The sequence below is a fragment of the Vipera berus genome, assembly GCF_964194415.1.
Source record: "Vipera berus genome assembly, chromosome: 1".
Taxonomy (NCBI): domain Eukaryota; kingdom Metazoa; phylum Chordata; class Lepidosauria; order Squamata; family Viperidae; genus Vipera; species Vipera berus.
Window position 1 is genome coordinate 264,497,511 of NC_138202.1, and position 144,179 is coordinate 264,641,689.

General features: G+C 38.3%; 2 protein-coding genes and 1 long non-coding RNA gene across 4 annotated transcripts in view; all 3 read right to left on the reverse strand.

The window, feature by feature from the left end:
- Nucleotides 1–3,698: 3,698 nt before the first annotated feature.
- LOC308663908 lies at nt 3,699–10,558 on the reverse strand. The gene is made up of 5 exons (XR_014025533.1): nt 10,531–10,558; nt 10,375–10,403; nt 5,996–6,045; nt 5,021–5,071; nt 3,699–3,775 (listed from the first exon to the last, which is right to left on the reverse strand). It is a non-coding gene; the product is annotated as an uncharacterized lncRNA (long non-coding RNA).
- Nucleotides 10,559–23,381: 12,823 nt separating this feature from the next.
- On the reverse strand, nt 23,382–93,809 carry ARHGAP18 (Rho GTPase activating protein 18). 2 transcript variants are annotated; one of them, XM_081314124.1, is made up of 15 exons: nt 93,507–93,809; nt 68,599–68,798; nt 64,464–64,699; nt 60,123–60,195; nt 50,121–50,275; nt 47,314–47,479; nt 43,999–44,090; nt 42,297–42,374; nt 40,295–40,454; nt 36,162–36,244; nt 34,849–35,055; nt 32,879–33,043; nt 27,423–27,547; nt 25,527–25,588; nt 23,382–23,826 (listed from the first exon to the last, which is right to left on the reverse strand). In XM_081314124.1, exons 1-15 carry the CDS (start codon nt 93,647–93,649, stop codon nt 23,735–23,737), a joined length of 2,037 nt encoding a protein of 678 aa, XP_081170250.1. In that variant the 5' UTR covers nt 93,650–93,809; the 3' UTR covers nt 23,382–23,734. The 2 variants fall into 2 exon arrangements, with proteins under 2 accessions (XP_081170250.1, XP_081170251.1); XM_081314125.1 differs by having other exon boundaries at nt 50,121–50,272; nt 93,507–93,808.
- A 31,398-nt stretch (nt 93,810–125,207) lies between these two features.
- Nucleotides 125,208–144,179, reverse strand: part of TMEM244 (transmembrane protein 244) — a gene marked incomplete at its 5' end in the record, with an annotated part of 24,029 nt that continues 5,057 nt past the window's right edge. Inside the window, 6 exons of the mRNA XM_081346704.1 lie at nt 125,208–125,347; nt 126,696–126,740; nt 130,220–130,345; nt 135,395–135,468; nt 135,783–135,868; nt 142,336–142,498. Of these exons, the coding sequence (XP_081202830.1) occupies nt 125,253–125,347; nt 126,696–126,740; nt 130,220–130,345; nt 135,395–135,468; nt 135,783–135,868; nt 142,336–142,498 (589 nt within the window). The 3' untranslated portion in view covers nt 125,208–125,252. The remainder of the gene's footprint in view (nt 125,348–126,695; nt 126,741–130,219; nt 130,346–135,394; nt 135,469–135,782; nt 135,869–142,335; nt 142,499–144,179) is intronic.

The following is a 144,179-nucleotide window of genomic DNA, read 5'->3' on the forward strand; positions in this document are numbered from 1 at the left end:
AATGGCCCCCACTGCCTTGGCCCTGGCCCAGAGACCCTCAGATCTGTCCCACTCCTGCCCAGGCCCCCATAGGCACCCTTGATGCGAATGATGTAGAGCTGGCCATGCCCACCCAGTAGGCCATATGCACTCTAGCCACGCCCACTCAGTAGGCCATGCCCACCCTGGCCATACCCACCCGGCCCCCTAAGGGCAACCGCGATGCTGATGCGGCCCTCAATGAAATTGAGTTTGACACCCCTGCTCTAGGGTGAAACATAATGAAAGCAATTAAATCATCACTGATATTTCATGGGCTTCTGTTGTGATACATAAGAATGGACATGTAATCCACATATAATACAGTGTTTTTTGTGGGAAGGACTAAGATATTTCAATTAAGGGGAAGAGCAGTGACAATCCCAAAAGAGTAGATGTACTTGCCAAAAAAAAGACATTTTATGAGCACATTATGTATTGTGTTCATACACAATAAATATTCATGCTGTATTTGTGCCTGGAGCTCCTGGAGCTTTGTACAGTGATCCTCAACTTACAACAGTTCATTTAGTGTCCATTCAGAGTTACAACAGCACCAAAAAAGTGACTTAGGACTGTTTTTCACACTTATGACCATTGTAGCAAACCCCCCCATGGTCACATGACCAAGTCAGAAGCTTAAATTTATGAGGTTGCAGTGTCCCAGGGTCATGTGATCCCCTTTTGTGACCTGACAAGCAAGGTCAATGGGCAAGCCAGATTCACTTAACAACTGTGTTACTAACTGTGGTGATTCACTTAACAACTGTGGCAAGAAAGGTTGTAAAATGGGGCAAAATTCCCTTTACAAATGTCTCATTTAGCAACAGAAATTTTGGGATCAATTATAGTCATAAGTCGATGACTGCCTCTGTTGGAGAGTTGTGTGTAAGTTCACATTTCAGGTACTTTGTTGGAGAATGTGGGATACTGAGGCACTTTTCATTCTTCTACTCTTATTTTAGCCTCATGTCTGAAACTCTTCTCCCTTCAAACTGGAGATACGTAAACGTCTCCTTTGAACATTGATTTTATTACAGATTTGTAATAAAATTTGGCAGCATCCAAGAGTTGCATAAAACCATAATAAAACATCTCCACCCTCAAAGAAAGATTAAAGGCAAAGAGCTCAAGTGGTTGATTTGAACTGCTGTTTCAAATCAACAGGCAATGAGCTCTTTAGCATTTCAAATCTATATTATTAAAGCTTCTGAATATTAATGCCCATGAACTTTGCTAGTGTTTTCTATATGTTTGTATAATATATATTTTTCCATAATATGAAGGGCTCCATTTTCTTGGAGAAATATCTGCCTATTCAAATGTTTAATATAAATATCAAATGCACATTGGACTAAATACCTAATATAATGTTTCAACAGCAACAGAATGATGTGTGTTTCTTTTTAAAAAAAATATATTTAAAATGTGGCAGTATCAGATTTTTCCCCCAATGGACTACTACTGTATATGATATTGCGGAAAACAGAAGAATAGTAACCGTGCATATTATACAATATGCATGTTATACAATGCTCTACACATCTTTATTTTAAATGAATACTTTTGCTCTCTTTTGAAACAATTTTGGAACACGTCTGCTACCTAGATCCTTTTTGAAGTTTGGTGATCAATATGAAAACAATAAAAATGCAGGTCAATAATTGGTTAGAAATCTACAGCTTATCGTTGAGACTGAAAAAAGCTGCCCAGAAATAAATGGACTGTTTCAAATGGCTTGTCTCGCATAAAGGCATCTCTGGGAAATCTCTGGTAGTATCACTGGCTCAGCCAGGTCAATTCTTAGCCATGAAAGTCAGCCAATCACTCTGTGTCAGCCTGGCCTTTGACCCTCCCATTCATTTTTTCAGTTGAATATTGATGGATTCTTAAAATCTCACAAAGAATTACTGTAGTTACACCATTCACTGATGATAGGCAGCTTTTTTCAAACAACTATATTCCTGTTATTGCTGTCAGATTTGCACCCAACATTTATACACATTTCTGTTATATTTGTGCAGTATACCATACCATACATTAGTAAGCCATATTTAACTTAGGCGATGTGATTCTAATTCATATGTGTAATATTTGCATAGATGTTTATTCCTAGTTACTGTGTAGATGTGTTACAGGTATCAACCAGCGTCCATTAAAATTCGATGGCTATAACAAATTTGAATTAAATAAACAACATACCCAGTCCATGGGAGCTGAAATAATATGCCACAACACTTTCACTCTGGGCCATAAGAAGCAGACATGTTGAAATTCAGATTTTACCATTGGAATTTGGCCCTTGACAGAGTGCAGTTAAATAGATGATCAAAAATCCATAGCCATTATGGTGCTTCATGGAACTTCAACTTTAATAATGACCTCCCCCCCCCCCTCTCTCTCTCTCTCTCTCTCTCTCTCTCTCTCTCTCTCTCTCTCTCTCTCTCTCTCTCTCTCTTCTCTCTCTCTCTCTCACACACACACACAACATTATGAAGTGTTATTATTTCATCTGGAAAGAGATGTTCTCTTCATATTTACTGAGAAAACCAGAGTCTGCTGTGGTGCCCTGTTTATCAGCTCCATAAAGCCAAAAGGGAACCAGATGGCTTATTGCAGACATGTCAAACACAAGGCCCGGGGGCCGGATGCGGCCCGTGAAGTGGTTTCATGTGGCCCGCGAAGCCATCCTGGAAACAGTGAGGGAACGGCCCCCGCTGCCTTGGCACTTGCCCTGGTCCCATCTCCTTCTGCCAGAGACCCTCAGATCTGTCCCACTCCTGCCCAGGCCCCCATAGGCACCCTTGATGCGAACGATGTAGAGCTGGCCACGCCCACCCAGTAGGCCATACACACTCTACCCACGCCCACCCAGTAGGCCACACCCACCCTGGCCACACCCACCTGGCCCCCTGAGGGCAACCGCAATGCTGATGCGGCCCTCAATAAAATTGAGTTTGACACCCCTGGCTTATTGCTAGGAGCTGCAGTACCTTCACCTAATCCCAACTTGGTCTTATTTATTTCAAGTAATGTGAGAAAGCGCTAGGCCTGACTATCAACAGTGCATCCAGGCCAGCATGTGGCAGCCTTTGGGGTTCTTTGAGTTCTAGAAATTGGGTACATTTAGCACAGCAAGACTTAGGCAACAGTAAGATCACAGTATTAATAGAACAAAATGTTCTTTCCTTTCTCAGTCATCTTTATGTTTTTCACTGTCCTTCTTTGCTCTTTCCCCTGCCAGGTTCCCATTCACTGTGGATTTAGCAAGTGACCTAGTTTTTCAAATTATCATATCCTGTTTGGTTAGAAGTTGAAAGAAAGCTGAAGAGCCAAATTCATCCTTTTCTTCCAACAAGATGTGGGTAACTTGGCAAGCAAGTGACTTACATAGTGCTCTGATAAACTTTCCCCACAATATCCTATAAGTCAGGAAATTATTATTCACAGTGAAGGTTTTCAGTTATTGCATTAATTGTTTTCTTTTTAAAAATGTATTTGAGATATCATCTTTGAGGAATGTAGGAAAATAGCTGAATACAGGAAACGTAAGATTTAGAACATCATTTTAATTTTAGATGTCCTCCTTTCCATCTTCCAATTTTTGTTGAAGGTTGAAAACTTCACCCAAATTGGGGGTGGGGGGTGGTTTCAGATTGCAAGACTTTATCCTTCTCATTTCCTATAGTCACCTTGTTATCCCTTCAGACCTACTAGGAAAGGGCCATCCAATCTGCCCCAAAGAGCACACGTAAAGCTGTAGGAGAAATGGAGACAGTTCCATCAGTAGAAAGCCAATAGAGTTCACTCATTGACTTTTCTTCATATTTAAGGTACTTTACCTCATACAGATTGAGTTGTAATTCAGCAAGCTGCCCAACTGCATGAGTACCATAACTGCTTTTGTGCAACAGAGCCATTATCTGCAAATCTCAGCACTGCCTGGCAGTGCAGGACATGGCTACAAACTCTCAAGGTACTTATCCAACTCACGATCAGTTGCTGGCTAAAGCTCAAATGAGGATAGCACAGTAGGATAAAGTTATTTCAGCAAACAGAGTACCCAAATCTCATTTTCTACTCTAATGGAATGGAAGTAGAACAGATTGTTACATTTAAATAGCCTTGTTAGTACTTAGGTTAAGTCAGCCGTAGCCAGTTTTAAAGATCTGTGCCACCCTGTCACTTCCTGCTTATGTGGGAAGTGATAAAAACTCTGAAACACTTGTACCAGCACATGCTTTATGACAGTCCTGCTCACGAGCTGGCTTATTGCTTGCAGAGGATCATTGGTTTGTCATGCTGGAACAATCACTTTAAAACAAATACCTCTTCACTTGACAAGAAAATATTAAAGTGGCTTTAATAAGTGGGCATTGTAAAGCAGATGGAAATCCACTCTTGTAATTTTAAACAAGTTGTTTTAATTGAACAGCTTAATTATATATTTTCATTTTTTTAAAAAAAATATTTTAACTGTTAAAGAGCCTAGATTCAAAAGACATTTGACCTTCGCGTGTTCTCTTAATTACACCATTTGTGATTTAATATCCTCCACAGTTCGGTATGCAGTTGTTGATAATAAAAAGACCTGATCCTTCAAATCAATAAACCAAGATCAATCTATTTGTCAAAGAACATTTCAAACATGACTTCTAGAGAAGGGGTCCCCAACCCCGGTCTGTGGACTGGTACCGGGCCGCAGCATGCCAGCAACCAGTCCACACAAACAAGCAAAGCCCCATCCACAGGATGCAGGCAGCACACAAAACCACACCCCCTGTGGTCTGTGGAAAAACCTCTCTCCACGTAACCAGTCCCTGGTGCCCAAAAGGTTGGGAACCTCTGGTCTAGAAAGATGGATAATTTATATATGTATAAAAATGGTGCAAGACCTAAGCCCTATCAAGCAGCTTTATCTTCTCTTAGGTAGAGAGCATTCAAGTGAAATATCAGCATTATAGGGTTGCAGAAAATATTACTGGACATCTGGTTCTTCTACCTGCTTTGGTACAAAATATCCCCACCAGGAAATTGTCCAACTTCTGAAGACCTATAATAAGAGACCATAAGAGACCATCTACTACCACTTCAAGTTAATTATTCCAATGCTAATATTTTTTCCTAATATTCAGGTGAGACTACTTTGCTATAATTTAAGTCCATTCAGTGTAGTCCATTTTCTGGGATTAAATAAAGCATTTTCCTTCTTCCTAACAGTTTTAATATTTGAAGTGTGCTCTCATGTTCCAGGCTACATAGCCTTCTCTTTTTCAAGCTTGTCACAGGCCATCATCCTTTAAAGAAAGCATACTTTTCCTTCTATCCTTTCAAATTTCCTTCAAATAACTTGGGTTCCACATACTACCATCTTAGTTTTCTATTGGAACCCACTCCCCTTTGAATCTATCTTTGTTTCTATAGCTTAGGGTCCAGACCTGGACACCAGACTGCAGATACACTCAGGCAGTGGAAAATAAAAAGGAGGTATTATTTCATGAGACTATGTTTCAACTCAAGTATCCAAACATCACATTGTTATTTTAATAGGCATAGCACACTGATGATTTTTATTCAACTTAAAACAGACTGCAATTGCCATGCTAGGTATTATATATTAATCACCCTTTGCTTACCGATGGATTAATTACTGTACAATCTAAAGGTGTTACTTTGCATTTTTTATTTAAGGCAGCAATTTCCAATCTCAATTCCAAATCCAAACAGCATGTAGGGATTTACAAAAGCCCCAGTTCATTGGGAGATCAGAAGGTTGGGAAAAGCAGTCTTAATATATTCGTGCCTGTAGTATAAATTGCTTGACTCAAGTGGTGTGTAAGATGAATGTAAAACCAACATGGTCAGGAATGTTTACTTACATTGATTATACTGAATGAAGAATGAATGGACGTTGACATGATCAGCACACAAAAGACTTAAAAGCAATTTAAACACTGCATATGGAAATATTCCTTACCTAAGAGAAAGAAGAATCCACAAAGCTGTTTTAACAAGTGTGACCCACACCTGATATGGAAAAGATAAATGAGCACCATTAAAGTCTTATTAGGGAACTAATTTGTGGAGCATCTGGGGGTGATTACAAGGCTGTGACAAAATTAATGCTTAGTCTTTACAAAATGTGTTTTATCTTCAAAACACTTCTTCCATGCTAATTAATTCACTCCACTAAATACAAATATTACCAGACATACACATGTGAAGATTTTGATGTTTTCACTTTAGGCATAACTGATGAAAGGATGGTTTCTGGCACTATTATTCAAATGACATTGTGGGCTTAATCTGTCTTTCCTTTTTAAGGTATTTTTGATGCTAAGAAAAACAGTGGATGCCCTCACAGGAAAAATATAACAGATTTAGAAATGAAAAGTGTCATTGAATCCCAGTAAAATTCTAGGAACAAAGCCAGATTATAATACTCTCACTCTCACACACAACTTTTGAGAGGTCCTTGGTACTCTCTGAGCTTGGTTGTTTTCTTGCAGACATTTCATTGTGCAAAAAAAAATCAACAAAGCAAAAAAGGAACAAAAAGATCCAAATGCCTCACCACCAAAAATAGTTACGCTAAATATTTTTAGAACACAAACACATCAGCCTTAATCTTATTTAAACTTTAGAAAAAGAAAATTGAGAAGTAGACTCTCTAATGATGTCTGCATCCTGTGGCCCACTCTGAAAATTAAGTTGTGGCTTTTCATGACACCAAATTTGCAATATCTCGAGCAGTGATGAGAGAGACGGTGGCTTCAGTTCAAACGTTTTATTTAGCTCAGCCCGGACGGCAAGAAACAGTACAACGAGCCTTTATATAGGCAACTGTCAAACTTATCAACGAATCAGGGACGGGTGTTTTCCCGCCGAGGGGTCATGCCCAATGATCAGCTGGCAGCTTCTGACATTCCCTTAGTGATAGCGCATGCGCCGCTGGGCCGGGGAACCCCGTCAGCTGGCTGGCGCTTCAGCTGGGAACCCGTGTAACCTAGCCGGAGTTTTGACAGCTAGCGGCTGTCAGTTGGCTGGTGGATCTGTGCTTGCGTGACTTTTGACAGCTCGCGGCTGCTGCTATGCATGCGCGGCTTTTGACAGCTGTCAGTGTCAACGGCGGGGTGCGCATGCATGTTGGGGCCAGCAGCCTTATGACAGCTGTCAGTGCGGCCACGTGGAGCGGCCTTTGACAGCTGTCATTTCTGCGGGGAATATACTACAAAATTGTCAAATTCTTGAGATCACTATCACAAGATATTTTTATGTGGCCTTCCAGGAGCTTGAAACGTGGACAGCATGAAAAGAAGTGGATGCAATCTAATTAAAGTGTAATTCATCAAATAGTATTGTTCTTGTATGTAATCATTTTCTACTTTGATTACATTAACAATCATTATCTGACCCACCACCACTAAAATTAGTGCAGGAGGGGCACCAATAGCTCTGGAGTAGCTGGGAAGAACAATTGTGATACCCTGCAAGACTCTTCTCTTTTATGCCATTACTCCAAAGCTGCTTTGGAAGAACAAAATGGACACCTGAGCTAATGCACTCAGAGAAACGAAACAAAATTCAAAACACATAGTACCAGGTAAACAAAAGCCCATCAGGCTGCATTTCTTTATAATATTTTCTATGACATTAGGAAGAGCTCATTGGTTTACTTTGGCTACATTTTTCTTATTTTCCAAAGATGGGCGGAAAAGGTAATGTAAGCTATAACCTTATGTAGCAACAAACTAGAACAGCTGCTCATTGGATTTCATTAAAAAAAGCATTTGTAATCATCACAGAGCGGAGAATCGCTTTTCTTATTGTAAGAAGTTATGTCAGAAGAATTGCTTTACAGATCCCACAAAGAGATGGAGCACTAACCTCGTCACATCATTTCCTTGATATCTAATGTGATTTTGCTTCTGTTTTCATTTTGCTGGTGTTCTTCCTTTGCCTAAATAAGCATTTCTTGCAACTTCCATGGACTTAATTTAAAAGGCTGATAGAGGAACTACTGTCCCTTCAAGGCAAGTAGGTAATTACAAGGAAGCTACACTAGAAATTCAGACATGCCAGATATATTGAAGGTAATTCATGGTGAATAGACTGGAGCAACTACCATCCATTTTATTATTGTAATTCTAAATTGCTTCTTTGCAATTTCCTATTGGCAAGCCCGTTCAGTCTATATTGTTTTAAGAACATGACTAGAGTAACGCCAGTTGAGGTGGAAAAGTAATTATTTTATATGCAGTATATATTACTGTTTTCACAGCTCTTATTAAGGTTGGAAATCCAGAGTAGCAGAAGGATAAAGTTGGCTTCTTTCCCTTTACCTGGACTAAAATATATTTGCTGTGGAACAGTTACTACTGTATATTCATTAATGTCATTATTTCTAAGTGCTGGTCATTATTTCTAAAGCCTTCATGCTGGAGCATTTGTTCTCCAAAGAGGTGCCAGATTCAAAGTCCTGTTTGAAGTTCTGGAGAGCCATTCCTCATTAGTATGCTTACACCACTAGATGGAATCAGGCTCCATAGAACTTTGTTCTTGCAAGATGATACATGCATGCCCATTTGAAAGCCCATCACCCAACTGGTTTTTCAGATCTGCTACTCTGAGGACATTTTGTGCAGATTCTCTTTCAGGTTTCAGATGCTAATTGACCATCTGTGACCACCAATATGAGGCACCCCAATTATCTTGCTGAATGCCTTGTGCCTCTTCATATACTTCTATACAAAAGGGTAACTTTATTTTTAAGCATGTAGAGTCTTTATAAACAGTGGGAGGTTGTCCTTTCTGGTTATCCTAAGGAGCTCCCATCTGCTTCAATTGCTTAGTTTTAGGCCATGGTTTCAATTAAATGTTTTTAATTTAAGAATAGTCAAGAAGCTATTTTAATACAAGCTGAGGGAGGTACTCAGGTCAGCCAATGAAAAGGTATTTGCACCTTCTTTGAAGTTTTTCAATTATAATTAAATAAAAAGGTTTCTTTAAAATCTCTTCTTTTCTGAACTAATGTCACTCGTTTGTTTTTTTTTCCAACAAGCAATTGAACTTCAAGATATAACTTCTAGCTATCAGGCTACATAAACTGCAACAGTCACACTTCACAAATGCTTTTCTCCAGTCAGGAATACCTTGGAAATACCTCAGTCTACCCCATTCCTATACCCAAATATAAGACAGTTAGCTCTCTGGGTCTTGTGTAGGCCCTCCATTGTTCCTATGAAAATTTGACCTCCATCACCATTGGTCACTTTTTTCACTAGCCCCCTCTTCTAGCATCTACTCTATTCTATAGTACTGAGGAGGAATATTTTCCAAGTTCCGCATTAGAGGTGATACCTTGGCTCAAAGCAAATGCTTTCCAGATGTTCTGCTTTGCCTACATAAAACAATTTTAAAAACAGCTATTTTTATTCCTGAAGTTCTCCTGGATGCAAGTAAGGAAGCACTCACCATGGAGGCTTCAGAATACGGCACTAGAACTGCATTTTACATCTGGTGATCTGTACTTTGTTCAATGAGCGTAGAGGTGTATACAAAATTGCCACTAGTAGAAGAGTGAGGATATGTACATTCTCCTTTTGCACGAACACAGCAGGTTATCTCCAAATAAAAATAATTTGAAATTAAAAATTAATGTTATTAATAAAAATAATACACATGCTATTTTAATGATGCAGCTGTGTCTTTTATTTCTTCTTTTCTTCTAGGTATACATAGGGAACCTGAACTGAATTGAAATACTACTAAGGGGATCTAGAGGTCCTAAATTATCCCCACAATGAAGTTTTGTTTCATTTAAATTAGGAAAACAAATGTACAGCCTGGGGGATGCATGTGGCCCACCAGCACCTTGAATAGCCCACAGAGCCCCAAGAATGAATTGAAAAACTGACCCTATTCTTTGCATTTTGGGTAAGATTGGAGGTTTAACTGGCAAAGTGGGTTCTCCAAGCCTTTGAGATGTTTAAGGCATCCATTTCATCCCTTAGAATTCCTGGAATTCAGTCCTGGTTCTCTCTGCTTTTGGAGTGTTTCCCCTGACTTACCATGCATAGCTTGTGTGACCTCAAGCCAATCTAAATTGTTGACTTTGCTTAAATGGATCAATCTTTGGCAAAATCAATGACAGATGAGAGGAGTCTGGTCCTGGTTCACTGGACTCAACTTCTTCATAGTCATGCAGAGATATAAACAGGAAGAGTGACACATGCCAAAATCTCGTCCACAATGCATGGTCAAAGCCTTGCCCCTTTGTCTTGTATTGGGTGGAGTGCTGGAACACTCAGTCATGGCACCATCTTGAATGTTTATATTTCCCTTCTTTAGATGTACCTGGTCTCCTGGATCAGCTCCTTGAATAACTATGAAACAGAAAAGGGTGTGTTTTAGTTCTTCTTTAGCTGGAGAGAGATGGATTCCATTCCATACATAACTATCAAGAGAAGGATAAAAAATAGGCACAAAGTCTTGGAAGTGAACCCTACTTACCTCTCCAGATATTCAACATAAATATGAACATCCTTCACTAGTATCCACCTGACTTTGCTCATAGAGAAAATAGGCATTTGTCCTTGATCAGAACTGAAAGGTTGCACTTATTACATTAACTGCAGAAATCTTTCTTCTGAAATATACAATAGGATCAAGGATTCTTTTATGCTTTACAAAATGGCAGAGACGAGGTTAGAAATTGTTATGCTCAATTATGGTTTTCAATTAATGTAATATACAGTGCACAAAGCAATGAATATGCAGTATTCATAAAAGTATACATACTTTAACATTTTAATTTTTTATATACTGTTTTATATTTCAATGTTTTATTATACACTGCCCAGAGTCTCTCTCTGAGAGAGATGGGCAGTTCAGAAATGTGAAATACAAAATAAATAAATAAATGCTGAGACACTTTAATCAAAGTGAAATACAAGAGCTGATAAAATTTGTTGTATGTTATACGATGATAAACCTGTCAAGATAGAAAGCAAATGGATTGATAAATTCCTAGAAAGTTGCATTCTCTTCTTTGATTATTTCTCTGCTCTTATTGTATCTGCAACCCTGCTCTAGTCTAGGTATCTTCTTTCCTCCTGAGTAAGGAGAGACTGGGGAATCACTGAAGACTATAAGGGCTATTCTAGGTATCTATTGGATAATAAAGTCATTTGGTTTGCTTGGAATTGTTTCTGGCTGTGCAGCTCCAGTGGAATGGATTGAGCTATAGTTTCGCTTGATTATCTGGCAGGAGGTTGGGCCCTAAAAATAGGACATTGAGTTTTGCCCCTATGTTCTACATTTATGTCTCTCCTGACTTTCCAGGAGACATATCATTGGAACAAAACAGAGGAGAATGTTTATTTGAGTAAGGGGAAGTTGTAGCTTCTTTGAAAGAACTAGTAGTTAATCAACTCTTCTAAAACCATTGCTAGATCCAACAGAACTGAACAATTTTGTTTAGGTCTCTAAAAAAGGAAGATTATTGAGCAAATGAATGTCGATGGAGATTCATCCAGGTCATGGATGTCCCAAAGGTGCTTTTTCCAAAGGCAACTGGACTTTCTTGGTTTTTCCAAAATGAAGACATTTTGCTTCTCATCCAAGAAGCTTCTTTAGCTCTGAAGCTTCTTGCATGAGAACTGAAGAAGAAACTGCTTGGATGAAAAGAGAAAGTCCAGTTGCCTTTTGAAAAAATATCTTTAGGATATTGAGGTCCAAAAGGTCCTGAAAAAAATAGATTATTTAGACCTTTTTCAGTCAACTTTCAGGCTGAGTTATAGTACTAAGACAGCATTGACCACACCTATAGATGACCTCTGGTGTCCTTGGACAGGAGTGGTATATCTGTCATCACTCTCCTAGGCTTTCAATAATGTCAATCATGGTATCCTCCTAGGCTTTAGTGATGGGAAGTGAGAGGGCCACAGTTTTATAGTGATTCTCTTCCTTCCTCTGAAGAAGGTTTAAGACAGCATTGAAAGGTAGGCAATATCTATCTCTAAAATCCTTTATTTTGTGTATGTTTCAGGCTTGATTCTCTCCTAACTTCTGTTTAATATCTACATGAAGCTGCTAGGTGAGGTCATTCATTAACAGAAGGTTAAGCATGAACAGAGTGCTGATAATACTCAGTTTTACATCTCTGCTCCGGACTATATAAGTGATGCTGTCAAGGTTCATTCTCAGTGATTTAAGGCTGTGAGGATATAGATGAGAAAGAGCAGGCTTTGACTTAACTCTGTTAAGACTGGAGATTTAGGGAGGCAGATCTGGAAATGTTCCATCAGTAATTTTGAATAGGATAACAGTCCCCTGGAGCTGGTGGGAAACTTGGGGGCTCACCTGGAGACATACCCTAGTTTTGACGAAAGTTGCTGGTGGCAGCTGTAGCCCAAAAGGCCTTTGTGCAAATTTATATTTTGCACTAGATCGAGAGGCATTGCTTGCAGTCACTCAGGCCTTAGTCAGGTCTTGGTTGGACAATTGCAACATGCTCTTCATAGGGTTACCTTTAAAAAGCATTTGGAAGCTGTACATTATACACCAGCATAATATCTCATAACCCTCCCCTGCTACAAGAACCTTCCAGTAAGATTCTGTGGATGCAATGCAAGATGCAGTTGTCCCCTTTAAAGTTCTGTATGACACAGGACCAGATTACTTGCAGGCCTATCTATCTCTCATGATATCTCATCATCCATCAAATATGTGAACAACCGGTTCTCTGTGTGGATGCTGCTTCCAGAAGTCTGTTCTAGGCCTGGGTAACAAAAAATTAGGTACCGGTTCTGCTGAACTAGTGCAAACTGGCTGAATCCCACCACTGTCTTCATCCCATCAGATTTGTTAGGTAGGAAAGAACAGTCTGAGTCGCTTGTGTAAAATGAGGTCATTGAGTGGGGCCCAGGAAGGGTGTCTTCTTTGATGCAGCAGCTGCCCTATGGAATAATCTGACCTCAGCACTTCTGGCTTTCTGGATGATCTTGTGGGCGTGACTTTTATTTCAGGTGCCCGAAACAGGATGTTAAACCACTATGGAACAGAGATGTCTTGTTTCATGTTGTGTATTTATCAAGTGGCTCGATCATTTTCAAATTGGTATTGTTTTGTTTTAAAAAAAAGTTTTTGTCTCTATTATTCGTTAGCTACCTAGAGTTAAGATGGGCAGCAGTATAAACTTACTAAATAAATAAGAGGCAAAAATATGCTCATAAAATTCATCATTGGGAAAGTTGATTTACACCACTACCTCTTGCCAACTGTCCCCTCTCCCTATATGGGAAAATATATACTCTAGTGTTTCATATTTTAAATGTACACACACACACACACACACACACACACACACACACACACACACATATATATATATATATATGTGTGTGTGTGTGTGTGTGTGTGTGTGTGTGTGTGTGTGTGTAAATTTTTTGGCTTGCTAACAAAGAATAAAGGGAGACCGATATGACTGCCTGTGGATGGCCTTGGGCTAGGCTGAAACAGGAAATAAGATTTGTCCCATGTCTGGGACTAAGCAAGTATATTCTGAATGCTTAACAAACATTTAACACACACACACACACACACACATATATATATACACATACATATACACATACACATACACATACACATACACATACACATACACATACATATACATATACATATACATATACATATACATATACATATATATATATGTTTTCTGAGGTTTTTGCGGGTGTTTGTATGTAGATCTTTGGTCATTCGGGTTTTTCCCCACGTAGAATTGAAGGTATAAGAGCAACGTTTCGACGAAATCTCATCCGTCATCCTCAGGCTGGTGGCTTCAGCTTCGTTCTTCTGGGAGAAGTGTGTGGTAGTGGCTGTTTGTTCCTCTTTTTTAAACTGCCAGAGAGGGTGTGTTCTGTGGGTGGAGGTGTGCTCTGATTGGGTGGGGGGTTAGCTGTGTTCTGATTGGGTGGGAGTGTGTTTTGAATGGGGGCTGTGTTTTGAGTGGATGGGCTGGTCTCAGCTGCCAGCCTTAGACCTGAACTGGTGAGTTGTGCTGCTTTTGTTCGGCTCCGTGTTTGTGGTGGTGCCATGTTTTTATAGTGGGTGTCAGTTTGCTTATTGTGTGGTTTGGAGGGGTTTTTGGAGGGGTAGTTAGGTTTCTGTTTTGTGGTTGTGTGTCGTTATCGTTGTGGGTTCGGATTTGCTTTTTGAATGGTTGTGTGGTGGTGATGTCATGTGATGTTATCATGAGTTTGGGTCTGGTATCATTCTTGGTGGTTGGGACTCGTCTGTCAATCAAGGCGGGTTTCCAAATGGCTGGTAGGCGAGAGGTATCATCTCGTTTGTTCATGCTGTGGGGGCGTTTTTCTATCTCAATGGCTTCTCTGATTATTCTGTTGTTAAAATGTTCAATTTTGGCGATAGTTTTAGTTTTTTAAAAATCAATTTCATCTCCCGTGGCTTTAAAGTGTTGGAACACGGATGAAGTTTGTTCTCCCTTTCTGAGTGAGTTCCTGTGCTCTTCAAGACACCTGACACCCACTATAAAAACATGGCACCACCACAAACACGGAGCCGAACAAAAGCAGCACAACTCACCAGTTCAGGTCTAAGGCTGGCAGCTAAGACCAGCCCATCCACTCAAAACACATCCAATCAGAACACAGCCCCCATTCAAAACACACTCCCACCCAATCAGAACACAGATTACCTTGCTAGGCCCCAAACATGGGACAAATCTTTATTTCCTGTTTCGGCCTAATCGAAGGCCATCGGCAGGCAGCAGTCACAACAGTGACAGCTCATATTTGTGTAAAATTTTTTAGATTGCTAACAAAGAATTAAAGGGAGACTGATATGCATTTCAAACTTATTTGTTTTCATCAGTCAGCCATACCCTTCTGAGATTCGAACCTGGGCTGATTGTACATTAGGCAGTTGTTTTAACCTCTAGGCCGCAAGCTCTATCTCACTTTGTTAGCTGAGAAGCAAGGGAGATATGTGTTAAATGCTTGTTAACTATTTAGATTACCTTGCTAGGCCCCAAACATATATATATCCCATCTGCCTGGAAGGTTTTACTGGTCCGGTAAAGGCAGCTGTATCCTCTGGACAGTGAATGAACTGGGACTTTAATTAGGCATCAAAACTGCTAGTCTCTCCCTTGTTTTCTCCATTAAGCCACAAAGCCAGTAAAGAGCTTTTTGCTATGAGCCCAATTAGATTTTATTATTTCCTGCTTGTGTCTTAAATTGGCACCCAATTCCTGCTAGATACTGAATGATACAACTAATTCTTAATCTTCCCTTGCTGATGTCTAAACTATGCAGCTATTTCCTGATTTATTCTCCCGAAAGCAACCTAAGCAATACCAGAAAAGGAATTTTAACTTTGAATTCCACTTTTGCCTCTAAGTTTTAACTTTGTTCTTAATTCTTCTTAATCTGTGTTTTTATTTCTATGTCCATATTGCTTTATTATGTTGTTGTAAACCACCCAGAGTCACTTAGGGGATATGGGTGGTATAGGCATTTAATAAATAAATAAAATCATTAAAAAAATCAATAAAACCTTGCCAATTGCATTGATACCGATTTCTGTCATCCATTCCTTCTTCCGGATCTAAACTCAGTCTGCAACAGTCTCAGCTCCAGAAATGATTACTTGGGAGTGAAGGAGCAGTGAAGAAATAAATGCTTTAAGACAGTGGTGGGATTCAAATTTGTGAACAAACGGTTCTCTGTGTGGATGCTGCTTCCGGATGTTCATTCTGGGCCTGGACAACAAAAAACTAGCCACCAGTTCTGCCAAAGTGGTGCGAACTGGCTGAATCCTACCACTGCTTTAAGACTTTCAAAGAAACCAAGTTAACCCAAAGTCAGTATTATAAACAAAAGCAAAGTCACATGTAATGAAATTCACTAGATCTATAATAAACTAGAAACAGAAAAATTTTCTTAGCGTTAAGATCACTGTGGGGAAAATTGGCAGGTTGAATCCACCAAGTTTGAATTTGTGTGATCAAGACCTACCTGAGAGCTGGCCACAGTAGTTTCAGCTGCAGCAAAAATTTCTGCATTTCTTTTGGCTTCTTGTGTTTTGTTGCAATCCTGTAAGCCCACTGGAAACAACAGGGCTACCTACTCAATCAGCATGTCTAGGATTCTGTTGGTATCTATCATCTCACATAATTCTATAAGAAACTAAATCACCTCTGAAACCAGAAGACAAATGAACATTCCTGGCTAAGTGAATATTCTCCCTAAACAAGCAGCCATATTGACAATGGCAGTTAGTGAAACCACTTTCTGGATTCTGGAACTTAATCTGGAAGTTCCTTAGCCCCCACCCCCACCCCCACCCCAAGGGGATGCTAAAATGACATGTTCTTCACTACCAGACCTCCTGAGAGTGGATCACACTGTCAAGCTTTGATTTTAAAAAATCCATCAACTAGCTTAGTCTCAGAAGAAAACTGCTCTGAATTTGGGGAAAGGGGATGGTAGCCACCGCAACCATCAAAGAGTTAATCACAGGTTGCTTTCGCTTTTCAAGTATGAAATCCAACCAACATACTGAAGATTTTTTTTAAAAAAACTGGCTGCCAGCCAAAATACTTAATTAGCTAGAGGTTCATCAGCATTTCACAGGAAGCTTGTGATCTTTCAACCACAGACGTCTGATCACAGTTCCAAAAGGGAACGAATCCTGCAAATTTACACACTAGTCTATTAATTGAGCTGAGCACGACTCTTGTTTAAGTCTTTGCCATTTTGTTCATTAATAAAATATTGTTACTTATGTCCTGTGCATTTTTCTTAACTCAAAATAGGCTACTCACAGTAGAAATCCTATATATAGAAAAAGATTTTGATTAACCCTTGTTTCCCAGCCTTAAATGAACAGGACTCTCTAGACTGACCTTCTAATATTTTTTTAAAAAATCATTACAATTATATCTAATATTTCAGATAGATTTAGTCCTACTGATTAGGACCAAGCCAAGCCTTGAAAAGGGATGCTTGTCAATGGGTGGGAGCATGGACAAAGCATCTCTCTTTGAATAACTTAAAGTCTCATTTTGGTTCATGCAGCTGCTTCAGATACTATGGATAGTCCTCAACTTACAGTCTTTTATTTAGTGACTGTTGAAAGTTAAGATGGTGCTCAAAACAAATGACCTGTGGCCAGTCTCACATTTATGACCATTGCAGCATCCCTGTGAACCCTTGATCATTATTTGGGTTCTTGGCAACTAGCAATGATGGTTGCAGTGTCCCTGGGTCATGTGATTGCTATTTGCTTAATGACTGCATTTTTTAACAACTGTGATGATTCACTTAATGTCCACAACAAAAAGGCTGTAAAATCAGTAATGGTCACTTGGTGAGTTGTTTAATGACTGCTTCACTTGGTGATGGAAGATCTGATCCCAAATGTGGTTGTAAGCAGATGAATATGTATACTCCTAGCTGTTTTAATTTGTTTCGCCATGCACAGTCAGCTTACTTTTAGTCCTTGTACGTACACACTACTATTGTCTCTGATAAAGGGGTTTTTGCAGATACCTGTATAACACAGAATGGAAATGAAAATTAGATTAGGTTCGTATGCAAAATCCAAGTAGCTCTACCTTCACCTTTCTGGTTTTAGGAACCCTTCACTTTAGACCTTATAAACCCTACAGGTCCCTAGTACTTGTAAATGTAATTTAAATTTAAACTCTCTTGTCCAAACTTGCTTTTCGGAATGATTAATTCAGTCCAGCTGACATCAAAAATTACTTTTCTTGGAAATTAGTTTTCAAACAAGGTTAAGTTTTATTGCATAATATTGTTGTCCTATGTTTGGAAACTTTCCTTTAAATCAGCTTTTAAATGTTTAGTGCTTTTCCTCAACATGAAAATAGCAAACTGATCAGCACAAAGTGGGCAGCTATAGACTTAGCTGTAAAAAAAAAAGAAGTATTAGAAAAGGAATATTTTTTTAGATGAAATGGACCTTCTAAAGAGATGTAGACAATACAAGGGCAAAGAGAGAGGGGGGGGGAAACTTCCATGAGATCATTTTATACCTGTTTTGTATGTCAATACAGAATAGGTAGCAACCACATTAATATCTTTTTTTCCAATACTTTTGTCTTGCATTTTCACAAGCAATTGATGGAAAGCTTCGTTAGCAATTTAATGTCAGGATTTCTAGATAATCATTTCAGTTTTGCTTTGCTTTGGGGTATTTTTTTTAACCATTTCATTAATTTGTGTTGTAACTTACAATCTTTCCTAACTTACAATCCAGAGGTAGATCAATGCTGCCACCTATGGAAGCTATGTAGGAAAATCCTACACAAAAAAGTCAAAAAAATACAAAATATCAGGATAAAAAAAAAGAATAGGAACAGAGTTTAATATCTGGACGGGTGGGTTTTTTTTTTAATGAAAATAAAAAAGTCACTTAGAAGCAGTAGATAGAATAAACTGTACTCCTGTTTTGAGTCAGTGTTGACTTCTGATGGCTACTTAAATGAATCCCAGCAGTTTTCAACATTTTCAGAAGTGGTTTGCACTTGCCTCCTTCCTAGAATTGAAGGGGAGTGACTGGCCAAGGTCAGCCACCTGACTTAAAGTGCCTAAAGTAGAATTCATACTCCTGGTTTCTAGCCAGTACCTTAATACTACACCAAATTACCTCTTAATATTCTTAAAGGATATAATTGAAAGAGAAATATAAAAATAAACTGATAATTTAATAATCTATTAAATAATAGTATAAACAAATGTGTGTTTTACATTGCAGTTCCCCCCCTCCCATCCATATCTACAGTACAATGTTGAGCCAAGAACATTTCAACTATCAGGGATAGAGTAGAGTAGGGTAGGGTAGGGTAGAGTAGAGTAGAGTAGAGTAGAGTAGAGTAGAGTAGAGTAGAGTAGAGTAGAGTAGAGTAGAGTAGAGTAGAGTAGAGTAGAGTAGAGTAGAGTAGAGTAGAGTAGAATAGAATAGAAACAGAGTTGGAAGGGATCTTGTAGGTCATCTAGTCCAACCTTCTGTCCAAGCAGGAGTCCCTACATCATTTCTGACAGATGGCAGTCCAGTCTCTTCTTGAAAGCCTCAGTGTTGAAGCACCAACAACATTTGAAGGCAGTGTGTTCTATTGGTTGATTGTTTTGTCAGGAAATGTCTCCTTATTTCCAGGTTAAATCTCTCCTTGATCAGTTTCCATCTGTTCTAGGTAGTGTAAACCAGGGGTGTCCAATCCTGCTGACTTTTAAGATTTGTGAACTTCAACTCCCAGAAATCCCCAGCCAGCCATGGAGTTGAAGTCCACAAGTCCTACAGTTGCCAAGGTTGGACCCCTCTGATAAACACATTTGAATTGCACACAACTCTTTCTCCAGCTGCAACCAAATTAGACTATGCTACTTTAGTGGCAAATGCAGAAGCTTTACCCTGGGTGATGAAAACAATGTATGTGGCAAAACTAAAGCTCAAAGGCCCGCAAAGAGGTAGAGAAATTATTTAAAATTGTGATTTGTGTTTTTAAAAATGCAAAGGTGACACTGACAGTAGATTAAGCAGAAACAGTTTCCAATGAAGTAGCCTTAAAAAAGGAAATGTATTGCTTCTTCCAAGTAAAAAAAACCCCAGTTATATTTGAGCTAAATAAGTTGTTTTTTATTGGAAACTATTTTATACAAAAATTTATTTATCTATGAAGGAATAATCAGCCTTGATACATTTTGGTGCATATTTCATCTACGTTATCTGTGGATCCAGATGATAGTAAAGTAAAAACAAACTTTTAGACTATAAGAGAGTTTTGCAAATAGTAATTAAAAATGACATTAATCAAGCCACAGGGAGTCCTTGAAATATCTGATCTACTGGAAATGATCACTAGAGCTCTTTAATATGTAACACCTCTATTGCACAAACTGTGAGCTGCAGTGGCACAGTGGTTAGACTGCCAGCAATTTGGCAGTTCGATTATCATCGGCTCAAGGTTGACTCAGCCTTCCATCCTTCTGATGTCGGTAAAATGAGGACCCAGATTGTTGGGGTCAATATGCTGACCCTGTAAACCACTTAGAGAGGGCTATAAAAGCAATGTGAAGCGGTATATAAGCCTAAGTGCTATTGCCATTGCTATCTTTGGAACTGCCTTTCTCTAAGGACATCTACCCATCCTACTTAAATATGAGCCAGCAGTGTGTTGCAGCTGCCAAAAAAACCAACACAGTGCTAGGTTGCATTAACAGAGGGATAGAATCAAGATCACGTGAAGTTTTAATACCACTTTACAGTGCCTTAGTAAGGCCACACTTGGAATACTGCATCCAGTTTTGGTCACCACGATGCTCTAGAAAGAGCAACAAAAATTATCAGGGAACTGGAGGCTAAAACTTACAAAGAACAGTTGCTGGAATTGGGTATGTCTAGTTTAATGAAGAGAAGGACTAGGGGTGACATGATAGCAGTGTCCCAATATCTCAGGGGCTGCCACAGAGAAGAGGGAGTCAAGCTATTCTCCAAAGCACCTGAAGGCAGGACAAGCAGCAATGGATGGAAACTAACCAAAGAGAGAAGCAACCTAGAACTAAGGAGAAATTTCCTGAACAATTAATCAATAGAACAACCTGCCTCCAGAAGCTGTGAATGCTCCAACACTGGAAGTTTTTAAGAAGAGATTGGACAGCCATTTGTCTGAAATGGTGTAGGCTTTCCTGCCTGAGCAGGGAGTTGGACTAGATGATCTCCAAGGCCCTTTCCAACTTTATTATCATCATCATCATCTTCTTCAGGCTGGCCAAGCTCCTAGTTCCTTCCCCTAACTATTGCTAGGAAGCATGCCTTTTCCACGGTAGCCCCTGGCCTCTTGAATACCCTTCCCTGAGAAATTCAGCAAGCATCTCCCCTCTTACCCGTCCTTAAAGCATTGAAGACCTGGCTTTGCCTTCCCAAGCGCTTGGCTAGGAATAGAACGAGGTGATCGTGCATCGGAAGCTTGTCTTGGCACCAAGTTTTTGTTTCTGTTTGTTTTTTTTATAATTTTAATAATTTTTGAATAAGTGAACTTACATAAAACTAGATACTGTATATCCAGGGTCATAACAACATTTTTGCTATTTAATTCAGATCTTTCTCAGAGATAGTCCTGCATTTATTATTTTTATAAATAATTCAAGGTCGTGAACATGGCCAATACGTCTTCCTCCTATTTTCCCACAACCCTCTGAGGCAGGTTGGGCTGAGACAAAGCCCAAATTCAGCCTGGATAAATAGGGAATGCATATAGCAGCCCCTGGTTTGTTAGTAAGGCCTTCCGCCTATCATGCCATGCCAATAAATTGAGGGAAGATACTCTTAGGATGGAGTAGAAAGACCATCTAAGGAGCTACTGGATGCTGGCTGTTTAGGTTATCATCTTTTCACTTTATTGATCAAATATTTTCACTCTTCAAAGAAAGAAAACAAAAACAGCAGAAGTTTATTGTTGGTTACCATTATTGTCTTTTCTGGCATGTTCACATGACCTTTCCTATTAATTAGATTTACACAGATGGTGGGAGACTAGAACTTGATTAATAGGAAATATCAGTTACCAAATCCCAGTGAAGGATTTAAGTTCAATTTCTCTGCAACTCATATACCTTTTATTTGCCACTGGATAGCAAATCAGACACAGCTTCGCCAATACATGAAGCCAGCAAATGACAAAGTCAGAAACCCAACAGATCACAATGCATTGGTAAAAATGTTATCATGAGAAACAAAGGCACTTTTTTAAAAAAAAGTGTATTCTTTCTCATACTTTATAAATTCTTTGGGGAAGTATATTTCTAAAAAATGTAAAGCTCTGTTGACTTTTGTTTTATGAAGGACAAAAACCAACCATGATAACATTCCTGTATGGTCATGTATTTAACTGTGGCACACCCTCATGTGAAATCCACTTCTAGCAGGTAAATCATTGCCTGGGATATACACATCCTGTATGTATGTTTATAAATTCTCTTAATCTCTTCAATTTTGGGTAGCCATATCTTAAGTTATGTATCGTTCAGTCACCTTAATCTGTCGAGAATGAGTAACAACATATGGAACGCAATACATTATAAGCATCAAGATTAGAATTTATAGTTCAAAGGCATTAATGTTAATATTTATCTATCTATTGCACTTCAATATCCTCCTTCTTAATAAACATTATTTAGATGAACAGTAAATAAATTTCCTGGCTTATATAATATTGATCAGAGATCTTTCTATGACAAGGAGCATGTTTTGTTTTCTAGTCAAAGAGTCACACTTAAAACTTTGAACAACACTTCAAAGTGTACCATAGGAAAATAAATGGCCCAAATGTATATTTCAGTATAAAATTAACTTACATTAAATATAGTCAATGAAATTAGTGCCAATGCACTTAATGGTTTTTCATTTCCAATAAGTTGGGGACAGGTTTGAAGAGTGTTCTGGGACCCAAAGGCTTTCAGAGACAGCTCTTGGACTATATGTACCCCACATATTTGTTGACAAATCCACATAGTTCAGACTTTGCAATCTGGCATCCACAAAGTAGGCTGATGTTACAGGTAATAACTGCCTTGTTTAGCAACCATTAACAGTTATGACAGTAATGAAAAAGTAACTTTACGACCAATCCATGCATTTACAACTTTCATAGATCTATGCAGCATAGGAAAGCTGAAATAAGATCGTAATCACAGTTTCACTTAGTGATCTCTTCACCTAACAACCAAGTTAAATGGTCGCTAAATGAGGACTATATTGTCCCAGTTGTGGTCACTAAAAATGGACTATACAAATCCCAGAATTCTTAGCCACCCATGAAAAACTGAGTGAGATGAATATCCAGTGCACTTGAAGCATTCTGAGTATTCATTGATAGGTCTAAATTGCTACATGTGAATACCTGATCGTGATTGCATATTACATCTTACATTGTCTTATGTTTATTAAACAAACATTGATGGGGTAATTATTTTCTTTTTTAAAAAAAATGAAACTCATTAGTGTTAAAAGATGATACATAACTCCTCAGGATTACCTTTGATGTACAGAAAAAAAGAAGAGACACGGCTTCTTGCAATTCTTCACTTTCCTGACATTTTATTTTATTGGGAAGTATCGCCCAATAAAGAAAGCTATATCAAATCATTCACATTATGTTCAATAAATATATTCCTGGAGATAGCCGGTTACTGAACTAGAATAAACAAATAGATGCCTGCTTAATGTTAATAGTGCCTATTACACCACCACATCATATCCATCCTATGACAGAAAAGTACAGTTGAGGATGTTCTGAACCAATGAAGAAATACTTTTATTATTTTTTTAAATAAATGTCTTTATTAAGAAAATTGGTGCTGGCTCTATCACGAGCGACCCGAAGAAAATAATAATCCAGTGGACCATACCAAAGGCACAGTGGTGTTTATAACAAGAACTGCAGATTCAGTCCCTTCCAACAAAATCAGTGAGAACACAAAGCTTTCTGTCCTATTAATTTTGCTGCAGTAGTTCTCCTTTACTTAAGAGAAGCAGAAGGCTAACTCTGTAGCACGATACTCTTCAATGGTGCAACACATCTAAGTCTCAAGTGAATTCAACGTCCTTTGATTCTGCTGCATCTGAATATATTACAGTGTTGCAGTCTCTTTATAAATTCAGAACTTCAGCCATTTTTTGATTTTATAATCCATTCGGCATTTGGGTTCAGCTGATATAAGTCCTTCATGAAAGTGTCATCATCTAGGCATCGTTCACCTGTCATGGAAACATATTATACAAACACTTAAAATACCAAATAAGGATTTCAATGAATGATTTTCTTAAGAGGAAATTTCACTGAGCAGGGTGGATCTTATTTCTGTCAAAGTCACAAATCAGGCAAGACACCAACTTGGACTGTAACTTCAATCTCTCACGCTATATAAGTGAAACATTTTAATGCAATTATTCCACTTTTAAGGGATGCTTAACTCTGGTTGATACTCCTGCCTGATTCTGAAATGGAAGCATTTAAGTCACTTTGCCGTACACGGAAAATTGCCATGACTACACCAGCCCCTAGCCACTTTTTCAAAACAATTGTGGCATGTGCAATATTCCTCAATAAGTGGACTGGGAATCTCCCCTTCGCACTCTATGCATGCTTTCTCCAGATGGTATAATGATCCCTGTTTACCCCATTGTCCAGGAGCTAAAACTATTTGCTCAGGGAAGCAGAATCCTAATCCATAAACATTTCTTCCCTGCTGAATAATACAGGAACCGAAAATAAAATTCTACAAAAGTCCTTTTTTTTACATACTGCAATGTTCATACAGGGTCCTTGCTGGGGATAGAGCCTTACAGATACATAAAATCAACCTGTTCTGTCCTCTCCCACTGAGTAGCCTCATAGAGGCTCAAAAGTCCAACAGAAGCCAAACATAAGCTGAACAAATGAAAATCGGACTTCTAACAGTTAACTCTCTCCAAAGTTTATATCAGACAGCAATGTTGTAATTACCGGGCCATGTTCCCAGGTTCTTGGCAGATGGCCAGCAGCTTCAGAGCTTAGATACAGACACGCAGACATGCTACAAAACTCAAACGCCAACAAATTGTCCACCATGCCTGTCCTGCGCAGCCACACCCCTTTTATACTCTGTAGGGTGTGGCCCTACGTCTCCCGGCCACACCTCTTGGGACATTGCAACAATTGCTGCTGTTGTTGACGACGTATTCTACGTCTCTCCCTTGCATCCAAAAGGGGCTCTTCCTCGGTGCTGCCGGCCTCTGCCTGCTGTTCTGCCTCCCCCTCTGTTTGGCTAGGGTCCATAGGCACATCAGCCACAGACTCACCAAGGAAGTCGGCCCCTCCGGCACGCCGCTCATGCCAGCTTCCTCCTCCTCCAACTCATCCTCCGAGTCGGTATGCCATGATAAAGCACCCTCCAGGGTCGGGGTCACAACACAACCCTTGGCCTTACCCACCTCAGAACAAAGTCATGTGACAAACCACAACAGCTTGTCGTAGTTTAGACTCCCACAGGTTCATCTTTCTGGAACCAGCTAATATCATGGGCAAGATTAAAGTTGTGCAATCATATACCTACAGTACTGTCATTTAAGTGCTTATGTGTCCATCAAGAAAAAGGTTTTAGCATGGCTCTTGATAGGTTTAATTTCCATGGAGAGTTGACAGGAAAGCACATGATTTCCTGAATATTAGGGAAGGGGATCTTAACAGTAGAAACAATTGGTTAATGAAATTAATTGCCCAGAACAAGAATGGATGACCATTCCCCAAATATATTGAAGTAGAAGTTAAATAGCAGCATGTCAGGAATGCTTTATTTTGAATTCTTGCACTAAGCAGGGTGTCACTTCTGCCTCAATGATTCTAAATAATCTGGTAAGGAAGGACAAATAAACCACCCGATTTGACCTTTGTAACTAAGCAAAGTTAACAGCCTTACCAATATTTCCTCCTACTTCATGTAAAAACAGCTCTTCTTTCTTCAAACCTTGTACATTTCCACTGGCAAAATAAAAGTTAAGAAAATGATCAGTCATTATCCCAAATAATTTCCAACTGAAAACTACTAGTGTACACCAGAAAATGGCCTGCTGGCTCAGAGTTTGCAACTGCACTAAAATTATTTTTTTCCCATCTGTTAACTTACTGCAATAACACATCACACTTGAATGATTATGGGAAAAGAAGCTGTTTGCTACCTTGAATTACAAGAGAGGAAAATCAGCTGGAAAAAAAATCCATATATTCACAAAGAAGTAATCATTCTGCCTTTTTTTGAAAAAAAAATACCCAGGATATTTTATTGCCACCTTTTGACTGGATATCATTATTTGACACAAATGCAATTAATTTATATTCATGTTTATTTACATACTTCCAGCATTATAGTGTATGTTCTGAAATTGTTTTGAGAAATTGAAAGGGCAAGTCATCTATTATACTTAATGACTGCCTCATTTAATGGCCTTTGAAGGTCTGAAATGGTATAGGGTTTCCTGCCTTAGCAGGGGGTTGGACTAGATGACCTCCAAGGTCCCTTCCAACTTCTTCTTCTTTTTCTTTTTCTTTTTCTTTTTCTTTTTCTTCTTCTTCTTTATTCTTATTCTTATTCTTATTCTTATTATTATTATTATTATGTGAAGTATCCCTGCATTCGCATGATTCCCAATTCGTGGGTATCTACAACTGTCGCGTGATTGTCATTTGCACATTTACAGCCAACTTTCAACAAGCAGAATCAATAGAGATGGCAGCAGTAAAATTGCAAGTTATAGTCACATATGTCTCACTTAAACACCCCAGGGGGTTCATTTAATGACCATGGCCAAAGTGAGGCTGTAAGTCGGTCGTGGGCATGATGTCTCACTTAATGACCATGAGACTTAGCAACAGAATTGCCAGTTCCAGTTGTGATCACTAAGTAAGAACCACCTGTACCTCAGGGCTACCTATACACATGCCAGATTTTATGCTAAAGCAAGCTTGGCTGCCTTGTTTCAGAAATGAAGCAGGTCGTCCACTTCCATTTTACAAAACCAGCAATGGAACTGCATAGTTAAATCCTGGAGAGCAGATTATTATTTGTACTCTTGGGAATCTTGTAATATTTAAGGTTATGCAGCAATTTAAAGATCTAAGAGACACTAGAAATGGACGCTGTATATTCACGAGAGCAACCTGACACCCTGTGATGAAGTAACTCTTCCATAAAATAAGGAGTGTAGATCAAAAGATCCCACTGCATGTAAAGAGGTCCTTCTCATGTTTCCCAGGAGAAAAGCGGAGCATTATTGGGGATACCACAGTCCCGCTTTAAAAGTGTGGGTATCAACAGACCAAGGCAAAAAGGAAAGTCTCCTGTTTCTATAGTGGAACATCTCGATTCAAATGCCTGCATGAACTCATCACAAGTGAAAATTAATTCAAAATCTGTTTTGCATTGGCAGAATTATTCTTAAGGGGTTAAAAAAAATCTCAGCATCCTCTTTTCATTAATGCTATGCAGAAAAAACAGCTCAGCAACATTGGTGCAATTCTTCAGCCAGGTAACATTTTAAATATAGATGAGGTCCTACAGTGGATATCTTGGTGATTCCTTCCACATGCCGTGCCAACAGCCTCCTTAGATGAACTACTGACCATACGACTGTTGTTGTTTTTTAAAAAAAGTTTCTTTTTATTGATTTTTTTTTGCCTTACTTGCAAGGTCAGTCATTGATCCTCTGGAGAAAATTCATTACCTCAGTCCATCCCCTCCTGTGGCAGAATTCAAAATTAACATTTCATAAAATGGCGGGCTTAGTAGACGGAGAGAGAAAGGCAGACAGGCTTGTACCTTTTCTGGCTGAGGAACCTGGCAATGATATCACCAGCTTTTAGCTCTCCCGTCAGCTGAATTGCCATGGAAACTTTGGAAAGATGAGGTGCTTGAACCCGTATTACTCCCTCTGGAATATCGGCCTGCAATACAATAATGAAATTGGAACACAGCACCTTGCAGCTGGCTTTCAGAAGGTTTTCCAAATCTGTGCAGAGTGAATGAGCATACTGCAGATTGAATGCTCAAATCTGGCATTTTGTCCTATGAAAAGCAGAAGCTATCTGTTTCCTCATCTATAGTGCAATTTACCAAAATTCAAATATTTTTAAATTCTCTTTTTCAGAGCAATGGAACATACTTATTCACAAATAGGATGATGGATTTCTAACCACCAATTTAGAAGCTACATATTAAGAACCTGCATTTGAGCTAACACATTTATATATTAATAAATCCTGTTCTGTAATGAAGGGGGGCGGGAATCCTTCATTTCAGAATATTACACTCTTAAAAAGCACTTGTGGATCAAGTTTTAATTTTCTAACCAAATGCCATTTCCCCTTCTGATAGAGTATAATAATTCCAAAATATCAAACAATGTGTGATTTCAAATTTCATATTCAGAAAGAGGTTATCTTATATTCAAGTAAAAAAGAAACCCACTGTTTAAATTTCAACATGTGCCACACAGCATTTTATACAAATGTAAGATACAGGGCATAACTGTAAAGAATCACTGCGCACTACTTTCATCCTGGTTCCACATGTCAGAATGTGAAAGCAAGCACTGGAACAGGTGTAATCTAGATATTTTAATGGTTTAAAGATATAGGTAGTCTTTTGAGTTACAGCACTAATTGGGCCTGGAATATCCTACTCAGAAATTCCACTAAGCGATATAATTGTACAACACCGTGTCACGTGACACATTGCTAGGCAACAGCAAAGCCAGCGGTCCCTACTGCTGTCATTAACTGAATCCCACTGGTTGTTAGGCAAGGACCCATCCCAATCCTAGTCATTCCCTCCCAGCCTCAGGCCTTGTAAGATAAGAGACTGCTTACACTTCACAGCTGCCCCACCTGCCTATGTCTCCCCATCTCTGCCCTTTGGTCACCTTGCACTATACCAGGGGTAGGCAACCTCGGCTCTTTGATGACTCATGGACTTCAACTCCCAGAATTCCTGAGTCAGCTATGCTATGGTGACTCAGGAATTCTGGGAATTGAAGTCCATGAATCATCAAAGAGCCGAGGTTGCCTACCTCTGCACTATACTGTCTCTGCCCTGCTGGCCCTTCTGCCCTACGCTCAGCTCACTCTATCACCCACCCAGCTCTTGCCGCCCTGCACTTGCTCACCCTGACATCCTGCCAGCCCTGCTGCCCCCAGGTCAACATAGCCATCTTTTCCCCACAGCTGAGGTGCACCAGGCCTGGTCCCCTTTTTCTTCTATTTGGAAGTGGCACGAGCAGCCTTGGGAGGAAAGCCTGGCACAAACAGCAGCTGCCTTGCATAGGGCCAGGCCAGGTGTTCCTCACTGGCATCAGAAGAAATAAGGCAAAGAGCAGCTAGGTGTAGCAGGGCGTGCATAGCACAGGGTAGTGGGATGGCTGGGGCTTGGCAGTATGGTGCCGTGATGGCTGGCCACAGGATGGGGCTTGAGGCAGCATTTTTCAGCAGTGGTAGCTCTGGGACTGAAGTAGAGCAAAGGCCCCAGCCTCTATTACAGCCCTGTTGCCGCCACCACTAAGTACTACTCTGCAAAGCGGCCAAAAGGGCAGAAATGAGGGAGGGGGGAGATAGGCAGGTAGGAAGCGTTGAGGTATTCCCAAGATTGTTAAGTGCAGGCAAGTTGCCAAGTGCCAGAATTGTGATCATATGATCACAGAGGCATTAGCAGCAGCCATAACTATGGAGACTGGGTGTAAGTACCATTTGTTAAGCACTACCATAACTTTGAACCGTTGCTGAATGAATGGTTGTAACTTGAGAACTACCTATATAGGAAAACTGCTTCATTGAAAGAGGGCAGTTTCCCCGCAGCCTTGAAAGAAGCGGTGGTGAGACCCCTCCTCAAAAAGCCTTCCCTGGACCCAGCTGTTTTAAACAACTTTCGCCCGGTCTCCAACCTTCGCTTTCTTGCGAAGGTTGTTGAGAGCGTAGTGGCGCATCAGCTTCCTCTGTTCCTTGAAGATACTGATTATCTAGACCCGTACCAATCGGGTTTCAGGCCCGGACACAGCACAGAGACGGCATTGGTCGCTCTGATGAATAATCTCTGGCGAGCTCGGGACAGGGGTTATTCCTCTGTCCTGGTCCTATTAGACCTCTCTGCGGCTTTTGATACCATCGACCATGGTATCTTACTGCGGCGTCTCAGGAGATTGGGAGTGGGAGGCACTATTCTTCAGTGGTTCTCCTCCTACCTTCTGGAACGTTCACAGTGGGTGTTGGCGGATGGGCAGAGATCGACCCCGAGACCTCTCATTTATGGAGTTCCTCAGGGGTCGGTCCTCTCACCTCTCCTGTTTAACATCTATATGAAGCCGCTAGGTGAGATCCGTGGTTTTGGAGTGGGATATCATCAGTATGCTGATGACACCCAGCTTTTCATCTCGACCCCAAACCACACCAGTGATGCCCTCGACGTGATGTCCCATTGCCTGGAAGCGGTCCGGGTCTGGATGGGGAGGAACAGGCTTCAACTCAACCCGGACAAAACTGAATGGCTGTACATACCGGCATGTCAGGAAATTCAGATTATTCCATCTCTTAATATTGGGGGCGAGTTATTACCCCCCGTAGATAAGGCTCGCAATCTGGGTGTCCTCTTAGATTCACAGCTCTCCTTAGAAGATCATATAGGAGCTGTGACTAGAGGGGCCTTCGCCCAGGTTCGTCTGGTGCGCCAGTTGCGACCCTATCTGGACCTGGATGCCTTGCGTACAGTCACCCATGCACTTGTGACCTCTCGTCTAGACTATTGCAATGCTCTTTACATGGGGCTGCCCTTGAGAACCACTCGGAAGCTTCAGCTGGTACAGAGTGCAGCTGCACGAGTTCTTTTGGGGGTCTCCCAATACTCCCATATTACACCTCTGCTCCGTGAGCTGCACTGGCTTCCAGTTGCCTTCCGAGTGAAATTCAAGGTGCTGGTGATGACATACAAAGCCCTACATGGCATGGGTCCGGATTACCTACGGGAGCACCTACTGCCGGCGTCAACGTCCCTCCGTCCTGTACGTTCCCACAGAGAGGGCCTCCTCAGGGTACCACCGGTTAGAGAATGTCGGCTGGTGACCCCCAGGGGGAGAGCATTCTCGGTGGGTGCACCAATCCTTTGGAACCGCTTACCGGCTGAATTCCGGATGGCCCCCGACCTCCGCTCCTTCCGGCGTGATCTAAAAACTTATCTATTCGAACAAGCCGGCCTGGCCTGATGGATTTGGGTTTTAAAATTATTTAACTAATGTATTCTTATTTTATTGCCCTGTCCACCGCCCTGAGTCCTTCAGGAGAAGGGCGGTATATAAATCAAATAAATAAATAAAATAAATAAATAAATAAATAGAAACAGAAATGTTATTACAAAATAGCAGAAATGCAGAGGACAGAAGTCAAAACATGGAGTTTCAAATTGTCTTTGAATTAAGAGTGAGGAACGCAATAACAGAATCATACGTTTCAAACAACAGAGAAACATGCAAATTTACATTATGTCCCAGTATGTATCTTTCTCTCACCTGGGTGGGCCAACTTTGAGTTGTCAAGACCCCTGCCTAATATGTTTTAGGAAAGTGAGAGCCGAACAAAGGGAAGATGATGTAAAGGGGGTAGGACCAGAACATGCAGATATGGACAGTTGGGATTGCTGCTATGTTTTCTCTTAAATTGGGAGAATTTTTGAAACAATTAAGCAAACTTTTAATAATAATTGAAGACCACAGCTGGGGGCCATCAAATGGCTATGTAACTGGGACTATCAGACTATCCACTCCTGCTCTGGGTCCACAGAATCAAAAATGACTATTTCCATCATAGTGAAAGACTAATTTGTTTTCAATAGAAAAAAAATGCTCAATTCTAAATGTGTCCACAAGATGGCTCCAGTCCACTAAGATTATAAATATTCAGTTAGAAAATGTGGAATAATTGAAAGAAAATCTATATTCAGAATAATAAATACATTTATATTTGGCTGGTTTTTTGTTATGCATCATGTTAATAGCATGTTGATATTTTAATAGATATCATTATCTAAAACTATCCAGATTTTTTTTAAAAAGTATATATTCTAGCAACAGTTTTGATTTTTAAAGATGACTGGACAGCTAAAGAAAATTGAAGTTTGCTTAGAACATACAGTATGTTTGCAATGACTATATTTTAAGTATTTAACACTGATTTTGGGACTGTACTAATAGTTTAATCTTTAACCCGAATAGCATAGTTGAGAAATAAAAAGACTTATTGTGTCCCGGGTAGCTGTATAATTCTTTCAGCTACAAGCAGATTATACCAACATTTCCCCAATTTCATAACTTCCAAATGTGCCAGTACTACAACGGCTCACAAGGTAAGGATTAGTTTCCCTTCTTTGTTCAGTTTAGGATGGCAATTTGAACTCTTAAAAAATGTAAGGAAGTGCACAGGTATGACTGAGAGGGTTCCAGTAAGAGCAACCGCAATCTCAGGCAATTTTCCTACAATTTACTACAGGCAACTTCTACAGGTTAAATACATGAGATACTCCAAAGAGGTACAACTTTTTTTGCTCCAGAGGTCTAGTCCAGGGGTCCTCAACTTTGCCAACTTTAAGGCTTATTTATTTATTTATTTATTTATTTATTTATTTATTTATTTATTTATTTATTTATTTATTTATTTATTTTATTTATTTTATTTAATCTCCCGAAGGACTCAGGGCGGTGAACAGGGAAATAAATACCAAAAATACCAAAATACAAAAATTAAAAACAGATTAAACCATAGTGCCCAAATACAATAAATAAATTACTTAAAAACAATAATTAAAACCCCAAACCCATCAGACCAGGCCGGCTTGTTCAAACAAATAGGTTTTTAGATCACGTCGGAAAGAGCGAAGGTCGGGAGCCATCCGGAGCTCAACCGGTAAACGGTTCCAAAGGTCAGGCGCACGCACAGAGAACGCCCTCCCCCTGGGGGCCATCAGTCGGCATTCTCTGACCGGTGGCACCCTGAGGAGGCCCTCTCTGTGGGAGCGCACTGGGCAGAGGGAAGTTGACGCCGGCCGCAGGTGCTCCCTAAGGTACTCCGGACCCATGCCATGTAGGGCTTTATAGGTCATTACCAGCACGGACCTCAACTCCCAAAATTCCTCAGCCAACAAAGCTTAGTGTTGCCAAAATGTTGAGGACCCCTGGTCAAGTCCACCTGAGTCCAGCTGAAGTGGGAACTGTGGATTTTTGTTAAAAGGTGTTTGCTTACCTCATTGCCGCTCTTTTGATCGCCGATACTCTTATCTTGCTTCTCATGTTTTTCTCGATCATAGGCCATTTTTTTCAGAAGTTTCCTCATGGCTTTGTCCTTTCGCTCCTTTTTCTGACTTTCAGCATTCTGCTTTCTTACTTGGTTCACAAGAAACGTAGGAATCTATGCAGACAGACAGCATGTTTTATTGCAACATTACTATTGCTCCCTTAAGACACTGGTAAACATCTGTTGGAAGCTTTCCAATAATAAAGCAACTAAAAATGAACAGCAGATGCATTTATGTTCAGTACCAGGGAAGTTTCCTATTTAAAATGAAACGTATTATTTCAGGGTCAAATTGCTACACACAGTGGAGTGATATATATTCTATATTAAGTACAAAGAATTTGCCTTGTGTAGTAACCCAAACTCCTCTAGCCAACAGCCTCGGTTCCAGATGCCATGGTGTCTTGCACCTGGCCTTTCTGTACAATTCACAATTCCACAAAAAAGGTAATACGATCCTGGGTTGTATGAACAGAGGCACAGAATCAAGATCACATGAACTATTAGTACCACTTTATAAAATCCTAGTAAGACCACACCTGGAATACTGCAGCCAATCATATCACAAAAAAGACATTTAGAGTTTGGAAAAAATTCAGAGAAGAGCAACTAAGATGATCAAAGGCCTAGAGACTAATACATACGAAGAACGGCTGCGGGACTTGGGTTTGGCTAGTCCACAGGTCTGCAACCCATGTCTCCAGAGCTGCATGCGGCTCTTTCAGCCGTCTCCTGTGGCTCCTGGTCCTCTGCCATGTGCAGTCCAAAAAAAAAAAGTGGGACTAAAAAAGTTCAACCAATCAATTCAAATATGCAGCGTAGGTGCATATCTCGCCTTGGCTCTACTCTTCAGTCAAACCCTGTTCTGTGCATGTGCGCATGTACGCGCATGCGCACATATTTTTTGCAGCTCCCAGTTTTTCCTTTTGTGAGGGAACCGGTTCCGAGTGGCTTTTTCACTGTTTCAGGTTGCTAGTCTAAAGAAAAGAAGAAATAGGGGAGACATGATAGCAGTATTCCAGTATTTGAGGGGCTGCCACCAAGAGGAGGGGTCACGTTATTCACCAAAGCACCAGAGGGCAGGACAATGGCTGGAAACTGATCAAAGAGAGAAGCCACCTGGAATTAAGGAGAAACTTCCTGACAGTGAGGACAATTAACCAGTGGAACAGCTTGCCTCCAGAAATTGTGGGCACTCCATCACTGGAGATTTTTAAGAAGAGACTAGAAGAGTCACTTGTCTGAAATGGTATAGGTTCTCCTGTTTGAGCAGTGGCTGGACTAGAAGACCTCCAAGGTCCCTTCCAGCTCTATTCTATTCTAAATCTCAAATGCAACTACTCCCATCATGATGAAACTCAATAAAAAAAGAATCTCATAAGCAAAAGGATTCAGCCACTGACTGTCCTTTTTCAAAACACTTTACATGAGTATATTTCTAGAATGAAAAATGTGATTGTTTTCATCAAGGACCATCTATATAAAGTATGTTAAATTCAATTAATAAGGTTATAGTTTCCTGTGAAAAACAAAACAGTTTACAAGATTGGAAGAATTATGTGAAGAATGAATAATCAAATTAAAGAACCCAGTGCATAATAAATTATTTTGTAAATGTTTCCAGGGGGAAAATAGATTATGCATTAAATAAAACTGGATTATTTTATTTTCTGGATTGTTGATTAATATAGTAACAAATAAAACCAACCTGTTTCTAAATTTGGATGGATGTTCATTTGGTCTTTATATAAATCAAAAGAAAAATGGCATCTTTTCCCTCAGACTCACATATAATTAATACAACATTTATAGAATTTTAAAAGGAACTGCATTGTCTCCAAGACAGAAAAATTGTGGCCCACTGCTTCTGTGATGATTCTTTCAGAGTAACGGTCACTTTTTAACAAAAGTAAACTTACAGTCCAAAGAAGATTCTGGTATTTAATCATAAAGCGCATGACATTTGCTGTCCCAGCCGCCATAACAAACTCGCTTTGTTCTGTGGGCTTGGCACCCAAGCCATGAAACATGAAGAGGTTTGGAGTTATAACCATGGCAACATTCTTTAGGTTCATCTTGTTTTTATCTCGAAGATCGATCACTCTTTGAAGAAATTCAAGCAGCACCTAAGAACAAGAGCACCATGTCAAAAGTAGCTGTATGGATAATCTTTGCATTCAAATAGCCTATTTAAAAAGGATGGCTAATTGCATCTATGGAGTGCATCATGTACACTTCTTTGGTGGTGTCACTATGTGATGCCCAACATCAAAATCAAACGTTTAACTATTTTAGTAATATGACAAACAGAGGGACAAAAGGAGCTTTTGTTCTAGAGCAGACATGTCAAACACAAGGCCCGGGGGCTGGATCCAGCCCACGAAGTGGTTTCATGTGGCCCGCGAAGCCATCCTGGAAACAGTGAGGGAACGGCCCCCACTGCCTTGGCCCTGGCCCAGAGACCCTCCTTCTGCCAGAGACCCTCAGATCTGTCCCACTCCTGCCCAGGCCCCCATAGGCACCCTTGATGCGAATGATGTAGAGCTGGCCATGCCCACCCAGTAGGCCATACGCACTCTAGCCATACCCACCCAGCCCCCTGAGGGCAACCGCAATGCTGATGCGGCCCTCAATGAAATTGAGTTTGAAACTCCTGTTCTAGAGAATATATGGATTAACCAATCACAGCAATTGTCACACTTATCAGATTGTCCAATTTTTTATTTATGCTGGCCTTGCAATGCCTATGTGCTTGCCAATTATTCTGCTGCACTCTGAAGCCCTTGGGTGAGTTATGCAAAAAAAAAAACACCCAATGGCAGCTAGAATGCAGGACCATTTTAATATAACTTCCCCCACCTCATCCCACAACTCAACATAGGAAATACATGCTGGAACTATCCTTTTAAGATTCTCTACTACAAGAGAATGGAAAGGGGGAAAAATTACCACCTTTTAAGATAATTGGTTCTGTCTTGTCCTTCCTGATTATTTCCTTTGTAGGCAAAAAAATATCAGGTTACTTTCTTTTTTGTTTACTGAATCTCCATATTCCAAACTGTACATCTTAATATTATGTCTCCAAAATCATTCTGATCCCCACTGAGCAACATGCAACAGACCTGGCTGCTCAGAACATGTAGTCATTTTTTTTTAATTTAACAAGTAAACTTTTATTCTGGAATCATCAATTACCAATTCTAATACTTAAAAATAAGAGCAACAGTCTAACCTTGAGTGTATCTCTATTTCCCTCCGGGAGAAGAAGAACCAAAAGATTCAGTGCTTGAAGCTGATGTTTCTTGGTTGGAAGCTCTGCCAAGGAAATGTGCAAGTATATATCAATTTTGGAATGATTTTGCATCTTCCTCAATGACACTAAAGGTAAAGGTTCCCCCGTACATGCGTGCTAGTCGTTTCCGACTCTAGGGGCCAGTGCTCATCTCCATTTCAAAGCCGAAGAGCCAGCGCTTATCCGAGGTCGTCTCCGTGGTCATGTGGCCGGCATGACTAGACGCCAAAGGTGCATGGAACGCTGTTACCTTCCCACGGTAGTGGTCCCTATTTTTCTACTTGCATTTTTATGTGCTTTCGAACTGCTAGGTTGGCAGAAGCTGGGACGAGTAACAGGCGCTCACTCTGTTACGCGGCACTCGGGATTCGACCCGCCAAACTGCCAACCATCTGATCGAGCAGCTCAGCGTCCTAACCCACTGAGCCACCACGTCCCTTCAATGACCTTACTGGACACAAAATTATATAATTAAACCTTTCTGAAATGCTGTGAAAGATTCAAATTATGACAATGGATTGACAAAAAGCTCCATATTCATGTTTTTCATAACTCAAGTACCAAGCGATTTAAGAGGTCTCAAATAATGGCAACCTCTTTTAGCTATTTTGTTTCATGGGGCAATACTTCCTTGATATAAAAATATGTGATAAAAGAGAACACCTTCCCAGATATATCTATCATTTATGCATATGAATTGGAGGGAGTTTATGATACTCAGTGAAATACAGCGGTCTTTCCTGAGCAAATTATTAGCATTAATACATACCAAATAAGTTGTGATGCAGATCCAGGAATAGCAAATTTCTGCACGACTGCTAAACTATCAGCATTGGAGCCAACAGCAATGCTATTATCAGCAGTGTTCAGGATGCTTAAAATTTTCTCAGCATGTATTTTGTTTAATATTTTTATGTACTGTATAACTTAGCTTTCAGGATAGAAACTACGCAAATTTGAAAAATGTCTGTATGAAATACGCACAGTAAATGCCCTTACCAATTACAGAAAATATCTACATGTACAAACAATGAGGATAACCATGAAGTTCTGAAAACCAGTCATGCAGACAGCGGGAATCAGATATAAATCAACCTTAAAAATGCTTTTACTCATTGCTTTTTTTCCTCACACTATAGATTAAGTCTGACAGAATGGTGCAAATGTTTTAGATGAATGTAAACAAATAACTATGTCTTAATATCAAATACTCAGTGTCTCCCTTTAATTCACTAAAGAACCTTATATAACAAATGCCGATAAGGCAATAAAAAGATAGCATCCATAGCCGAAACTAACATGTAACTCTAGAAATAAAAAGATCTGCCACACCCCTGCTTCCTCATTTGTTAATAATTCTCAACATACTACCAAAATAACTCATGATTTTCCCACAAAGTGTAGATCTCAAACAGATTCAGAAATTAGGTAGTGTATATAATTTTGTGGATCTGGAATTTGCAGAAAGCATCAATCTCGACTTACTCTGGGCTAGCCAGCTGCTAAGAGTAGAGCACCTGAGCCAATCAACATCCTCCTTCAAACTGGCCAAGACTATGCTGCCTCTAGAGCTTCCAGTCTCCTGTGAATAATAATTAACTTTAGTTCTCAAAAAAAGCAAATCAAATCTGTTCTTAATAGAAGAGAATATATGTAGCACAGGATTGAACTGTGGAATCCTTGGTGTAACAGCCCAAACTCCCACAAGTGAAGCTGAGTAAGAATGTTATTTAGATGAGCACAGACATGAAAATGAAGTAACCAGAAAAAAGAAAACAGACCATCCATACCAGGCATGTCAAACTGCCGGCCCGCAGGCCAGATGCGTCACACAGAAACCATGCCCACCCCATTGCCGGCAATGGGGGAAAAGTCACAATGTCATGCAACATCATCTGACATCGCAAGTTTGACATGCCTGATCTATACTATACATCTTCCAACAAAATGGATACCCATGTAACTTCCTGAAAAAGTGCTTAATGCTACCATACATCAAAAACATCTCAGAAATAACCAACATTCAATTACAACTGTACAGCATCACTGCAACAGACAACTAACTAAAGTTCTTTAAAACATCTTAAGTAAACCAAAAGACCTGGTAGCCTAAAAATTAAAAACAGGCATCATCTACATTCTTCAACATACAGTGTAAGGATTGTAACATCCACTTTGTAGGACAGATGGGCAGAAGACTAGCAGAGTACATACAAGAACACCAAGTAGCAATCAGAAGACACAACGAAAAGTCCTTAATTTCACAACACAACAGACTAAACAATAGCATTTTAGACCAAGCTAAATCCAAAAATGCTAGGAAATTCCTAGAAGCTTGGTATTCAGACAAATCAGCAGACACATAGAAATAAACCATACTTACACAGCAATCAAAAGAGACAATAAAAGAGCTAAGGAAAAAAAACATCAGAACATCTCTCCAGCAATCAACATCCAGATATGCATGGATTAACACTGAACAATCAAGCAATAAACAATAATCTACTCAAGGAAGCCAGGAAAAAACAGCACCCCCACCAACCTTGACAACCCTTCCCATAAACATAAACTAAAATCCTTTCTAGCATTGAAGATGTTACCTAGTCAGGTAATGAAACATCTAGAAGCAAGTAATCAAGCTCAAAGAGCACTAAAAAAATCCACAAATCTGTTTCTAGTTTCCCCTAACCCAACATATTCTATGCATTTATCCACATTAATTTGTGTAAATTTCTCTAATGATTTCCTATAGAGATGGTTGCAAAGAATGAATAAAAATATTAATAAATGCACTTGGAAGCCCAAAATCCTTCTGTTTATCATAGTGCCAGATAAACCTTGTAAACGACATTCTAGCAAACATTGTGAAGTGTGTTATCCCACAAAGTCCCAAGAGAGTTGCATGGCAATAAACAGTATGAGAATGCCATTATCCAAAACTGCACTGAAGGGCTTTGTCCCTAATTAGGCTGAGGGAAGCACTAAATGGGAGAAAGGGAAGAATTCTCTCCAATGGGGGAAAAAATACCCACAAATACAAGATGAACTCATTGGAATGTGGATTCCAGCTTCCTTTGAACCTCCTTCTCTGGAGGGAGGGAAAAAATGCAAACAGATTTCCAGTGTTAGTGAGTAACTGAAGTATCTGGAAAATCCTATCACATTAGTTGTGGACTGTGAACAAGGCTCAGCAATCGTCAAAGGTACGTGTAACCAAGAGAAGGGGTGGGGGGAAAAATCACTACGGAATTACTCAAAGCCTACAGCTGCCTGATCTTAACTTTTTCTTAAAAGATTTATCATTTTCAAAAGGAACCTAAATGGCCTCCTACAGGAAGTGTAAGAACATCTTATGACTCCCCAGCAACTCATAACTACAACAACCCTCAGCAGCCCCAGCCAACATACATTTTGTCAAGAGTTGCTGGGATCTGTAATTCTGTGTTATTTCCAAGAATTTATAACGTAGCACATTTTGTATTGCAATTAGTTATAATTGCAATTGCACTTGGCAAATGCCCCTGCCTATTCTATACTAACCAGTAAGGGGCATTTATGAATAGAGATAATTCTGTGCATCTGTTTCCAGATGTAGGGAGTTTTTTTGTTTTATTCTGCTGCTATTTCATGGGACAGTTAATATTCTTTGATTGAAGGACACTCCCTAATTCAGCAGAGGCTCCTTACAGTAGAACGAGGAGAAAGATCGTTTATGATGATTCCTCCTTCTGGAAGCTCCTAACTTTGCCTGTTAATCTGCTGCAGAGCGCTGAGGTCAATTTGGGATGTGGTACTGGACTTTCAGAGGAAAAGGAACAAATAATCAGAAGTCTCTTACTACTGGCTTACTGATCTCTTACATCATTCTGCTGGCTTCGAAGCCTATTCCTTCAGTGGACATTTAGAAACTAGAAGTCTGAGAGCTATAAAGATTAACTGCACACACTAGTTTTGGTGGTTGCCTAATCTATGCATCTTATAGGCTGGGCTGAGCCATGTTTATCTTGTATGCTCAGCATGTGACTTTGCATAATCTCCTAACGGTAAACCAAAAAAAATAATAATCTACTTACTCTGCACATCCTGGAAAGCCTTAAGGTACTCCACAGTGAATAAGGGTTGTGGCAATTCTCGGATGAAGAATTTTAGAAGGCTGGCTGCATCATGCTGTTTGACACTGTCCCAGTTGAAAGTCCCTTCGTAAAATTTTGATTCTAGCTCTTGGCAAAGGTTCTGTGTGACACAGGAGAAAGAAACACAAGTGCTGAGGGTAGCATTTCATATTTAAAAATACTGTAGTTTACAACCTGCATGAAAAAAATAGCGCATAAAATCTAACCAACTGTGTCATTTTTCCCCCCTCTTCTACATCAGCGTACCACTATATTTCCCAGGATTTTTCAAACATTGTACTAAAAAATATGTATGTTGTGTTTTTTGTGTATGCAATGCCATATGCACCAAGACTGGATTTTCATTTCAAGCATAGTGGATTTGCCTTTTCTTCTTCACAGTAATGGTGTCCATAAGAGGAAAAGGTTGTCCAAAAATCCTTCTAGTTAACAACAACAACAAAATACACACACTCTGTTTTGAAATTTAAAATCAGTTATGTGGAGATACTTCTGAATTCATTCCTTAAAATTTCAAACAATTAAAATGTGGATGGATTTTGGTACTACTCTAGAACAGGAGTGATCAACAGGCCACATTCTCTTAGGTGTATCTTCTGCAAGGCCACCCAGCAAGCAAGTTATGGGTGGGACCAGAAAAATAGCATCTCCACAAGGGAAGTTTAAATCTACAAGATAGTAGGTACAGCATCAATATCAAAAGTCCACTGCACATACAACAGGGACAAGACTTTGAAGTGCCTGATTACAGATTTTGAGACAGATTTTGGAGATATAGCTGGTCCCTATCTTTTTTTCCTAACTCTTCTTAAGACTTCCAGTTCCCTTTTTCAGCCCAAGCTTATTTTATGTTTGTGACATTCTGCTCCAAGCAGCAGCTGTATCTTTTAGCAGAAGTCTTGCAGGAGGCTTTTGATCTTAGTCCAAAGGGCATGTGTACAGTTTTCCATCCTGTGGGCAATTTGCACAAATGCCTGCCTGAAGCCCTAACTATCAAAACAGACAGTCCATTGGGACAAGATGGAGCAATGCTCCAACCTGATATAAAACACCTTTCTATGTTACGAAGACTAGTACCTCAATTATATTATCTGTCTTCTTTATCCCAGATCAAATCCTCCTCTGACAATATTTTACAAGGGATTTGGATGTAATTCGGGTGGCCTAAGAGAAGTAACTTCTGCCTGATGTCTCCTTTTTCAATATGTTGTCTCAAAGCTACTTGCTGATCCTCCCTCAAAGCACTGCATAAAATGCACATTTCATATCTTGTTTTAGTTCAGCCATTTGCCAGGTCAACAAGAATCCATAACTCACCCCCTTAGATTGTGCGTGCCTTTCTAAATTGCGTAACCTACTTGTCCAATTTGCAGTTTTTGTTTCGAGTTCACATTTTATGAATTTTAGAAAGCTAAAAAAATAAAACTGGTTTCAAAACATGACAGAGGATGATGAGTTATTAGAAAAGCAGTAATAAAACAACTGCAGAAACTTTGTGTACCCAGGGAGAAAGCAACAGTACAGAGGACAACATCTGAGTAAAATGACAGGGAATTGATTTCTTCAGCGCCACTCCTTAATTTAATTCAGAAACACCTTAAAAGTAATTTTATATATCTGTGTGCTTGTGTGTGTGTGTGTGTGTGTGTGTGTGTGTGTGTGTGTGAATGTAGGTGTACGGTCTTGATTTTCATATAATATCTATAGTTTTGAACAAGTCAGTTCTGAAAGTCACAAAATAAATTTTGACAAGCAACCATCTGTTCTATAGCTTCTACCCACTTCCACGATGTCGTTTAGAATGAATAGGTAAAAGTTAAGTGTTTACGGAAAGATCTGAGTTTGAGTCTTGCTACTGAGCACACCTTATCAAATATAAACAAAGAACAGAACACTGGTAGAGAACACAGCACTATTTTCCTAAGGTGAAGGGCCATTTTACCTTTACTCTAGCAGCAACTCCTGGTATTCGAAGCAATCCTTCTGTTTCCAGTTTTCCCTCTTCTATCTGAGAAATGAGCTGAACATAAAAATGGAAAACAGCTCAGGAACCAGACATATCATGAAACAGTAAAAAGATTGTTATTGTCATAAGAATTTCAACATATATGCCTCCCTTATTTCATGCTTCTTTTTTTTTAGCAATACCACAACTACAGGATGTCTTTAGGCTAAATAGAGCCTAAAGACACATGTGCATAAAGTGACATTTATCCAGAATCAATTTGGAGAAGAGCTAATACCTCACCCACCTCACATCACGGAATATGGACTTTATTCATCGATTTCTGAAATTCATATCCTGCTTTCTGCTTTGGCCTCCTTCCCATTCCTGACTCAGGTAAAATAATTTATTGGGATGGAGTAGAAATCTGTTTGCATAGATATTAATCAATGGAAAAAACATTGATATGCAGAAGAGAATCTCAGTTCAAATGTACTCCATCAAATGCATTTAGTCAATTGCACAACAGGTTTGCTCCATGAGGCTTCTTGCTAATGATGGCTTGAGTGCAGAATTTTTATCTTTAGGTATTAGCCCAGGGTGGATGTATCAGGTAAAAATAAAATATTTACACAGAGACAATAAGAGTATTACCCAGCTTATATTAGTTCTGGATATTGCATCTAACTTGATGCGAGTTTACAAATTTCTTCTTTGTTTCATTTATACCTGCCAGAGTCAATCAGCTACTGCCAAATGCATGATGAAACAGGCATGTTTTCATTGCCTTGAGGAATGTATTATTACCATATGAAGCTCCAGGGAAAGCATGGGGGGGGGGAATGGAGGCTGAGAGAGAAGATCACAATTTGCCCAAGATCCATATAATTCAGGGAAATGGGACTGCCAATTGGGTCCTTGAGGTACCCAAACCAACTAAGGCAAGGCAGTGTATGATGTAACCTGGTGCTAGACCATGTATGGCTTTATAGTAGCAGCCAACTTTGAATTAGGCCTGGAGGTTGTTAATAGTTGATGCAGTGGTATCAAAATCAGCGTGACTCTGCAGTGGTGAGATGGTCCTGCCAGTCTAATCGCTACATTTGGATCAATTGCAACTTCTGAATTTTTCTCAACAATTGTCCTATAAGAGTACACTGCAGTAATCTAATCACATAGTGTCTAAATTGTATTATCATCACCTGGACACCATGGTCCAGGTAGGACTACAATTGGTGTTGTAGCCTAAGCTGGGCAAAAGTCCCTTCCCCCTAATTCCCCTTTGCTATTTAAGCAAGATGATGAGGGCCCCCACTTTTCTCCACTCTTTTGTGCTACAAAGGTTAAGAAACATGCGTGTGATTTTGGTTTAGTCTGAAAAATTCTGGGAAAATCATTCTCAGATAAGGCACAATTATTTGTACACACAATTGATGATTGTGTGAGCATACAAGAAAAGAAGGTAAGAATAAGAATAACTTATTTAACCTGCCCACTGATCTACAGAGAGCAGAAAGAATTTTATCAAGGCTTCAGACATAAAAAGGGGAAGATGCCATACTTAATAAAAACATTATGCTAGATAATAAAATATTAGCTATTTTTTTTAAGAAAATCAGTATTACATACAGTATCTTTCAGGGTTCAATCAACAAAGCTCAAGGAAGTACAGTGAAAGGACACTAGTCAGCCTACTTACTTTTTGAAAGATAAGTGGTGTCCGGATACCTGGAACTCTCTTTTGATCATGTTCTAGCAAAACCAAGAGTGGAACACCAAAAAGACCAGATTCTGTATAAAAGGCGGGGGGAGGATTCATGAAGTGGTAATATGAAAGCACTTTAAAACAATATTTTCTTTTTATTTTCAAAAGTTACTTTCAGTACAGTCCCATTACAAAATGATCGTTTATCAAGACTAAAGCCCACTGAACATGCAGTTAAAGAGAAGAAAAAGTTATTTTCTGAAAATATGCAGGGAAAATACTTTGCATATAAACACAGGCAAAGGGCTAAGAAGGAAGAGGGAAAAAAAATCCTTAATTAGAATTAGGCATGGACTATTATTTCAAATACATAAACTTCTTTTGTACAGATTGACGTCAGAATATATGAAGTTATTTATATACATCGAAGTATCATTGATACTATTAAGAAGGATCGTATCCAATTCTGTCCATCTGCTGATTTTCCTGAAGCTTTTCCATGTATCTACCAAGCGTGGGTAGGTCAGCATAAATGAAAGTCAGGAACAAATAAAAAGTTTCTTAAGTAGAAATCAGTAATACAAATCTCCAAAGCTAAACACTGATCATTATTAACAAAAAAATCCTATACTTACTTATTATGAAATACACTGTAACTATAACAAGGGGAAAATATTTTAGAAACATTCCTAAAATGTGTTACTAGAGTTATTTTCTGCAAGTAGATGAAAATCATACGTACTCAGATCTCTCTCTCTGCGTGGCTTTTACTTATTTAGTTCCAACCTGGCATCTCTACTGAACTACTTCCTGAATATTTTGGCACAGGAAACTATTTGATTAACTGGTAGCATGTTTCAATTCATGGCAGCTAACAAAAACATTTTCCTTGTTTTAATCTATTTAATCCATCATTTCAAAATTAATTGTGTATTTCTTTTTAACAAAACATTGCATTTGAGAAATTATTGAACACTGCCTTGAAATTCAAATTGAGGTAGAATATTCATACAGAAGCACGCACAAACAGAGGTGTACAGAGAGAGAGAGAGAGAGAGAGAGAGAGAGAGAGAGAGAGAGAGAGAGAGAGAGAGAGAGAGAGAGAGAGACACTTCATTCAGGCAGACTGAATCAAGTTGATCTGATAATTTTATTTTATTTTATTTTAATCCCATTTATATCCCGCCCTTCTCCGAAGACTCAGGGCGGCTTACAATCTAAAGCACAACTCAATGTGCTTAGCAATAGCCTTCCTTCTATGTATATGTTTTTAATCCACCTGTCTCTGCAGGAGTACATCAACATATGAGACTAAACAAAAGATACAAAATTAAAGAAAAATCTAAGAAGGCAAAGTTAGAAAATAGTGAAACTCGTTATAGAAGTTATGAAAAAACTGTTTTTCTCTTTCAAAAGGCTTTATCTTTTAATTTTCCTTTGTAAAATTAATTTCACGGCTGTTTCAAGCTGCAATCCTATAGCCTCAGGTCACTGGTAAAAATCCATCTTTGCCGCCACAAGAAATTTGGGTATGTTGGCCATCAGATGAAAGGTGAGGTGAAGAAGTCATATGACTCACTTTGGAAGACTCTGAAACTGTGGTATCCAAACTTCTCTCAAACTGTCCACTATATATCCCTGACATACAGAAAACTTGAAATTAACTCTGGAGAACTTAAATGACGACATCAACATTGAGTAAGCATTTCTAGATACATGCTGCCTACAGGCATACAATCTCTTTTATAGGTTGGTATTTTGTAATAGGGAACACGATGGCTCAGCACTTAAAGACGCTGAGCTTGTCAGCTGGAAAGTTGACAGCCCAGGTTCAAGAGCCGAGTGCTGCGTGACGGGGTGAGCTCCCGTTACTTGCCTCAGCTCCAGCCCAACTAAAGGTTCTAAAACATGGAAATGCTAGTCACATGACCACAGAAGTATTTTCAGACAATGCTGGGCTTCCTCAGCTAAGAAACAGAGATGAGCACTGCCCCTTAGAATCAGATACAACTGGATAGGGGAAACCTTTACGTTTATCTTGTAATAGTGAAGGGTCTGCATATCCCAATGAGGCTATGAGCTCTGTTGCTGAGTGGGTTTTATTGTTTGTAATTTAAAATTTATAATATAAGACCACCCAACAATGACTTTGGATGGCATATAAGGTATAAACAGAAGCTTGGTACATTAAACCAGAAAAAGAAAAGATGATTATAAAAGGGGAATAGACATACAGATAGTCCTCGACTTATGATCGCAAGTAAGCCCAGAACTTTGGTTGTAAGCTGTTGTAGTCATTAAATGGATCACCCACTACTCCAGATAACACAGAGAGGTGCTATTCCAGAGGTGCCACAACTCAGAAGGCATACTTCCAAGACTCTATCAAATGGCATTGCTTGACAGATGAATTCACCAATGCCTGGACACAAACACAAGCCACTCCTGCAAAACCGTAACCAATCCAGAAGCGTGCATGGGTCTAACAAGAGGTAACTAGGCCACAATACATTCATGCAGTATTTATGTTGTTCTGTATCATCAATGATTTTTTCTTCTTCTAAAACTTCCAAGTGCTAAGCCTTTCAGATGGTTATTTCATCCCTGCCTGATGAGCTCAGCCATAAGGGACTGCTCTCAGCAATCAAAAAGTCCTTCCTGAGAAACTTTCAAAGCTTCTGAAGGCTAGAAACTGTTTAAAGAAAGTGTGAATGTAAAAAAAAAGGGGAATGGGGAAGCAAGAGAGAGCATAAAGAGCTAGTTTACAGAACAGATTAATTACAGAGTGATCATCCAGATGGGTTTCAGGCAGGAAACATCAACTTATGCCAAAAACAAATATAAAACATTACCTCCTCCATCTTGAGGATATTTATTATTTAATGCACAGCTTCAGTGTCATCCTGCAGCCTACCTACTGTCTGATCCAGCTATGGTTAAGTACATTTAAGCATATTTAATACTACAGTGGAAATCAGCAGAATAGAAATGTGCTTATCTCAGCCAAGGTTTTCCACCAACTAGCATCTTAGCCTTGCATATCGTAGATGGGGAAAAAAGTAAATATCTCCCTCAACTCGTTAGGGAAGTGTCACTTTGCTTTTCTGGTAGTGGGGAAAATATTTGCCATTGCACAATGACCTTCTACAGTACTCCGTTCTTATTTCTCAGTGTATACGCAATGCAAACTGACCTTATCTCATTATTCCCCTCCACTGACAATGTTTACAAATTAAAATACTCAAATAGGTATCCGAACACGCATTTTGCAAAACAAACAAACCAAAACCAAAAATTCAACAAACTCACCTTTCACTTTAATTTTTGCTGCTTTTTGTGGTTTCAGTTCAATTCCAAGTATGTCAAAAAGAGCTGTCAGTTCAATCAGGGCCAAAGCATGGATTTTCTTCATATCCTGAGGTGCAAGATCTCCAATTTTTGTTGTACCTGTTTTGTCCTTCGGAAATCTGAAGTTCTGTTTAAATGCAGTTATGTGAACCCTTAACAACTTCATTAAAAAAAAACACCCCAGGAAACACTAGAACTAAATCTACATTTCTGGAAGTGCAACGGGCATGGCTTTAGGCAAAAGTATTTATTCTTTTGGGACACTGCCTTGAACAGTGAGCCTTGGTGGAGCAGTGGGCTAATGCCTCCTTAAGTAACACCAGCTGCCTGCAATTAGTGCAGGTTCGCATCCCACCAGGCTCAAGGTTGACTCAGCCTTCCATCCTTCCGAGGTAGGTAAAATGAGGACCCAGATTGTTGGGGGCAATAAGCTGACTTTGTAATAATGCCGCTTGGGGGTGTGTGTGAAAGCCCTAATAAGCAGGCATATACATAGAATGAAGACTACTGCTAAGCTTGTAAGCCGCCCTGAGTCTTCGGAGAAGGGCGGGATATAAATGGAATAAAAATAAAAAATAAAATAAAACAGGTGAGGGCCTTGAATGTGGCAGAGAATTTCTATATCTGGAAGCCCATTTGAAGTTAGGAAATCTGAACAGAAGTCATTCTTGTGTTTGCTTAAATGAAAATGCACTCTTGGTGCAAAGTGGAGCCCTTCAGAGCTGCCATGGGAATGCACTGTGGTCAGAGAAAGGAAAAATGGGAATCCTACTTTAAAAACATTGCTGTCTTGAAGAGAGCTACAGTTTTTTATTATAATACACGTATTTCATAAATCTCTGATTAGAAACTTCCCTTCCCTTTGTTCCCACCATTTATAATTTAATTGGTGTCAGTTATGCAACCTGGAACAATTGAAGTTAACTAATAACCTTTAAGCAGATTTGTGGTAAATTTAGCATCCTACAGGTTGTTTAGCAACTTTAAATGTTTTATAATTAAAAAACCACCGTCCTCTTCCAATGACAGGCTGAGGAAGCAATATTATTTTTTTCCCCAGTCTGAGTTGGATACATCTACTGTAAGTACTGTAAGCAGAAAGGACAATACAGTAAGAACCAGGTTTCTATCTGGTCTCAAACCTTCTCTGTCCAAAAGCCCTGGGAAAATTGAAATCAGTGAGATACAGGTGGCAGGAAAAACAAAAATGCAAGCATCAGCAATAGATTATTTCTTTGCAGTGCTTTTTGTTCAGTTGTGCATTTTTACTTTTATTTTTTACCTCTATTCCTATTCTTCATAGAGAAAATCTATCTATGTGGTCACTAAGATTCGACAATGACCCCATGGGACATAATCATCCATTCTATTGTCTGCTGATAAAAAATTGCTACCTTGATTCAGTTACCTTCCTTCCCAAGTATCCCCTTTTCTGCATTTATTAAAATAAAAATCTTTAATTCATTGTTAGCCCATGCACTCAAAAATATTTGGGCCTGATAACCTTGGTTAAGAGAGGAAACTGGAGCCATTCTTTAAAAGGTTAAAAGGAAGAGGAATCTCCTGTTCTGCCCCATCCAGATTCCAAATAAACATCTCCACACAGAAGACACAAAAAAAGAACATTTATTTTTTACTTAAGGGCTGATCTTAAACAATGCTTATGATTCTGAAACTGTTCCTTCACTTCAACGTACCAGTGACAATAATGAATACAGTTCTATCATATTTATCCAAACGACTTTATAAAGAAAACAAACTAAAAATTCTTTAGCACGACTACTGGTTTTCAATTAATGGTCCACTACCAGTAATATGAGCAGCACCTGTGCTGTAATATTTTGCCATCACGCTTGTTGCCTATGGCTCTTTCCTTTGTCTCTCACCAAACAAGTTAACTGTGGGACCTTTCAAGCTACATTTCTACCATCTGTGCCCAGATGTCTGCAAAAATACCCTAGATATAATCCTATGAATCTTGTGCATGTTGGCTTCCCTCATTCAAAGGTTTGTACTAATAACTAAATGGGTGGAGCTGATGTTGATTTATTGACAAAATGCCTCCTCCCATGAATAATGTGTGAATGAGCTACAGCAGGGGTCCCCAAGGGCTTTTCAACCTTTTCAGCAATTGTACCACTTTTAGGATATGGCAACACCAGTCGCCTAGGCTCAGCAAAAGTGCCAGGATCAGCATCGAGCGCCAGCTGCAGCCTGGCGCTGATCCTGGTGCTTCCACTAAGCCCTGACAGCCCCGAAGAAGCGCTGATCTTGGCACTTCCGCTGAGCCCTGACAGCCCTGCATCTCCAGCCGACTCTTGATCAGGCTTGTGCAGTGCTGCCACCAGTTTAGCTCATTCCCCTCCCCCGCTACCACTTTTCTAGGATGGTTGTGTACCACCTGCCAGGTGCCAATGTACCGCAGGTGGTACCCGTACCACTGGTTGAAAAGCCCTATTCTAGTCAATGGACTGGCACCGGGCCACAGCATGCGAGAAACCGGGCCATGCAAACAAGCGAAGACCCATCCAAGGGATGCAGAGAGCATACGAAACTATACCCCCTCTAGTCTGCAGAAAAAACTCTCTCCACAGAATCAGTCCCTGGTGCCCAAATGGTCAGGGCTGCTAGACTACAGGAAAGATACAGCATTTCACCTCTTTTAAATCCAAGTTGACCTATGTATTATTATAGATGAAAATGGGTGAAAAATTACAAAATTAAGGAAATTAAACTAAATACATGCATATACACATATAAACACTTACAGGAAGCAGAGTGTCATCTTCTTTGTCTTTTAACACGTCAGTTACAGAGTTATTTTTGAGATTAACTGCTTGTTCAGAAAATGATATTTCCAAATTAATGTCTGTTTCAGCTGGTGGCAAATCTTCTCTTGGACAATTATCGATATGTCCATCTGCTAAATGTAGGTGAGGAGAGGAGATAAATTTATCTACAGGGTTCTTTTGTTAAATACATGAAAATAATGAATTTACCAATATTAGCCCAAGGAAGGTAGAAAATGTGTTATTTAGCTAATTAAATAATGGATTGAATGGAGTGATATTGAATGATTTTTCTACATTATAGAACATTCCATCTCATGAAAGGAAAAGATTCAAATGAGCAAGTGACATTGGAAATTGCATAGAAGAGGAAAATTAACAGAATTTGCTTCCCTGCCCTCTACCTTTTTTGAGTTCTCACTCCTTTTAGTGAAACAAAAAGATGCACTGGATTTAAAAGTCAGTCAACCAAATAATATAATGAGTCAATCTGTTACAGGTTTACATGGGACTTTCATGTATCATAACTTCCCATTTTTAAGCCTTTTAAGCTGTTTGTTTCAGAGGCTATCCATCATACTACCTAGCTTTCTCTTAGCCCCCACATGAACTCAATTTCAGGTTGCTCCATTCTGGGGAAAACTTGCAATATAAGTTGTAACCTGTGCTTAAATTTTAACTGTTTTTTTAACTTACTATTTACTTTTAAATGGAGAAGTGTATCAAATCAAAAGTGCTATCGTTCACCTATGCTCTAGTTTAGGGGTCCCCAACCCCTGGTCCTTGGACCAGTAGTGGGCTGCGGCATGCCAGCAACCGGTCCACACAAACAAGCAAAACCCCATCTGCAAGATGCAGGCAGCACACAAAGCCATGCACTCTCCGGTCCATGGAAAAACACAATTCTGCTTGAATGAGCCACATACCCCAATTAAGCATAAAATATACAAGTATTTAAGGAATTGTAGCCCTGTTAGGGAAGGGACGCGGTGGCTCAGTGGGTTAGGACGCTGAGCCTGTTGATCAGAAGGTCGGCAGTTTGGTGGGTCAAATCCCGAGTGCCGCGTAACAGAGTGAGCGCCTGTTACTCATTCCAGCTTCTGCCAACCTAGCAGTTCGAAAGCACGTAAAAATGCAAGTACAAAAATAGGGAAGGTAACAGCGTTCCGTGCGCCTTTGGCCTCTAGTCATGCCGGCCACATGACCATGGAGACGTCCTCGAACAAGCGCTGGCTCTTCAGCTTTGAAACGGAGATGAGCAACAGCCCCTAGAGTTGGAAACGACTAGCACGCATGTGCGAGGGAACCTTTACCTTTACCTTTTAGCCCTGTTATATCCAAGAATGTACCATCCAGTCACTGAGATTGTTCTCAATAAATTTCTTCCCCAGAGAAGTAATTCGCTATCAAAGGATAGACATATTTTAGAGAACATTGGGGGGTTGCCATTCAAACAAATAAATAAACAAAAATATACATCCTATTTTCTCTTTTAAACTGGTCTTTGCACACCCAGCATTCTGTCTGTCTGACCTAGTTAGAACGCTAAGACAAAGAGAAGATGTCCTTGACCACCAGGCTGCCTGCTTATCTACATGCTACCTGTGGAAAACAAGCTTTCATACATGAACAGGCTTTGACTATGCTGCCTGCAGAAGATTGCATCAGCCTTCTGGGCTCCAAGTCTTTACTTGGGAGAGCTGTACAATTAAAGTCTCTGGAAAACATGATTCAGAAGCTTTGATCTTGCAGCTTTAAATGCCCTTGAATGACACTAATTATCTGGATGCATTTCAACTGGGCTTTTGCCAAACTATAGTGCTGAAAATGCTTTGGCTATCTGGGATGAGGTCCCACACTCAAAACTGAATTGGAGAAATGGGAAAGATTCTTCTGGATCTTTTGGTGTGTTCTTCTGGACCATCTAGCACAGGGGTAGGCAACCTCGGCTCTTTTACGACTCATTTACTTCAACTCCCAGAATTCCTGAGTCAGCATAGCTGAGTCAGCATAGCTGACTCAGGAATTCTGGGAGTTGAAGTCCATGAGTCGTAAAAGAGCCGAGGTTGCCTACCCCTGTGCTAGCAGGACGGAATTTAGGATTAACTGTGGTTTCAGTCCTTCCTGACAGGCCAGACAGAAAATGGTGTTGCAGAATGACTGTTTGACACTTTGGCTACTCTGCTATCATAGAGTCCATTTCCATGCTATTCCACATTGGAGAAGTCTCCCAGAGTCTTCAGAATTTTCATGAAGTATATTATTCTCATTTTCAACATTTTGTTAGATATCCTAAGTATTTGCCAGAATAGAAAAATGGAGTTTAAATCAAATCACTGATGGTTAATACCACTATGTCCTCCCTACCCTAACAAAGATGGTGTCATATTTAACAAGCAAAACAATGACACACTTCAAACACTATTCCAGTAATAGGGACAATTCTTTACTATGAACCTGGGAATGATTGTCAGTAACAGCCGTTCCTTTAAAACAAAACCTACTGAAGGTATACCGTTACCATGTCATCTAGATGGAAGTTCAGCACTTCAAAATGCAGGGAGTCCTTGACTAACAATCACAATAGGGACCAGAATTTCCATTGCTAAGGAAGGCAAGTGAGTTGTGCCCAATTTTATCTTTTTTGCCACCGTTCTTAAGTGAATCGCTGCTGTTGTTAAATAGATCATGAGGTCATTAGCAAATATGGCTTCCCTCACTGTTGTCTTTATGGGCTGGAAGCCTGCCGGGCAGGTTGCAAATGGCAATCACATGATTTTGAGACACTGCAGCTATTGTGAAAACAGGCTGATTGCCAAGCATCTGGATTTTGGTCACATGACCATTGGAATGTTGCAATTGCATAAATATAAAGACCAGCTATAAGTCACTTTCTTCCCGTTGTAATGTTGGTCACTAAACAAATGATTGTAAGTTGAGGACTACCTATACATCAATTGTGAGACCAATTGATTTGTGCGGAGTCCAAATCTCCAAATTACTTATTAGCAGTGGAATTTTTTTTTTACCCATTTATATCCTGCCCTTCTCCGAAGACTCAGGATGGCTTACAATCTAAGAAGCACAAATCAATGTGCTTAGCAATAGCCTTCATTATATGCCTGCTTATTAGGGCTTTCGGGGGCCCCCAAGCGGCATTATTACAAAGTCAGCTTATTGCCCCCAACAATCTGGGTCCTCATTTTACCTACCTCGGAAGGATGGAAGGCTGAGTCAACCTTGAGCCTGGTGGAATGCGAACCTGCACTAATTGCAGGCAGATGATGTTACTTAAGGAGGCATTAGCCCACTGCTCCACCAAGGAGCAGCTACAACTTTTGTTTCATGTCCTCTAAACCAAGGAGGGGATGTGGCCTGCTACCTGTTCACCTACAGATATAATAGTTTTGTTCCAACTGCCTTTAAACTTTGACTTTTAACAGAGATTTTTTAAAAGGGTATTTAGGAAACTGGATGAAATTCACAAGCAGTTATTTGTGGAGTTTAATTATAACAAATTTCAGATTAACAGGGTTAAGAAGTGGAAGACATACAAAGAGCTACATTTATATATTGAGGGTTTTTTGTTTTTGTTTTTTAAAAACCTTTCTGTTTTCTGTGGGCAATTGTTCTGAAAATAGCATACAGCTGAAGGTGACTTTCTAAGAAAGTTGAAAACTTCAGAAGAACAGCAGTTGATCTAATGCAAGGAGGTTACAGATAGAAGGGAAAAAATATTTTCTCTTTTGTCTTACCTATCTACATCAAAAACATATACCAGTTTTCCTCACTTTGTGTTAGTGTTACATTTCCCCCCTAAGCTTATAAACTGAATTTGCATAAAATGAGACACCAAACTACTGAGGGGGAGGGAAGTGGGGGCTGCATGATTTGATGTCAAATGTTATAACCCTTGACAAGTATTCTCATAAATGTTTAGAGCTAAATCAAATTTACCTTCTTTAGGGTCAGATGTCTCATTGGAATGGTATACACAGATGGGATTTTTGATTTTATTATGTTAGATCTTTCAAAAATTGTCCAAGTTAATACATCTATTGTGCTGGAACAAATTATATTAGCTTTTGATAGATACTATAAGATACCATTGATTTGGTAGGGTAAAATTAAAATTAATATAACTTCTAGGTTTGTATTTGTTTTATGATCAATATGCTTATTCAAAAAAATAATAATCAAATTTATAGGATTTGGAGGAAATCTATTTGGGAAAGGTAAAACACTCAGAATCTCCCTTTCTGAATGACATTTGTAAATGGCAGGTGGCATTTTAATCTCCTAGACTTTTGGAAATACCACTGGACATATTAATATTAATATTTTACTAGAATAATTTTTTGAATTGGAATTCCTTTCTGGGTTATGATGGAAAGTTATTGTACTTACCTATTTAAATCTTGGTAGTTAAAGACTACAATAATTAATTCCAACTTTACCAGTGTTAGACATATTTGGTCCCTGTTAGGTGATAGCTCTAATTCTGATATGGAATGTTATGAACACTTAACTTTCTGCCATAATTCTACTCTACAAATCAGTGGCAAAACTTTCCTAGAAAAAATGGGTGCAAAAGGGTATAGTACATTAGATTGAATGTTGTTTAATTATTACTTTAAATCTAATCAGCAACTGCAAACAGAATTTCCTTTACCATCAACACAAAATGGAAACATATTCAGTGAAAACATGTTTTGACAGTTCAATTCAGATTTGCTGCTTTAGCCACTTCTAAAATACCTGTTAAGTTATTAATACTGAACAATTCAATCTCAGAATATGTCATCATTGTGTGGTAGACTGGACAAGAAGCATACCCAGAATCATTAGCTCTACTTTACTGTAAGATTATATTACTGTGTTTCCTCGAAAATAAGACCTGGTCTTATTATTTATTTTTGCCTCCAAAAGAGCCACTAGGTCAGACATGTCAAACACAAGGCCCGGGGGCCAGATCCAGCCCGCAAAGTGGTTTCATGTGGCCCGCGAAGCCATCCTGGAAACAGTGAGGGAACGGCCCCCACTGCCTTGGCCCTGGCCCAGAGACCCTCCTTCTGCCAGAGACCCTCAGATCTGTCCCACTCCTGCCCAGGCCCCCATAGGCACCCTTGATGCGAACGATGTAGAGCTGGCCATGCTCACCCAGTAGGCCATACGCACTCTAGCCACACCCACCTAGTAGGCCATGCCCACCCGGCCCCTTGAGGGCAACCGCAATGCTGATGTGGCCCTCAATGAAATTGAGTTTGACACCCCTGCACTAGGTCTTATTTTCGAGGGGGAGTAACTTTTCCCCTCACCTCACCATGGCAGCACCAAGAATCCTGCCCATTTCTTCTGCAGCCAAAGGAGCAGCTTCATTCTGCAACTGAGAATGGAGCTCGGGCCTGCAGTTTGCCATCAGAGGCCTTTCCTGAAGGCCTGTGAAGCCGAGAACCGAGCTACAAATTGAATCGATAGCTCGGTTCTTGCAGAAAGGCCTCTGACTGCAAAATGCAGGCCCGAGCTCCATTCTCAGCTGCAAAATGAAGCTGCTCCTTCAGCTGCCGGTGAGGCAAGTGTCGATCCATGGGAGGCCTGGGTGCATCGGTAAGCTCCATCCCTGCCCTAGCTTGATTTTTAGGCGTGCACCTCATCCCAAAACTAGGGTTTATTTTGTTATTTTTTGGCTAGGGCTTATATTAGGCTCAGCCCCAAAAACCAAGCTAACGCTTATTTGGGGGGTAGGTCCTACTTTTGGGGAAAGACGGTAATAGAATCTTACAATTGTGAAAGTACATTTCTCCCCTGTCACCTTTACAGCCCAAGAAACTAGGGTTGATCTCTTTTGAGTTATTTGTCCTACCTACAATTCCTGCTAGAATTTAGGCTACCTCTTACTTAGCCATTCCCCTGGTTGTAGCTGTTGCCCTTGTCTCCCGAGGTCATTCCTCCATACCTTTACAAAATCTAAGCCTTCTTTTTTTTTGTCAAAAGCTAAAGGAATAGTTTCAAATATTTAACAAATATACAAATAGTTTTGAATCAACAATTGGAAATTCTACTTCTTTTCAACCAATGGACTCAAGTTTTGAAGAACACTAAATTTATATCCTTTTATTTAAGTTTAAATTATTTCATCAAAATATTGTTCTTATGTCTACTGGATGGATGCACTAATGATTATTTGTTTATGCTGCAAGAAATTTGAGGGGACCTGTAACTCATATGATGGTCATGTTCTCCCTTACACTCCTTTGGGAGTAATGTTTTATACAATATGCTCAGATCTCATAAGTTATTTGCATATATATATATATATATATATATATATATATATATATATATATATATATATATGAGGCAAACCCAAATCTAGCCCCATTAAACACCAAGCCAATATAATGCTTTGTGAAAAGTAGAACTGATAATTATTTGAAGAATACTTAATCTAGACCAGAGTTTGTTCCAAGATAAGCCTGGATAAATCAGCAGACAGAACAGATTTTCATCTTGTCCGAACTTGGAAGCGGTGCTCCATTAGGCAGCAAAATTGCCAAATGTCATATTAAATGGTCATTTGCATGCAGTGCTGCAGAATATGGAGCACATGAAAATAGCTTTTTACAATTTCCAATTTCTAAAGCAATCATGAAGAGGCACTGGGAAAAAAAGAACCAGATGTTACAAAATTCTTAAATGCTTGGTTGTTTTCCAAGCTAAGATTCTACAGTCTGTTTAATTGGCAGAAGTCCTGCATTTTTCAAACTTCCCCTTTCAGCCTTATGCTGACCCAGCAGTTTGGCAATCTTCCCATTCTAGAAACAGTTCTTACCAGCAAATGGCTGCCTGATGGCTTAAGTGAGGGAAGAAAGATTTTACTAATGTTCTTAGGTGTACACACTGTTTAGTTGATAATATTACATGTGGTGCATTTTGGACTTTGTCACTGTCTACTGAACTTGAACGTGGAATTTTGCAGTATGTCTGTTAATGGTACTACATTGATTGATTTTCTACGTACAAGACTCCATGGCTGTTGTCGCTATACCTGATCATAAATTAATATACTTTTTAGGATTAATTCAGACACATTACTATTTTCTTTTGTTGCTTTTCTTCTCTCATTTTTAAAACAAGTATAGATTGGCAATTACAGATTATGGTATATCCATCTCTGTCTTCATTGCATTTCTTCTTATGGTTCCTTAATCTATTTTAATATCATTCTGGTTTGCACATGCAGTGCTTCCGGACGTGCAGCAAGAGTCCGCTCCCTGCCGTCCGATCTTTCTTCCTTGGAGGATCCTGAAAAGGGTCAAAAGTCGCCCTAGAGGGGCAACCACCATGAGGAGGCCCTCCTGTGATCGCAGAAGAGCGGCAGCCCTCCGCTTGAATCTAGAGCAGCTCCTTTGGCCCAAAGAAGAGACCGGCCATTAAGATGGCCGATCACTAAGTCACTTCCTGCCAAAAGCCAAAAGCACTACCTAGCACTAAGAAGCAATCTGGAGGACCTGGGTGAGACTTTACCTTTCTTATTCTCCTAACCATCTTCCTGTGGGACTTTTCTGAAAATTTCCTCCCCTTTCTCTGAAAGAACGGCGTTTATATAACTGGGGAATAAATTTCAAAACCTTAAAGCCTTAAAAAAAATCAAGTGACTAAGCAAAGAAATTAAGCAATTTTATCTGTACTTATTAAAAAGCTTCTATTTTTTGTGGCGATCTACTACCCTATTTTCTGTTTAAGCTGTGAATTAAGGAAAAAACGAACAGACTAATGCTACAAAAGTTTTATATTAATTTGGGGGGAAAAATTTCTACATTGCATTCTATATGCTATTGATGACATCCTGTGGCAAAACGTGGTACAGCAAGTAAATCTTTTTTCTATTGTGAGAGCTGATTGAATAACAGAGCTGTCCTTGACACTACTTTTAAAGATAAGTGTGGGAGCACCTGGCACTGAAAACAACTCTTTTGGAGGTGGATAATCATTGACTCTCATTAAAATAGCCTCCATGGAAGATTTAGCTGTAAACAACAACAAAATGGATGAATACATCCCACCACTTAACTACAAACTGATACTGGACACAATTTTGGCAATGACAGAGCAAATTAAAGCCAAACTGCAAGATAAATCTGACAACCTAAGGCCACCAAATCAAACTCTGACCTTAAATGAGGAACTGATAATACAAAAACAAACAGAAGTGGAAAGTAACACTAAAATAGGAGACTTCAAAGAACAACAAATGCAACCTACAGAGAACCTTAAAGTCCAAATTTCAACTTCAACTACAAAACTTACAACTCAAAAAGCAATAGCACCCGAAGGAAGCAACATTAAGAGTGAAGATATTAAAGGCCTTCAGATACACTTTGTTGAGGATTCAGCTAATCAAATGACAACCATAACACCAGCTACTACTTTCTACCTAACCCAGATGGAATTGGAAGAAGAAAAAGACCAGACTGATCTAATGACAACTATATTACATCAAACATCAAAAACTGAGCTATTAAAGCAAAATTTTAATGGTTACAAAGGGGACACTTTCTTTGCAAAACTGATATTTGGATGGTCTCCCTGGATTCAAATAAGGGGTGTAGGAAGAAAGGGACATACATTTGAGAATTTAAAGATGCCAAAAGGGAAGCCTGATTGGCACAACAGGAAGGCGAGAGTTAGATTTAAAAAACTGAACTTGTCTCTTTTTTGAGATTCCTAAGGATAGAGTTTAAAAAATATTTTTAATGGATTAAGGGGAATCTCTAAAAATATAAACTGATTTTACATTTAGATTTTAGATCCGTAAGGGAAAACAAAATTAAGCTTCTAGAATGCAACTCTGAACTATATTATAGAATCTGAAATGATATAACAAAAGATAGTATTTTAATAATTGATGAACAGTTAGGAAGACATATAGAATATATTAGTTGTAATGATATAGACAGAAACTCATCTTGTATTTAACCTTTAAAGGAAAGTTGGTTATTAGAATTGATATATATTAAAGAATTTGGAAAGCTATAACATAAGATATTTCGCTATAATTGGTGAATTGTTAAGATGATAAATAGATGTTACTGGTAAAAAGTAAGAATGTTTTGAAATGAACAATGTTTGTTTTGTACACAGGATAATTACTCTTTATTGAAACAGGGAAATGTGGGTTACCCAAAAAGTAAGCTTTCTTCCATTTATCGTAGACTACCCTAGATTATTTTATTGCAATTAGGTAAAACTTAAAATAGGATATTGATATGTATTAGTGAAAATATATTGAAAATTCTTTTAATTGACTAGGTCACAATTAGAAATGTATTAATTTGATTAATTTGATTATGTTATAATTAAGGGAATCAGAGAGGGAATCCTTGTTGATGTAACCTGAGCTATTTACAAATAACTTGTTATTTGATATTGTTTACTTTTGATTACCCAACGACCGTATTGCTTCACAAATATTTGAATGTATATATTAAAAAATTAATAAAACTTGTACTAAAAATCTATTTTAATATCCTAATTCTGAATTGGACTGAACATATGAAGCATATGTGGCTTCCTCTCTGCTTCAAAACACACACAACAAGGTTGCCAAGTCATATCTTGAAAGCACTACAACTCTGAGTAGAACAAGGGAAGATTATCTGGGCCTTTCATATATTTAATCTCTGACCCCATCCATATGATTATGAATTTTTAACATATCTGTAAAATATTTAATCTATTACTGTGCCCAAGAACACCCACCCCCCCATACTGCAATATTTGCTTTTGACCTAATGTGCTCAGGTAAACCAGAGCTTCTTTTTAGCCAACAGGCTTCTAAAAACCATGGTCTGTTATATTACTAACAATATATTTGCCTTATTATGCTATATAAACAGGATTTCTCAAGAGAAGTGGTCATGCTGCTCACCTGGTATAGTAAGTATAGTGAAGTAGATTTTATTTTAAATAAAAATTTACCTTCCTTGGCTTCTTCTTGTACACTTTCTTTTTCCCCTTCTGCTTTTACAGGCTGGTGATCAATCCCAGATTCCTACAATATATGAAATAGGTAAACTAATAATTAGATACATAGTATTGAAAACTAAATACCAATGATAAGCTCTACTTAATAAATAGCATTAAGCAGAGAGGGAACAAAAATCAAATTCCTGTGTGTGCAGTTAACAAGTAGACTGGCTTGGTCACTCAACAGTGAGACACTGGTGAAGCAGGCACAGCAGCGCCTGCATTTTCTGTGTCGCATGAGAAAAGTACAACTTCCTTCCCCTGTTCTTACCACTTTCTACAGAGGGACGATCGAGAGCATCCTGTCATACAGCATCACAGTCTGGTTTGGAATCATCACTATTTCAGACAGGAAGGCGGTGCAGAGAGTGGTGAGGATGGCTGAAAAGATCATTGGCAGTTCCCTCCTTTCCATCCAGCACATAGCATATAAGCATTACTTGAGCAGGGTCCACAAGATTGTCTGGGACACTACACCTCCTCTTCACAACCTGTTTTCCTTGTTATCTTCTGGGAGGAGGCTTCGTGGTATCCGAAGCAGAACATCCAGATTCAGTCACAGTTTTATTCCATACAGTCCTTGTGAACTCTAAAGTTTCCTCCTTCCGTTATGTATTCAAGATGGACAGTGATTAATATTTATATGTTACATATATGTAAGAGTGTAGGTCTATACGTATGTTGTATGAAATATATTTAAATGTGTTATGTGTACATTTTGAGAGCAACTAAATTTCATTTTAAACGTGTGCCATTGTGCCCACAGTAAAAATGACAATAAAGGTTATCTATCTATCTATCTATCTATCTATCTATCTATCTATCTATCTATCTATCTATCTATCTATCTATCTATCTTATTTAGTGCAGGTCATAAATACATGGATTTACAATATATGTTAACATTTTGCATTAATTAAAACAGTGTAAAATATGAAAGTTAAAAACATCTATATTTAGATACCAATGTCTAAGCCATCTAACCACTGAAATGGAGCATCTTTTATCTGAAAGAAATCAGATGTAGATTTTGCAATACATGGGATGATTGATACAACATAACTAATACACTCTTCATACCAATATAGCTCTATCTATAGTTTACTAAAAGTAGAATTAAAAATTGATTCTACAGTCTCTCAGATCTATGGACCAAACCAGCTTTCTGAACCATATCAAATCAAATCAAATATATTCCAGTTGAACACATTGAATTATTTTGATTCAAATCAATTTGATTTTCTGAAAGTTGAATCAACAATTCAAATGTGATTTGTGCCAATTCACAACTCCTGTAACTGAAGCCTCATTACACTGTACATTCAGAGGAGACAGCAATAGGGAAACAGTTCAGAAATAGTAGGTAAGGATCCTACTTAACTATTGAAAAATAACCCAAGAACCAGTAGAAAAATAGCATAAGAACCACTAACACAAGCACATCTATTATTATACGTGAAGAGCCCCTCTATAAGGGAGATGGGTAAAGAAATTTGATACATACATAAATAAAAATACATAAAAACAAATTTGAAATGGGCCTGCAATGCTTCAGTTAAAACTCTAAATGATAAAAAGCTAATGAAAACAAAGCCAGAGACCAATATGATTAAACTTTTAAACAGTACTAAAATGATGTGTTGTATACAGAGTTTAGCAATTTTCTTTATTAATGAACAACTTTGCTCTTAACAAGGATTTTGAACTTTTATTAAATATTTAATACCTATAAAACTACAGCTTAGATACAAAAAAAGACTTTCACGGGAAAAGAATACAGTTAATACCTGAATACTTGGAATTTTAGAATGTTCAGAGAATCTTAATATAATTTCCATAAAGATATAATGGATTACTCTTTTAACTTTAGTTGTATTATTTTTTATGCATTGCTTGCAAAACTGATAAGTGACTCAAAACAGAGAAATGTCACTTTATAATTCTTGTACTGGAATTAAAATCTGGTGGAACCACATGTCTTTTCTTTGTTAAATGAAAGAAGTTTATATCTCTTTTTAAGAATTTCCTAGGAAAACCAAGATCCCAGAGAATTCTGGTAGTTGGCCAATTTAGGCGAGTCATTTCTTGAAAATTTCCTGTTAATAGCAAATTGGGGGGGATTTATTTATTTGCCATCAGAGTGCCAACTCTGGGTGGCTTAGAGGTAAGTGGTTATTTTTGCCTCACCTGCCTATCCATTGATTTTCTAAACTGTTTTTTTTCTTGATCCTTTGATACTGATTATGATTCACATTACAGAATACCCATTTTGAACTGGAAAATGAGGAGAGAGCTTAGCTTTTTCTTTAGATTTTATTTTACTTTGTACTTTCACACGCTTAAACCGTGTAATAGCAAATGCACCCTAGATATGAATTAACAGCGGAACAGTGAAATTATTTTTATTTTCAACATAGTTTCAATTCTTCCCCGTTGACAGATTTTAAATGGGAGAGTTAATAAAATATTGCCTTCTTTGTTAAAAGAAAGAATCCATGTAAGTTAAATCTGCTTAATACAATGGTGGCACATATTTTTATCCAGATCTTATCTACATTGGATTTCCAATAGAATATCAAAATTCCTTCATAGCTTATCATTACTAATCTTATTTTATTCTGGTTGCTCCAGAATAAAATCCATCTCTTAACTATGTACAATATTTTCACAATAATACATTTGTTATTTGTCTTATTTCTTATTGGTTTAAGAAAGAAAAACAAAATAAAACAGTGTTTTTCTATTTACAAATATTTTATACAAATCGTTATGCTTCATGATTCTTTGATGGTACCAAAGAATGAAAATGCAATTTATTACTCTAAAGGGACTCTCTCAATCATTTCACTAAATCAGTATACACACAGCTAACACATGCAGAAACTAATTTGTTGTTCTCCTCCTGACTTCTCTATTTTCAAGAGGGGAAGCTAAATTCAGGGAATTAATTGTAGTGACATGGGCTGAATCAGTATCATGAACAAACCATAAACTCTGAAAGGAACTATAGGAGTAGCACAGAACAAAAAGAATGGTCATGTAAATGCCCAATACATTCTGCTGCATTACTGTACTGTATATCACGGGTGTCAAACTCAACGTGTCACACGTCACAACTTTTTTCGCATTGCTGGACCTGGAGTGGGTGCGGCCTCCGCAGATTGACACCCATGCTGTATATGATCTCAATTACATCTCTTAAAACAAATGTGCTGCATAATAGCCCCTAACTTTTAAGACATATATTTTAAGATAATCTGCTACTTCCTATTTTTGTTCCTAATAGAAATAAATACTTTTTCATATTCTTATTTTTAAATACCAAAAGTCTCAAGCATCTACTATATATTCATATGCGACAGAGATGCAGAATGCATCAAGATTCATGGGACATTAGAAAAATAATGTCTCCTTTGCACTGAACTTGACTTTTAATGATTTTATAGATCTGCCTCTGTTGCCTTATATTTTGCCACCCATTCTTCAATATTTGTTATTTATGTATTGCATTTATATATTGCCTTTCCTCTAGACATAAGGCTAAGAGTCAAATTGAATGCACAATAAGTCTTCTTGGTCTTGGTCCAACAATGCAATCACTACATTACACTGACCTCAATAATTAACATAATGTCGTAGCTGTATACAATTCAATAAAATATTAAACACTGTATTGGTCTCTCCTAAATATGAATTAATTGAATGACATCACCAAGTAGGGATTTCATTTCTTTCATTCTAAATGTTCTATACAGAAAATATTTTTCCTCTACTTGTAAAATAGTGATATGAGCAATTAATTCAGATTTCTTGATTTTCAGAACTACTGAGGAATTTTGAATTCAGAAAAATCAATTTGCAGGAGTCATGCAAATTGATTTCAATGCAACTGCCTATTCATAAACAAAAGTTGCATCCTTTCTCATTCATGTTTAAACGAAAGACACAAGGATCAAACTAAAACTCAGGTCCTCTAATCTACATTAAAATATGATGCCTTGAAAAGTTGCTTAATTTCACTTCAAAGTATAGAATCCTCAAAAAAAGAAAAAAAAATAAGGCACACTTTCAGAAAAGTAAGCATGGTCCTTTACATAGGCAATCAACCCTGTTTAAATAAATAAATAAATAAATCTTGGCAAATCCAGCTTTTGTTTGCAGCTCTTCTGAAATGTCCTCTGCTGTGGGTTTTGCTAAAACTGAAAAAAGTGCATTTCACTTCTCATTTACCCTGCACTGAGTTAAAAAGCTTTTTCAGAAATGCCAAACCAAAGCTCCAGATCAGGAACTTACTTTTTCCATTGATTCATTTTGTTGCTTGAAGATTTCTCTCACATCGGGAATTTGGTACTGTTTGTTTTTCTTCCTCATTGTCTGGGTGATGGTGTCGACTCGCTTCTGCACTGCTATAGCCTGAGTTCTGGTCAAGGTAGCCAAAACCACCATAGTTTCATGGGAATCTCCAGCAGCTTCACCAAAGAGGGTTGACAGGCCTGCTTCTTTTAACCACTCTTCTTCCAATTCACCCTCTACTCAAATAAAGGGAAGAAGGGCATGCATGTATGATTCAATTTATATTACATTTAACCCTATGCTTTTTAACATAAAAATGAAAATAGTTTCCATATAGTACATGGACTAAAAAAAGAAAAGAGACCACAACTGGTGATTCAGCTCAAACATGGCTAAAAAATTTCAAACCTATCATGTTGAGGCTAAAACACTTGACCTAAACCATGGTTCAGCAACCCGTGGCTCTGGAGCCACAGGCGGCTCTTTCAGCCTTCTCCTGCGGCTCCCAGCCATTTGGAGAGAGAGAGAGAGAGAGAGAGAGAGAGAGAGAGAGAGAGAGAGAGAGAGAGAGAGAGAGAGAGAGAGAGAGAGAGAGAGAGAGAGCGAGCTCATGCACAGCAGCCTCTATTTCTTTTTAATTAAACTCTTCAATCAAGTTGCCCTCCTTGTGTGTCTACGCGCGCGTGCGCACAGGTTTTGCAGTTCCCAGTGGTTTTTTCTCTGGGAAATGGGTCCAAATGGCTCTTTGAGTGTTTAAGGTTGGCGACCCCTGGTATAGGCTTTCCTGCCTGAGCAGGGGGTTGGACTAGAATACGTCCAAGATCCCTTCCAACTCTGTTATTCTGTTCTGTTCTGTTCTATTTCTGTACTGAAACAATCACTTCTCTTTTCCATTAATTCCTTGTAAATGTGTGGCTTTTGTTCCATGGATTTGAATATATTGCAGCAGAATATATCATATACAGAATCCCCAATTTAATTCTGTACTTTTTACCCTTTCTAAGCAACTTGTTTTCTTAAGAGAACTCTGTTAACTCAATTTAATCAAAGGTTATCAAACTAATAAGAGTTCTTAGTGCAAATGGACTATTGTACTGCAACATTCAATTGTCTTTCTTGATGCTCTCCTTGCTCCTTAGTGATTTCTAGTAAGGGGGTAATTTACTTATTGTTTCTAGCTGGCAACACTTTAATACTTTTCGGAATACAGGAGTCCATAGCATCACAACAATAGTACAATTAATATTTTATTGGGGAAAAATTCCAATAAAATATTAATTTTATTTAGGTGTAATTAACAGAGTAATAAATAATAAGTATTTGTAAAGCTGTTTGTGCTTATATTTTGTTATATTTGCCACAAAATATTTCGCTACTATTGCTCCTTTAGCAATCCCCATCTTTCCAAAATTAAAAATTTAGTATTTGTACAATATTTTATTGCAAGATTACAGTTTTTATATCTTTTGGCAATGTGAAAAACCCTAAGAATTAAATACTCCTAATAATAAAATACATGATTGTGTGTCATACTTCTAAGAATAGTTACTGTATATGAGCAGCACTGAAATCATAATGCTAATGTATTATCTGGCATATAATCATATATCATTGTTTCCTTTCTTTTTTTAGCATTAAATCAACACTGTATATTGTACATTTAACATATAAGTATGTGACACTATTAAGTTTTAAAAGGTGTTATCTAAAAATGAGAAATTTTTATACACTAGAAATAGTTGAAAAATAAGCATTAGATCATTTCTAAAAGCAAAATTCCTCAAGCATGACAAATGGATGTTGTACTGCAGGTTCTAGCTTTACAAGACAATTATATAAAAAAGGAACAACAACTTCCTGCTACTTCAGCTATGGTTTGGCCCTAATCCAGTATCAATAATGGCTGAAATTCCTTCTTACTTTTGAACTATAAACCAATGGGCAATAAAGGTTGCACATATTTTCTGGAAGCAAAGCTGGCAGTATCATATCAGGAATTATCTATATCACATTACTGTGAACCAGCCAATGGAATGGTGAAATCTTTTATACTACATTCCAGGCAGTTTAGGATTCAATTAATTTCAGTTTCATAAATAAAGAAACCAGGAGTACAGACTACTTTATAGTACTGATTTTTAAAACACAGTGAAAATATTCCTGAATTTCTAGGACACTGTTGATATTTTTGGTTTGGTGTTTTTTTAAAGGAACATTTTTAAAGCTGATCAATATTTGATCATGAATGGCTACTCAAAGTCTATATTATAATAATGTTGAGCACACATCCAAAAATCCGTTGTGGTTGTTCCAATATATTTCAAATTGCTATAATATAGGTTACGAGTGTTCACTTAACGCTTGTTCAAAGTCACGAGATGAGCACCCCCTAGTGCTTACAATCAAGTCCCGAAATTATGAATATTGGAGCACCACAGCAGTCATTCACCCTTACAGGCAACCACAGTGGCTCTGCAACATTCACCCTGGTTATTCCCTCCCTCCCCACCTGCGCCCCGGGTCTCCCTAGGCACCAGGCCTTGAATACTCACCCTGCGAAAATCAAGATCCTTTGTTTTCTTGGCTGCTCCAGGCCTTTGGTGCGTTCACAGAGAATGAAGGCCTAAAGTAATGCAAGATCACGCGAGATCAGTGGGGTGAGATCTCATGCTACTGATCTCACGTGATCTCATGCTACTTTAGGCCTCTGTTCTCTGCAAGAGAATGGAACCAAAGCCAGAGGATGATTCCACGTGCCTCTGGAGGCTGGATCGGGACTCCGGAGGCCTTTTCCAGGCCACTGTCACCTGGATCTGAGGCCAGGGGATGCTTACGTAGCACTCCGGAGGACTTTTACAGGCTGCTGCCACCTGGATCGCGATGCGGGGGGGGAGCACGGAAGCGTTCCCCAGCCTCAGACTCGGGCAGCAGAGACCTGGAAAATGCCTCTGGAGCCCAGATTGGGCTAAGGGGGTGTGGAAGCATCCCCCAGCCTCAGATCCGGGCTGCAGCAGCCTGGAAAAGGCCTCTGGAGCCCTGGTCGGGCCATGTGGGGGGGGCTGCAGAAGCATTCGCCAGCCTCAGATCCGGGCAACAGCATCCTGGAAAAGGCCTCCGAAGTCTGGATTGGGCCACAGGGGGGGGCTGCACAAGCATCCTCAACCTCAGATCCGGGCGGCAGCAGAAACCGTGGCAGAGAGGAGATGAATCTTTTCCAGGTGAATCCGGCGTGGCAGGAAGGGAGGAAGAAGCATGTGGTATCTTAGTGGGTTGGGAAGGCCTTGGGGGCCTGTTCCATCACTAGGCCCTCCGTGGCCTTCCCGCCCTGAGATACCTCATGTTCGTTTATTGAGCCACATGTGTTTTAACGAGCAAGGGAGTGATCTCGTTCAAGGTACGAGATTCACTCTATGAGTTTTCGAGTTATGAGTGGAATGGGCAGGCTCTATTACACTTGTAACCGGAGGACTACCTGTACTATCCTCACCAGAGGCTAGTATGACAGAAAAATAAAATAGTTATTCAGGAGCTAATTGCCAAAAGTAAAGCTGATCCTGGTTTGATGTAGGCCTTGTAAAGCATATAAACAGATGACTTGTATTTTATTCCATTATCTTCTCCACTCCTATTACTTTTTATATGATGAATGTGCACATTCTGACTGGAGATAATTACATAGCTAGCAAGCATCACAAAAATCAGAACCTTCAACATCAATGGGAAACATAAGGAACCAGTCTATTGGGTATAATTAAAGCTTTATATATCTAGCATCTTTATATATCTAGCAACCAAATTCCCAGAATCAAAACTCACTCCAATGTATGTTCTGGTTTTCAGTGTCATAATTAATAAATAACTGTTCATAATCCTTCTTTAAAGCTATCTGCACATATTGCAGCCATACGTTCCACACAGAAATTATTTGCCATTTAAGGAAGTATCTTTCCTTACAGTCCTTAGTAATCTATAGTAACACATCCGTGTTTTTGACATTATTACCAGTATGCCATTACTAGGTGACAGATTTGGAGACATCCACCAATCTGAAATCTGTATTACACAAACCTAGACTAGAAGCAGAAACCAAACCTTCCAAATCTATGGAATAATTTCATTGTTTAACTGTAATTACCATCAGGTTCTTTCACCACAACCAGGTCACGTTCTTCATGGTTACCACTTCTTGTTTCATGGATATTTTCAAGTTCTTTCCAATAGTCATCCATGGATAATTCATCAAGTGAATCTTGAGATCCTGAATGCTCGCAAGGGAGCTTCCCTGAAGGCTTCTTGGAGTTATCATGATTCATTGTATATTGACCAGACCTCCGGCTAGAAAACAAACACACCAAAATAAAAACTTAAATCTGTGGAACAAGCCCAGAATGACATCATAGTCTACAAGAAACCCAATCCTGATGACCTCATGGGTTCATGCCAAACCACAGAGGTGAGAGTTGTCTCCTGAGTAGCATTAAGCATTTTTTTCAGCCTCAAGAGATGGCATCATTGGCCTACCTTATCCAAGCTCAAAAGATAACAGCCATTCCTGCTTAGTACTTGAATTGGAGACAGCTGGGAATACTATGTATGAATGTATGTATGTATGTACGTACGCACGTACATACGTACGTACATACATCTTCAGCTTGAAGCTGCCGATCTCAAGCATGAGACTGTGTCTTACAGCACTTAAAACACAATCAAAAATAATACACTAAATGCAATTTAAAGCACATAAAAGTATATAAAATATGGAAAAATATTAAAACCATTAAATAAACAGCATCTGAGTTACAGAAACATTCCACAACATTCAATATACTGGACAGGCTCCACTACAGACAAGGATCCCAAATCTCAGTAACAAAGCCACATCTTTGCAGGGCTATAAGTCCAGAAGGCAACAATGAAAAAGACATGGGCATGCAAGTAAGATACTAAGATGTATGCTTTTAAAAAACACATCAATGTTGTGAACACAAAAACATTTTCTAAATCTAAGAAAAATGCTTTTTTAAAAGCATTAATCATCAACATTCCACTGACTTCCACTGTCTTTCGTGAAAAAGCAGCATATTTTTCCACAGTAGTTTCCCCTAAAATTAACACTCATCACATCCTTTGAGTGTATTTAGATGTATTTCAAACATGAATAAACTCTCCCAAGACAACTTGAGCTAAAATAAAGAAAACAAGTTCAATGCCCTGAGGTGTCCAAAGCTGTGGCATGCTTTAATTTGCTTACTGTATCTCCCATTAAACAAGCTTAAGAATGTAACTTTCTAAGTCAACTGCATTAAAATTTGCCAGATCTGCACACATATTTGAAAATAATGAATGTTAACAGTGTTACTTAACGTGTACATACATACACACATGCATAATTTATTTTTTTCTGTTGTCATAAAGGCTTATATTTGTAGTTTAATCCAGTTTGTTGTCCAGCTTGTTCATAAGACTCTATGAGTTCTCACTCGAGGCACAAATTATCCTATCTTGGACACATTATGCTAAGACCCAGCTCTTTGGAAATGCCTCTAATGCTGGGAAAGGTAGAAGGAAAGAGAAGATGACCAGCAGCAAGGTGGATGGATTCAGTTCCAGCAGCAATGAGTGCCCTATTGGAAGACTTGAAAGAACAAGTTATGGATAGATCATCACGGAGAGAATCTGTCTAGAAGTCGAAAATGACTTCATGGCACATAAGGAATCAATGAAATGCAATTTACATAACTGATATTTCATATTTTAGCCCAAGAAACTAACATTTATAATCACAAACAAAGTTGTTACCATGGGATACACATGCATTAAAAGTGTTTATATGCAGTTAAATAGTGACCCAGCAAATTTTTTATCTGAGAAGTACACTGAAATAATCATCATTACACAAGAATGTGGTGGTCATTAAGCTGGTATTATATGTTACTTTCACAAGTACTAATAATTCACTGGTATGCCCTTTAAATATTCCCTAGCAAAAAATTTTCAGACTAACAGACTACCAATAAAGGCATCCAATTTAATTTGTTGTTTCTTTCAGTGGAATGGAAATTCCTTATTTCTGCTCCTCTTTTGATGCTGGTACCCTTGTGGAAGAGTGGAATTCCTTTGCATTATATTTGGTGGGTAGGTCTGCAGTGAGGTTCCATGGGGGCCTAATATTTTGTAACATCCCACCTCAAAAGGAAGACAGAGCAATGGAAGATAATGGCTAGGTGAGAGAGAAAAAGATGTCTGTCTGAAGTGAGAACTGCTGATATGGGAACTGTAGCACATGAGAACTCTTCGATACTCTGAAACTCAGATTCAGATTCTTAAAACTCAGTGACTTTTATAACAAATATTTCTCTTTCAAACAGCAATTCAGTTCCTGGCTTTCACTTCACTGCTCAACCCCACAGTACTTCAAGACATCCCAAAGGAATCCACTCTCTCCCTCCTGCTGTTTTACACCTACATAAGACTGACAGTGCTTATCTGGGGATTGGGCGTGAAGTCTCACCAATGTGAGATGACGTGGTCACGCTTTCTATCTTTGTCTTCAAAATTCAAGGAAGTTTAAGAAACCATTATTGTGGGACAGTAGTGGGCAGGTAAAATTGAATATACTCAGTCACAACTCAAGACCCAGAAGAATATTTCAATTGTGTTATGGAAGGATTACCTTTCCTTTAAAAATAAAGAATACGATCTACGGAGGTTTCTTAATACATCACTGACATGAGAGACCTCGGCAGATAAAAATTATCTTAGGCTGACATGTTACCTGAAGCATAGAGGATGGAAATACTTTACTAAAATTTATTCTGACAATCTAATAATTATCTAGGGCTTCAAGACAAGTACCCAAGACTGGATCTGACAGGACACTTTGGTAATCTGTTAGCAGTATGAAATCCCAACTTCATTTCCTTGCCCAATTCCTTTGAAAGTGTTAACACCTTTAATAGCTTTGAACCAGGATTAGCTTTTGCCATCTTGCCATCTATCTATTTCATAGACAAAAAAAAATCAGAAAAGCACCAGGCCCAGATGGAGTAACTCCTTTTTGTTTAAAAGCCTGTGCTGAACAACTGGCCACATCTTCACACAGATTTTTAACTTTTAATCACTGGAGATATGTTGTGTCTCTTCTTGCTTCAAACATTCTATCATCTTCCTGTTTCCTAAGAAATCCTCCAGGGGAGCTGAATGACTATAGGCCAATTGTAGTTATGAAGACCTTTGAGAGTTCTGGCTTATATGAAAGTCATCACGGATCCACTGTTAGACCCCCTGCGGTTTGCCTAACTAGATCGGCAGATGATGCTGTGGCAATACACTTCATCTTGTAACATCTTGAATCCCCAGGGTTCCTATACATGGGGCCTTTTTGTAGACTTCAGCACAGCATTCAATACCATCACTCCAGAAATTCTTCACTCTAAACTGATTCATCTTACTGTGCCTGTTGATTAGCCTTTCTGACAGAAAGCAACAGGTGCAGCTAAGGAAAATTACATCTAGTACCCGGGCAATTAGTACAGGGCTGTGTGCTCTCTCCATTCCTCTTCTTTATATATATCAATGACTGCATATCTAAAGATCACTCTGTTAAAGTACTGAAGTTTGCAGATGACATAACGGTCATAGGCCTCATTTGAGACAGTTATGAGTCTGCATATAGACAGGAGGTTAAACAACTGGCCCTGTGGTGCAGCTGGAACAATCTGGAGCTTAACATGCTTAAAACTGTAGAGATGAGAGTGGATTTTAGGAGGAGCCCTGCTATTGTTCCACTTTTTACTATATTCAACAGCACAATATCAGCAGTAGAGTCCTTCAAGTTTTTGAGTTCTATAATCTCCCAGGAGTTAAAATGGACACCTAATATTAAAAACATCATTAAAAAGGCATAAAAAACGTGTTACGGAAATTCAGACTGCCCCAGGAAGCTGTCATTTGTAACTGTCTGGTTAATGTATAGTTAAGACTGCAGAAAGAACAACTGCAACCTGCCTGTCTTCCATAGAACAGGGCTTTTCAACCAGTGCTACGGGTACCACCTGTGGTACATTGGCACCTGGCAGGTGGTATGCGACCATCCTAGAAAAGTGGTAGCAGGGGAGGGGAATGAGCTGAACTGGTGGCAGCACCGCACAAGCCTGAGTGAGAGATGGCTGGAGCTGCAGGGCTGTCAGGGCTCAGCGGAAGCGCCAAGATTAGCGCTTCTTCGGTGCTGTCAGGGCTCAGCGGAAGCACCAGAATCAGTGCCAGTCTCCAGCTGGAGCTCGGCGCTGATCCAGGCACTTTTGAGCCCAGAAGAAGCGCCGATCAGCTGGAATGTTGCAGCATCTCCAGGGTCTTGTGATTTACATTCAGATGCTTGGCAACTGATTCATATTTATGACGGTCACAGTGTCCCAGGGTCATGTGAAGTGACCAAAACTTGCTGCAACCACCCAGCAGATGGGGGGGGGGAAATAAAAACCAAACACCCCCCTACCCCACCCCCACTGCCAATCCTCAACAGAAATGCTCACAACAATGAAAACCTCGGACAGGAGGAAGAGCACCACCGGGCGGGCGGGCAGGTGTCCTGCTCGGCTGTGGCTTGGGGGGCACTTTTTTCAGTCCCATTGCAACTTCAGTCACTAAGCGAACTGTTGTAAGTTGAGGGCTACCTGTACTTCATCACTTTTTTCCTTTTTTTTTTTTTTGGTCATCAAGTTTTTGATACCTTGCTAGGCGACTGGTGGTACTCGGATGTTGCCATATCCTAAAAGTGGTACAATGGGTGAAAAGGTTGAAAAGCCCTGCCATAGAAGACCTGTAGATTACGCAGCTCAGAAAGAGGGCTGAGAAGACATCTGAAGACCCTTCACATCCTGGACACAAACTGTTCTAACTCCTCCCTTGGGGCGGCACTACAGGGCACTGCAGGCCAAAATAACCAAACAGAGGGAGAGTTTTTTTCCCCTCATGCCATCACTGTCCTGAACACCTAATTCTCACAGTGCTCTCTATTGTCTATGTGTATTTATCCATGTAGTATGGCTGTAGTATCATCATTTATCCTTCTTATTTACTCTCCCCTCTTATTGGTAGTATTATGATTATCATGATTATCATTATTCTATTGCTTTGCATGTACACTGAGAGCTTCTGTGGAGACAAATTCCTTGTGTGTCTAATCACACTTGGCTAATTAAAGGATTCTATTCAATGTACATATCCTGATCTTTCTGCTGCTTTTCAAAAGTTTTTCTATGCTATTATGAGGAGGTTTGCCTATACCTCTTATAGATCATTTCAGCACTACTGGTAGGTGAAAAGTTGTTATTCTAGTACTATGTTTAGGGCATTTGAACTCTGGAAATCTTTAAAACAATTTTTAAAATTCATTTTCAAGTAATTAATTTGTGATGGTCTGCTTATAAATTTTATGTACGTAAATAATACTGCTTGGCGAAGTATATTAAAACGTGTTTGTTTTCAGGATGACTCGGGGCCAATAGTAAATCTTTCTCTGGAAACTCGATCATCACCCACAGACTAACAGCAGAAGAGTCAAAAGCACTGGATAGACATGCTGTGTTTCTGGCAGATACAAGTAGCCTTAATAATGAAGATCAGCTATTGTAGAATCAAACCCCCTATTTAAAATAGCCCAAGGGTTTTTAATCTTAGGTCTTTTTCTCCTTTCTTTGTGTTGTAACGGATTTCTTGATGCTTATTTCTAAATCTTGGATGCAAAGAGCCCCTGCATTGTATTTTATAATGACCCCATCCTATCTCAGCCCCCTATGCTTCTATGTCTGCTTATTAGGGCTTTCGGGGGGGGGCCCAAGCGGCATTATTACAAAGTCAGCTTATTGCCCCCAACAATCTGGGTCCTATAGTGCTTTACAGTCTTCTCTAAACAGTTTATAGTTTATTGGCCCCCAAAATGTGGGTCCTCATTTTACCGAAGGATGAAAGGCTGAATCAACGCCAAGCCGGTGAGAATCGAATTGCTGACAGCAGAATTAGCCTGCAGTACTATATTCTAACCACTGCGCCATCATGGCTCTTTTAAGAAGAGATTGGACAACCATTTGTCTGAAATGGTAGGGTTTCCTGCTTGAGCAGGGGGTTCAACTAGAAGATCTCCAAGGTCCCTCCCAACTCTGTTGTTCTGTTATACTTTAAAGAATCTTTTATGACATGGGAACAACTCCATTAGCAAGCACTATTTAGTTAAGTGCCAGGACAAAAAAGATACCTAACCTCCCTTGGAGAGTCACCTATAAATAGACTAATTAGAAATGTTTTGCAAACACCAGTTTACCTTAGAGGTTTGAACCAAGTACTGTAATACTACTGAGACAGGGCATATAAAAGTCAATTACAAAACTTTTTAAAAAGGGTTCTCCACTTCTTCCGCAGATGAATGTAGTACTATTGTTCAAGAAACATCATTTTCCTTCAGAGAAATTCTTGAGACTTAATGGCAATGAGATAATATTTTTGGGCATAAATATAACATTAAAAAATATAATGGATACTGGGAGAAAACAAATACTTCGCTGTTTAGAAGCAATCCCTGTTCATACAGAATATTAATTACTGAAGTAGGAGGACTAAGCTTGTCGAAAATAGTTTGTTTTCTATGGTGCAGAGAAGCCTATTTCATGTTTAGGAAAAAAAACAAGTATTTTAACTCACAGGTCTTTAAACAATGACATACTCTTACAGTTTTTAATGCCCAGAGTTTTGTATTTTAGTTTCCTCATAATGTTGTTGCTATAAATGAACGTGCATTTGAGGATGACTCAAATGCTGACAAAGCATGCAGCTGTTCTTTTGACCAAACAATGTCCTTTTATCCGGATATATGTTATAACTCCCAAAATAGTTGTTCAGATTTCCTCTGTACAACCGAACAGACAAAAGGTGAAAAACATTTTGCATTTCTCACCCTCTGTTAATTACTTTACTCCTAGTTGGAACCTTAACTGATATTTTTCCACTTACAATTCAAATCCATAGAACATTATTCATTTACCTACAATAATCTGACACGTAACAGCACAATGTGTAAGTAACCTTAAGCTTCAAGTGCAGAGTTTCAGAAATAGCCAATACATTACGTTAAATCCAGTCTGAATCAGATCTTTCTCCACTTTGCTCACAGTCCTAATCTGAATTAAGGAACTCTGTGTACACTTCTTTGGAGAAATGGAACATACACTGTACTCCAATGTCCTTAATGTCTTCACATTAGCATTCTAACCTAAATCAATCTTTTGTACTTCTTAGAAGATCCTTATATTTAGAAGGTGTGCTGCAATTATAAATACCATGTTTTGTCTCTTTAATTTTTGAGATAAAGCTCAGCAACTTATACGCTATAATCATTTTTGTTCCAAAACAATCCTTTCAAACATAGCCAAGGATTTTATGGCAAGGTCAGTCAAGGATGTATCTCAATTAATAGCTAGCCCAATATAGTGACAGAATGTACTTTGTTCATTACATACTTGTAATGATCTACTTAGAGGTCTATTAGCAAAGGTTTTATTAGTTTTGACATATGAATCACAGCATAACCATCATTTGTGCAGATGAAAAATGAAAAACAAGTGCACTACACTAACAAAGGGAACACTGCTTTATTTACTTTGTAGTAATTATAACATGTCTACATTTTTAGATATTGTGGATATTTTTTATTCAAATGGTTTCAGCATACAAGTGTGCATTAAGTAGATTAGGTATACAATTGAAGTTGGTGACACTGCCACACTCCATCCCCTCTCTGAAGCACCAAATCAAGTTATAACAGGCAAGATATATTTTCTGGTCTATCCTTTCACATTTCCTCCTTGGCTTTTAATGGTAGAGGCTTCTAGACAAACATTTGGACTTGCCTCCCAAGCTACTGTAATAATAGCAACAATGGACTGTTCTCAATAGCTTTGCTTAAACATTTTCTATGGCGCAAGGATTGTCACACTAATATCCAACTGCAGTCAAGGCACTTGGTTCTTCGATAACCACTTGGGACATTCACAGCCCTCAACAGCACATCTGGCAAGCAGGCAAGCTGGGTACACCACACCATCCTTCCAAGTGTATTTCAAGGAGAGGCAAGACAAGTTAACTGCTGAAGATACACTGTACAAGTATTTCTTCCAACAGACAGGCAGGAGACACCTAGACATTTGAAATATTTAGAAAGGGGAAACAGATGGGGATTTTAAAAGAAGCTATGACCAGAAAACTGGAAATTTGATACACTGAACAACCTCATGAGATAAAGTCTCTCCCATATACATGTTATATGCAACGTTGCACAAAACTTCCATTTAAAAAAGCTGCAAAACACAGTGGGACCACTACTGAAGCATCTTTTGATGCAGTGGGACCACTATTGAAGCATTTGGAGCCCTGGTGGCCCAGTGGTTAGAATGCAGCATTGCAGGTTAACTCTGCCCACAGTCTGAAGTTCAATCCTGACAGGACTCAAGATTCAGTCGGCCTTCTATCTTTCCGAGGTTGGTAAAATGAGGGCCCAGATTGTTGGGGGCAATATGCTGACTCAAACACTCAAGAGTGCTATAAAGCATACAAGTATATAAGTCTAAGTGTTATTGCTACCTTTGCAGTATGTGCATGTGGAGACAACTAAGGACAGCCTTCAAAGCACTTGTAGCAAGTTTTTTTTTGAAGAATGCAGCTTTTTAACACAATGAGGAGTTATACATATACTGTATGTGTATTTTGTGTAGCACCCTTTTCAAATTCTGCACATAGCCAACTATGCAGTACTAACCTGCAATTGTCCTCTGTTGCTCTTAGGGGACTAGAGGCTGGGGAACTCTTGAACTCTTGTTTGAAGGCAGACGGTAGATATAGTGAGACAAAATGAAATCTAGACAAGATGGAGATGCTGGGATCACAAAAACCAATAACACTGATTTTATACAGAGTTTCACTTCTCATTCTAGCTCAGGAATGGATTCATTACTTACCAAGAAGTACAAGTGGGGATTGTGGCTTGAGGAAGAATACCGAACTCAGTTACGTCTGCATTATAGGTGAGAATGAGATTCCAGGTGGATTGCTGCTACAATGCATTTTCCTTCACAGTGTCTTTAGACATAGAAACTTCAGTGACAAGGTATCTTAAGGCATGCCTTCATCTATATCTATACAAGATTGCGTTCATGTTTTTTAATTTGTTATCAGAATTAGCATTAGCACTGGCTATTATAACATTATTATCACATGCATGTTTTTTATCTTATCAGCCACCTTGACTGGACTTGTAAAATTTGAACTCGGAGGCTTCCTCAACATAGATTAAATAAATGAACTAGCAGTCCTTGTGTTTATAAAACTGAAAGCAAAACGGAGTATCAACTTTTATAAATACTTTTATATTTACTTCTTCCTCATACCTCTTAAATTGTTAATGGGTTAAAGATCATAACTGGATTACGCTCAAGACATAAAGTCACCCAGTTATCAATTTAGAGTCAGAAAGTATAATAAAATATATCATACCCTAGAAACCATTTGAATCAAGAATGTAGACCTTTCCATAAATACCTACTTATCTATGTAAGTAGATGGAGAGGAATTCTGGGCATTGAAGTCCATAAGTCATAAAAGGGCCAAGTTTGAAGACCCCTGGACTAGAGCTTACTTGTCCTTTTCCAAAATCCTTGTCAACAATTTTAGCATATTTCTAAGATTAAATAACTCACAGAGATGCCAAAGCTTAATATAATTATGTAATTTTTCTCCTTTTTTATTTGAAGCAATTTTGACCAACACTTTTACTAAAACATATAGCTATTTTTGCTTTCAGGATCTAACAGCACTATTTCTTTGAGTAACTTTTAACCATTGCTTAAGGTAGTGCAAAATACCTTAGTATCCACAAGAGTATTAATTATGAATTATCTCAGTGAATAGGGTATCTTCAGCAGCTGTACTGATATATATTTTTTCAAACTCAGTTAGTTTCCTTGTTTGTGTGGCCTGGTTGCTGGCATGCCACGGACCGGTACTGGTCCACGGACCGGGGGTTGGGGACCCCTGTTCTAACAGCACAGAAGTGATTTGCCATCTCCTCCTTCTAGCCTGTTTCTTCAACTTTCCAGTTTAGTCTGCAGGTGTTCCTAGCAGTCTTCCATCCAGGTTGTCCAACCTTGTTTAGTTTTTTGAGGTCACAAAAAGTCAGCTAGAGATGGATTAGTATCCAATATTGTCACAAACCATCTCACAGAGCGCTCTCTCTCTCTCAAAATTGTGATCACACACTCAGAAAAGTTTGAATTTGCATCTGCTACTATGTCGGCATCCAATTTGCATCTCTTCTTGCAAATCACATCTGTTGAATATGCAAATGTACATTGTATCTTTTAGTACTAAAAAGAATCCCTAATAGGCAAATACTATATCCACTTACACTGATGTTTTAATAAATAAATGACTTCTTCGACTATTTTTTACTTTCTGAACAAATCCAGTTGAACAGAAGCTCACAATAAAACTGTTCTAGCTATTAAAGGTGGAGAGGTGAGTACTGAAAGCATCACTGCATATGCAGCGATGCATGTAAAGGGTGGGGTTAAGGTAACAAGAAGGCTCCCTTTTTTACGACCTTGTAATTCCCTGACTCTAAGGTAACAATAGCAAGCACTAACAATTTGTATCCTGCATTTAAAAATGCTCCCATGTTAACTTATAAAGATCAATAGTACAGTCTCTGCCTAAAGGCATGTGGTCTAAAAGACACAACTGAAGGAAAAAAAGAAAAATATTGGATACTAATCCATATCTAGCTGACTTTTTGTGACCTTAAAAAGGTAAACAAGGTTGGACAACCTGGATGGAACTCCCGCAGACTAAACTGGAAAGTTGAAGAAACAGGCTAGAAGGAAGACATGGCAACTCACTTCTGTATTGTTTAAAACAGGGGTCCCCAATCCCCGGTCCGTGGACCAGTACCGGGCCACAGCATGCCAGGAACCGGGCCACACAATCAAGCAAAGCCCCATCCACAAGATGCAAGCAGCACACAAAACCATGTCCCCTCTGGTCCACGGAAAATCCTCTCTCCACGTAACTGGTCCCTGGTGCCCGAAAGGTTGGGGACCTCTGGTTTAAAAGACTATAGGGATGTGTTCATGAAGTAAACATTAGTTGATAATGATTCAAGAGAAATATTACTTTATTAGAACTCAGTTACAAATCAATAGATTTTAAACTTGGTGGTGGGAGGGGGAGAAGAGACAGAATGTGTTTTATAATTATTATATTGTGCAGTAAATAAGTAACTATACTAAATAATAAAGGATTTCCTTGTTGCAATCTCCAAAGGTGTAAATTTTAAAATGTAATATAAAATAGATGAAAATTATTAAAATATTACAATCAATTGAAATGCCATAATTAGTTAAAATTAAATGAAATAAAACACAGAATTAGAAGAAGATTAAAATAAAAAATAAAAGAAGCACAACTGAACTGAACCACTAGCATCACATGCTATTCCAAGGTTGAGATGTGGCTAAAACATGAATGAGAATTCCATACATACATTTCTGTTGCCCCAAAATTCTGCAGTGTTGGACTGTGACATCCAATCAAGTCTAAGAAAATATGTTAACTCAAATGTGGGCAAATCATATGTGGGATGGTCATCTTTCAAGTATCCTAAATTAAAGCCTAATTTAAGGCTTTAATGATCAATACCTTGTATCTAGTCTTGTTGTTGTTGTTAGCTGCGAAGTCGTGTCCGACCCATCGCGACCCTATGGACAACATTCCTCCAGGCCTTTCTGTCCTCTACCATCTTCTGGAGTCCATTTAAGCTCACGCCTACTGCTTCAGTGACTCCATCCAGCCACCTCATTCTCTGTCGTCCCCTTCTTCTATTGCCCTCGATCTTTCCCAGCATTAGGCTTTTCTCCAGTGAGTCCTTCCTTCTCATTAGGTGGCCAAAGTATTTGAGTTTTAGCTTCAGGATCTGGCCTTCTAAAGAGCAGTCAGGATTGATCTCCTCTAGGACTGACCGGTTTGATCGCCTTGCAGTCCAAGGGACTCGCAGGAGTCTTCTCCAGCACCATAGTTCAAAGGCCTCAATTCTTTGGCGCTCAGCCTTTCTTATGGTCCAACTTTCACTGCCATACATTGCAACTGGGAAGACCATAGCCTTGACTATACGCACTTTTGTTGACAGGGTGATGTCTCTGCTTTTTAGTGTGCTGTCTAGATTTGTCATGGCTTTCCTCCCCAGGAGCAAGCGTCTTTTAATTTCTTGGCTACAGTCCCCATCTGCAGTGATCTTGGAGCCCAGGAAAATAAAATCTGTCACTACCTCCATTTCTTCCCCATCTATTTGCCAGGAATTGAGAGGGCCAGATGCCATGATCTTGGTTTTCTTAATGTTAAGTTTCAACCCAAGTTTTGCACTCTCCTTCTTCACCCGCAACAAGAGGCTCTTTAGTTCTTCTTCACTTTCTGCCATTAGAGTGGTATCATCTGCGTATCTTAGGTTGTTGATATTTCTTCCGGCAATCTTAATTCCAACTTTTGATTCATCTAGCCCTGCCTTTCTCATGATGTGCTCTGCATATAAGTTAAATAGGCAGGGCGACAGTATACAGCCTTGCCGGACTCCTTTCCCAATTTTGAACCAATCAGTGGTTCCGTGTCCAGTTCTCACTGTTGCTTCTTGGCCCGCATATAGGTTTCTCAAGAGACAAATAAGATGGTCTGGTACTCCCATCTCTTTAAGAACTTGCCACAGTTTGTTATGATCCACACAATCAAAGGCTTTAGCATAGTCAATGAAGCAGAAGTAGATGTTTTTCTGGAACTCCCTAGCTTTCTCCATGATCCAGCGTATGTTGGCAATTTGATCTCTAGTTCCTCTGCCTCTTCGAAATCCTGCCTGTACTTCTGGTAGTTCTCGATCCACATACTGCTGAAGTCTAGCTTGTAGGATTTTAAGCATGACTTTACTAGCATGAGAAATGAGTGCAATGGTGCGATAGTTTGAACATTCTTTGGCACTGCCTTTCTTTGGAATTGGAATGTAAACTGATCTTTTCCAATCCTGTGGCCACTGTTGAGTTTTCCAAATTTGCTGGCAAATTGAGTGTAGCACTTTTACTGCACTGTCTTTTAAGATTTTGAATAGCTCAGCTGGAATACTGTCACCTCCACTAGCTTTGTTGTTGCTCAGCTTTTCTAAGGCCCACTTCACTTCACATTCTAGGATGTCTGGCTCGAGGTCAGTGACCACCTCATTGTGATTATCAGGGACATTAAGCTCATTCTTGTATAGTTCTTCTGTGTAATTTTGCCACCTCTTCTTAATCTCTTCTGCCTCTGTTAGGTCCCTGCCATTTTGGTCCTTTATCATGCCCATTTTTGCATTAAACGTTCCCTTCATCTCTCCAATTTTCTTGAAAAGATCTCTGGTCCTCCCTATTCTATTGTTTTCTTCTATTTCTTTGCACTGTTCATTTAAGAAGGCATTCTTATCTCTTCTAGCTATTCTCTGGAATTCTGCATTCAATTGGGCATATCTATGTTTTTCTCCCTTGCCTTTCGCTTCCCTCCTTTCCTTAGCTATTTGCAAAGCTTCCTCAGACAGCCATTTTGCTTTCTTGCATTTCTTTTTCTTTGGGATGGTTTTGGTTGCTACCTGTTGTACAATGTCGCGAACCTCTGTCCATAGTTCTTCAGGCACTCTGTCTATCAGATCTAATTCCTTAAATCTATTTGTCACCTCTACTGTATATTCAACAGGGATATGATTTAATTCATACCTGAGTGGCCTAGTGCTTTTCCCTACTTTCTTCAGTTTAAGCTTAAACTTTGCAAGGAGAAGCTCATGGTCTGAGCCACAGTCAGCTCCTGGTCTTGTTTTTACTGACTGTATAGAGCTTCTCCATCTTTGGCTGCAGAGCATATAGTCAATCTGATTTCTGTGATGACCGTCTGGTGATGTCCATGTGTAGAGCCGTCTCTTGGGTTGTTGGAAAAGAGTGTTTGCTATGACCATCGTATTCTCTTGACAAAATTCTATCAGCCTGTGCCCTGCTTCATTTTGTACTCCAAGGCCAAACTTGCCTGTTATTCCGGTTATCTTTTGGCTTCCTACTTTAGCATTCCAATTCCCCATGATGATAAGGACATCATTTTTTGGTGTTAGTTCTATAAGGTGCTGTAGGGCTTCATAGAACCGGTCAATTTCATCCTCTTCAGCACTGGTGGTTGGGGCATAGACTTGGACTACTGTGATATTGAATGGTTTGCCTTGGATTCGAACTGAGATCATTCTGTCATTTTGAGGATTGTATCCCAGTATTGATTTTCCTACTCTTTTATTGACTATGAAGGCTACTCCATTTCTTCTGAGGGATTCTTGCCCGCAGTAGTATACCTGGTGGTCATCTGAATTAAATTCACCCATTCCTGTCCATTTTAGTTCGCTGATACCTAAGATGTCGATGTTCAGTCTTGTCATCTCTTGTTTGACCACGTCCAGCTTTCCTTGATTCATGGATCTTACATTCCAGGTTCCTATGGAGAAAAAATCTTTACAGCATCGGACTTTCCTTTCACCACCAGACACATCCACAGCTGAGCGTCCTTTCGGCTTTGGCCCAGTCGCTTCATTCTTTCTGGCGCTACTAGTACTAGCCCTCTGCTCTTCCCCAGTAGCATATTGGACGCCTTCCGACCTGAGGGGCTCATCTTCCAGCGTCATATCGTTTTGCCTTTTGGTACTGTCCATAGGGTTTTCATGGCAAAGATACTGGAGTGGGTTGCCATTTCCTTCTCCAGTGGATCACGTTTTGTCAGAACTCTCAGCTATGACCTGTCCGTCTTGGGTGGCCCTGCACGGCATAGCTCATAGCTTTATTGAATTACGCAAGCCCCTTCGCCACGACAAGGCAGTAATCCATGAAGGGGGTATCTAGTCTAGGGGTCCCCAAACCCCGGTCCATGGACCAGAACCGGGCCGCAGCATGCCAGCAACTGGGCCACACAAACAAGCAAAGCCCCATCCGCGGGATACAGGCAGCACACATAACCATGCATCCTCTGGTCCACAGAAAAACCTTTCTCCACAGAACCGGTCCCTGATGCCCAAAAGGTTGGGGACCTCTGATCTAGTCCTTTTGTACCAGTGAAATTTGTACTATATAGCAAGCGGTATTCTGCACTAAAGTTTGCCAGGAGCCTTCCTCTGCAGCAAAACTTAGTAAATCAATTCAGAAGCAGTTGTGTGCTTACTGCTGAATACAAGTGGCACAAGTGGTCATGAAAACTCCTGGCCATATCTACCCTTTGAAGATCTGGTTTATCTTCACCCAACCCCTTACTGATTGAACATGTATATTTTTAAGACAGAGATAGCAAAGCCACACCATCTACATACAAACACCAACCTACTCCACCACCCGATTATCTATCCCAGTGCTTTATTAAATATTGTGGGATGCTATAAATTAAGATACAAAATCCTCAGCACAAATATCAGAATCTGTTCTCCAGAGATACTACAAACTAATCTTTTCAATCTCTCCCTAGCTAGATGGTCCAAAAGAATGCCACACTTTATAGTACTCAAAGTGGCTGATAAGACTCAGGAGAAACAGCAGAACAAGCCCGCTATCTTGAAGTTGTGGAAATTTTCTAGAAGACGTCTTTTGGTATACATGGGAATGCATACAAAAAGGTTTCTTTTCAAAGAGATATAAGAAACTATCAGTAGCTAAGGGTTGAACTGGGGAATCCTTGATGCTCTTGAACTTGGTTGCTAGCTTGCAGGCATTTTGTTACCAGACTAGTCCTTTCAAATCATTAAAGCAGCCACAGATTCACACAGTCCTGAGATAATCATTAACAAGACATTCAATGATATTTCATTCTTAAAACCATGGAAAAAGCCAGAATAAAATACTAGGACAATCCAATTCAGCATGAAATATTTGGATTTGGGTCCCTGTATTATATCTTACATCAATCCATTCATTAACTGACTCCTGGTGTTATACTAATAATTTCCAAACTGTTACCAATAGATGTTCCCCAAAACAAGGAATTAAGTTACTTTAATTCTGAAAAAAGAGAGGACACACTGCACAGATCAGTATATAGTCATCAACTTATGACCACAATTGGGATTGGAATTTCAGTTGTAAAGTGATGCAGTCATTAAGCGAATGGTTACATGATCAGACCCAATTTTATTACCATTTTACCACAGTTAAGCAAACGGTCATTAAGTGAATCTAGATTCCCCAACTGATATTGATTGTCAGAAGTCCGCTAGGAAGGTTGCAAATTGCAGTCACAATTATGTGACTGCAAGACACCACAACCATTGTAAATGCGAGCTGGTTGCCGAGTGCCCAAATTGTGATTCTCAACTGCAGGGATAGTGAAATAATCATTAACTTGAATGGTCATACGTCGCTATTTCTGAGGCCACCCTAACTTTGAACTGCTGTTAAACATTCGTAAGTCAAGGACTATTACTTCCCATTCAGATTTTTTGTTTAATCACTGTACAAGGTGATAGAAATAGCCCTCAAAGGATCAAGAATCAGTTAGGATCTAGGGACTTTGGAGTTGGGCCCCTGGTTTTTCACCACTGAAAAGGTTAGAGTATCCTGTAAATGTAGAATGTTCTACTTCTGAAAGATGTGATCTTAATTTCCTTCCCATCCTACCAAAAGAAACATAGGCCTGAATACAGACGAGTAACGGAAAATATTGCATTAATTAAGATTAAAGCATTTGCCTATTAATTGTGGCTCTGAAGCGTGCGTATGTGGGGACTGGGAAAGTGTAGCTGCAGCATGTCTATTTTTCCCAGGGGCGAAATAAATTCAATTATTTTGGACATGCTCAGTTTATTCTGGATTACAGTCTGAGTATTTCAAAAATATTAATTACTGTTCATAAAAGGATATTGTTCTACCAGTATATGTACACATTACCCTTCCCCAGTGTGATGTCCTCTAGAGGTACTGGAATGAAATTCTCAAAATCTCAAATATTTGAACAACACAAGGATTACTGCAAATGGATATCAACCTAGAAATAGTGAAGAATACCTAATTTCAAATCTATGAATTTCTAAAATTGACTGAATACCTCAACACTATTAAACATAGAGATGTGTCATGATGCATATATTGAGAGACCAGTAATTAAGAAAATTAATATTTTTCTTGACTTCTCCCTTAGAAAAACTCTCCTGATTTGTTTGGCATCTATATATGAAATTTCTCTTGAGGCTTATCTCTGAGGTCTCTTATGTGTCTCTTATACAGTATCTCTCCTTATCAGCCAAAACAAATGACATGAAAGAAGTTGCTTGTTGGAGTTGTGCTTATTCTACCAGAAATCGCTTAATGAAAGCAAGCAATAATCCCTTTCTCTTGTATGAAATGTGGTAAACAAAGCCTAATCTTATTAGTCCCACTTCTTTCAGGAATTCTGCAAATAGTTTTCAGTGCAAGGTCAGGTATCGGTGTTTAAAGAAACACAAAAAGGATAGTTTTTCTTTAATACATAGACCAGATTTGTGAACTGATTTGCTTAGACATACCATATTCCTTTAGGATTAAGAAGATTTATAAGTCTGACATAGTTTCTATAAGCAACTATAGAATTACAAACTAAAAATTACAATTATACATTACATTTTTTATTTTTGTAAATAATGTTAATAGTTAAAATATCTGGATACAATGGAAAGACATCAAAGGTTCCATACACATATGTGGTACAGTATACAATCTTCAGCCATTAACTACATGTTTTAATTATTCAGATAAAAGCCATGAATGCATACACTTTGGTGTTCTTCTAGTTCCAGATGTGCACAACTAAGCACTAACTGCTAAGCTCAGAATACTAATGACAAGATACCCAAAACCTCACTAGTTGACAAAGATGCAGGAGTTGGGCAAAGCCGTTATGCCAAATTAATTCAGGAAATCTCTTTATTCCCAAAAAAGTATATATTGTATAATAAATGTGCAGAAACACTAGAAGTGAGCAACCCTCAGCCCATGAACAGCATGCGATCTCTAAACCTATTTTGTTTTAGAAAAAATACACACACACAGTTGAAAATAGTCAAATTGTCCACCGTAGCTCTCAGAAATATTTAAACTAGTCAGGGGTGTCAAACTGCCGGCCCACGGGCCGGAGCGTCATGGAGAAACCGCGCCCATCCCATTGCCGGCAAAGGGAAAGAGTTCTGATACGTCGCGCGACATCACATGACGTCGCAAGTTTGACATGTCTGCTCTAAGTAGTGGAATATAAGTTGTTCACTTATACTCAACTACTTTCATGCAAAGATGCATGGATTCCTATATTGGTTGATATGAAGCACGCATTATTTGCTCTCTAATTATGAGAAGTTGTGTGTCTTAAGCTAACAGATGAAGTCATCTGTTCACAGACAACACTTAACAATTACACACATCAATCAATTTAGTGAATAAAAATGGTATCTTCCTGTTAACCATGTCTCCTTGTACACTTCTGTATAACACCATAGGACTCTAACGGTTCCATGTAATCTTTCCACTATGATTGAATGTGACGGAATGCATGTTCCAGTTATTTACATTACCACTGTTCCTACCAGATTTTAGATGCTTGTGAACATATGTACCTTATTTCCTGAGGATGGGGAAGTCATTGCTGTTTAGAGGAAACAGATCTGCTTTGTTGCAGGAAGGAACAAATGAACTCTTCTGGTGATAACTATTTTAAGATCCTCAGAAGAGGGAACAATGCCTTTTAAAATATATAGCTTCCCAATATTCACTAATATCTATTCCAGAAGACTGTTAATCGGTATGGTTTGCTCTTTAAATGCAAAAAGTGATAATACGTTTGCATATTTTCAAACAGTAATGTACAAACAACAGCTTTTGATAACCACTCTTTGAAAGAGAAAAGACCTAGGTAGGAAAACCTGTTTAGGAAGTATCAGTCCACAATCCATCATACTGCTTCACTGTGAGCTTTCTTAAGAAGTGAGTTTCACTGAGAGAGAGGTGGGAGGTTTTTTCCCCCCAAATATAATATTATGATAAGGGCACTGTGGTAACTTTCCCTTTGTTGCTCTTCTACCCCATGCAAGTGTAGGGATCCAAAATGGATGATCAGAAAACAAATGTTTTAAGAAAGCCAACCTTTCCTACAGAGACTCTACCCTCGAAGCAATATTCAAACTGGTCTGCATATCCCAAAGCAAGAAATATAATACTGAATCCACTCAAGCTGCCATGTGTTTTATTTTTATTTTTTGACATTATGTATTTTATTTATTTTATTGTAAGCCTCCTGTAAAAGTTGAGGTGGCCAGTTATACAAATCAGATTAATTAATAAATAAGATAGAAAAGTGGTTAGGGTTCATGTATTTCTCCCCCCCCCCAAAAAAAAATATCATCACGGTCCAAATAATGCTGAACAGGCTGAAATGCACAATCTCAGGCTCTAACCCTGCCTTATGATATAAAAGCAACAGAGTCATTCCTGCATAAGTTCAGTTATGATTCATCAGGGTTCCTAGGGAAGCATTTCTGATAGGGAGGCCAACTCTACAATCTGGAAGTCCTCTGCCATTCAACTCTTTGTTCCTCCAATTAGAAGCAGTGCTACTGCTTGGGGTTCTTACATCATTTATTAGAGACCAAATCCAAAGATTCCATGGACTAGTTTCATTTTGGTCTTCACATCACTGGTATCTCCTCTTTGGAAAAAAAAGCCAGGACAGACATAATAGCTGCCACTGTCAGGCACAAAGAATCAGGACCATACTTTAAGATCCAATTCAGAAGATTTATTGCTCAAGCCTATACACAAGAACCTACTCAACTAAAGTTCAATACTAAATTGGCACCAGACAAAGGCCAACGGAAATCAAGAGGGGTTTGACTTAGACTATTTGTGGGAACATAATGACTCTAGGCTGATGACTCGTTTAACTCTGACCCCCTAGCTCTGCTTGTTTTTCTTCTACAGATAATGAATCATTCTCATGAAATTAAGGTCCTATCTATGACATATTTAAGCAAAAAGTCATTGATAAGGAGGCAAGTTCTAGTAATAGAAATTTGAAAGTGAATTTGTTTTTCTGTTAGCATCTCACAGACTCTCTAGGGTTCCGTGGAATATACTTTGAAAAATCTTCATTGGACTATTTCATTCTCACTTTGTCTGGTTGACATATCTTTTATTGTACAATGTCACACACATGCACAGGATTTTTTAAATTACAAAATGCCAGATCCCAGACCAAGAAACTTATAATCTAAAGTTAATTGCTAAATAAAGGAAGGACAGAGTGGTAGAGAGGAAAATAGAAAACAGATTTACAATAGCCACTAAAAAATGTAATGTAATAATTCAAAGCATTACTAATAAACTATAGTAATTAAAATAATAAAATCTAAACTTAATTAAACTAAGTAACGTATTATTAAATTCATCAAGCATAATAAAAATGATGATGGCAAAAATTAGTCAATGAATGTTCATGTTATAATAGTAAAGAACGTATTAAGAATCCTTCAACATGAAAACTTCATAGTTTCTATTTTGCCATATATATGTGTATATGATTTATAAGACATCTTTACATATACTTGTGTGCAGTACTTTTTTTGTAAAAAAAAAAAAAGGTGCCGGAACTCACACACGTCATACAAACCCACCTTGCCTACCCTACAAGGTTTACCTTTGTAGTTGGGGGAAAAAACCGGTCAATTTTTAGTGTATCTAAAAAACTAGGATTTTGATCAAGGCAACTCTGGAAAATCCATCAAAAACAGGTGCCAGTGCGTTCTATGACAAAAAAAGCCCTGCTTGTTTGTGTAAGCACACATCAATGTGCATGTATCTATTACTTTTTTATTTTTTGCTTAGGCTACTGACGGTTCCAAATGGGTAGCTCTTACCACTAACAATCAATAGGTAATGTGCAGATTTCATTTTTCCATCATTTTTTTTCCAGAAAGAACAAGAGATGGGAAAATTGAAGAGAAAACACAGGTGTTACAAGAGAAACAAAGGGAGGACCAATCTTAACATCCTGTGTCTGGGACAGGGCAACTACAAAACAAAAGATATTCTGGAGAAATGTAGAGAGCTTGCACTGTTCCCTGTGTAAGAATGAAAATTAGTCTCACCAAACTAGGCAAGATACCCAGAAATTTATGACTGAAAAGCACTTTATTAAATGAAATAAGAAATTATGTTTTAGGGGAAAAGAAGAAAAACATCTATACTATTTTCTGATCTAAATAACTGCAAAGAATGTCCCTTGCCAAAAAAGACAAAGCATACAGCATATCCTTCTTTATTGGACCCACATCATATTAAACCTTTCCACTACTCCACAGGAGATTAAACCACAATACCATAATTTATTTTTGCAGCTCAGCTTTGGATATGAGTAAGTCTATAATTTGCAACTGCTATCATAGGATATATTTTTGCTTTCCAGGCTTGTTTTCATTTACTGTTGCAGAAATGTTTTGAATCAAGCTGAGTGTATTAAAGCAACAGCAAATACAGCAGAATGCCTCAAAACACTGACCCCCCAAAACTTTTGACTTAATGCCCTTTAAGAAGTAGGGTCTATAAACTTTCTTCAAATGATAATTAAATAAATATCACATTCATATAGAGTTCAAGCTTCATCACCTTTTTATATCAAAGCAACATCTTGCTTTGCTGTAATTCAAGTTTGTAAGAAGAGACATATGGAACTCAGAACTAGTAAGTTTCAAGGATAGAAGCCAAATTATCTATATCTGGAGTGGAAAGATAACTTGAAAAACAAAATGCAGCAGCTCAAGAGCATATTTGGGATCCACACTTCCTTTCTATCCTAAAGAACGTTACAATCTGGCAAGCTTGTGAATTTCGGATGCTCAGCTCTAAATTTCTTCTTAACAATGAAAATGCTGACTTCATCAAGTATATAAATCATTTCCTTCATACTGCCATCCAGGTTCCAAACCAAAAGTTGGACACACCAGAAGGAACCATGCCACAAAGGAACAACTCCTTTCCTGAAATACTATTGATGCTCTGAAGAGTCATGCTAATGTCTCAACTTATTTTTAGAGGCAGTCTTAAATATACATCTGCAGTTATAATGTAAAAGAAAATATGAAAATATTTAAGTATTTTTGGAGATTTTTCCCATTATAGCTTAGTATCCTTGAAATAAATGTCTTGCAATCTCATTCTGTACTTGGGAATGACAAGTGCCAATGCTGGCAACTTGAAATGACTGGAAAAGCCTTTATTTTTAACATTAAATCAGTACAGGCTCTATGCACATTAACTTTTAGTACATAAAAGAGAGTGAACTCAGTGAGAGAATTCAAAAATGTTTGTGTATTTAAGTGTAATGCCATAAAAATGAAGAAATTACATGTAACTTCAAATAAGAAGTTATCTTAAGAAAGCTTAAAAAGTATACAATTCTGGCCTTATATATATTATTTTATTTTGAATGTCTTCAAGTTATTGTTGACTTCTGGTGACTGCCTGGACAAGTCCCTGCAACTTTCTTGGCAAGGTGTTTTCAGAATGGTTTGCCATTGTGTCCTTCCTGGGATTGAGAGAAAGTGACTGGCCCAAGGCACTCAAGTAATTTGTGTTCAAAGTAGGACTAGAACTCATGGTCTCCTGGTTTCTAGCCTAGTGCCTTGACCACTACATCAAACATTAGATCCATTGATTCATTCTCTCTCTCTCTCTCTCTCTCTCTCTCTCTCTCTCTCTCTCTCTCTCTCCCTCCCTCCTACGTGTGTGTGTGTGTGTGTGTGCGTGTGTACTCTTTAATAACTGGTAGCTTATCAACTTGAAATTATGATGCCTCCCCTCCACTCAAAAACGCTACTTGCAACCCATCCTCAAAGTTATGATTACCACATACATATCCCCACAGTGACATGATCACATTTTGGGCACTTGGCAACCAGCTCGAATTTATAACTGGCTGCAGTGTCCCACAGTCACATGACTGCAATTTGCTACGTTTTTGCCAGTTTCTAGCATTTTGTGCCAGTTTCCGACAAACAATACCCATTTTGAAGAATGGATTTCCTTAATAACCTTAATAACCATGGTGATTCCTTTTAACGGTCATGGTGATTCACTTCATGACAACTGTAAAAACAAAAATTGAGTCTGGTCACATGATGACCTTCATAATAACCATAAGTCATATGGCAGAAATTCTGGGACCAGTTATGAACAGACCACCATATCTATCAATCTGGGTCTGTACTTTTCTAGCTCTTCTGCAGGCATCATTCAAAGATGACAACTAAACTGGAATAAGCAACCTCATATTAAGTCCATCTTTTTGAAGCTTAAAGAAATGTAGCCTTGGTGGAGCAGTGGGCTAATGCCTCCTTAAGTAACACCAGCTGCCTGCAATTAGTGCAGGTTCGCATCCCACCAGGCTCAAGGTTGACTCAGCCTTCCATCCTTCCGAGGTAGATAAAATGAGGACCCAGATTGTTGGGGGCAATTAAGCTGACTTTGTAATAATGCTGCTTGGGTGTGTGTGTGAAAGCCCTAATAAGCAGGCATATACATAGAATGAAGGCTACTGCTAAGCTTGTAAGCCTCCCTGAGTCTTCGGAGAAGGGCGGGATATAAATGGAATTAAAATAATAGATAAATAAATAGATAAATAAAAATACAGAACATTGCACAGTACCAATATGATGCGGAGAACAAACTACCTGTCCATAATAGAATTGATTATATCACAGTCCTGATGACACCACTGATACTTAAATCATGCCAGCCTTTTGGCACCTTTTAACAATTGGATTAATTTATCTGTCTCTGAAGCAGAGTTTTTTTTCCCTGAACAAAACTGTATGCAATCAGTATTTTTCATATACCATCAATTCAGGAAGAAAGAAAAAACTGAAGTCATTAAGGAAAAATATGGTGGCAGGGGGAGGGGCTGCGAGAAGCAAAGTACACATACCAGGAAAGTCTACTGCACCTCTGAAATCTATGTGAAAGGGATTTTAAGCGACAGCCTATTAGTCATGCTATTGGTTTAAAAAAAGTTTGCACTTTAAAAGGAACCTTATTTAACTTTTTAATACAACCAAATTGCACTTTAATGTAATCTGGGAAATTGCTTCTTCTTCCCCTATGGGGAGAAACGGAGTAGACTAGCACACACTCTTTAATACTTGCTCACCCACTATATTGCTGAATCCCTTTGGTTACAGGAAACGAAGTATTTTCCGGTGTGTAGAATTACTTTAAGTGGGGGAACTACACCTGGAAAGACTCTGCACGCAGACTTGGAGGTTAACTATCAAACGGATAAAGAACGCGTTAAGCCGGGTGTTGCGGATACAGACGAACCCAAAAGCTTCCCCAGCTGCCTTCTTGCGGGGCATAAAGCCAGAAAAGCTTTGTACCCCGCAGACCATCTGAGAAGGAGGTAGGTAAAATGAGGACCCAGGTTGTTGGGGGCAATTAAGCTGACTTTGTAATAATGCCGCTTGGGGTGTGTGTGATGAAAGCCCTAATAAGCAGGCATATACATAGAATGAAGGCTACTGCTAAGCTTGTAAGCCGCCCTGAGTCTTCGGAGAAGGGCGGGATATAAATGGAATTAAAATAAAAAAATAAATAAAATATTACTTCTGTATGCAATATTATTTAGTAAGCAACAGAGGCTAGGACCAACACACATTTGTTCCACGCTCGCCTACGCAGGGTCCGGCAGCAGCCACACCTCAAGGTCGCTCTTCCAACTTTCTTCTGACATTTAAACTTTGGTCATCTGATTCACGGCACGCCGCGGCGAAGTCCTTCGTACCTGGCTCCGAGCAGCCCGCCTACGTCAACAGGTACGCCAGCGCGAGCCCCAGGTTTCGCGCCGCCTGGACGCCCGGCCGGCAGGCTTCCTCCCACGCGAGCGAGGTGGCGTGGTAGCGCCAGCCTTTACCTTAAGGGGGACGCCTCGGCATTGCCCTCAGCGTCGGCTCCCGGCGCCTCTTCGGCGTCCTGGAGGCGGCGGCAGCGGCGGCTCCCGCTGCTGGGATGATACGCCGTCAGAACGACTCCTTGGGAAGTAGACCAGCGGCTCATGGTGGGAGCGAGAGCATAATGGCTCTGCCGCCGACATGAAAAGAAAAGGGAAAAAAAAGCCCTCCGTGAAGTTCCTGCTCACTCGGGTCCCTCCCCTCGAAGGCCGGCGCTTCAGCGGCCGGGAAAAAGGGGAGGAGCGAGACTAGCCGCCTTCCTCCAATGAGCCTCCAGCGTTCACCAGAGTATTGTTCGCGGGAATTCTCCGGGGCCCCTCGGCCCCCGCCCGCGCTTGCCCGGCTGTAACTTAAATGATTTAAGCAGGTGAGCGGAGCGGCTGAGCCAAGTTGTCTTCCGCCGCAACTGTAAAATACAGTGCATCATCTTTTATTCATACTGCCCTCTGCCGAGGCGCTCGTAGTTGCCTTCTGGTCTTTCTTCCTTTCTTCCTTCCTTCCTTTCTCTTCTTTCTTTCTTTCTTTCTTTCTTTCTTTCTTTCTTTCTTTCTTTCTCTTTCTATCTTTCTTTTTCTTTTCTCTTTCTTTTTCTTTCTCTCTCTCTCTTTTCCTTTGTTTTCTTCCCTTTCTTTTCTTTTTTCCTTCCTTCCTTCCTTCCTTCCTTCCTTCCTCTTCTACGTAAAATCATGTTTCAGTCCTTCCTCGAAGGCTTTGCACAAAACATCCTTCTCAAAACTCAGGGGAAAAAATGACTCGCAGAAATTGGAAGGGAAACATTCCCGGTGAAAATTTACAACCAGGTGTTACGCTAATTTTCTTCTTTTTTTTCCAGTGAGATTTTCTCTCAGTCCCACAGATTTGTGCTGACTAGCAATCCAGTATTATGCAAAGTGAGCAAACAAAGCAGAAAATTGGAGAGTTGTTATGTTTTAATATCAAAGTTGTTCTAAGTTGTTCTGCTGCATTCTTAATTTTATTCACTTTAGCAGTCGTCACATATATTACCTGTAACTGAGATGCATTTGTGACTGACAGCAGCAGCTTGGCTGCTGTGGTATGAACCCAGGGACATATTTGCAGAAATCAAGTCTGTCTGACCTGGTTTAGTCAGAATTCCTCGGGGCCATCTTTGCAATCCTCCGCTATGTATGAAATGCAGTTTTTTGTATCTGGAGACAGGTTTGGTTTCAGCTGCGATGAGAGTCCGATTCTTTAATTCACCATTTCTGCTTTCCTTGATGCTTGCAGGAAAAAAAATCTCACTTTTGCCCTTTTTCTTTATAACCTTTATCTATTAAAGCAGGGGTCCCCAACCTCCAGGCCATGGACCAGCACCCATCTGTGGCCCACCAGGAACCAAACCGCACAAGTGAGCAAAGCCCCATCCGTTCACATCTGATAATCTAGGCAGCGTGCGAGACCATACACCCCTGGTCCGCAGAAAAATCGCCCTTCATGGAACCAGTCCCTGGTGCCCAAAAGGTTGGGAGCTGCTGTATTAAAGGACAGTTATTGTAGCTTATTACATCTGCCCTTGCAAAGATGAAGTAAAAACTGTAGGTCATGTACTCATGCACTGTTCTTACTGTAGTCATCCACAGGACGCCTATTTTAAGCAACATGTGAGCAAGCTGAATGAATTGTGTGTGTTATCACACTGGTCCACTGCTATTTCTCAGAAAATGGCCAATTTCTGTACTACTGGTATTCCTCAGCCTACAACCACAATTGAGCCCAAACTTTATGTAGCTAAGCAAGACAGTTGTTAAGTGAGCTTTGTCCCATTTTATGACCTTTCTTGCCACAGTTGTTAAGTGAATCACTGCAGTTGTTAAATTAATAATACAGTTGTTAAATGAATCTGGCTTCCCCATTGAATTTTGTCAGAAGATTGCAAAAGGGGATCACATGACCCCGGGACACTGCAACCATCATAAATATAAGTCAGTTGCCAAGCATCTGAATATTGATCACATGCTGCAACCATCATAAGTATGAAAAAGGGTCATAGGTCAGTTTTTCAGTGCCATTATGACTTCTAAAAGTCACTAAACAAATGGTTGTAAGTCAAAGGACTAGCTGTTTTCATCTCGCACCATAAGCTGATTTTGCATTTGATCTTTTAGAAAAAGCATGACTTCTTCCAAAATGGGTTGAACCATCTTTATAGAGAAAAGAATATCTTCCTCAGCTGTAAATTGACTGAGTTAAGATTTAACTTCTTCCACTTCATCTGAGGTTGAAGTAAATGATTATGTCAGCATTCCCACCTTATAGAAGTTATCTACCATTTATTTAAATTGATGTTTGGGCTGTCCATCTTGAAAACATGACTCTGGGTGTCTAACATAGTTTAGAACAGGGGTCCTCAACCCCCGCTCCACGGACCAGTACAGGGCCACGGCATGCCAGCAACCAGTCCCCACAAACGAGCAAAGCCCCATCCGAGGGATGCAGGCAGCACACAAAACCACGCCCCCTTCGATCCTTGGAAAAACCTCTCTCCATGGAACCGGTCCCTGGTGCCCAAAAGGTTGGGGGCTACAATATAGAATAGTAAAATAATAAGCATCCTGAACAAAAGAACAAAATGGCAATGGAGTAAGCCAATATCATATGGGTTCACCGAAGTTCTCAACCTCTAAACCAGGAAAGCAGACAAGTCTTAAAGGCTTTCCAAATGGCTAGCCTGACCAAGACCAAATTGACCTTGAGTGACAGGTGCCATTTCTTTACTGAGTCTTACAAGATGGCATTTCCTAATTGACAAGAGCTGGAACATTATCTTCCTGCCATACCTGATGAGACAGGTAGAGACCACTGGAGAGTGAGGCTTCCTCAAATAACCTGCCCATGAGGACATGAAGGGCTTAAATTGACCTGCAAGCATATTGGAAGCCAGCACTGTTCACAAGATAAAGGTATCTGTATCTGTCACAGCAATCCAGATAGTTTGATCTCGTATCTAGGCAGAAGGAACAGAACTTGAACATACTGAAATAGAGCCTGGACATTTTTATATATAAAAAAAGAGTTATCTGTGACCTTGTTTCTATGTTAAATTTTCCAAGAAAAATCAGTACAAATCCACACCTTGCTATTGAGTCCTACTACATAGGAATTGTACTGTCAAGTGCTAGGGAGATCCAGGCAGTTCAAATTATAAAGATTTATTGCAAGCTTAAGTTCTCTACAAGAATCTGAGCTACTAACCATTAAAGCAATTTGGCGGTAAATAAAGAATTCACGATGTGCTGGACTTAGATCTCTTGTGGCCGCAAAGGGACTCATGACACGTTTGACCCCTCCCTCAGGCTCAGTCTGATCATTTCCTACATATACCATGTGTCTGCTCCCAGACATACTGCTTGCCATTAAGCAATGGTGGCTGCAAAGCAGTGCTGAAAGATAAAAAAATTGAGGAGGATTGTTGCAACCTTCATAAAATGAATGGTTGCTTCCTCTTCTATGTTTCTGATACAGGAGAAGCCCATGTGAAAGTGAGGCCACCCTGCCTCTGTGGCATTTTCTTTCCCACTGCTCAGATTTCCTGCCACAAATCTCATGTGTGGCAGGCAATTTATGTTTACATGAATTCAGCTTGGTAAAGCCTTGAAATGCAATCATGCTGAGATACCATGTTGGTAAGGAAAAGGCTTTTTAGGCTTCGCAACCCAACCCATTTGCTGATAACTCCATAAATAGCTTCTCCCTTTCAACACTAAGCCCTAGATTCACAGCATTTGTTGATAGGCCATTAAGGTGAACTAGAGACATTTTAGTTTCTCTAACAGTTGTTAAGAATTGTGAACCAAGAATAATAAGTAATTTCTCTGCTGGGGAATAGCAATAGTTTTTAGACATATATTGCCCCATAGGGCTTTACAGCAGGGCTTTTCAACTTTTTCACCCATTGTACCACTTTTAGGATATGGCAACATCTGAGTACCACCAGTCGCCTAGCAAGGTGTCAAAAATTTGATGACCAAAAAAAAGGAAAAAAGTGATGAAGTACAGGTAGTCCTCGACTTACAACAGTTTGCTTAGTGACTGTTCGAAGTTACAATGGCACTGAAAAAAGTGCCCCCCAAGCCACAGCCGAGCAAGACACCTGCCTGCCTGCCCGGTGGTGCTCTTCCTCCTGTCCAAGGTTTTCATTGTTGTGAGCATTTTTGTTGAGGATTGGCGGTTGGGGTGGGGTGGGGGGGTTGTTTGGTTTTTATTCTCCTGCCCCCTCGGCTGGGTGGTTGCAGCAGGTTTTGGTCATTTTACATGACCCTGGGACACTGTGACCATTATAAATATGAATCAGTTGCCAAGCATCTGAATGTAAATCACAAGACCCTGGAGATGCTGCAACATTCCATCTGATCGGCGCTTCTTCTGGGATCAGCAGAAGCACCAGTATCAGCACCGAGCTCCAGCTGGAGCCTGGTGCTGATCCTGGTGCTTCCGCTGAGCCCTGACAGCACCGAAGAAGCGCTAATCTTGGCGCTTCCGCTGAGCCCTGACAGCCCTGCAGCTCCAGCCATCTCTTGTTCAGGCTTTTGCGGTGCTGCTACCCATTCAGCTCATTCCCATCCCCCACTACCACTTTTCTAGGATGGTCGCATACCATCTGCCAGGTGCCAATGTACCACTGGTGGTACCCATACCACTAGTTGAAAATCCCTGCTTTACAGCACTCTCTGAGCAGTTTACAAATGTCAGCATATTGCCCCCACAATATGGGTCCTCATTTTACTGACCTAAGAACGATGGAAAACTGAGTCAACCTTGAATCTGTCAGGATCAAACTCTAGGCTGTGGGCAGATTTAGCCTACAATACCGCATTCTAACCACTTTGCCGCTACGGCTTCCCTAATACATAGAATCATCCATTCTGTGCAGTTCTGAACTTCTGAATAATGCATACAGGTAACTCTCAGCAGTGGTAATTGGAACTAGAATTTCCATTGCTAAGCAATGCCATTACAAAGGGCAACATCACATTATTGTATTGTTTAGCGATAGAAATCCCAGCAGTCCCCTTTGCCATTGGTAACTGAATCCCATCAGTCATTAGGTGAGGACACACCAAGGTCCAAGCCATCCCCAGCGTGGTGTCTCCTGGCCCTGAGCTTCAGCAAAGTAAGGGGCTGCCTCCTCCCCTACACATCAGCTATGGTACCGACATTGGTGCTGGTGCTGAAGTAGAGGCCTTCGACATCAGGGCCTTCCGTAGTCTCAGCCAGCCACACCCAATACCAGGCCTCTACTTCATCCCCAGTGGTGCCACAGCCAAGCACTCCAGTGCCACAGCACAATGTCCCAGCTGCCTCCACCACTCTGTGCTTCACTGGTCCTGCTACACCCAGCTGACCTTTGCCGTTGTCTTTGTCCCACTGCCTACACTGGGTGCCCAGCCTAGCCTCATGTGAGGCAGCTGCTGGCTACCTCAGGCCTTCTTCCCAAGGCCGCATTTGCCTGTCTCCAAATTGCAAGTAGCCTTATTGAGATGTTTCAGAAAGCCGCCGAAACCATTATACACTGGTAGAAACCACTATATACAATGGACTTTCTCCAAGCAATCTGTTGCCGATCTTTTCATGGGCTTATCCAGCCACAGACATATACCGCACACCCACCAAACTCCACAGCACCTTCCCTCCCTCTGTTTCATCTTCCTACCAATTTGCCCATCCTCACACATGTTGCCAATCTATTATATATTTTTTCTTTTAAAAAAAATTGCATCATCATGTCCCCTTGGACACATCATCATACACACACACACCGGTTTGGAAACCCCTGATTGAGAGCTACTAAATTTGGCCTGCAAAATATGGATGATCTCTAGATGGAAACAAGGAGTTTTGTTTGTCTTTGCTGCCATCTGTTGATCATCTGGATTCTTGGAGCCCAGATTTATTACACCAATTTACTAGGAGAAGGTGACTGCCAACATGTGATAGGGCTCATTATCAGTTTATAATGAAAATACTGAGAACTAGGTACCATACTACTAATTATATATTTTAAATTATCGTAATTAATTAACTTAAATTTATTGGCTGCCTAATTCCAGTAGACTCTGGAGCTTGGAGAGACGGGAGCATAGAATCAACTATATACAATACACTGCTCAAAATCAAAATCAAATTATTTCAACCCTCAAATAATACAGTGATTGGGGAATGGAATGCAAGTTTGCTTAAAAACCAAAATAGTGTAGGGCAAGAGGCTATAGAGCCCCAGTTTATAGTGGATTCTGGTACATGGGATATAGTTGGATGCACAGAATTTTCTCCCTACTGTTTTTTTGTTCTGTACCAGCCTGCTACCGGCCCTGCAGAAAAAGCAGGGACAACCCCTTTACAAACGGCAAGAGGCTGGAATAAAGCCTGCCAAATTTATTAACATAAAACAGAGCAAAACAAGACACCAACCATGAAAACAGGAGCTATGAAACAGGAACTATTCAAGCGGTTGCCTTCAGCAAACCAGCCCTCCCACACATTCCCCTTTTATACAGTTCAGTGCGTGGCTTCTCTCTGCCTCCTTCTGAGGTGCCCCATTGCCTTCCTCTGTTTACTCCTGATTGACTGCCTCCTGCGTCGGGCGTCCTTGAACAGGGCCAGCTGTGGGTCATCTTCATCCACGCTGTCAGGCTCACACAGCTGGGTCTCCATCGTGACCAGGTGGGAGGGGCCTGGCTGAGGGCTCTGCGGAGCCTCAAGGCCATCATCAGCAAGCTCTTCAACACCCCCCTCCTCCTCCTCTGAGTCGTCCGACCCAACTGCCGAACCCACAGGCTGACCCTGAATCACAACATTTTTATTTAACTGTCAGTCACCCAGAGTCAGTATATAGCCAGGCACTGTCTAATTCTAATAAACAATATACCGTATAAACGGAACCTCTTATTTCACAAAACTTACAGGAGTCTAGTATATAGGTTCAATAAACTAAAATTGAATACATTTAAAGGCTGCTTTAAGAATAGCAGAGTGCAGGTAGTCCTCAACTTACAGCAGTTCATTTAGTGATTATTCAAAGTTACAATGGCACTGAAAAAAGTGACTTAAGACTGTTTTTCACACTTAAGGCCATTGCAGCACTTCCATGGCTCCATGATCAAAATTCAGATGCTTGGCAACTGGCTCATATTTATGATGGTTGCAATGTCCCAGGGTCATGTGTTCACTTTTTGTGACCTTCTGACAGGCAAATTCAATGGGAAATCCAGATTCACTTAACCACTGTGTTACCAGTGATTCACTTATCAACTGTGGCATAAAAACTTATAAAACGAGGCAAAATTCACTTTACTGTCTTGCTTAGCAATAGAAATTTTGGGCTCAATTTTGGTTGTAAGTCAAGGATTACCTGTACAGAAGTCACTATATTATTATGTAAAAATAAAACGTTGGGGGTTTGATGTTATCTTATTCTACTGCACCAAAGGGAGTTGGAAGTCAATGCCTTTTCTTTCTGTTTTCCCTTTGACCCACACTTTTTCCTTCCCCTTTTCCTCTCTATTCTCCTTCTATTTTCTTTTGTATTTTTGTATTATATATTATAAACTAATAAATAAATAAAAAATAGAAGACAGTTCCACTTGGACTGATGGCAAAGCAAACCATCCCTTCTAAATGAATTCTGTAGCTTATATATGATTATTAGCAAATGTTTTCAGTGTCGTGCTCAGAGCCTCTGCAGAGAGTCAGCGGCTGCTGTTACTGTATGTATGGAATATTCTAAACCCATGAGTGCTCATTTCAAAGCAAACACTTAGAATTAGCCAGTAAATATCATTTCATATATTACAAGATGCTATTGAGGTAATGTGATTATGTACAGGTCTTTCAAAAGCGCAGTATTACAGATAACCATTTCATTTTTGCCCATTAAGTACTTACTGGATTGCTGCCCAAACCCCTTACTGTGAGCATAAGGCACTACTGCTGATATAGCCCTAAATACTATACAATACAAATTTTAAATTTTCTACAATTCTCAAAAGTCTGGGAAACCTGCAATATAAAGTTATGTGAATGGAGCCATCACCATAGGGGGAAAAATGGAGAATTCCACATGCAGTCCGAGTACTTGACATAAAAATGTTTGAATCTGAACTAAAACCAAACTATTTACTACCAGAACTAATAATACCTTACTATAAAAATCTGTACATTTTAAAGATTCTGATGGTATGAGTAGGAAAGGCAGCTGTAAGATTTCACATTAAAATTCTAGGGACAGACATTTACCATAAAGCTGACTAATTAATTTATAAAATTATACAAACTAGATATAATATGATTTTGAAGCAACATTTTGTTTTGCTTTGAAGTTAAAGTCTGCAGAAAGTTTTCCTGATACATTTTGATTAAATTTATATTTGCTTTTTGTATCTGCATTTTGCTTGCATTTTCCTCTTAAAATCTGATGATTATATTGATACATACTAGCCATTCATACTTGTGGAGATACTGCAAATTATCCTATATTTATTTAAGAATATTGTTTGTTAATGCTATTTACCACCTGATTATTAAAACACAACAATAATGTAATGGAATACTTTGATTACTGTAAAGTTATGCAAATCTACATATTCACTGTTTTAAACCCTTGCCCTTTGTACTTCTATGGGTATGTGTGAAATGTTAATAGCTGTGCTAAAGAAAGGATTATGATGAAAAAAGCTGGAATAAGTAGCTTTAACGTACAAGCAGACTGTTCCACCCTTGGGAGCAACTAATACATTATTAGAGAATTTTCTGGTGGTGGGGGGAATCCATTTTCTATTTATAAAAGATTCTTTCAATAGTTCAGTAGTTTATTACATGTTAGGTATTACAAGATTATTCACCAATAAAACAATATACTGCAACATGTCATTATTAAAGGCTGCCAATTATATGAGGCATGACTGCTTTGTTTTTCTATTATTATTACTGCTAATGTGGATATTTGTTTCTTCTTGCATACAAAACTATTTTTGTACACTCATTACTTGCTTCAATGCTCTATATTTCATATTGCTGGATTATAGGATTATGGTTACATAGTAATATGTACCGTAGAGCTGAATGCTGTTTACACTTGAAAGGACTTCAACATATATAACAATCATGCAGTATTCTTTGATGTGTCTCTTTAATCGGAACCATGACACCTACATTATGCATTGCTAATTCAGATAGCTAAAGGTAAAGCCAATTGATTTAAGTGGAGATAGCCCTTAGTATGCACAGAATTGCAGCCCAAATCATTTACACTAATATATATTCTATTTAAATAAGACACTGATTTTAAATTGACCCTTTGTCCTTCAATTTGCTTTTTAAAGGGGATGGTGGTGCACTCTGCTGGTTGCTTTTATAACTATTCCTAATAGGATTAGTGGAATTAAGCATATGAGCTTGGATATCTTAAATAGAAACACTGCATTCCTGCCTCTTGCCCATAAGGGCCCACAAAGGTGGGTGGTAGGAGCCAGGTACCTGTAAGGACATCGCAGGAGCCAAATAGATAAAGATAACATCTCCCAAAGTCCCATTCTAGATCAGAAACTGCACACATAGGCTCTTTTTTAAAATAAAATCCTCCACTAGAGAGCTCATTATGTTACCATTTTCTGAGTTAGACCATTAACTATCATGTTCAAATAAGAGAAAGGTCTCTTAGTCCCGAAAGCATTCGTGCTGGTTGTAGCCAGGGAAAATGTTTATATTCTGCAATGTGTTGTTCTGCAACAATGTTATTTCCAATAATCTGCCATAAATTTAATACAGTCATCAGAGGTATTACTCATGATGTAAATAAATAAAGCCAAAGTATGGTAGGTTTCCATAAGACTTGCTACTTTTTCAACCTTACTAATTAATGTATATTTATAGAAATATATGGTTCAAAATTGAGATTTCATCAAGATGTATTTGCTTCTTTGAGTTCTGATAGAACTTTTATTATAACCAAAACTACGCTGTGTTGGTTGATCAATATCCATCTAAAATATTTGCTGGTAAAAACATAGCTCCAATGTCTGCCACATTTCTCTTCTCTCCCTTCCTCTTTTTTTTTCCTATTCAGCTTGCCTGATGACAAACCTCAGCAGTCTGCAGAGGTTTTTTTGTACAGTAATTATTATCACAAATTGAATCCCGCATTTTTAATATTCATTTGCAAAATCTACCATTCTGGAGAATTCTAGAATATTTTGTTTCTTTTTAAGGTTGTGCCAATCATAGCATTCTGAAGGTGCTCCTTTATTTATTGGTTGGTTTGATACATTTCTAAACTGCCCATCTCCCTCAAAGAATGACTTCGTTAATCTCCCTACCTCCTACTTCACCTTACTTGAATGCTTGGAGATTTGTGGACTAAAAGAAAAACAGAAAGATCAATAGTTTTCCAGTACATTCTATTTATAGAATGATAGGTTTTACACATGCATGCTTTTTAATTTTTTTACACTAATTAATGATAAGTCCTTTTCAGTGAATTAGCTAGGCACATACACACAGTGTCATAGCACCATTCTGTACTTTTTTGTAATAAAAACTAAATAATTACTTGCAAACAATTTAAGTTTAGAATTTAAATTACTTAACTTCTTAATTCTTCTTAAAGGATTACAGGTTTTACACAAACAGAAAGCTCAGTTCATGTAGTTCACATCACGTCTAGTTTGACCCTGAGCATCACTGATTTTGTTTTTCGACGGCTACATTTTCACAAATTGTCGGTTTAGATTTTAGACACATTTGTGCCTCTGATTAAGCAAATTCGTGCTTCTGAAATGTTATGTCCCAGTTGCTGTGATCTCACATGTTCATTATTTACTGAACCGTGGCTTACTAAATTAATCCAGTTGTCTAACTTCACACAACACACATGAACTATTAACTACACCATCTGTCATGTGAAACCAGGTTATACATAATCATTTTTTTGTTTGAAGGATGCTGTAGTTCAACATATTCAAACATAGTTTTTGCAAGCTGAAGTTATTTGGGGTGACTATGGAATTCTACTGAATTAAAGTTCAGTAGAATGATTTAGTCTGATTTGTGCTTTAGATTGTAAGCTGCCCTGAGTCTTCGGAGAAGGGTGGGATATAAATGGGATTTTAAAAAAAAACCATGACCTGGATGATTGAGAATCTCCATATCAATTTAGTTAAGTGCTAATTACAAAAATTAGGTATAAAGCTATGTACAACATTTTTATACTATCCACTTGGAAGAGATACTTAGAAAGTAGGTATGTACGTTTTCACAGTATGTATTCTGTGATACTTCAAATCAAACTCATTTTACCCATTATTTTCCTAAAATGTGTAGAACAAATTAGCCTCTTCCCTTGTCGAAGAGACAGATTTGGTTTAAAGATATGCTAGAAGAAAAGTCTTCGTCATGGTTCCTCCAAGTGGGGAATAAACATGGCAACTGCTTTGGGAAGAAGGTTGTAACTTATTGCAGAAGAAAGCCAGACAGAAAGATGGATCCAACAGAAAAGAGCGAGAGAAGAGAGTGACCACATGTGGGTAGTGAGTTTTTATACCCCCTGGACTCTATTGTCTGGAGTTATTTCCTGTTTCAAGCTTTGTATTTCCTTTGTCACATATTCTGTCCTGAGCCTAGGTGTGCCCCTCTAGGATTCTTGCTGGTTGTCTGTCCCAGCCCACCTCCCTGGGGGCAGGGTATGTAAATTTTAGATGTCTGAAGTCTTCTTAGCTTCAAGCTTCCTGAATGGTTTACATCTGCATTTCTATAGAGTTGGTTTCTGCTTGGGGAAGGGAGACTTGGGGCTATTAAGAAAAAACTGGGTATGCTTTTCTGCCTCTTTAACTTCTTTTTTTTTTGGAAATGTATTTTCCTGCCCTTTTAATATTTCCTTCTCTGGGGAGCTGACTTCCCACAGATACCATTCATATGATTTTGTAGTCACTAAATCTTCAAATTTAACACTGTAAAGCAATTATCTGAAGGTCACATGCTCTTCTAAAAATTAAAAGATGCCTTGTTGCACTTTCAATGTTATATAATTTTTAGTGAATTTGGTTTTCCCACTGTAAACATTCTTGAATTTGAATCTGAATGTAAATGAAATAAATGTTAATGAAGCTGAAATGTCCTGGGATTGAAAACTTCATTGTTTCCTGACAATGACAGGAGACATTTAATAACCAGGAGATAATGCTTTCCTCCATTCATCAACAATTAAACAGATGGTTTAAAAAAGGGGGAAAAGATTGCTCTGGTTGCTAAGCAGTGATTCACCATTTGTGCTACATTCATTCATGTTTGTTGTATGTATTCAATAGATAAAGAGACACTTTACATAGATCTATCTAATTTGGATTCTTTGTTATTTTACTATCATTCATGTCACAGAATGTAGGTCCTTACTAATGTTTTACACACAAATCTGATTTAGCAGCCTCTCCACATGGAAACATTGGTCCTTTTAGAGCAGAAATCTGGGACCTTGGAAGCTACAGGCTCTCAGGCACATTTCAAAAGTCCTTTGCAAGAGACCAAAGCAGCTCTCTAGTAAAAAATGCTTTGTCATTTCCTTACCAGAGCTTGTTCTCTGGCAGGAGATAGAGATAAAAGGTGTTCAGAAAAAAAAAAGGAAAAAAATTATCAGAAACAGAAAAATGGCCATTCTCATTTATTGTTGGCTTTAACTACAAACACAAGCATGTAATAATGTAACTGTCAACAGATTACTCTGTTATGGCCCTAAATAAAATAAGGTTGCTAGCCTGAGCTTTAACCAAAATTCAGAGCTATCTGAAACAAATAGTAACATTCTCATATTCTCTCTCTCTCTCTCTCTCTCTCTCTCTCTCCCCTTATTCTCTAATTGCCTCTATTTTATAAAGATTGCTTCCAGCTGCCAATATACCCTTTGATTGCCTCACCTGAATCAGATGGAAAAGGATAATTAGCATACCAAAGGCATGTCCTTGCAATTGGCTGGACTATCTCCAGTTATTTAAATCTCGTGGGAGACAAATTAGCCAGCAAAATCCCACAGAATGAGCCCTGTGGGTTATGTAGTAATTTTCCACTATCCCAGGTGTGCCTAACTTTCCCCGAGTAAAGGACCACATTTGATCTTTGAGTAGCATGCCAGAGGTTGGATTCTATAAAAAAATGGAAAGTGCCATGACAAACGTTTAATTTATATCAAAACCTACAACTTGACATCAGCATTTGGAGTTCTCTAGGGGCCACATTTAGAGAAATCACTAGGGTACAAAACCAAATTTCTAAATGGACACTCAAACAGTTACTCTGATAGGGATAAGCAAGCTAGGATATTCCATGTTTTGAATCATAGCTTCCCAATCTTCTACCATTATTCCTGTTGGTTAGCATCAGTAGGAGTCAAAATACAAAACATCTCATCCAGGAATTTTTGAATTTATATTTTTGAATCTGTACTCAAGCACCTTATTCAATAAGCCGTTCTTCCCCAACCTGATGTTCTCCAGAACTGTTGGCTTTATTTTCTTAAATCTTCTGTCAGTAAACATTGGAGCGTCTAGTGAAGACAAGGAAAGAGTTCTGAGGCCATTCCTAAAGTTGATTAAAGAATAAATCATAATTCTTCAAACTCGGGTGTTAGCTCTCTTTCCCCAAAGATTAGAAGATATGATATGACAGATCCCATATATTCAGTATTGTGTCTACTGGTACAACAAATGTAACTCTAAATCTTGGTTTTAATGTCTTAATATCGAGTTGATTTGCCTCAGTGAGATTTTTACATCATCTTACAACTTCCTGTTAACTTCCTCTGGTGATTGCAAAAGACAGAAGACACAACGGAGAAAGTTGTGGAGGATACACAAGAAGTGCAACAGAGCTGTTGCTTCATAAAGCATTGGAAGAAATTCAGGGTCAGGGCCCCAACAGCTGAACACAATCAAAAACCTAAATCTCAAGATTTTATTTTTTAAAGAAAAGATTACAGAATCCTGGAAACCAGATATATGTACATTTATCAGCAAACCCATTAAGGTAAGGACTTTTTCATCCCTCTGATTCATTTTCAAATGTTCTCTTGTTGCACTGAAGGAGTTGCTACCTATTTGCTCAATAAGAAACAGATGCACAGATATTACTTTTCTACATTGTTATTTCTGCTCCAAGAGAAGAGAATATTTGCAGCTCAAGGTTGAAGTGTGTTGGCCTTAGTACTCTCTAAGCTTACTTGTTTGTTTACAGACATTTCATTAACCAACTGGGCAATATCATCAGTATGAGTAAGTGTGGGGTTTGCTGCCTGTTTATATACAGTAGTTTATATACAATCAGGTAGAAAACAATATCCTAATCAAAGAACTACCAACAAGAAACCACACCCCTATCCCAACTGGTAGGGCAAATTACCATCTACAGTATATATTTAACAGAAAATGTACATGCCACATTTTAATCTAGAACTAAGGGTATTCAGAGTGAAATGGATTCCAGTTGTTTTATCTTCCATGTATTTTGTATACATCACAAGCAAACTACCACCTACTGCTTCATTGTTCCAGAGTAGATTCAAAAGACAAGGGCAACCCTCTGCTATTATTGGCATTATATTTATTGAAATCTCATGCAAGTAATTTAAATGTTTGTGCTCAGCTACAATCAAAATTTTTGCTGGTTCCAAAATGCTGAGCACATTAACACCTAGTTATTACTTAGACTGACACCATCAAGAAATATCAGAGCTGCAGGAAAGTCTGAGGAGCAAAAAAAAAAGTCCTTGAAAGAAGACATTGGCAAAGTACTTCCATATTGTGACTGAGAATATGACAAGGATGAGTTCTTGAAGTTACCAGCAATGAAGATGAGTTTGAAGGGGAATGTAACCTTTTTTTTTTACAGTACTCAAGAACTTGGATTCCAAAGAAGGAAAGAATTAGGTCCAGTATAGCTTTACTTCTAGTTCCCTCCTTCACCTTTTGGATGATAAAGTTGTTGGCTAGGTTGGTTAAGAATCTGTTTGATCTCCCACTAGCTGCAGAGTTGATCTCTTAGTTGATATCTGGATAGTTGAAGTCTCCCATTACTACTGTGGTATGCTTCCTACATACTTTTGTTAACTGATTGGCAAAGAGTTCATTTCTTCTGATTGGTTGGGCGACCTGTGATCTGTAATATACACCTATGGCAATGTCACTTTTTTCTCTTTTATATTGACCCTTATACATTCTGGAAGGATTTTATCTTTGATCACATGCATTTCTGTAGATATGTAGTGCTCTCTTACATGCAATTCCCCCTTCTCTTTTTGTAGATCTATTTCTTTTGAACAATTTGTATCCATCTATCAGTTCATTCCAGTCATGGGTTTTGTCCCACCAGGTTTCTGTAATGTCAGCTATGTCATACCTGTCCTTGTGTATTATTTTTTCTAGTTCACCCTGTTTGTTCCCCAATCTTTGAGTATTTGTATATAAGCATTTAAGACCTTTATGCCTGTCCATGGGTATGTTTCCTGCATCACCGGATTGCTGTTTGAGTTTTTCTTTTTTCTCTTTTTTTCTAATCACTCCCTATCTCATTATTTGATTTGTCTTCTTGGGATTTATTGCTGGTTTTGTGTTCTAGAGATTCTAAAGATTGATTCACCCTTCCCCCTCAATTTTTGTTTAAAGCCTTCCTGATGAGTTGGGCCAATCTTTTTCTGAGTACAATTTTCCCTGTTTTTCTGAGATGCAGCCTATCCGTTGCCAAGAGTCCTTTGTGTAGGAAATGCAGTCCATGCTCCAGGAAACCAAAAGTTTTCTTGGCGACACCAACCCTTTAGCCAGTGGTTTACTTCTAGAATTCTTTTTTCCCTCAATGGGGATTGGCCTTTCATTGGGAATACTGATGAGAACACTACTTGTGCTCCTAGCTCCTTAACTTTTTTGCCTAGTTGCTTATAATTTCTCAATATTGTGCTAAGGTTCTTTGTTGTGTCATTCATCCCAATATGAAGTAGGAGGAAAGGGTAATAATCTGTGGGCCTAATTATTTTGGTTAGGTTCTTGGTCACATCTTTGATTTTTGCTCCAGGGAGACAAAATACCTCTCTGGATTGTATGTCCGGGTCTGCAGATGGCTGATTCTGTTCCTTTGAGGATAGAATCTCCTATTACCAACACTTGCCTTCCTTTTTTGGGGGGTGCATTCTGGGGTGCTTTTCTGTTTATCTCAGGTGTGTTTGTTGATGTGACTCTTTTAGGGATGTTTGGTGTTGTTTCTTTGATAGGTGTCTGCATGTTTTCTTTGAGGGGGAGGTTGTGGGACTGTGCATTTCCATCTAGGGGGAGAAATCGATTGTTCAGTTTTAATGAGTCTGCTTCTGGTTGGGTTAGATTGGGCAGTAGGGGTTTGTTAAATGCATGCTGCTTCTTTCTTTGATTATTGTGTTTCCTTCTATGTGTGACATACCTCCATTTGTCTTCCTCCAAGGGTTTATCAGTAGGGTCAAATCCTCTGGGAGTTATTTGTTCATTATTTGGTTCAGTTTGGGTATAGCTTTCTTGTGTAGGTTGGAGTTTGGCTAGAGTTGCCTCTAAGTCCCTTATTTTTTTCCTCTAGTAGTTCACACAGTTTACATCCAATGCATGTATAATTTGGATGTTCTTTGGGCATAAGCACATACATGGAACATGTATTGCATACCACAATAGTACCACAATATGTAGTACTGTAGTTTGTATTACTACATCTTTTTCCTGAATAGGACAATAACTTGCTATATTAGTATCTTTGGTAACAGTAGCAGCCAATATCCTGTTGTGTGTGCTTTTGTAAAAAAAAATCCCTTGTCTTTGTTTTGCTTTGTTTATTGTTTCTTGCATTAGTCATTTGATTTCTGTTCTGTCCATTTCTGTCTCCTTTGTTTATTCTTCTTAAGTATCTTTCACATTCTCTGTGGAATTTATTTAATTATATGTAAACATATTTTAACTGTATTCAGCACAGATGTATATTAAAAATATAAAAATGTTTTTATTTTCATTTATATCCAATTTGCATTTAAATATTGTTAAAATTTTGGCAAGCACATATTTAGCATACTATTGATTTAACATATATAATTAGCAAAGCTAACTGGCATTACAAAGGTTGCATGTAAATCAAGATATGCACAATGATTTTATGAATAAGGCAATGCATTGGCATGCTTTCCCCAGAAACTATAGTAGTGACTCATATCTAGTCATTTACGTGATGTTTATTGTTACTAGTTAATTAGATGAGTAAATCTGATTTTGAGGTTCACAGTATCTGCTATGAAATTATGAGGGCCCAGAAAAGGAGAATATTCTTGAGACTAAATAGAATTCACCATTGATATAAACACCCAAATGTATTTGATGGCAGTTACAAACTCCTGGAGAACTATATAAAGCTCCAAATAAAGTTATATGTGTTAGTGCTTCTCTCCCACTCTTTTTTTTCCTCCAGTGAGGATCTCCAAAATCCTTGCAAGTAGAATAATCTAAAATAATCTTAGATTTCTATTAATTAGCTGGGTTCATAATATGTTTTGTTTCATTTTGCGTTATCACTTGATCCAACTATTGTGATTTGTAAATCATGGTTTCTGCCTTAGCATGATATATGAGCTAGATTATTATAGCTTGTTCAACAAGCCATGTTCAAATGATTGCTTAGTTACTTATTAATTAAATTAATAAAATATGTTGAGGGACTATAAAATAGCACAGAATTCAAACATATTCAGAATGGAATCACTAAAGCCATGATAAAAAATAGAAATAGTGGTAAAAAGATTAATTGAATTTCTGTAAAATAAAAAAAATCTCTAAACATGATAGAATGCATTAAATATGACTAATAATCATGACTTCAATACATTCATTATCATAATGTATTACTACCAATACAATCATTTCAAGAATTGATTCTCTCAATTTTAAAGTATATAGGAAGATGGGTGAATGCATCTCTTCCACCAATTTTAATAGTTAATTATTTTAATAATAAAGTTTAACTTGCATTGATTTTAACTGCATTAATTTTGTTAAGTTTTACATTAGAATAGAAGAATAGAATAGAATAATAACTTTATTGTCACTTTGAATGTACACTGATCAGCATACATTAAAATGAAATTTCATTGCATTCAGCTCTCAAAGGTCACCACCTCCAATATACACTACATAAATATGACAAAAATAAATAAATAAATACAGAATTATGCATATACACATATATTATATGACACAGAGAAATAACAGTCTAGTTTGGGTTATGTATACATGTGCATAGAGAGAAAAACAAATCTTGTGAGTTTACCAGACAGATGGCATAGGGAACAACGCTATTACAGAATCCAGTAGTCCTGCTAGAAATACTTCAAAACCTCCTCCCAGAGGGGAGCAACAGAAACAGACCTTAAAGTGGGTGTGCGGGGTCTCTAACAATGCTTTGAGCTCTAAGCACATAGCGCTTATAAGCAGCATCCTGAATACCAGGAAGCGGGCTTCCTATGATCTTCTCAGCCTTTTTTTTTACATTAGAAGTTTTACATTATGATCCTTTATTGTTGCAAACCACCTTGAGTATTAGAATAAAAAGAGGTTGATATCATAAACAAAATCTTCCTTTCTAATTCTGTGTCAACTAAACTTAAAAATATAGTTACATTTTACTATATTCTTTTTTTCCTGTGGCTACCTACGTTATCTGTGTACAAGGTCAGCTTTATTTTTCAAGATAAGCAAATTTCATCATCATGCTCTGTTAAATGGTCTTGAATAATATCTTCCTAGTAGAAAAACATTCACGTAATCAAGTTTCAACAACAAACTGAGGCACGTTGACTGGGAATTTTAAACACTGCCAACTCAAATTAATCTAGTGAGTGCTAGGTTAGGAAAGACCAAACTACAGAACAATATAAAGAAATTCCACATAGTTTGCACAATGTATCCCACTACTTGTTTTATAAAATTTTCCACATTTGTTTTCCCTGTTTAAGTGAAGTGGTATTTCTCTGCTTTTTTCTAGAATTAAACAGTTCAGTCACATGACCTTATTTAAGGGGAAGATGATAAAAATCTTTACATCCCAAGTGTAATTAGCCTTTAGAAAGCTAATATGTAGCACAATCTAATTAGTTACAGCTACAATATATTTGGTGCTATCTAAAATATGTATTGGCTTTTTTCCATCTGCTTTGTGGTACAGTATTTTCAATTTACTTTCAGAGAAAACCAGAGGACACCAAAGTAAGAAGCATTACAGATAATCCAATGGCTCACAGTTGCAATAGTGAATAAAAGATTTTTTGGGATAGACCCATAATTCATGCTGCTTAACAGCTTTGACAACTGGAAATGCAGAATATACAAAGGACAGCTTAAAAGCCTAAAAATTAATATGACTGTTAGATTTTTTTTGTATTTGTGGGTTTTTATGTGTGGTCTCACTCATTTATTGTGCACTACCCAGAGTCATTTATTCATTAATAAATAAAATATCACATTCATCCATCTCTCCCTCTCTTTCTCCCTCCCTCCCTCTCCCCCCCTCTCCCCCCCCACACACATCTTTAAAACACCACAAAATTCGAGATTGTTTTTGCTACAAAAAACCCTTACAAGGCTTACCCTCTAGAAGCACCTGTGGTATAACAGATTTTATAATAGTTATCTGAACTATTAAATATTATTTTGTGAATCACAGTATGTGTGTGATAGGAAACTCATGCCTTAAAAAGTTATTAGGAGCCAGATGTCAAATTTCTGAAATATGGTTTAATATTTGGCTACCAACTATAAGGTGTGTGCACACGCGCACACACACACACCGAGCTATAAACATACATAAATCTAGCTACCTTTCTACATTCAGGAAAATAAATAATCAGATATTAACAAATTAAAACAGACTACTAATTAGGCTTAATTGCACTAAATGCATTTTTTTTAACTTTTGGGAGTGCAGATAATCACACATTAGCAGTAAATTAAATTAATGTAATAGTTCTATTTTTTTATCAGTTGGTACATTTAGTCATGAAGCCTTCATTTAGAGAAAACAATGAAGGAAAAAAAATATTGTCTGAACTAGTCTCCTGTTGGTGACATACAAGTAGTCCTCAACTTACAACAGTTCATTTAGTGACTGTTCAAAGTTACAACGGCACTGAAAAATGTGACATGACCATTTTTCACAGTTATGACTTTAATAGTATCACCATGATTATGTGATCAAATTTCAGATGCTTGGCAACTGGTTCATATTTATGACTATTGCTGTGTCCCAAGGTCATGTGATCACCTTTTGTGACCTTAATGGGGAAGCCAGATTCACTTAACAACCTGGTTTCTAACTTAACTACACTGATTCATTTAACAACTGTGGCAAGAAAGTTTATAAAAGGGGGCAAAACTCACTTTAAAAATGTCTTACATAAGAACAGAAATTTTGGGCTCAATTGTGAGTGTAAGTTGAGGACTACCTGTATTTTTAAAAATCAATGGCAATAAGCCTAATATTCAACAAATGGAAAAATTTAAAACAAAAGTAATTTCTTTATTTCTCAGTCTAAGCTTTTGTACTTCTTCCCCTAAGTGATTTTTTTTCTATGTGTGGAATATTTTTTGAATGTTTGGATCCATGTGTGCTTGATGTGTTCTAGTCGGAGAAATTGGGCAACAGGATGTATAAGCAAAGCATGAGTGAAGGGAATTGGTATGTGAATTTTAAGCCATGTATATTGATTCTATAACAAAATAAAATAATCTCAGAAGATTGTGGGAATAGGATCTGCAGCATAACAAAGAAAAAACCTGGAAAAAATGTAAAGGTGGGCTGCTGGGAACTGGGACAGAAATTTTGAGGTTTTGTAAGAGGCAATAGGAATATACTGAATGAATACTGTAGACATAAAGGCAACATAAGGGATAGAACTAAGTATTCTATATACTATTAGTAAGTCAAATATTCCTGGATTTATGTAATCATGACAAGATTACAAATATAGCCCTAAGTAATAAGAATAGTTTAGATAAATTGAATATCTCAGCTTACAATGTTACCTAAGTTTGTGAAATATTTGATGTTAATGTTAAAACATCTATGTGTAACTAATGTAGTACTGGAACCAGCCATAAGGAAACAACTTAGTGTTTGTAACCTAATTTTGGGCCTTTATAGTCTAAACAGTGTTGACAACATTCTACATGGGAAATGGTAAAATAATACTTCAAACATTTAAAACTTATGAAATACAGAAAAGATATTGAGACCTTAGTGACTTTTTCATGAATATATCAAAACAGCTGAATTATTCCTCTGAGATATCGAGTTAAAATTTTGCAGATAGTTAAATTGGGACTGAATGGGGACTACATAACTCATTCTGAATGGATAGCTAGATTTTCAATAGGTATTTCTCAGGATCAAGCTTGTTGAAACTAAGGAGATTTTGCAAAACAGTTTATGATGTGACATGATAACATTAAAGGAAAAAAAGTTAAAAATCCAGATCTTTGGAACATAGCTAACACTCTTATCATCGTCAAAGTTTAAAGATCGCATTTACTGCCACTGTTGAAATTGACACTAAAAATGTGCTGTCATTAGTTCTGAAAACTAGCCAAGCCATATGGGGAATTCAGTTCAAAAAGTATGAATTCTCAGAATTGTGGAAATATCAATCACTTGAAACATATTATTTCCTTTTCTGAACATTCATGCAAGCAAATGAACAGAGAATACAACAATATTGAAACTGCTGTGGTTGTTTAAAGAAAATATTGCATGTATGCCAATATAACATCCTAGCTTGGAATCATCCTCACTTAATGAGTCAGTGGGGAAAATCATCCTCATGTTGTATTTCTGTAACAAAACATGTTTTTATATGAATCTTGATTTTCTAGGTTGCATATATATGTATCTATGTACAGATAGAAAACAAAAGCAACGACCCATTTAAGGACATGGTTCCCCAGAATGTATTTATTAGTAAGCTATAAGATTTATTATGTATTGGTACTAAATTGTTACCAAAAGGATCTTCAGTCAAACATGGTATCAATCTGATGTTTGTTTGTGTTCTCCCCAAAAGACAATTTTCATTGAGCGAGTGTGCTGATTTTTTAATCAGGGAAACAGTGGAAGGAAATAATTTAAGCCTTTTCTCTCTGTTGCAGTGCTGATTTTATTTCCAGTCATTCATCCATTCCTACAGGCGCTGACATCTTTGCTTTCTTTTTAAGTGCTAGCATCCTGATCACAGCTCCCCAGTCTCAAATCAATATTTGGTCCTTAGTGAGGGAACCGATAGCCTGCAGTGTGATGTTACGGCAGTACTGTAGACTGAAGTTCACAGTACTGGAGAGTTTTCAGTTTCCTGAGTTCATTGCAAATAGCAGGCATTATACTCTATCCGAAAAAGTTTGTCTGGAAGAAAGATTGTGGAGCCTAAGAATAGGGAGTGCCTGAGAAACTGCAATATAACGTGGGAAGGCAGTTAGAAAGGGACTCGCAACTACTGTAGCTAGCCAAGGGCAGCAGCCGCTGGCCGCCTACGTGACTCCTTACCTGAGGTGCAGATAATGCACGAGCTTGGTCACCACGGTAACCATCTAGGCGGGATTCACCTTCTCAGGGATCCAAGGAGACTCCGAGGAGCTGAGGAGTTTGGCTGAGCGTTCCGACTCTAGAGGTCTCCAAACGCTTTGACTTTTGCTATTCTGGCGCCCTGGGAGAACGAGGCACAAGGCGACGAAAGGAGGCCGCTGGGGCTTGGTTCTGCCGCCTCAACCGCCCGGGCAACGCCGACCAGTCCTTGGTCCTCCCGCCGCCGCTAATGCCAACGGGGGATGAGAGGAGCAGGCAGAGCGCTCAGCTGCGATTCTGGCGGGCTTCCTCCGCCCGTCGCCGCCTGCAGCCGCCTCGCGCGCCCTCCCGTTACCCCGGCTCTCCCAGAGGGCGGCAGAGCGCGCGCCTGCGGTGGCCCAGGCTCATGCCGGCGGGATCGTTTCGACTCGAGCCCACCACAGTGGTCGCTCAGCTCCTCCGCTGGAAGGGAGGCGAGATTTATTTCTGGGGCGGCCGCGCCCAAACTCACCTGGCGGAGCTTTTCCTTCTACCACTGACGCGATAGAGAGTCTACAGATGGGAGTAAAAAAAGCCCAATCCTAGCCATTAGGCAAAATTAACTGTAATACCTTAAGAGTGCAGGAGTGCCAGAGGAAGAATCAAACCACCAAGTATATGACTGCTATAAGAGAGGAGCCAAAATGGGGGGGAAAGTAAGGTAATGTGAATTTTGGCATGTTGTTGAAGTCTCCACACTGGCACCAGAGATATTAGAAGAGAAGATATAATGGTTTGGAGGGTGTGCAAATGCTGCTCCACCCCAAACTCTACACCAGGTCAAAGCATAGGCAAAAACTGAGACAGTTTTACATAGAACGTGCTAAAACAATCAACAGACAATTTGAGACTGTTGTGGGCCTTTTAGAAGTTTTGGATTTGACCCTAGGAGAATTGCATAGGATTTCCAACCAGCTAGTCTTCTTTTGGCAACCCTGTTTTTGTTTTTGCAAGGGATTCCTACAGAAAAAAGGTTGGCTCTTGCTCATAGCCATAAGATTTTATATTTTGGACAATGTATATTCGAATTCAAAGATAGCTGGTTACAAACTCTTAAGCTAACAGCCCAGTTGGAGATCCAAAAGCTGCATGCAGGGGTGAGCTCATTATATAATATAATAATAATAATAATAATAATAATAATAATAATAATAATAATAATAATAATAATAAGAAGAAGAAGAAGAAGAAGAAGAAGAAGAAGAAGAAGAGGAGGAGGAGGAGGAGGAGGAGGAGGAGGAGGAGGAGGAGGAGGAGGAGGAGGAACCTATTTATAAAGTTGGAAGGGACCTTGGTGGTCATCTAGTCCAACGCCCTGCTCCTGCCCTCCTAGAAGTTTGAAAGCATGCAAATGCAAAAAGATAAATAGGTACCACTTCAGTGGGAAAGTAACAGCATTCTGGGTGCCTTGAGATATAGTGATGCAGGCATAATGGCCACAGAAATGTCTTTGGATTATGCTGGCTCCCTTGGCTAGGAAACAGAGATGAGCACCACCCCCTAGAGTCAGATACAACTGGACAAGGGAAGCCTTTACGTTTACCTTTATATGTGAATTCAGTGCACCTCCTAGATATGTGTACACATTAAAGATAGATGTCTGTTTTTTTCAAGTATAGTTTTTGTACCATTTGTTGCTATGCAATAGACTGATGTTCCAATTGCATATTTTTCTCTGCCAAAGCAACTTTCAGTTTGTATGGTACTATCCTCACTCATTTGCATGAAACTGTGAGCCCAAAAGGAAATGTGGAGAAATTACTATCTATATGAATCCATTCATAAGCTTTGTCCATAATTATGGATTATTCTCTGTAGGTGAAGTAGAAGCTGAACATTAAATGCTGCTCCTAAGGAAATATGTAGATGTCAGAAGACACCAGAATCTATATTCTCTACTGTCACACACCTCTAGCTATATTAAGGAGGGGTTTTTTTTAACTTCTGATGAAAAATATAAAGATAACAGAAAGAAAAATAGCTGTAATTAGTTAACAAAGAGAAAGGGTAAACCTTAAAGACTTAGCTAATAGCTGACCATATGGATAATTATATAGGTTCTCAATCCGAAATGAAAACACTAAATAAGCACTATAGCTAATGACAATTTAATTGTATACTGTAATTTGCTGTAAATTAGGTTACTATTAATATTGTATATAATATTTCACTAACAATACCTCAATAAAGATTGTCTATAACAGGAATCTATTATAGACATGATATTTTTCTGGATCTGAATTAATATATATTATTGAAAATCTAATTATAATTCTTTCAACTATTGTTTTTCTTATTTTTCCATAAATGGTTGTGATTTGTATTAATACGGATTACACTAATACATGAAAGACATGTCTCAATGCAGAAAAGTAGAAATATGAAATAGTGTAACATAATCTACAGAAAAATGAAGAAATTATATGTATACTATAAATATGCATGGTTGGTTAGTGATAACAACAAGAAATTCCTTATTTTTCATAGTTCTTCAAAACAATTTTTTACAAAATGTTATTTGCTACCCAAAAGTAATATCAGAATTCCCAGAGCAAATAATTTGCCTCATTCAGTCTACCATGTTCTGTCTAATGTTTATTGATTGATTGGATTTATATTCTAAGTTATTGTAACAAATATAAATAATAATCTTATTTTAGACTGTTGTAATAATTGGAGTCAATAACAGAATCCTAGTGAACAGAGGACCAGTTTGCATAGTCTTATGTAATGCTATTTCTAATGATGTCCATATTCTAACAGTGCTATTTTAGTGATGTGGGAATATTTAATACTAGCAACTGACATGATGCTGCTATGGAAGCTTCATTGCGATACAGTGGGACCATATAGCACTTTCATAGCTAGGGAATGGAGAATGTGACATTAAAACAGTTTGTCATTTGACACAATATCTGGAGTGACTTTGAGCAGGGCCTTTCCTATTCCATATATTATGCCTTTCTCACAGTTGCTGATTCTTATTTTTTACTTCTCACATCTTTAACTGCTGACATTTGTATCATCGTTGAGTCTTTTCTCCAGTGCAGAGTGACTTAGAGAATTTATGTCAAACCCTAACAATAAAGTTCATGAAAGTCCTAGAGCCGTGGTGGCGAACCTATGGCACGTGTGCCACAGGTGGCATGCAGAGCCATCTCTGTGGGCACGCACGCTGTCACCCCATTCCTAAGCCTTCAGCTGGCTTTTATAAAACCTTTTTACTTTAGGCCTCTGCCTCAATGTGCAAAAAAAAAAGAGGTTCAATCAATCAATCCATTTGAACTGCTCGCAGGAAAAAAAGATCTCGCAAAGTTGGAATTGATTGATTGAACTTTTTAGTCCCACTCAGTCTGCTGTTAGCACTGTAGCCACGGCCACCCAATGGGCCATGCCCACCCGGCACCCGACGATACATAAGTGGGTTTTGGGTTGCAATTTGGGCGCTCGGTCTCTAAAAGGTTCGCCATCACTGTCCTAGAGCCTCTCTTGACTCCACACCAGAACGAGAGGAAAGAAAGAAGTAGAACCTGTTCCTGTGAACACACATATATAAATCCCTAAGCATTCGAAGAGTCTTTAGAGGGCCATAGTAAACGTGTCAAATTAGCCTTTTGTATTTAACAAGGCTCTACAGTGGAACTGATAATTCATCATGATTATAGAAGGTCTTAAGACTAATCCCTCTTCTTGAAATAGCTATTTGTTTAGAGAGAGAACCATGTTCCATCTGCAAACTTGGTTTTAAAAATTCTAATATATGTTTTAAGATAAGGTTACTTTTTTATAAGGAAAAATATATCCAAAATAAAATATATTTTAATTGTTAAAACACATGAACACATGCACAGTTTCTAATAGATTACCAAAGAGGTATGTCCTCTGTTACAGAATTAGGAATCTTTTATGAAGCACCAGACCAAGCTCAGTGAACATCACCCAACAAGACCGGAGAGTACTTGTACATTTAAAAACTTTATTTTAGCTACACAAGCATTTCATATTCTCTTTCTCAACCATTCAGATCTTCCATACAGAATCTCTTCTTGTTTAAAGATGAATGTTGATGGAGCAGAAGATGGAAATTTGGACTTCCCTCCAGCTCTCAAGCAATGCTGGATTACCTCAGCTGGATTGCAAGGTTACCTCAACATCCCAGAACTTGTCATGATCATTTATCATAGCTTGATATCTGCTCACAATGTGCTTTTTAATGATTGTTCCATTATTATAGAGAGTACATGTATTTTGTGAGAATGGTCCATTCAGTGATTCTCTGTCCCTTTGTAACTTGATTTGAAACATTGATATTGATCAAAATTGTTCCTTTTTCACTGTTTCCATGTTTATTCTCAAGTGCAACTTTTAAGGTGTTATTAAAGAGCCATTTTCATATCCAGTAGCAACAACAGTGAAGAAAAATTTGCATGCCACCTCTCAAGAATAGTTGAATTGATTTTCCTGCATGTTGCTAAGGTTTGGACTAGACGATCCTTATGACTGCCTCTATAGTCCTTAGCTGTTGAATGTATAAAATCATTGGTTGCATATTAGCTAAAGTATTTGCACTTCTCATGTTAAAACTGGAATTTTTACATGAAAACATAACAGCTCTGAGTCTACACCAATGCTATTGAAGCCGCTGATTAAAAAATAAAGATGCTCTTGCTAAAAATAAGTACCTGCTTAACTCATGGATTAACTTGAGCAATAATCTAATCCATTAAAGGTTTGTAAAACTACATACATATTTGAACTGTGGGACAAAAAATTGAAATTCTGTACATAGTTATATGTGCCATTTCCTGTCTTTTTTTCTTGTTTAGCACTAATAGTGTAATCCTATACAATACCTAAATTCAATCTGATATTTTCCCTGTATGATTTTACAGAAAATCACTGCATTAGCTTTGAAACAATAGTATCTGGATTGTAAAATTCAGATGACCACCAGATGGAGTCAAAGAATTAGACTTTCCTGTATCTGTTGCCACCTTTTGATTATCTGGATGTTTGCAGTTCTAGAAGCTTTATGAAGGAAACAATCCTAAAAGCTTCCAACAAAAGGTGATATTTATAATCCCATGAATATAATCGGTGCGACATCATACAAAATTCTTATTCCTGTATATCCAGAACAAATATGGGACTAAAAAGTTTCATGTAGCATTTGAATAAGTCTTCCTTTCTTTTTCTTTTTTCCTTTTTTTATATTTAATAGTAATAGTGTTTGTAGTTATCCTATATGAGCTAGAGAGTGATAGATTTTAGAGTTTATGGTTGTTAGCATATGGTTGTTTATGATTGTTTTTTTTTTTTGTTTTTATACCCTGTACTTAGCTCTGGGAAGTCGGGGGGGGGGAGGGGTAGGGAGGGATGGGTACGGGAGGGGGAGGGGGGATTGTTAAAGATAAAATGTATGTTAAAACTTTTCAATAAAAAAATTCTTATTCCTGCTGTAATAAATGTGGAGATGGAAAAGAGAATTGTCCTTGGAAAAAGTTGCCAGAGTCCATCAAGAGGATCAATTACTCAGATCAGTACTCTGGGGAGTTGGCTTATATTGCTCTACTGTAAGGAAAAACATCTTTTATAAGGTATTACAGTGCAATAAGCAGCTCAAAGAGTAGGAAAAAAATATCCATGGATTGATATTGTCATGTCCTTCCGCCTCAAACTACAAGATATCATACAAGCTAATGGTCATCTGGGATTTTGCAGTCCAGATACATATCTCAAAGTACCAAATTTTTACATGCATTAATCAAGAGGTGAAAGTAATAAACATCATATCTCCATTAATCCTAACAGCACTTTGCTGCAGGCAGATATGTTGACCTCAGGGTCAATTAGATGCGTTGTTTTTAAGGTCAAAGTCTTTTGTAATTAAATCACTGACCCATTTTATTTCCAAAGAATGAATAGATAGGATTCTACACACACACACACACACATATAAAGAAAAGTTCAGACACATATTTAATTCCACTTCTGTATTTTATTTTAATATATTATTAAGATGTTCTTTACAGTTAAACTGAATGGTTTTAAAAAAGACAGGATTTCTATGTATAATAAAATTGAGACATTTTGATTATCCAGTGGGGCATTTAGTATTAAGAAAGTAAGTTTAAAAGGGTTATAAATTGACCTGTGTCAAACACATTTGATGAAGAATTATAGCAGTTTTAAAAAATGGTTCTGAGTAATATTCTTCATACTGTTTGCAAGCATTTTTTGACTCTCTCTCTCTCTCTCTCTCTCTCTCTCTCTCTCTCTCTCTCTCTCTCTGTGTGTGTGTGTGTGAATTATCTATTAAATGGATTGTGGTCTACTGAACCATAGCTCCTTATAATTGTCTATATAATACAAGCTGGATACATTTATTAAATATTTATCTGTTTGAATTTCTTTCTAAAAATTCTCTCTTTGAATACTGTAGGTCAGGCATGTCAAGCTGCAGGCCCGTGGGCCGGATGCATCATACTGAAACTGCGCCTACCCCATTGCTGGCAATGGGGAAAAAGTTGTGATGCGACGTCACGCGACGTAGCGAGTTTGACATGCCTGGTGTAGGTCATAGATAAGAGGTCTTGTATTCCTTTAAGTGACAGCCAGCTTGGTGTAGTGGTTAAGGCACCAGACTAGAAACCAGGAGATCGTGAGTTTCTAGTTCCATCTTGGACATAAACGCAGTTGTATGATCTTGGGCTATTCATTCTCTCTCAGCCTTAGGAAGGAGGCAATGGTAAACCATTTCTAAAATCTTGTCAGAAAAACTACAGGGACTGATTCAGAAGTCCACAATGACTCAAAGGTACCTGCCTCCTTATTCCTTTAATTATTACTTAGAGAGCAAAACTCAGAAATCCATGCCAGAAATATTTGAGGGATTTCCCTTTGTATATAAACCTGCAACGGCTTTGCTTTCTTTTGCACATCTACATTCTACATCTAGGCAAAGTTGCTTCTTTGTAGCCTTTTGCATTGCAACCCATATGTGGACAATAATAGTTGCTTATCTATTGTCTCTACAAAGTTCTTCCAGTTCTGGAAAACACTTTTCTCATTCCCGATTTTGTTATAAATTTGGGAGCAGGTGCTTTTTCCAATTAATGTAATTCCTATTGCATGTTTTATGGTATAATTATGGTGAATAGTTACTGCTATTTTGATCACTCTTAGATTTTATAAGTTACTTAGAGTGCCCCCATAAGGAGAGGAAAAAGTTAATATTATAAATATAAATGCATAATTGCTTTGGATTCACTAATGGGAAAAATAAACGGTGAACAATATTGATTGCTTAAACAATTTGCTATAATAAATTGCTTATTTGGCTAGATTATGCCTGTTTCCTCAAGATTTTTTCAAAATTTGTAGAATGTGGTGTTTTCTTTTCCCAGGCTAAACTGTCTGCAAGGTTGAATATGTTCTGTTTAGCAATGATCTCCAATGGCTTAGGTAGAGTTTTTTTTTCAATTTCTAATAATACATTCTTTAATGAGGTTTTATTTAGTTCTTTTAAAATATGAATAAAAGAGATTGAATGTGAATGTTTTGAATGTAGAGTATGTGGTTTACACTTGAAGTATAGTTTTTGGTCTAGTGGTTAAAGTACCAGGCTAGAAACTGGGAGATTGTGAGTTCTAGTCTATCCTTAGGCATGCAAATCAGCTGCTTGACTTGAGCCAATCTCTCTCTCCCTCCCTCCCTCCCTCCCCAACCCCCTTCACAAAATTAATGTTCTGGAAAAAATATGAGGAGGAAGGAGTATTATGGATGTTTACCACCTTGACTTATTTAAAAAATAATAAAGCTGAGATAAAAAAATAAAGTCAAAAAATTAAATAAATAATATCCAAGATATCATCACAGTTTTATTAATTATTACTTATATAGTAGGGTGCCGAGATCTATTAATAGAGAAGCCAAACATCTGAATTTATATTAACATATTTTAATGGCTGTGATAAAGATCTGCACTATTGTAAAATCTTTGTTTTAGAATGTGGCCACACCCCTAACAGTTAGTATATTCTAATATGGATTTGTCAATATTAATTTCCTACAAACACACACTCACTCACTCACCCACCCACACTTGCACTCACAAAACCTGTTTCCCCCAAAATATGGTGAAATCATTCATAGTAATCTATCAATTAATTTGGTTTAGTGGTTAAGGCCCTAGGCCACGGATGTCAAATTTGTCGCATCAAATGACGTGTTGCAACATATTGTGACGTTTTTCCCCTTGCCGGAGCTGGGGTGGACACAGCTTCTACATGACACATCTGGCCTGTCACCTGGCAGTTGACACCCCTGTCCTAGGCTAAAAACTGAGGAGACAGTGAGTTCTAGTCCCACCTTAGGCATGATAGCCAGCTGGGTGCCTTTGGGCCAGTCATTCTCTCGCAGCCTAACCTTAAGGTTTATTAAAGGTTTATTAAATTTAAATTTAATAAACCTTAAACCTTAAACCTTCCTCACAGGATTGTTGCTTGTTAGAAAACAAAAGGAGGAATGAGTATTAGGTATGTTCACTGCTTTGAGTTATTTATACAGATAATAATGATGGGATATAAACAAATGAATTAATTAATAGCAGACTAAATTCATTATGTGCTGGAGCAAAGGTTTATCTTTAAATATTCTTTCTATTTCTTTCCATCTTTTATCCAGAAAAAAACTTAGTAAGCTAGAAATAAAATAAGTAGAATTTTTACAGAATATCAGAAAAAAAAATCCCTGAATAGCTCCAATAATAATAATAATAATTTATTTATTTATTTATTTATTTTATTTAGTTACATTTATATACCGCCCTATTCCCTGAGGACTCAGGGCGGTTTACAGGGAAATTAAAAAATCCAACATACAAAAGTTAAAACCAAATTAAAAAATATTAAATTGACCCTGTACACAATTAAAACCCCAATTATTATTATTATTATTATTATTATTATTATTATTATTATTGGAAGTTTTTTTTGATTCTGCTCTTCAGAAAATTACATGCTGAAACAAGGATGTGTTGTTAAAAACATAATGGAGATACTGAACAAAGTATTTCAAAAATCATCAAGAATAGGATAAATAAAATTGTCCTTGAAAAGGTGAAAAGCCAAACATTGACCACTGCAAATCATTAAAACGAGGCCAGAACCTATAAAGGAAGGAAGCGGGGGAAAAAAATCTATATTAGCGTACATAGTGCTAGTAATGCATACAGATATTAGTTTGTTGTACTGGATAGCAACTTGTACTTGTTTCTTATTTAAGCTATTGTCTTTTTCTGGTTTTAAGGAGTTTTTTTCCTTTCTTTCTTTTCACTTTCAGGAAGAAGAATTATCATAAATCTCACCATTTACTTTACATCTAGCTCTTTACATTATGAAGTATGCCTGCAGAACCAGTTCCAACAGTTATCACTTTGGGCACAATTAAAGAAATCTTGATAAGCATGTTTCACATATCCACACTACATGTATCAATTATTATTTCTTTCCAGGGAACTCTAGAATTTTAGTTCTGATGTTTTGAGTTTAGTATTTTTTTTTCCTGAGAACACTCAACATCTTACCAAAACAGAACTCTCCCTACTTCAAAGTGGAAAACTTATAACTGTTTATACAGAACCTTTATGTGTTTAGATAATTTATCTGCCATTATTCAAAACAGTCTTTTTTAAAAAGAATTTTCTACTAACTTTAGGATAAACAACACAGGATCAACTTCAAAACATTTCCCTTACATATGTCTAAGTATGTTATGCTACCCTGGGAAGAATTGGTGGTTTGAAGGCATTTCCTTTGCCTTTTAACTTTGCAATTGTTTTTTTAAACTCGGTTTTATTTTTATTTTTGACCACAGTGTTTATATGGTTTTATTGCTTTATTTATAAACCTTCCAGAATCATGTGTGATGGGTGGTATAGAAATAAATAAATAAATAAATAAATATAAAAATAAAAAGTTACTATTTCCTATTGACTAAGATCAATTCCTGAAGACTCTATGAACATGTAATTTCTTGACAATAAAAATTAATATAAAATTATATTGTAATTTTTAAATTTTCTTATAACTTTGGTTTTCTGATGATTTCACATCCATCCATTAACTAAAACTAATCAAATTTGCCATGTGACATATCATTAGCATCCAATATTGTGACACAAATATGAAAGTCTAGAATTTGAAAAGCATGTTTTTTATCAGTATTATTTATATCAGACACATGCTGTATGTCTTTCTATATAATTCAAGCTCTCAAAGCTTTAGCATTCAATAAAATGTCAAATATATTTCATATAAATATATATTTGTGTGATTTATGATTGAACAATCATGCTGAAGATTACAGTTGCAAACAGACATAGATGAAGATGTATGAATTGATTAGTTTCCCTATTTCTTTTTAAAATGATACGTTTTAGTAGAGAGATGCTTCCCAACTATCAAAATTATAGATTTACTGTTTGGGATGATAAAATCATTATTGTTTAAACATACCTAAAGCTGCCCACCAGTGCAACATCAGTGGAAATTCAGCCATTACTGTAAAATGAAAAATTATGATCTACGTGAAATAAGGAGGAGAAACATCAACATCAAACATTGTCTTTGGAGAGAAAAAATAACCTTAATGAATATGTCACTGGGCTTATAAGTCAATTTTAGGAAAGAATTGAAGTTTTAAAAAACCCAATACAGTACAGTGCTGTTAATGATCACAGTTTAGAAACTATATTTAAAAAGGATGTTCTGGTACAGTTGGGAATGTTATGTGTCAAGATACTATATGTTTATTATGTGCCTGCCACATCTAAATTCAAAAATTGAGCCTCTATTACCTTCTCTGAACCAGATGTTGGGGATGTTACATGTCTCCTCATTCTCCTTTCCTTCTAAAGAATTGTTCAGTGGGAGTTTACATCCAAAGTATGCTTAGTGATGGCTGCACTTTTGGTCTAGATTTCAGCCATTATTAAATGCTAATCAAATGCATTCTGAGATGTACTGAGGGAAGGGAGATATTTCAGATCTTTCAGAGTTAATAAAAATTCAGTGCTTGTTCACAAAAATAACCTTGTATCCAAATTATCTTTCCAATCCACTGTTGTTTAGAAGAGTCATGAAGTCCTGGCTCTTCACCCATGGAGGAAGGTAAGACCCCTTGCTTTGTTGAGCTTGCCATATTTTATGTTTTATTTATTTTATTGTAATTTCCTTGTTTGATTGTTTTGAACCACCCAGAGTCATTGAAAGTCAGGTAGCATATAAGTTTAATTATTATTACTTATGGTTGGTTGCACATCTATATGCTACTAAAACTCTCATTGTCATGACCTTTAACTGGGTGAAGTGGTGCATAATAGGGCAACAATTATTGAACCAAGCTAACTCAGATGGGATAACTTACAGAATGTGTTCAAAATCCAGGAGCCATGATTCCCGAAGAAATGAAATTTGGGACAGTTGTGGCTGCTTCAGTACTACTGGCTATTGCTGGGATGCTGCTGCAGTCACATGATCTTCATTTTCAAAATTCCATGACAATTTCCCAGCCAGTCTCACAATCTTTCATTTTTTTCTCCACCTAGCGGCAACCATTTACCTAACTGCTAGGATGGGATGGGATGGGATGGGATGGGATGGGATGGGATGGGAGGAGGGGAGGGGGGAGGGATGGGGGGAGAGAGGAAGGAAGGAAGGACCCCCTTGCATTATTCCCAGCTAAGTCATCCTCCCATGTGCTCCCCTAAGCTTTGCCACTTTCCCAAGCCATATGCCTTTCTTGACCCATGCAGCAACTCTTGCACTTTCCCACATATATTCATGTCACCTGATGGAAGACATCTTTTACTCTTTCATTCAAAATGTTGAACACTTTTTCCATTCCATTTCATCCCTGGAATCAATAGCTCCTGGAGAAGGGCATGCAATTATCACCAGTCAATAAATTCCTATTTCATATCCACCCACAACAACCAATTCATACTTTTTCACTACAGTTTAGCCTTTTGTTCATAATTAAACTTATACTTTCACTTCCTTGCATGTATTCATCAACTCTTCTCCACAAAATTCTTTGCCTTCATTCAGGTCCGTTATATCCTTCTCATTTCTCTTAATTGCCTAGACTTAGAACATAACTATTTTTCTCTGGTTAATTCATGCTGTCTACCATTCACTTGTCTTATTTTCAAGTCATAACCTTCTATTAGCTATGGAAAGTACACTGTGACCTCCTACCACATATCATGGCTTTGCCAAATCAAAGTGTTTATATACATGTTGTCCTCAATCTATAACCATTTGTTCAGTGACCTTTTGATGTTACAAGTATGCTGCACAAATTGTGGTTACAACCAATCTTCAGAGTTCCTGCCATCCCATCAACTCTGTGATCACATGATTGCAATTTGGTGATGGGCAACCAACTTGCACTTATGACCACCTGGAATGCTGTGTGATCAGTTGATCACCATTTGCAATATTCCCTGTCAGCTTCCCCAGAAAGCCAATGGGGAAGCCAGTAGGGAAGGTTACAAGTCACTGGGTTCTTCCCCCCACCTATACATTCCCTCAATGGGGAAGTCAGCAGAAAGTTGTCTCACCTAGTAATTATAGCATTAGGTTAACAAGGACAACCAGGGATTGCCATCATTGAGCTATGCAGACATGCCTTTTTACCACATTGCTTAGCAATGAAAATCCCAGTCCCAATTACCATCATAAGTCAAGGACTACCTAAAAGTTGTTTAGTAACATATAGAAGTTATAGACTAGGTTGCTCAATCTCAAGTGTATCTAGGTAGCATTCTCTGCTAATGATAAAGACAGTATTGGTCAGTTTTTCCTGGGGATTTTGGCCAGTATGTCACAATAGAATAGAATAGAATAGAATAGAATAGAATAGAATAGAATAGAATAGAATAGAATAGAATAGAATAGAATAGAATAGAATAGAATAGAATAGAATAGAATTCTTTATTGGCCAAGTGTGATTGGACACACAAGGAATTTGTCTTCAATGCATAAGTTCTCAGTGTACATAAAAGCTATAAGTGATAAATCATGCTCATAATCATCATAAAAATACATTCATCATAAATCATAAGATGCAACATTTAGTGATAGTCATAGGATACTAAATAAGCAATAAACATAAATCATACTAGGAAACTAAATAAAACAATATAAATCATAAGATACATGCAACTGAGTTATTGTCATAAGTAAATAAGGAGATTGATAATAGGAAAGATGAGAAGAATAATAGTGGTATATCTTTGTGTCTAGTTGTTCTGGTGTGCAATGCCCTATAGTGTCATTTTGAGGATAGAAGTTGAAATAAGTATAACCAAAGCCAATTTTCACCCTGTTCTGTGCAAACTAGAGTCTATAACCTAGAAATTACCTTGCAGGTTAACATACAGTCACCCACATCCTGCCAAGTTGGTGACATACATCTAGGATGCATTAATTCAACATTTCCTATAAATTACAGTCCAATTTTAAAGCAACACTTATATTATTTCCATGTATAGTATAGTACATTTCAGCCAGAATGTTTATGTTCATTACAACTGACCCTTTTCTCCTTCAGCAAAGAAAAACTGAAAAGCAATTAATGTTTTGAGTTACAAAAAGGCTGAAAATCACATAATTACATTTAGTATGTGTGTGAATGTGTATATTAAGGAAATATACACGTATTAAAAAAAAGCTCTGGCTTGAAAGCATGGGTGATTCTGGTATATCCTTTAACCAGCTCAAGTAATTTGCCACAGCAGAGCAATGGGCTATACTGGCTAAAGATAATAGCAGCCGTAATCCAACATATTGCAGTATGCTAAGGCTGTCAGCATTGTTTCTTTCTTTTAACTTACTTTATGTCTTCAGTGAAAAGAATCTGAGGCAAAATAAAACCAGCAATGTGGCTATGTGAATGCATATCTATAAAACTGCTTTCAAAAATCATCAGCTATTATTTTTCTGAAGTAATGTTATTTATTAAACAATATACTTACCTGCTGAAGTTACTGTGATGTGAATGATTGTAATAGTTATGGCATAATCCCAAACCCATTCTTCTACCAGCAAGGCAAAGAGCAGGCCAGAGATGACATAGGCTATTTCCATTGATATTATAAGAACTAGAAACACAGAAATGCGTTAAAACAATACATGGGATCTTTTGTTCAATGCTTTCTAATTCTAAGTCTGCTAAATTTCCAAATATCATTGCTGTTAAAGATAGGAGCCTCGGCTGGCAACTCTATGCTATCCTCAGCCTGTAAAATAATTTTTGCATGGCTGATGGCCAACACAGAATCCTTGGCAATAAATTTGTGTTTGTGTTTTTCACAAACTGTGATACAGATACGTAATTTTAGACTGAATTTAAGTATTTTTTCCTGTGCCTTCTATTTAAAGCGTAAAGCATATAACTACACTTACTATTGTTTTTGGGGAGGGGGGGTTCAGTTCAATCTACTGACCAGGAAACTGGACCCCCTGATAAAGGGATATATGGTGCCCTGGTAACACAGTGGTTAGAATGCAGTATTGCAGACTAATACTATCAACTACCAGCAGTTTGATTCTGACCAGTTCAAGGTTGACTCAGCCTTCCTTCGTTCTGAGGTCAGTAAAATGAGGCACCAAATTGTTGGGGGCAATATGCGGACTCTTTAAACTGCTCAGAGAGGGCTGTAAAGCACTATGAAGTGGTATATAAGTCAAGTGCTCCTGCTATTGCTATGAGGAGTCAATGGAAGCAATATATTTATGGTATGGCAGAACATTCCATCCTGCCACATGTTCACAAGACTGCCTTTTCTATAGATATATCTCTTCCCACTCCTAAACTATTCCTACTATCTGGGAGAATAGCAAGTGGCGTCAAGTTCATTTTTAAACCAAACATTTGAGAAGTTTAGTTTTTATGAAAGCTGACCTGCATCATCCCAAATCAGTACCAATATCCATTTTAGTTCAAGAGAGTGAAAGCAGGTTTTCTGAATTTTAATACAAAGCCTAGGTGGTGGTGTTGTTTTTTGACATCCATTTAATCATAGCTGTTCTCAGTAATCAGGAAGATCTGTGAAGAGCAATACTACTTTGATTTCTTGTAGGATACTAAGAATTGTATCTCTAATTTATTCTTCCAACTTTCAACAATTCTTCTGGTCCTTACTCTAATGGCTCTGCTGCAATCCCATAGATACGCCTAGGGTATGGGTCTCTTTTCACACATCTGTAACCACAGCACTTCTGAGGTCAGGAAAAAAGAAGACGTTGAGAGCACAACACTCCAGCTAATAAGATTTGAAGGAAAAAAGGAAAAGGGAGAGATCTCTCTCTGCCAATCCCCAAATACCACTATTTCTTTAATCAAGAAAACAAACAAATGTCATTCAATTTTATTGAATTTTAAAAAATGAAGTAGCAAACAAATAACATCTATCTATCTATCTATCTATCTATCTATCTATCTATCTATCTATCTATCTATCTATCTATCTATCTATCTCTATAGATTAATTTAAGAATTAATTAATGGTTCTCCCTAAAAACATATCCGGGAATGACATCTCGATACCGTTGTTCAATTTTATTGTCATGATGTATATTTTACTGAGGATGACACAGTAATAATGTCAGTAAGATATATGACACGTTACTGAAAACAGTAAAAATCTTGAAGAGCTTAAAATCATGAGAGTTTAAAAGTAATAAATCTTATGGCATTATTCTTTGCTTCTGATCATACTGACACATTAAATTAATTTTGTTCTATAGTTATGAAAGGTACGAAAACACATTTTTAAAACTATTATTAGATTGAAGCTGAATTTCTCGTAGATTGTCTATAATCATCATTTCCCTATCATAGTTGTCAAGTCTCTTTTCATTATAACCAGTCTGGAAAACTCAAGCTAGTTGACAGCTATAATTATAAATCAACTTAATTGTTGGCTTACAAATCTGGAATCTGAAACTTTGGGACAAAGACTAGGCTGCAATCTTATTCATTGTGTTATGTATTGAGTTTGTGGTATTACACCACATGTGTTGCTGGAGAGCTAACGGCTCTCCAGCAACCCAGACAGGCCGTCTCCGGTCCTGCAATTGGTCAGCCCCAGGTGGCAAGCACGGGTTCAAACCTATTGGCTTCCACCTTAGGGCTAGGCTATATAGTGTGGCTGGGTGTGGCCCATGCTCAAGTACAGTTCCAGCAAGAATAAAAGAATGAGTTTCTCTGTACTCAGCCTTGTGTCATCATTCCTGCTCACCAGAACCCACGACTTAACACATTGGAAATGTAAAGGCTGATAAGGCAGGAACCAGCAGTCCTCAGAATAGGCAGAATTGTTATGTAAAGTAAACTTAGCTTCTTCCCAAGGCTACCCCTAAAGAATGGCCAAATATATGTTCACTCTGAAATCTGTGAGGAAACAGCCATGAGTTTAAGTTCTGAAGTACTGACCTAAAGACTTCTTTGCACCAAGGTGGGCAATCTCTGTATTACGGCTTTACTCTTGTCTGCAATGAAGGTTTTAATCTACCCAAGTCAGGTCTGAGAGTCTTGTGTCAAGTCAAACCAGGAATTTTATTTGGTATTAAGTATAAGAAAGGCTGTAATTTTACTGCCCAACTCTGACAGGTTTAACAGGTAAAGCAGAAATTGTTGCAATCTGTATAGTCAGGGCTTTTTTTCTCATAGAACGCTCAGAACGGAGTTCCGGCACCTTTTTTGGATAGAACCTTGTAGGATAGGCAAGGTGGGTTGTATGATATGTGTGAGTTCCAGCACCTTTTTCTTTTACAAAAAAAGCACTGTGTATAGTGGTTAAGAAAGGATCCATGCTCTGGAATATTCTGAACGATGCAAAGCTGAGGACTGATGGAGTGGCTATGTAGGTAATGTGACCTGAAAGATAACTCACTGGAAAATTAGTGACTAAGCAGAATGCAACTGCTCAATAGTGAAAGTTGCATTTCCATGAATGTTGATGGAGCATGTCAAGGCCATAACCAATGACCTCTTTAACTAATTTTATTATGAGGCACATTGGGGAAAAGTTTCAATCTGGCTAGTGATTATCTGTAGAAGCCTTGTACCAATGTTAACAATTTTTTTATGTATGGTGAGTTACCATAATGGGTGACTTGAGGAGATGCCATTTTAATAATTCATCTATTGGGATAATTAGTTTTATTCCTATTAAACAAGCCTCTGGCCTTTTTTTCTGGTGAAATATATATTTCCTCAGCAGAACACCCTATTAGCAATCAGGTATTAATGGAGCAAGTAAATATTGGCTGATGCAGATATAACATAAAGTTCCTACATAGTGTTGTTGGGATTTTTTTTTTTGCATAATATAAATTCACTCATTATGATTAGCATTACTATATTATTACCCAGGCCACTTGAGTGTCTTTATCTGAGTGTAAGATGCCATGGTAAGGTGGGGAAAAGTATTTTCAATGCCACAATCTCCCACTGATTTCTAGAAATATCAAAATTCACAGATCAACTCTGTAAACTGATCTCTGATTCTCAAATCCTCCAGTGCAATCTTGGACTTTGGCCTGCAGAAATCAAGCATCCAAAAAATACCAGCTCCCAGAGGACAAGTTTTGACTTTTCCTTATTATCATCTAGACAGCATGGTATTCCCTGGTCTGTTCTCTTGTGTTCTTAGATCAGTTTGAGTAAGGATGATTGTTTTTCCAAAAGAATTTGGAAGGACTGGGAAATGAAAATAGCAAAAATGTCATAAAGCTAGTTTAAATTTTATGCAGGTCAGGCTATCTAGTATTATATATCACCCAAATTAGAGGGAATAGGAAGAGATCTGATAATGTTGCTTTCTCCAGAGTCAGCTGAGATAGCCAATGCAGGCAGAGCCATCTAGCTTCTGCATCACCCCTCACACACTGTCTTTTCTCAATATCTAAAGTGAATCTATTGATAATCATAAATTAAGATGATTGATGTATGGAATCTTGGAAGAATTTTTAAGGAGTTAATGATGGGATAATTTGTATACAGTATTTGTATTTAAATCTGTAGCTGGCTTGAAAACCATACTCAACGAGTAGTCCTCAATGGCACTACATCCACATGGAGAGAAGTAAGCAGTGGGGTACCACAAGGCTCCATCTTAGGCCCAGTACTCTTCAATATCTTCATAAATGACTTAGATGAGGGAATTGAAGGGGAACTCATCAAATTTGCAAATAACACCAACTGACAAGAGTAGCCAACACCCCAGAAGACAAACTCAGGACCCAAAAAGATCTTGACAAACTCGAACAATGGGCCCTATCCAACAAAATGAGTTTCACTGTGGAGAAAAGCAAAGTTTTACATTTAGGCAGGAAAAATCAAAGGTACAAGTACAGATTAGGCAAGACCTGGCTCAAAAATAGCAACTGTGAGAGGGACCTTGGAATCCTAGTGGACGATCACTTGACTATGAGCCAGCAGTGTGTAGCAGCAACTAAAAAAGCTAATACAATCCTGGGTTGTATAAACAGGCATAGAATCAAGATCACGTGAAGTATTAGTACCGTTTTATAAAAACCTAGTAAGACCACACCTGGAATACTGCAGCCAATTTTGGTCACCATTTCACAAAAAACATCTTGAGACTTTGGCAAAAATTCAGAGAAGAGCAGGTAAAATAAGAAAATGCCTGGAGACTAAAACATATGAAGAACAGCTGCAGGACTTAGGCTTGGCTAGTCTAAAGAAAAGAAGGAAAAGGGGTGACATGATAGCAGTATTCCAGTATCTGAGGGGCTGCCACGAAGAAGAAGGCATCAAATTATTCTCCAAAGCACCAGAGGGCAGGACAAGAAGCAATGTTTGGAAACTGATCAAAGAGAAAAGCAACCTGGAATTAAGGAGAAGATTCCTAACAGTGAGGACAATTAAGCAGTGGAACAGCTTGACTTCAAAAATCAAGGGCACTGCACTGGAGGTTTTTAAGAAGATACTAGAGTCAGTCACTTGCCTGAAATGGTATAGGTTCTCCTGCTTGAGCAGGGGGCTGGACTAGAAGACCTCCAAGGTCCCTTCCAGCTCTATTCTATTCTAATCCAAATTTAAATCATCCGCTTGAAGCGTTTTGATAGAAAATGGCCTCCTAGTAGTTTCAAGATCACAGATAGAAAAGAAGAAAACTTACCTAAATAGTGTGGGTTAAACCATGAAGGTTTTGTCTTAAAATCAAAAGGTGCAAATCCATCCAACATTTGAATTCTGTGAATATATGCAACATGTCAACAAAGTCCTTCAGGAATATCTGAACAAAACATTTTTTTTCTATCAAAGTCTCTCCAAATACAGGGACTTTCATATATGCTGAATAACAAATATTAGATAAGATCACATTGCATTACTGTATGTAGTTTACTTAACATCTTTTTCATACCAAATTCAATTACTGAGCATAAATGTACATATATGTATATATGTTTAAATGTTCCATTCAAAACAAATGAAACAAAGACAATCCCCCCCTCACATAATTTCATGCATTTCTGCATTTAGAAAGGTACTTAAAGTCTTCTTACCTGAATGCTGTGAAACAAAAGCACAGGACTATGTAATACACAAGGTAGAATATTAGCACACATTTTAGCAGATTGAGCAAAATAATCTGTAAATAAATAATATAATAAAATTAATGTGCTTTCTTAGCCACCTTTTGTACCAAATCACTAGAAAAATATAGTATGTGTGAGAGTGCTCTGTGTTTGTGTGTTTGTGTGTGTGTGCGTGCGTGCGTGTGTGCGCACGCATGTGTATTCAGGGGATAGCACCAAACTAACTCTGGCTGATCTAAAACAAAACAAAAACATACAGGTTCAGATCTGCTTAGTACTTAGGAACTAATTGCATGAAATCTTAGGGCTGGTATATTATGGTCAGGAGCATCCATAGGAGGAAAATTGTGATACCTACATCATACCATCATTATAATAATGCTACCATTTACATAAGAGCATCAGACATTGAGATTGAAGCATGTAATAGCATTTGCATGATAATACAATTGCATGCATGTCATTCTATTGGCATCAAGGGATTTATTTACGTGTTTGACAGTTTTTATACTTTGCCATATTTTAAAACAACTCCCCTTAGTTTACCCCACCGAATCATAAAAATGACCCGTAACATAATAATTCAAGTTAACCAAAAAACCCAGTCCAGAGGTATAATGGTACCACTTTCTAGACATCAAAAGTGTAATTTTGTCTTGAATGGTTATCTCCAAGCTTGTCTCTAAACTTTCCAAAATGCAGTTGGGAAGGGAGCCACCCAAGTCTCAAGTGTCAGGGAGTTTACTCTACAGCAGGGGTCTTCAAACTTGGCCCTTTTATGACTTGTGGACTTCAACTCCCAGAATTCCTCAGCCAGCGTGTCTGGCTGAGGAATTCTGGGAGTTGAAGTCCACAAGTCATAAAAGGGCCAAGTTTGAAGACCCCTGCTCTACAGAAGTGGAGTAGCAATAAGAAAAATTGCTTCCTTTGTCTCCTTCATCAACTTCATGTATGGATGGAACTATGACTGTCTCTATCCTAGATCAGCAGATCAAACAGGCTGGTTCTAATTGAATGGGATAGAACTAAAAAGGCCTAGGAGTCAAGCCTTAAAGGGGTTATAAGTTAACTGAGAGCCAGTTTGGTGTAATGGTTAATGCACCAGGGTAGAATCAGGGAGACTATGAGTTCTAGTCCTGCTTTAGGCACAAAGCCAGCTGGATCATCTGGGCCAATCACCAGAAGCCCCAAGGACTGGTTCTAGCAGCCTCTGAAAATTGGCCAAAATTGAATGAAAGGAAAAAAAAAGTTAAAACTAGCATTTTGTATATTTAAAAGCCTACTGGGTGCCAATGCAGCACCCACAAGCTGGTATCAAGTGGCTAAAATAATTTTCTCCCGCCAGCAGGCAAGCAACTGTATTTTATAATAATTTCATTTTCTGCATACTTGTGAAAGACAGCCCCATGTAAAGATCACTGCAGTAGACTGCCCTAGAGGTAATAAAGCCATGATTTACTGCTAAATATATTTTTTAGAATGGCTGAGTGTGCAATTAGATGTCTCTTCAGGCATATGAATAATAAGAAAAGCTTACCCAAGAAAATAAAACTGAAGTTTTGTCATCTTTGGGTTTGGCAAAGTATGGACTAGTCAACGTTATAAAGGAATTTTTAGCTTGGATCCTAAAGTAATAAAGGAAAATAGAAGTCAAGCCTCTCACCATTCTTCTTTTTACAACTGCTCTTCCTGCCTGAAATAGTCATTCAGAAGCACCACCGGACCTTCTAAAAGGTTTAGTGCAGAATAAAAATAGCAGGGAAATAAAATGAGGAAATGTTGTTTCTGAAAATTTTCTTGAATTCGAGTTATTTCTTATTCTTGTGGGTTGACAAAATGGAGGTGTGGGAACCAGCTTCTATTTCACTTCTCTCTAAAATAACCTGTAGCAATAAAGCTATCTCTTTTTAGCCAAGCTAGAAAATGTGTGAATGGCAAGATCTGTACATCTGATTTAGTCCAGAGCACTGTGGGATACTGAGCTGTTTCCCCACTGGCTGAATTAATTTCTCATAAATATTCTACCAGGGCTTTTTGCAGATGGTAAATTTCATGCCCACAAGATCAGTAGCAGAATATTATTCTTGGACAAGGGCAAGCAAGGAAGAAGAGTTGCATTCACTTCTCCCAGATCACAGACTAGTTTTCCTGATGTACAGCAAAGCCGAATCATCTATAATATATCAGATTATAATGTGGAGCAAGGTGAAGATAGATACGAGGAAGGTTGGAAGAGAATGTCACTTTTCTGTTGTTACAGTCTGAGTCTAAGGCTCGTGATAACTTTTACATCATATTTTTTTTCTTCAACTTGTCTAATCACCCAATTCAGGATATCTCTGAACAGCACAGAAATAAAAAGCAATCATAAAAAGTACATATCAAAATAGCAAGACAAATGGACAGCTGAAGACACTAATCAATATACTAGTACATTTTCTAGAGATGGGCTCATTCAACACTTTGGCCCAATGCCGTAGGGCCAGTAATATTACAATAATGAGTGGAAGAAAACTGAACAATATACTTAAAAAAGATAAAGTTAAATATTTCCCAGCCCGGTTGTATCCAACTCTAGGAGGTGGTCTTTATCTCTGTTTCCTAGCTGAGGGGACCAGCATTGTCCAAAGACTCTTCTGTGATCTGGTGACTAGCAAGACTATAAGCTGAGGCACACGGAACACTGTTACCTTCCCACTGAAGTGATACTTCAATTTACCGTATTTTTCGGACCATAAGACGCACTTTTTTTCCCCAAAAGTGGGGGGGAAAACGAGGGTGTGTCTTATGGTCCGAAGGTGATCCGTATGGCCAGCCCCAACCTCTGCAAGTGGAGCACGAATCGGCACGTGCTGAGAAGCGCCGATGTCACGCTCCTGCAGTCTCCCTCGTTCGGTTTCAGCTTCCCTTGCTACAAGAGAAAGCAGGCTGAAACGGAGTGAGGAGATTGCCAGGAATGCGAATCGGCTGATCTCGCGCTGCTGCAATCTGCCTCATTTCAGCTTGCTTTCTCTTGTAGCAAGGGAAGCTGAAACCGAGCGACGGAGTTTGCAGGAGCGCGAGATCGGCCGATTCGCATTTCTGGCAATCTCCCTCACTCCGTTTCAGCTTGCTTTCTGCAAGAGAAAGCCGGGCTGCAGGGCCGCCTCCGCAGGTACTGCTCTAATGCAGAGAGGGAAGGACAAAGAGGGAGGGAAGGAAGGAAGGAAGGAAGGAAGGAAGGAAGGAAGGAAGGAAGGAAGGAAGGAAGGAAGGAAGGAAGGAAGGGACAATGGGAGAGGGAGGGAGAGAAAGAGAGAGGGAGAGAGAGAGAAGGAGAAAGAATTTTTTTTCTTGTTTTCCTGCTCTAAAAACTGGGTGCGTCTTATGGTCCAGTGCGTCTTATGGTCCGAAAAATACGGTAATTATTTGCATACTTTCAAACTGCTAGGTTGGCAGGAGCTGGGGCAAGAATGGGAGCTTATCCTGTCACATGATCCTTCCAGTCAACAAACACCTCATTGCTAGACCACGGTACCTCTGAACAATATATTACCTAACTACAAAACATCAGTTGATACAGGATTCAAACAAAATGAGAAAGAAATGAAAAACCATGAAAAATCTTACTGGAACTTCATTCCAGCAAGTCATCTGAATTGACCCTGAAAATAATCCATCCATCCTATTAAAACTGCACTATATATTCATTCGTAAAGTTGTTGGCAAGATTGTAAAGACATTGGCACAAAGTACTGCAATGCTGTTCGATAAAAAGTTTTTTTAAAAAAATAAAGAATTTTCATCCAACAATCCTTCACCCTGAATACTTCCGAACATTTCTTGTCTATCTTTCTAAACACATTTATATTACCATAATATGATATATAAACTAGATTAATTTCCCATTGTTAACTATCAGGTTTGTGACTGTAAGACAAAGAAAACTGAACAAATTTTTTTAAAATGAGTCTGTGGTATTTAAAAGAATGTTAAAGTGTTATTGCTGGGGGGAAATAATCAATATACCAACAAAGAACTTTTGGGTTTATACAGTGAAGCATTAGATTATTTAAATCAGGTCACCATTTATTATTTATGTTAACAATGACTTTTCTTTGTTAAAAATATTTTTTATTTTTTAAAAAAAATATAATAAGAGTATATTAAAAGATACAGATACAGTAAATGTGAAAGAGAAAAAAGAAAACTAATAGAAGAGACAAAGAAAAGGGAACTAGAAAAAAGGAAATAAAAAAGAACAGAAAACCTGAAAGAAAGAAATATAAAGGCTTCTGATCTTCCTCTCCAGAGTTATACATACAATTCTAATAAAATCTCTATCTCTAGAATTATAGTTCCCTTCTTTCTATAACTTATTCTTTCTAATCATCAAAACTGTAAGTCATGAAATCATTTTCTTTTTTTATGCAAAAAGTCCATTAGGACTTTCCAGTGATTGAGGAACGTCAATAATAACCCTCCTCTGATCAAAGAAGTTAATTTAGCCATCAAGCAATTTTAGTCCATTTCACCGACCATTCCTCCATGGTGGGTAGTGTTGAATCTTTCCATATTTGTACATATATAATGATCTCACCATAATAATCATGAAATAATCTTCCATGAGTTTTTTCTAACTTTGTATCTATTAGTCCCAAAAAAGAAGAGCTGTGGCCTCAACTGAATATTCATCTTTAAAATTATCTGTATCAGTGTGTGTATTTCAATCCAAAATATTTTACCAAGAATGATACAAAGTCCCTTCACGTTGTTCACATTTTCAACATACATTTGGAATCCATTTATACATTCTAGCTAATTTCTCTGGCAGCTGATATGATAAGGTCATAACATACTGTAAAATTCAACCCTTTTAACCACATATTTTCCCATTGATTCATCTATATATTATAACCAAAAGTCTTATCCTACTTTGTCATACAATCTTTAACCTATCCTTCTATTTCAAATTTCAACAAAAGTTTATACATTTTAGCAATTCCGTGTTCATTATAGATACACAATCACACTTCAAATTCTGCCTTTGTTCCTTTACCATAAGTTTTTTTAAAATCCATTTGAAATGTTTTTGACAACTGTAAATGGAAAAACTATTGACAACTATAGTTTTCTCCCTTTAGCTGCTCTCTTGATTTAATTTTATATTCCCCTTAGTGATTTTGTAATAATTCCTGGTAAGATAACTATATCCCTTTGTTGTTTTTGTTCTGGAAAATGCTTCTTGTGCTGAGTTCCAAGGAGGTGTTTGTAATGAGGAGCCAGCATACTCTGTAAATCAGGTGGTTTTCCTGTTTTAGTCTCTTTAATAGCTACATAAGCTTCCATTATTGTTATAACACCATTCAAAATTTGTCTGATTCTCTGTAATCTTTGATAAATTCTGTTTACATAAATATTCATCTACTTCTTCGAAAGAAATTTCTTAATCTTCTTATAATATAGAATAGTAGTGAAACATTTTCCCCATATTTGCATTATCTTTATTACAGTATTTCCTTCTTGTAACTTCAATATCACTTTCTTTTCTTTTTCTTTTTGCAACTTAAATGCAACCATTTCTCTGTTTGTTTGCAGATTCAAAAATTTTCTTTATTGTGCACATTTCAACTTCATTTCCATGTCTCTCACAGTTAAAATAAATAATTATCTCTGGAGAGCCTTAATTTGGTGGGTAATAGTCTCTCTTGGGACTTTTTAACTCTTCCTTTTTCTCCCATGCAAAATGACTTGTGCTTTCTCTTGCCTTTTCTTTTTAATTTCACTATTACATTTATGAAATATCATCTCATAAAAGTTGTGCTTGCATCCCAAACTGTTTTTACTTCTGTACCCTTATTAAGATTATTCTCAAAAATCATTTTTCATTCTAAAAGTCACTGGGTTGTGGTCTGAGAAACTCTTCGGTAACAGTTCTACTTTATGAACACTAGTAGCCAAAATCTTAGAGTTCCAAATAATACCTATTTTTGAAAAAGATCTGTCTTTAAAAAAAAAATTACATTCTTTTGAGTCACCGTTTTTATTTCAACTTTTATATATCAACAAGCTTCATTAAATCAAAGAAAACCTTTGGTGATTTGCTTTGTGTATTTTTAATCTATAAGCCCTTTATAAAATGCTGTTTTATCTTCTTTTGGAGCATAAATTCCCAGTATCAAAGATGTAGCCCCCTGTAAATTAACTTCCACCCCAACATATCTGCCATAATCATCCAACAATACAAGTTTTGGATATAGTTGAAAATTTACATATAAAACAACTCCATTTCTTTCTTTCTTATTTCATTCCTGATGAAATAAATTCTCTACTCAAATTTTTTGTGACTCAGAAATTTTAGATCTTTTTCCTAATATGTGTTTCTTATAGGCAAATCACATCTTGTTCTAACTTTTTCTCTTTTGAGATATCCTGGTGGCGCAGTGGTTAGAATGCAGTATTGCAGGCAAACTCTGCCCACAGCTTGGAGTTCGATCCTGACTGGGTTCAAGATTGACTCAGCCTTCCATCCTTAAAATACTTTTTCTTTCAGTTCCAGTAATGCCAAGTTATCCAAATTTTTCTCCATATCTCTGTTTATAACTTCTCTATTGCTTTCCAATATTTCCACTTTGTCATTAATTTGTTTTATATCTTCAGCACTTGTCCTGCTCTTCAATCTTCTCAATTCTTCAGTCTCCCATCTTTTTTTAATAGTTCTTTCATATCCTTTTTATCTCTGCAAACCCTTCTTCCATTTCCTTTTTTAAACTATTGGCAACTGTTTCAGTCATCTTCTTCTCAAATTCCTCAAACATTTTCTGCAATAAGTCTGGCACGATGCCCTTGTCTATAAATTATTCCAGTGTACCTCTCCTTCCATCTCCTATTTTTGCTGCTTTTTTGTGATTGGGGTTGTAATAGTTATGACTCAAAAGTGAGTGTATAACCATCGCTAGGATGAAAGTAAAAGGCAAACTTTTCTCTTTTTTCCCTTGTTTTCCTGTTTTCTGTTTTTAATACTTTCCTCCCAGTTATCTCTCTGTAACTGCAGTCACACTGTCTGGCTTGGGTTATCCTTATCTTCTTCTTGTGTAAAAACCCATCAGTTACCTACTTTCCTTAATAATTAAAAAAACCAACATTTCCCCAAACATTTGGCCTGTTTGTCTAGTTCATTTTACCATTTTACCATCAAAAGCATTTTCATCAAAGAAAAGAAGTTCTTGTTTTTTAAAATTATTGTCTCCTTTATCAGTTTAAGGTTTTCTTAATTCACATTTAACCCAAAATAGAGCCCTACCTGGAAGCCACGTTAACAATGTTTGTTTGTTTGTTTTTTTAAAAAAATGTTACCTTCTTCTATAAAAGAGCTGTTTTGAATAGAAATATTGAGTATGGCATTTATTTTGTTTAGTTTCTCCCCAAATTTAGAATCACTATGTAAGATGAGCAGATATACAAATGTGACAAATAAATAAATATAATAACAATTCTTTTTATCTTTGTCATGTCTTAGAAACCATGAGTTTTTCTCTTCCCCCCACCTCTTGTTTTAGTGACTTTTTAAATGAGAAAACAAAACAATGCAAATTGCAATTTAAAAATTAAAATGAACTAGGGAAAGGAAGAAGCAATGGAAGAAGGAACAAAAGAAATAATAAAAATATGCGCCTGCATATTGATGTATACTTATATAGAGAGAAATAAAGCACATGGACACAACATTCGTGTATATATTAGTGCTGTGCTGCATTTCAGATTTAAAAGCAAAATGTTCCTTTGGAACTTATATATGCACAAATCTAGCAGCACTTTTTTTCTTAGATTTAATAATAATAACACAGTCACCAAAACGATTCATTGGAACTTCCGTAAAAATTATCATGTAGCAGTAATGAAATATTGATGGGAGCACAGTGTTGAAAATATAATTGAAAATGAGCAGGTTCCTTCTAGGCTCCAAAGAGAAAAAAAATAATAGAAATACACGGAAGAAAAGATGGTGTTTAAAACCATAACTGCCAAAAACAAAAGCAGGGCACTCCAGGCCTAAAGAGTTGCCACTTCTTAAGCTCTGGAGTCCCATTGAAAGCCGCTCAAATGGAAAGTGACATTGGCAGAATCTGGGAATACTTCTATGACAAGGTCAGATCTGGGAAGGCAAATGAAACAGCTGCAATTCATGTAAGGCAAAAAAAAATCTCTTGGCTATTATTAAAGAAGAAACATAAATGGGAAGTTCTGGGTTTTTAGCAAAAAAAAGGGATAGTAAGGAACTACTAAGCAGATGTTTGTTAAGACTCATACCTGTAAAAGGTGGGGGGAGGGGAAATGTCTTATGTTGCTCACCATGTGGAAAAATATAAAGAAGAAAAAGGGAAA

Excerpts from the sequence above, each read along its gene's own strand:
- ARHGAP18 (XM_081314124.1), bottom strand. The coding sequence starts at position 93,649 with ATGAGCCGCTGGTCTACTTCCCAAGGAGTCGTTCTGACGGCGTATCAT. Across the intron at positions 68,799-93,506 it reads GCCGAGGCGTCCCCCTTAAG|CCGGAGGTCTGGTCAATATA; the intron begins GTAAAGGCTGGC and ends TTTGTTTTCTAG. Across the intron at positions 36,245-40,294 it reads GGCTTTCCAGGATGTGCAGA|AGCTTCCAACCAAGAAACAT; the intron begins GTAAGTAGATTA and ends TTTCCTTGGCAG.